This window comes from Panicum hallii, chromosome 2 (assembly GCF_002211085.1).
Source record: "Panicum hallii strain FIL2 chromosome 2, PHallii_v3.1, whole genome shotgun sequence".
Classification (NCBI taxonomy): Eukaryota; Viridiplantae; Streptophyta; class Magnoliopsida; order Poales; family Poaceae; genus Panicum; species Panicum hallii.
Window position 1 is genome coordinate 41,080,979 of NC_038043.1, and position 121,896 is coordinate 41,202,874.

Consider the following 121,896-nt stretch of genomic DNA (forward strand, 5'->3'; position numbering starts at 1 on the left):
TCAGGAATCGTCCGTTTCTCGCGGAGATTGAGACTGCTTAATCCCTTTGCCACATAGAGTAACAAGAGCAACTTTGTGATTATCAAAGATGATGTTTGATTAAATATTCTACCATGTTTGAATAGTTATAGATGCTTACCTAGAATGGTTAATTCACTAGAACCTGAAAGCTAAAAGTTGAAAATAAGGATCTACTCTTTGTTGCTTTTCAGCTGAAAACTCTACCTAAAGCTAAAAGCCTTCATGAGTCTAGTTATGGGCTAAGGTATACCCAATTCCGGGTAAGTCTTGCTGAGTATTAGTATACTCAGCCTTACTTTTGTTGATTTATCTCAGGTAATCTCACTGATGAGCCCGCTTTTATTACACCGTGGCCCTACCCCTTGCCTGATGGTTGGTCCGTGGAGTGGGATCCGTCCCCGGCCAACACCGATTCCGCTGAGTGATATCATGCCAGGGCTAGCATGATATCTGTAATAACGACGTGTACAATGTTTACGCTTTTCAAACTCCGCTGCTTTATCTTAAGACTTAAACCTGTTTTGTAATAATCTCCTCTCAGTGGGAGTTAATGACGCTTTGTATATTTTTTTGTAAAATATTTGCCTGTGGTGTAAAATGTAATGGCATTTATATCTCTGGACTCACCATCGTGTGAGGTACCTTGTTGGATCCTGCGTTCGGTGGTTTATCGGGACGTTACCCGACAGGCCAAAGGATTATACCGTTTGAAGTACGAGGTAACCTCAACAGAGGACTCGCGTACTTGAGCCGGTGTAATTCAGGTTGGTTCTGCCACAGCTGGTATCAGAGCTAACAAGTGTACACTGGAGATATGAAATGCCTTAAAAATACTTTCGGTATGAAATTTGAACAACAAAGTATTTTGCAAAAGGTACGTTGGATTCGTTAAGGTTTATGTATAGTACGTAAAGCCCTAGGGTAATGTTATAAGGGAATTAGAGGTGGCCGTAACATATATATATATATATAACTCTGACTTCCAGCATTACTTTTCTGTTGAAACTTAAATTTGTGCACAACCCAACCTTACTTTCTGTAACGACATCTTCGATCGTGAGGTAAGAAGGTAAGGATCCTCAGCCAACTGAGGGAGCTTGGCCTTCCTGTCGGTGATGCGAACCGAACGCTGTTTCTCAAGCAGTGGCTTACTTGAGATGCTGCCAATGTACCAACTTTGGCTGACTACATTGGGAGTAGATGGTTCGGTGCAGGGTATGGCGATCGCTGTTCATACCCCCGCATTTTGCGGTACCCCCCGTGAATACGTTGTTTCGGCGACGTATGTTAACGTTGTCTGTACGACGGTAATTGTACAGATGCTGTTTCTATAGTGAGCAGTAATGAATGGGGACGCTTTCATGACATGCTGGCATGAAAGGTTCATTGGATATATATATGTATTGTGGTTTTCTGCAGGTACACTAACCACGATTACGCAACTAGGACGGATAGAACTTATCGACTAGTTAATAGAGAGAGACGTATGTATTATGCCACCGAAACTAATCACGTAAGACCAAGATTACTTGGCAGTTATTTTTGGTTGTGAGATCGCGTAGTGCGTGCATGCATAACACACTAATCAACAAAACGAATGCTTAATTTTGATGCTTTCTAAGAAATAAGTAACATATTGGTATTTCCTAGTTTGGTTAAATAACAATCTTTAGCTCTTAAGTATCCATCTGATTTCCAGCCTTTGCTGTTATCAGAATCAACTTTCTTAACCCATTTACCTTGTGAGCTTTCCGCAGGGTAAATATATCTTACCATTTGCAATGTTATCGCAGATGGTTGCTCCTTCCAATGCCTTTTGGGATCAGGAAGGGCACTTCCACACCAACGCTTTACATTGGGAAGGGTTTCCTCGTCTCTTGTGGGAATCCTTAAGTCTGTTTCATTATACAGAGCCTCCTCAATACGATGGTATAGAATATCGTGAAGAAGGAGTTCCTCGATGCCGGGTTAAGATGATAATTCCTCAACACCCTTTCCGCTCCTCATGGCATCCCATAGAAGTGGAGGTGGTGGGATATCGTCTGGTTGATACCCTTGAAACTGCTGCTTTGGAAGCTATCAAACTTTTCTGCAATCAACATCCGATGGAAGTTGCCGCATATCCTATTGGTTTATTTCCTACCATTGACCCTGATAATTCGGAATGGAATTTTCGGACAGAGCATTTTGGTCATATGCTAGGAGATCTGGCTGAAGAAACCGTCCGTATCATTACCAGGTTTATGGATGTGCAACATCATTACCAGATGCTACTGCGTCATGGTGTAAGTCAGTTAACTGGAGTGGCTCAAAGCCACTATCGGAATGCTGACCATCAAGTAACCCAAATAGAAGAATTACAAGCCTTGGTGACTCAAAAGGATGAAATCATTGCAGCAAGGGATGAGACAATCCTCCATCGTGAAGATCAGATCAATGAGAGTGATCATATTATCACTCAGCGCGACACTGTTATTGAGTTCCTACAGGCGCAAATTCATGATCTGATACTTGAAGATGATGATGTCCAGGCTCACATTGAGGAACTGCAGCAGCAACCGATATTTCCCGCTATCCCCATAATGCCTGAAGAAGAAGAAGAAGATCCAGAAGAGATTGAGGGTGTTTCAGATATTGACTCTGAGCATGGGGATCCTGTTCTTAGTCCCTATCACTCTCCCTCTGGCAGTCAGTCATCGATAGGCAATTTCGATGATTTTTAGTTTAGCAAATCGTCAACCATTAGGTGTAACCTATGGGAGTGTAATAACTTAGGTAGTATGTAACTTAGCTAGATCTTATGCCATTTGTTGTAACATAGATGGCCTGCGTAAGGATCTTTTGGACGTGTGATGCGGAGAATAATCAGAACCGTGTTGTAATATAAGTTTCCTATTTTATCATCTTGTTCATTATCCTTATGATTCTGAAATGAGATGATTGAATGGAGTATGTGCTTTGTTTATATCTTCTGAAATTGGGAGTAAGGCTATATGGTTAATGATGGACATCTCCTTTGTTTCAGATGGTTGGATCCACGCGCGGAACACCGAAAGGTTTCCGGGCAGATCAGGCTAGCGGTTCCCAACAACCGCCACCACCCCCTCCCAACCTTGCCGAAGTTATGGCTCGGCAAACTGAGTTGCTTAACTTGCTGGTTCAAGCGCAGCAAAACCAGCAACGTCAACAGTTCCGAGGAGGTCGGGATGATCACAATCCTCCCGTGGCTAGTTATCAGGATTTCATCAGTACACAGCCTCCTTTCTTCAGTAAAGCTGAAGAGCCCTTGGATGCCGATGCTTGGCTCCATATTATTGAATCAAAGTTCGCTCTATTGACAGTACCTTGTGCGGATTCCAGCAAAGCTTCCTTTGCCGCACAGCAACTCCGAGGTGCTGCTCGGATCTGGTGGGATAATTTCTACGCCATGCAACCTGCAGGGCATGTTATTACCTGGGATGAATTTCGGGCAGCCTTTAGAGCACATTATATTCCGAAGGGATTACTAGAGCGAAAGTTGAATGAATTCCTGGCTCTTACTCAAGGCACCAATACAGTCCTACAATACGCACAGAATTTCAATCATCTGTGTCAATATGCAGGGTATCATGCGGATAACTGAAAGCATCTAGGCCCCTAATTCGTGTTTTGGTAATTAATGACAACGGTTTGTGGATTAACAATTCTTTTTGAGAAAATAAGTATAGGTTGATCCACAGATGAATGAGAGTTATTTGCGAACGTGTGGATTTTTGGAGACGATGAGAAAAGTTTGGGCTCAAGGCAAAGGTATAAAATAGGGTCTTTTGAATTTTACCGGTCACAAGGTGCTTAGTGGATGATAAGTGACCGGATTTGTTGGATAGATAGCCGTACTATCTAGAGGGGTCATGTACTCGTGCTTGACAGGTCTCTAGTGCCATTTTGCTCAAAATATCTAAATGCATGCATGAGGGCTAACTACGCTTTGCCGGGTTTTGAAAAAGAACATGTTTGAGTGCTGACTGCTCAAGAGCGGACGGTCCGCCCCTTGGGTGCGGACGGTCCGCTACCGTTCCAGAAAGGCTTAGAGGGTTTATCTGGTGGCTGGCGGACGGTCTGGCTCTCCTGAGCGGACGGTCCGCCACTGTAACTCTTTTTCGTTCCAGAAAGGATGTTCTCTGGTCTGTCTAATTTGTGTGGCCCGCGGACGGTCCGCTTCTGTGGTGCGGACGGTCCGCAGTCACTCTGATAAATTGATCCAGAAACATTGTTGTCTCTGCTTGTTCCTCTTGGTTGAACGGCGGACGGTCCGCCCCTTGGTGGCGGACGGTCCGCAGGCTAATTCCAGTATTGTTCCAGAGACCCTCATGTCTCTGGAGTTGTGGAACACTTAACTGCGGACGGTCCGCTAGTTGGGAGCGGACGGTCCGCCAGGGCTGTAACGGCTAGTTCTGACACGCATTAAATGCTCTGTGACTCTCTGGTTTATAACGGTGGACGGTCCGGTTTTTGAAACCGGACGGTCCGCGATCTCGCAGAAAAGACTGTAACGGCTAGTTTTTGATGGGATGTCTATATATACCCATTGCCCGGCACTTGGGTCACTCTCTTGGCCATTTGGACTGCATTCTTGACCCTCTAGAGCTAAGACATCCCTCTCTCTCACACACTTGCTAAGGATTTGCATTTTTGAGAGTGAGAGTGCTTCCTAGTGCATTGCATCAAGAGGTTGAGCTTTGTGGCACTAGGGAATCTTCAAGCAAGGTTTATTGGCTTGTTACTCTTGGGAGTTGCCGCTCCCTAGACGGCTTGGAGAAGGTGATTTCGTGGAGCTTCTTGAAGGAGATTGTTGAGAAGCCCCGATTTCGGTTGTGAGAGGTTTTGTGCTCACCTCACCGGAGTGGTGAAGAGCAACTCTAGTGAAATCGAGGTGTGGAGTGGTTCCTTGATTATAGCCGGCTCAAGATCAAGAGGTTCTTGATAGAGGAGCGGTTGATTCTTGGAATCCACCTCAACGTGGATTAGGGGTGACCGGCAAGTCATCGACACCACGGGATAAATTTGTGTGTCAAGCTTGGTTATTTCTCTAACTCTCTTTAATTGTTGTTATTTTGAGAAATTTACTTTACTAGAGCTTGAATTGTATTTTGTCACTCTAGGTTGCAAACCTTTCTAGACATAGTAGTAGCACGACATAGGGCTTTCTTTTGTTACTAATTAAATTTCTCTAGTGTTGTTGGTTTTAGTTTTTTAAACCGCCTATTCACCCCCCCTCTAGTCGGTGTTCTTGATCCTACAAGTGGTATCAGAGCTAAGTACTCCATTAATTGCGGATTTAACCATCTTGGAGTAGAACAATGACTAGTGATAATGGAATTCATGTTGGGAAGCCATCGTTCTTTGATGGGAACAATTATGATTATTGGAAGACTAGGATGTCGGCTCATATCAAAGCCATGAGTAGAAAGCTATGGAGAGTGGTAAATGATGGATATATCATTTTGGACTCAAAAAATTTGACACCCCTAGAAGAAGAAAATGAGATACTAAATGATCAAGGGGTCAATGTGCTCTTTAGTGCCCTTGGTGTGACCGAATTTAATAGAGTCAAGAGTCTCACAAATGCACATGACATATGGGAAAAGCTCATGGAAATTCATGAGGGCACATCAAGTGTGAAAGAGGCCAAGTTATATTTGCTTAAGGGAAATTTTAGTGAATTTACCATGAAAAAGGATGAGAGTATAGCCGAGATGTTCAACCGGCTAAATGACATTGTGAATGACCTCGAGAGACTTGGATTTGAGGTACCGGATGCGGATTTCAACCACAAATTTCTTAGATGCCTTCCGGAAAGATATGATACAATTGTGACCTTGCTTGTAAGGTCAAATGTGAAGACCGCAACTCCCACACAAATATTGGGAGAAGTTCTCACTCATGACATGTTCAAGAAATCTCAAGATGAAGCTCATGGGGGAGAAATTGATATGAAAAAGAGAAGTGTGGCATTCAAAGCTCAAGATAGCAGAAAGGAAGAAGAAAGTGAGTGCCAAGATGAAGAATCGGATGAAGAGATGGCTCTCTTTGTGAAGAGATTCAATAGAATGATGAGCAAGAAGAATTTTGGCAAGAAAGGTCAATCATCAAGAAAAAATCCTTTTATGGACAAGACTTGTTTCCAATGCGGTGAAATGGGTCATATTAGTGTCAATTGTCCAAACAAGAAAGATGACAAGAACAAGAAAGACAAGAAAAATGATGAAAAGAAGAAGAAGAAGTTCATCAAGAAGAAGAAGAATGGTCAAGCTTATTTTGTTGAGTGGGATTCCGATGCAAGCTCCGATGATGATGATGATGATGATGATGACAAGCCATTCAAGGGAGTTGCCGGGATCGCCATCAAGGAGGCTCCATCTCTCTTCTCCACACCACATTGTCTTATGGCAAAGGGTGGTGCAAAGGTACAACAAGATGATGAACTTGATGAACTTTCATATGATGATCTTGTTGAAATGCTCAATGATGCTGATGAATTCATGACTAAAGAAAAGGCCAAGTTAAAGGAATTGAGGTTGAAGTTTTCTTCTCTTCAAGATTCCTATGAGGAGCTAAAGACTTCACATGAGAATCTCAAAGAAACTCATGAGAAGCTTGAGGAAGCTCACAATGCCCTACTTAATCATGAAAGAAAAGCAACATTGAGCATTGGTGTGAGTTGTGATTTAATTGATGATAAACCTTGTGGTTCTAGTCCTACTAGCTCTTATTGCACCAAGATTAATGACTCATCTTGCAATGAATCTCTCATTACGGAAAATGATTTGTTAAAAAAGGAGGTTATTTGCTTGACTAATGATTTGAGAAAGTGCTATGATAGTAGAGCCATGTTTAATCATTGTTGGGCAAGTCAAAAGTTCACCTTGAACAAGCAAGGGGTTGGATATATTCCTAAGAAAGGGAAGAAGGCTTTTGTGCAAACCAAAACTACCTTTGTGAAGAGTAGTGGTAAGTCATATTGTGAAAAATGCAAGAAGGTTGGTCATGTTGAGAAGAATTGCACCAACATGAAAGTCATATCCTTTGATTCAAGTTATATTCTTATGAGAAATTCAAATGGCAATGTTAGTGCAAAATTTGTTGGAATACCTATAGATGGTGCTAAAAAGGATGCCATTTGGGTACCAAAAGTCTTGGTTGCTAACGTTGAAGGACCCAAGAAAGTTTGGGTACCTAAAAGAGTTATTTCTTCATTGTAGGTAAACTACAAGTCCGGAGGAAGATATTGGGTACTTGATAGTGGATGCACTCAACACATGACCGGAGATCCGATGATGTTTTCCTCTCTAGATGAAAATGTGGATGGCTATAGTGATATTATCTTTGGTGACAATAGCCGAGGCAAAGTCAAAGGAGTTGGTACAATTTCAATCTCAAGTGATCATTCTCTTTCAAAAATATTGTTGGTTGATTCTCTCAAGTTCAATCTCTTAGCGGTCACTCAACTTTGTGATTTTGGATATAAATGTAGTTTCACTAAAGATGATGTAGTAGTGACTAGCTTGGATGGAAAAAATCACATCTTTACGGGATTTAGATATGAGGATGTATATCTTGTGGATTTTGCTACTAAAGAGGCCAACTTGTCTACATGTTTGTTCACTCAATCATCTTTGGGTTGGTTATGGCATAGAAGACTTGGTCATGTTGGCATGAAACAACTCAATCGTCTCATAAAGCATGATTTAGTAGTTGGCTTGAAGAATGTGAAGTTTGAAAAAGATAAGTTATGTAGTGCATGTCAAGCCGGGAAGCAAGTTGCAAATGCTCATCCAACTAAAAGTGTCATGTCAACCGAGAGACCATTGGAATTATTGCATATTGATTTATTTGGTCCTACTACTTATAGAAGTATTGGTGGAAATTGTTATTGTCTTGTGGTAGTGGATGATTACTCAAGGTATACTTGGGTTTTCTTTCTTCATGACAAAGCCGATACTTATGACATATTCAAAAAATTCTTGACAAGGGCCGAAAATGAATTTGAACTCAAGGTGAAGAGAGTGAGGAGTGACAATGGAAGTGAATTTAAAAACACAAGAGTTGAAGAATGGTGTGATGAGAAAGGAATCAAGCATGAATTTTCAACCAAGTACACTCCGGAACAAAATGGTCTTGTTGAGCGGAAAAATAGAACCTTGATTGACATGGCAAGATCAATGCTTTCCGAGTACAATGTTTCCGATAGTTTTTGGGCCGAAGCAATCAACACGGCTTGTCATGCGTCTAATAGATTGTATTGCCATAGATTCCATAACAAGACCCCATATGAGTTGCTCATTGGAAGGAAACCAAATATTTCATATTTTAGAGTATTTGGTTGCAAATGCTACATTCTCAAGAAGGGAACTCGGTTATCAAAGTTCCAAAGCAAATGTGATGAGGGTTTTCTTCTCGGGTATTCATCTTGTAGCAAAGCTTATCGGGTCTACAACAAAACACATGGTATTGTTGAAGAAGCATATGATGTTGAATTTGATGAAACAAATGGGTCTCATAATGAACAAGAAAATCTTGATGATGTGAGAAGTGATGGTTTAAGAAATGCCATGAAAAATATGTCAATTGGTGACGTTAGACCAAGAGAAGAAGATGAAAGTGATGATGGTCATTCTATCTCTATTAGAGTTAATCCTTCTATGTCTATCTCAAATGATCAAGCACAACAAATAGTTCAAGATTCTAGTAACAATAATTCTCAAGTACAAGATCAAGTTGGTTCATCAAGTGTACCTTCTTCATCAACTCAAGAACCCTTCGCTCTTCAAAGAACTCATCATATTCTTGCAAAGGATCACCCCGTGGATCAAATTATGGGTGATATTAGTAAGGGTGTCCAAACTCGATCTCGCATTGCTTCATTTTGTGAACATTATTCTTTTGTATCTTTTCTTGAACCTAACCGTGTAGATGATGCATTGAGAGATCCGGATTGGGTGAATGCTATGCATGAAGAATTGAATAACTTCACCCGGAATCAAGTTTGGGACCTAGTTGAGAGGCCGAGAAATTATAATGTCATTGGCACTAAATGGGTTTTTAGAAACAAGCAAAATGAAGATGGAGTGATTGTGAGAAACAAAGCAAGATTGGTGGCTCAAGGCTTCACTCAAGTCGAAGGTTTGGATTTTGGTGAAACTTTTGCTCCCGTTGCTAGACTAGAAGCTATTAGAATCTTGTTAGCTTATGCTTGCTCTCACAACATAAAACTTTTTCAAATGGATGTGAAAAGTGCTTTCTTAAATGGCAAAATTAGTGAACTTGTTTTTGTTGAGCAACCTCCTGGTTTTGAAGATCCCAAGAAGCCAAATCATGTATATAAGCTCTCTAAAGCTCTTTATGGTTTGAAGCAAGCTCCACGAGCTTGGTATGAAAGATTGAGAGACTTTCTTATTTCCAAGGGGTTCAAAATTGGTAAGGTTGACACTACCTTGTTCACTAAAACCATTGGTAAGGATTTGTTTGTTTGTCAAATTTATGTTGATGACATTATCTTTGGTTCAACTAACCCAAGTTTTTGTGAAGAATTTGGTGAAATGATGTCTAGGGAATTTGAGATGTCCATGATCGGTGAATTGAGTTTCTTTCTTGGACTTCAAATCAAGCAACTCAAGGAAGGCACCTTTGTGTGTCAATCAAAATATGTGAAAGATATCTTGAAGAAATTTGGTATGGAAGATGCAAAACCAATCAAGACCCCTATGGCCACAAATGGGCATCTCGACCTAGATGAGGGAGGTAATCCGGTTGATCAAAAGCTTTACCGTTCTATGATTGGTAGTTTACTCTATTTGACCGCATCTAGGCCCGACATCATGTTTAGTGTTTGCATGTGTGCACGATTTCAAGCCGCACCTAGAGAATGTCATTTAACCGCCGTCAAAAGGATTTTGAGATACTTGAAATATACTCCTAATATTGGTTTATGGTATCCCAAGGGTGCTCACTTTGATTTGGTTGGATTCTCGGATTCGGACTATGCGGGGTGCAAGGTTGATAGGAAGAGCACTTCCGGTGGTTGTCAATTTCTTGGAAGGTCTCTTGTCTCTTGGTCTTCAAAGAAACAAAATTCCGTGGCTCTTTCAACCGCGGAAGCGGAATATATTTCGGCCGGAAGTTGTTGTGCACAATTGTTATGGATGAAGCAAACTCTTCTTGACTATGGTGTGAATTTTGATGAAATTCTCTTGTTGTGTGATAACGAAAGTGCCGTGAAGATTGCTACTAACCCGGTTCAACATTCAAGAACCAAGCTTATTGATATCCGTCATCATTTTCTTAGAGATCATGTAAACAAGGGTGATATCAAGATTGATGGTATTGGCACGGATGATCAATTAGCCGATATATTTACTAAGCCCTTGGATGAATCTCGGTTTTGCAAGTTAAGAAATGAGTTAAACATCATTGACTTCTCAAATGTGGCTTGAAAGCTAGCACATGTGACATATGGTTCTTCCATGTTTTCCTTGTTTCAATTTTCTGAATTTTTGAGGGATTTTTTGAGCCGTTTATGACTTTTCATGATTTCACTCGATTTATTTTTGAATTCTTGTTATAACTTACTCATATGAGAGTTTGGAAGGTTTTCATGCAAGATTTGAGATTTTTTGATTTTTATATGAGCAATGATCCCATATTGAAGTTAGAACTGTGAAAATTGGTTGTATTCTGAACAGATTGAAATTTGGTTTAGCGGACGGTCCGCGGGTAAGAGGCGGACGGTCCGCGGTTTATAAGGTTTGTTCAACAGAGACACTGCAACTTGTTTGGGCCGCAGAAGTTATGAAGCGGACGGTCCGCTTGTCAGCTGCGGACCGTCCGCAGGTCATGTGAACTGATCACCAGAGGGACTGCAGTGTTATTTTGGGGCGCAATGTTACTAAGCGGACGGTCCGCGTGTAAGATGCGGACGGTCCGCGAGCCATCTGGATTGGTCACCAGACGCTCTGCAGCACTGATGACAGCAGCAAGATTTGGAAGCGGACGGTCCGCCTGGGAACCGCGGATGGTCCGCCACGTGACAGAAAGATGGGTCCGGCCAAGGTTGCCTTATATTGGGCTGTCTCTTTCTCTCCTCTCACCAACCCGAGACATACTCTCCAAAAGCTCTCTCTCTTTCTCTCTCAAGCACGTGGGGAAGACTTCAAGGTCAAGGATTTTTGGCGTGATTCGCGGACAGTCCGAGCACATCCCCGGACTCTTATCAACATTCTTCATCATGTCCTCTCGGTATTTCAATAAATCCCTAACTCTTGTTCTTGGATTTACTCATTGGAAAGAGTTAGGGTTAGTGGCTCCGATCTATTTTTGGGCCATGGATTCTTGCAAATAGTTGGGGCACTTTGTTTCTAGTGATGAGGAGATGGTGTAGTATTAATTTGGTTGGTGGATTTGAATCTAAACTCAAATTGTGGATGGATCAAAGGTTGGGGCGACTGCTGTGTTCATGCGCTGAACAGATGCGTCGCGGATGGTCCGCTGTCAGTAGGCGGACGGTCCGCGTCTGGACTGCTGAGAGCTATGCTAATGCTAGAGCAGTGAATCAGTTCGAAATGCCTTGTGACACCAACATCCTCTTTTTCAGAACCAAGGTACAACAAGATGCTTACTTCGGTCATTTGGTTAAAAAGACTGTGTTCAAACATCAAACTATTGACCTGGGGTATATGAGATCACATCCTGTCATGACTGATCTAGTAGACAGATTTGTGGAGATGGGGTTAGCAAATTTTCTGCAACATAGATGTGATTGGAATGAAACAGTCATACGCCAGTTCTATGCCACCGTAGAAATTGATATGGTAGCTGGCAAGTTTTGGTGGACCACTGGGAAAAGAACATATTTTGCCACATTTGCCCAGTTTGCTGCAGCAAATCAGTTGGACTATGATTTCATCACCAGTGAGCAAAGCATGAATGTAGTCTTGGAAAATCCTCTAGATGAAAATGACTACCCCATGTACTATGAGCCTGCACATCTTGGTATTGCCAGAAGCTTTGGGGGAACTCAGGGTATGAGGCATCATCCTGCAGTGATCAATAAAATTGCAAGAGTCACATTCATGCCTAAGAGTGGCAACAAGGATAAGGTTAGAGGGCTCTATTGGAATGTGATCTCTCATGTCATGAATGGGAATAGAATTGATGTCATTGCCCTCATCATGGATCAGCTTGCAGATTTAAAGCTCAATATGGAGATGAACTTATATTTTGCTCCATACATTATGTCCATCATTAAGGCAACGACCTCTTTCCGAGGCATTTGTGAGTGCAAGCATACTCCTTTCAGGCCCTACAAGAACGATCATGCTTTTCTTATGAGGCCGTTGACTCCTTTCCCTGGAGATGATGAAGCACAGGGGCATGATGGTGATGACGATAGTGACGATGATGCTCACATTGGAGCGGCTGCAGCTCAGCATGGCATGCCACCACCACCCCCTCCCGCACAGCAGCAGTGGGCTCCTCCAGCTGGCTATTTTGATCAGTATTTTACATCCATGCAGGCAGATCTCTCTTCTCAGATTGCCGGGTTGACTAATCAGATGCAGAGTCAGATGGATCTCAACTTCCAGAACATGCAGCAGCAGATGTTCCAGCCCATGATGGCTCAGATGCAGGGTGTTCAGGAGAGTTTACACTCAGATATTGCAGCTCTTCACTCCCGTTTTGAGGATTTGCCTTCTTCTGAGCAGGTTGAGCAACTCGAGCATAGGCAGCAGCATTTAGAGCAGCGCTTTGACACCTTCAGCACAGCCTTCACCGGGTTTTCTGACCACTTCTACTCAGTGTTCCCGGCTCCAGTGCCGCCTCCGGAGTTCTACCCGCACCAGCCGTTCTATCCACCGCCTCCTCCTCCACCGCCGATGGATTGATCCTTTTGGAAATTGATGCCAAAGGGGGAGAAGGAGCTTTGGAGTGCCTTGATCCAGGGGGAGCTCATGGATTTCTCATGGAACTCATTCGCTTTTGCTTCCGCTTGCCACTGATATTTTATTTTGTGTTGAACTTTATTGGATGGACTTATGTTTTATATCTTGCATGGATTTGGCTTGTTATTTGTGATGAACTATGTTGATGTACGCTACTTCTATTTACTTATGTTCATCTTGTGGTTGTGAGGCTATGGTAATCAAGCTAAAATTCATGTCATATATATTGTGTATCTTGTATGCCTCGATTTCCACTTGTAGGGAAAACTCCGTCAAAATTCTCATATATAAATATGTGTGCTCTGGATATTCATTCAAATTTATATGCACACATCAAGGGGGAGTTCTCTCTACTCATTGAACTTGGTGAACTTATTCATACATATTCTGAAATTTTCAAGAAAAATGAGTAAGTTTTTCCAAAGTTCAATTTCAAGTTCTCTTTATGCCTAGCGTATGAAGTTGACTTGAACACTTTTATCACTCCAAAACTTAGTGTTGTCATCAATTACCAAAAAGGGGGAGATTGAAAGCATCTAGGCCCCTAATTCGTGTTTTGGTAATTAATGACAACGGTTTGTGGATTAACAATTCTTTTTGAGAAAATAAGTATAGGTTGATCCACGGATGAATGAGAGTTATTTGCGAACGTGTGGATTTTTGGAGACGATGAGAAAAGTTTGGGCTCAAGGCAAAGGTATAAAATAGGGTCTTTTGAATTTTACCGGTCACAAGGTGCTTAGTGGATGATAAGTGACCGGATTTGTTGGATAGATAGCCGTACTATCTAGAGGGGTCATGTACTCGTGCTTGACAGGTCTCTAGTGCCATTTTGCTCAAAATATCTAAATGCATGCATGAGGGCTAACTACGCTTTGCCGGGTTTTGAAAAAGAACATGTTTGAGTGCTGACTGCTCAAGAGCGGACGGTCCGCCCCTTGGGTGCGGACGGTCCGCTACCGTTCCAGAAAGGCTTAGAGGGTTTATCTGGTGGCTGGCGGACGGTCCATCTCTCCTGAGCGGACGGTCCGCCACTGTAACTCTTTTTCGTTCCAGAAAGGATGTTCTCTGGTCTGTCTAATTTGTGTGGCCCGCGGACGGTCCGCTTCTGTGGTGCGGACGGTCCGCAGTCACTCTGATAAATTGATCCAGAAACATTGTTGTCTCTGCTTGTTCCTCTTGGTTGAACGGCGGACGGTCCGCCCCTTGGTGGCGGACGGTCCGCAGGCTAATTCCAGTATTGTTCCAGAGACCCTCATGTCTCTGGAGTTGTGGAACACTTAACTGCGGACGGTCCGCTAGTTGGGAGCGGACGGTCCGCCAGGGCTGTAACGGCTAGTTCTGACACGCATTAAATGCTCTGTGACTCTCTGGTTTATAACGGCGGATGGTTCGGTTTTTGAAACCGGACGGTCCGCGATCTCGCAGAAAAGACTGTAACGGCTAGTTTTTGATGGGATGTCTATATATACCCATTGCCCGGCACTTGGGTCACTCTCTTGGCCATTTGGACTGCATTCTTGACCCTCTAGAGCTAAGACATCCCTCTCTCTCACACACTTGCTAAGGATTTGCATTTTTGAGAGTGAGAGTGCTTCCTAGTGCATTGCATCAAGAGGTTGAGCTTTGTGGCACTAGGGAATCTTCAAGCAAGGTTTATTGGCTTGTTACTCTTGGGAGTTGCCGCTCCCTAGACGGCTTGGAGAAGGTGATTTCGTGGAGCTTCTTGAAGGAGATTGTTGAGAAGCCCCGATTTCGGTTGTGAGAGGTTTTGTGCTCACCTCACCGGAGTGGTGAAGAGCAACTCTAGTGAAATCGAGGTGAGGAGTGGTTCCTTGATTACAGCCGGCTCAAGATCAAGAGGTTCTTGATAGAGGAGCGGTTGATTCTTGGAATCCACCTCAACGTGGATTAGGGGTGACCGGCAAGTCATCGACACCACGGGATAAATTTGTGTGTCAAGCTTGGTTATTTCTCTAACTCTCTTTAATTGTTGTTATTTTGAGAAATTTATTTTACTAGAGCTTGAATTGTATTTTGTCACCCTAGGTTGCAAACCTTTCTAGACATAGTAGTAGCACGACATAGGGCTTTCTTTTGTTACTAATTAAATTTCTCTAGTGTTGTTGGTTTTAGTTTTTTAAACCGCCTATTCACCCCCCCTCTAGTCGGTGTTCTTGATCCTACAATAACGATGCCAAGAAACAAGATCGTTTCCGTCGAGGCCTTAATACCAAGCTCAAGGAACGCCTGAATCTTGTAAAGGTTAATACTTTCAGCGAGCTGGTTAATATGGCTTTAACTCAAGAAGATTGTATCGTAGCACATCATGCCGAGAAAAAGCGGAAGACTTCTACTGGACCCTCGAGTGCTTAATCACCGAGGTATCGGGTTGTTCCCAATACACCGTTTAGAGCACCGCAGCGGAATGCCCCAACGGGTAGATTGGTTTTCAGGCCGCCCCAACAGCAGGGAAGCTATAGACCTCCCGTTCCTCCGCAACAAGCACAACCATCTGGCCCACGGCCAAATGTTCAACAAGTACCACAGAGAGGCAGCAACTATCACTGTTTCAATTGCGGAAGCGCGGATCATTTCATCCGGGATTGTCCGCGGCCCAAGAAACCTAATCCAGGGCAAAGCTCTACTCAGGGTAACCAGAACAAGGGCAAGAAGCCAGTGATGCAAGTCCGGCAAGGACGGATTAACTTCACCACTCTGGCAGAACTTCCAGATGGGGCTCCCGTCATGTCGGGTACATTTTCTATTCACTACAAACCAGTTGTTATCTTATTTGATTCTGGAGCAACACATAGCTTTATTAGTAACAACTGTGGTACCCGACTAGGACTTGATTCTTGTCCTATCTAGGGGTCATATATGATCTCTACCCCTGGAGGAAATATTACCTCCAACCAAGTGAGTAGATATGTGCCAATTCAGTTAGGTAGTAAAGAAATCAAAACTGATTTGGTTTTACTAAGTTTGGAGGGTATTGATATTATACTTGGGACCGATTGGATGACTAAACATCGAGTCCGACTAGATATTTCTTCCTGAGTTGTTGAAATTGATTCACCATACTATGGGATCACCACCCTTTATCTGCCTTAGCCGAAATGTTTGCATCCTTGCACCTATACCATCACAAATATCCAAGTCAAGGATATTCCTATAGTATGTGAATACCCTGATGTCTTTCCAGACGATTTGCCTGGAATGCCACCAGATAGAGACATCGAGTTTATCATTGAACTTCAACCGGGCACTGCTCCGATTTCAAAGAGGCCGTATCGCATGCCTCCAAATGAATTAGCAGAACTGAAAATCCAGCACGTCGGTGCGTGAGAAAAACCAAATTACGAGTGGTGGGAGGTATGTCCACTTGCCGGGCCGATTGGTTACTAGGCTTACCGCCTTACCATATTTCGCGGTATGTGGATAGTACTTTCAAACGCTTAGCCACCACTACCACACACTGCGGCCTTATCAACTTTTATTAACACAGACGGGGCAATCTTCCAGGTCATGTCAGTGTTCATGACCCCGTCCATGATCCTTATAGTGATTGCAGAAAAGTAAACATTCAACTCCTATATCGCGCGAGTGACAAGAAATCACTCGACTTCTACCGGTCCTATTAGCAGAGCATCTATGCGATAAGGACTCAGGTACAATACATTGATTCCTAGGATACATGCATCTAGGGTTCCATTTCAACTCCTAGACTTAATGCAGGATATAATATATAAGTATAAGATTGCATAATGTAGTAATTTGAAATACTGGGTTATGCACCGGGGCTTGCCTTCTTGAGTGGAGTTGGGGGCAGGAGTGTCAGAGACTTCCGAACTTTGGTTCGGGGCTTCAGTTAGAGTCTCGGCGACGTTTATCGGTCTTCAGAAAACCCTTGGTCTTGTTCCGGAACTAGCTCGTAGTCTCCGTCGTCGAGTGTCGTTGATTCTACATGATATGCAATAATTTAAGTGAGATGGTGCTTGAGTTAAAGATTTTATTTCACGATAAAGTTGCAATTCAACAAATTAGCACACATGAATTCATGAAACAAGGGGTTTAATCTGAAGCTACCATGTACACTTAAGTTATGGTTATAGTACTGGAATTACTAAAAATAGAAACTTAAACATTTGAATTTGAATTCAAATTTCATGTTTAATTTAAATCTTAGGTAAATAGAATTATAAAGTTTTGAAAATTTAATCATGAACTAATTATCAACATATTAGATTAGGGTAAAAAGATCTAAACAAATAAGCCTTAGGAACATGCTTAACTAAATTCAAACTTTTTTAAAGTTGATTTGTACAAGTTCAAAAGAACTTAATGTAACATTCCTGTAATTAGAATCTAGACACTAGGTATTAGTGAGTAGTATGAGTTGTACAGAGAACTAGGGGTGTAATTGTAAATTATAGATTTTATAAGTTCCTATGTGCAATTGTGTGAAAATGCTCTTAAATGTCAAATTCAAATGATTATAGAGAAGAAAAGTACAAATATTAAGTTAAAACCTAAAAGAAATAGACTTTGTATGAAACCAAGGGCTTATGTGTAATTAAACAAATATAAGGGTTACATATGAAATGGTTGGAATATAAAAGTCAAATTCAAATTTACTTAAGGGCTAATGTGTAAAAGTACAAGTAATCATGACAGGTCAGAAAATTTGTAAACATGCCCAAAGTTTGACCAAATTTAGGTGGGCAAAGACAAATTTAACTTAAATTCCATCTTGTTTCAAAAATATAATCCAAATAGCTGTAAACTTTGAGTTTCTGAACCCAAGCCCTAAAGCAATATTGTAGAGTTTGAAAAACTCTACAACTTTTATGTTGAGCACTTTTTCATTTGACCTTTGTAGCAGTGGGAAATTTTAGTTTACAGAGGGGTCCCTGAACTTTTTGGAAATCACGAACAAGTCCTTCTAACTCCTGCCTGCTTCGTCTTCCTCTGGCACCACCGCTTCCCCCTCTGCTCCGCTCTGCCTCCACCGCTGACCGCCGGCACAGGACCCCGAGCTCCACCTCCAGCTGCTACACATGCCCACGCGTCGCCCCTTGCTTCCCCGCCGCTGTTCCCTCCCTTCCTGGCCTCGCGCGCGCGCGCCACGACGACCCCGAGCTTCCTCCGGCCGCCACCTCCTCGTCGCCGTGGAACGCTCACCACAGAGCCTTAACTTCTTCTCTCTCGCGCGCATCAGCTTTCCTGTGATGCCTACGCTCTATTCCTCCAGTTCCAGTGCACAATTCCGAGCGCTCGACCCACATTCCACCGCCGCCGTCTCCTTTTGCTCCAGCCGCGCACGGCATCACCGTGGACAGCAAGCACCAGGCCTCCTCCATCCCAATCCACCCTTGCGCAAGCTTCCCCGTAGCTCACTGGTGCTCCTCGACCACTCGTTGCCATCCAATTGCAACTGGAACTTCGTCTCCGACGAAGCGCCGCCGCCGCCACCTTCGGCCTCACCGTGGGCAGCTCGCTCCGAGCCTTTCCACGCCACCCCGATACCCTAGCCAGCACTACATCACCCCTGTGAAGCTTCCCGACCCATCCATTGACCCTCTAGTCCAGCACATCTCCCTCCCGACGATCGCCGGTATTCACCTCCGCCGCCGCCGCCACTGTCCTCGTCGATTACCTGTGACCCGATGTGTTTTCTTCCAATTGATGGTACCTACACGTTCCCTGTGTCTCACTGAAGCTCGTGCGCAGGTTTGCTGCCGACGTTCACCGCCGGAGCACTGCCGTCGATGGAGACCTCTCCACTGCCGCCTCGGGTCCTCGTCGAGACCTCTCTCTCCGGCCATCCCAGTCCTGGACAAGTAGCGCAACAAGACCACCGTGAGTCCCTGAGCCTTTCCCTGCCGTTGGACCTCGCCGCCGGTGACCACCGTCGCCGGAACACGGCCGCCCCCGCCTTGCTCTGCTCTAGTTCACAGCCAGGGACTTCGGGTTAGAAGAATCAAAAATCCAGGGGGTTATGTGCATAGCCTTAGACCCAGCTGAATAGTACCCGAAGGACCCCCTTGTGTAAATAATGCTGTCAACTTAGAAATTCTGTATCTATTTGAGAAAAAATCATAAAAATGCAAACTAAATCTTGTTGGAATCTTTAAGTAAAACTCGACTACTTTTATTTAGGAAGTTTGAGCAGTAGGTGTATATTTTCTGATGTAGATTAAATATTAGAAAATAAGTGTTTTAATTGTATCTCATGTTGTAGGCATGTGTTATAGCTGAAATTTGAAACTTAGATTTTATGTACTATGAATAGCTCTGTGTAAAAAGTTCGAGTACTTTACTGTTCATTTGCTTAGATTTCAAGTACTTTTTGTTATATGTTGATAAAAGTTACTTAATTTAATTCCAAATATATTCCTTCATGTTTAGGGCTGAAAAATTTATCTTAGGCTTGTTACAACAGGAGTAATCTAAGATAAAAATTTGAGAATCAGAAACCTAATATAACTTGAGTTATAAGTTTCAAGCTTAAATTCAAAGGTAATTCATAAATAATAATTATTATGCATGAAAAATTATGAAACTTTTCTGGAATATTAGTCTTGAGTAATTTATGATGGCCTTAAATTTTGAACCCTAGTTTTAATGTAAAACTCCAGTTATAATTATATCTTGCATTTTCAATTATAATCTTGTTTAATTTTGTCGCTTAGTTCCTTTTAGAGTAAAATTTCAATAAAACCCACTTATGATAATTTTCATAAGTATTAATTATTTTTCTTAATTTAAGATTTAATTAATTAATCCAAAGTTAGCCATAATTAAGTAATAACCTAAGGTTAATTACAGTGTTTAGCTAATAAAATAAATAGAGATTGCTAAGTGTATTTAGTGTTACTTATAATAATCAGATATGCTACCTATTGTAGTTAATCGGATGTTTAGGGTAACCCACCCTGTTGCCTAACGAGACTAGTTAGTTTAGTTAGTACTCGACCACTCTCGCTGACGGGGATTATCAGCTGATTCCGGAACAAGAAGGAGGTTATACCGAAGACCCCGGGAATCTCGTCGCGGATTTCTCTGAAGCCCCGAACCAAGGTTCGGAGGATATTAATTTGACTAACCCCAACCCCACTAGCGAAGGCAAGCCCCGGACATAACCCCTACTTTATTACACTGCAACCTATATTATTTATATATATATTTATGCATTAAGTTCCTAGGAGTTGTTTGAAAATCTTAGTTGCATAATTCCAGAAACCAATGTATTGTACACTAGAACTTGAGTCCGACTAGCTGCTTTGCTTATGGGACCGGTAAAAGTCGAGTGATTTCCTGTCACTCGCGCGATATATAGGAGTTATAATGTTTACATTCCTGTTATCACTATAAGGATGACGGACGGGAGTTTTGTGAGGTATCATGGTTAAGATGATACCCCGTCTGTGTTGTGGAACTTGATAAGGTCGCAGTGTGTGGTAGCGGTGGTTAAGCGATTGAAAGTACTAGCCACATGACGTAAAATATGGTAAACGGTAAGTCTAGTAACCGATCGGCCCGAGGAGTGGACATACCCCCCACCACATGTATTTGCTTCTTTTGGTTACTTTGTTCGACGTGTAGGAATACGTGTTGCTGGGCAACCAGGAGTACGGGTTTTGTAGTCGCGCTACAGACGTACATCCTGCACTTTGGAAGTGTGTATGGTCCTGCAGTCGCTTGTGGTGGCACTGATCCACGAGTCGGAATGAAAGGCAAACGGTTGCTTCGGAATGACCCTTTGGTGTTCCAAGCGTGTGTGTTAGGTTTACCCTTGCAAGGTTTGAAATTCGATTCAGGAATCGTCCGTTTCTCGCTGAGATTGAGACTGCTTAATCCCTTTGCCACATAGAGTAACAAGAGCAACTTTGTGATTATCAAAGATGATGTTTGATTAAAGATTCTACCATGTTTGAATAGTTATAGATGCTTATCTAGAATGGTTAATTCACTAGAACCTGAAAGCTAAAAGTTGAAAATAAGGATCTACTCTTTGTTGCTTTTCAGCTGAAAACTCTACCTAAAGCTAAAAGCCTTCATGAGTCTAGTTATGCGCTAAGGTATACCCAATTCCGGGTAAGTCTTGCTGAGTATTAGTATACTCAGCCTTGCTTTTGTTGATTTATCTCAGGTAATCTCACTGATGAGCCCGCTTTTATTACACCGTGGCCCTACCCCTTGCCTGATGGTTGGTCCGTGGAGTGGGATCCGTCCCCGGCCAACACCGATTCCTCTGAGTGATATCATGCCAGGGCTAGCATGATATCTGTAATAACGACGTGTACAATGTTTACGCTTTTCAAACTCCGCTGCTTTATCTTAAGACTTAAACCTATTTTGTAATAATCTCCTCTCAGTGGGAGTTAATGACGCTTTGTATATTTTTTTGTAAAATATTTGCCTGTGGTGTAAAATGTAATGGCATTTATATCTCTGGACTCACCATCGTGTGAGGTACCTTGTTGGATCCTGCGTTCGGTGGTTTATCGGGACGTTACCCGACAGGCCAAAGGATTATACCGTTTGAAGTACGAGGTAACCCTCAAGAGAGGACTCGCGTACTTGAGCCGGTGTAATTCAGGTTGGTTCTGCCACACTTAAACTATAAAATAGCACTAAGCATGAAATTTTTATCTTGGCTCATACATGACCTAAAGATGCTACATACCAAAGATCATAAGAAGCTAAGCATGCATGCAAGAGTTATGCATAAAATATCCTTTTACATTGAGTTTAAAATATATCAAAATGCATTTAGTTTCATACCAAACTTTATTAACAAAAGTTGTAGATCTTGATTTCTAGTTTCCAACAAAACCGGTTTGATAATTTTTAGAGTTTCCTACATTTTTCTATGAATTTTACAAGTCAGCTGCTTGCACACACAAAATAACAAAAGAGTTCACAGGGAGGCCCTCGGGTTCTTGCACCTAGGCCCTTAGAATAGGAAAACTATTCGCAGATATGCCCTTGACTCCCCCGACGGCGGCCGATGGATCTGCTCCGGCGCGTTCTCGCCGACGGCGAGGTCTCCGGCGAGGATGGACGGGCTCAGCATGACCTACGGGACATATAGGGCTGATTGGGGGGTGATGTGCTCGACAGGAAGGGGTAAACCATGGCCGGCGGTGAGGTGTGGCAGCGGCCGTGACGGCATGCTCGTGGTCCCAGCGAGGGGCCGGCGAACACGGACCACTAGGGCGCGCATGAGCATCACAGAAGTGTGGGGGTGCTTTTCCCGTGCCTAATTTGGTCGAAGATAGGGCGGAGGGTGGTGCTCGACGGTGAGGTGAACTTCGGGCTCTTACCAGTGGTGATGGCGGCCGGTGTTCTACGGGCTGGGGCAACAGAGGGCGGAGAAGGAGGGGCGGAATCGTTTCAGAGAGACGACGTGGTGCTGATGGTGCCCTTGGTCGGGGTGGGGAGGCCCTGTACCGACGGGTCGACGGAAGGCCGAGCGGCGGCAGAGCAGGAGCTCGTCGGCATCGTGGCTCAGCAATTCCAGGGGAAGAAACTGAAATTGGTTGGCTTGGTGAGCTTCGGTGGGTCGTGGGAGTGCTGTTCGTGCTTCGGATTGGAGATGGAGAGCGGCGGTGGGGTCTGCCGACGGTGACCAGGGACGGCGGCGGAGGATTGATGAGGTGGGGTGATCGGAGTAGAGGCCAAGGAGCAAAATGTGTGTGTGCGGATGCAAGAATGAGTGCTTGAGGAGCTGTAGGAGGCGCTCAGGGCCTCAAAGAGGACGTGGTCGCGCGGAAGCAGGAGCTGGCACTCCGGCGGCGCGCGTGGCGGCACGACGAAGCTCGGGTAGTGGTAGGGACAGCGTGGCGTGCGCGGAGGATGGCAGCGGAGAGGATCAAGACAGTGACCGGCCAGAGAGCGACGCGTGGGGTTCGTAGGGAGCAGGAGGTGGTGCTGATCGGCTTGCAACGACGGCGAGCGGCGGTGAGGAGCGGCTCGGGCAGACGGCCGGGCGACGTGGCACGGCGGGGAGAAGACAGCGCGGCTCGGGGAAGGCGGTGGTGCTGGGTGGGGGCGGCACGTGGCTCGGCCCAGAGCAGCGCAGGAGCAGCGGGGGCACAGCACATGGCCGGCAGAGCGGCGGCGGCGTGGCGCAGAGAAGAAACAGAGGAGACGGAGAGAGAGGTAGACGAAGGAGGACTGGAATGCAATTTCTAGAAAGAATAGGGACCTCACTGTAATGTATAAATAACTTTTAAACCAGTGCTCAAATGGAAATGGACCCAAAAGCAAAAGTGTTGGGTTTTTCAAAATCTATAACTTTGTTTTAAGGTTCATATGCAGAAGTGCAACAGATTTTAAAATACTATGAAACTTAGCAAAGTTTCTAAACTTTATATAAAACCTATTTTAAAACTACACTACATTTCTATCCTATGTATAGTTTCACCTATATTTACGATTTAAATGCAAGTTTTGACTTTTGCAAAATAACCCTCATACATTTAAATTCTACCTCCCATGCTTACCAATTTAACACTAAAGGACCTCTATTAATTTATAATTATATAAACAACCCTTTTCCCTTAGCATTTAAATTTTTTAAACACACTTTTACCATATTTTGCACACAACATCATATTAAAAAATTTTAGGGTGTGACCATACTAAGTACCTGAGTGTCACACGTCGTCCGCCTTCCATTTCCCACTACGACCCCCTGGGGAGTTTCCCCGCACCCCACTGATACTCCCAGGCCACTCCTCGTGGCCGGACCCCCACCGGAACCACCTCGCCGCCGCTACCTCCTCGCCGGTGAGTTTCTGTTCCCGTCGAACCCATCCCTCCGCCCCTTCTCCGTCCAATCCAACCACTCCAGTAGTGTCCTCTCCTCCTGCTGCAGCTATTGGACCAGAACTTGGCCGCCTTCCTCGCCGGGAAACCCCTCGTTGACGAGCCCCTCCTCGCCGCCGCCTCGGCCACCGTGGGAACCCCACCTCCGGTCACCCCCTCTACCTCCCAAGCCCACCCCTGGACGCGCCTTGAGCTCCTGATGCTCGTGGGCCAGTCCTTCTCCACCCCCGCCGCCCCCCTCACCGGAATTTGGCAGGCGATGTCCCTGCCCTTCTTCCCCGACGAGCCAAGGGCCTATTTGAAATGATTGGAAAAGTTCCAAGGGCCTTCCTGCAAGATTCTAGAGCCCCCCAATTCAAAGCTGTGAACTTTAAAAATATGTAGTAAATTGTAGAAAATTCATAAAAATGTCAAACCAGTTGGGTTTGAGTCCTTTCTTAAATACTACAACTTTTGTATTATGATCATGAGATGAATATGTGTATTTTATGCTGTGATTAAATTAGTAGATAATGGGTACTTTAATTAGATCTTTTGATCCATAGTAGTGCTGAGGCTCAAATTTGAAACCTGAGATGTATGTGCCATAAGTAGAGTTGTGTAAAATTTGGAAGCTCAGTACAGCCCTCTAGCTATGATGTTTAGATAACTTTGCTTTATGTTGATAAGAGATTCCTGATTTAATTCCAGATGCAACTCTTCATGTTTATAGCTGAAAAATGTATCTTAGCTTTATTTCAGCATGTATAATCCATGATAAAAGTTTGAAAGTCAGAACCCTAGTGTAACTTCAGTAATGATTTTAAGATTAGATTCAAAGAAAATTCATGAACAATAATTCTAGTTCATGAAAAATTATGACAATAAAATAGAATGATGCCTTTGAGTAGTGTAACCTGTTCACGAAATTTCAGAACAAGATCTTGTATATATCTACAGCCATAAATAACTCTTAATCTGTTAGTGCTATTTTTGTTTATTTTTGTGGCATAGTTTCTGTAAAGATAAAATCTTGATAAATTTACAGTGGCTTAGAAATAGCTTTATCTGTAGCTGATAAAAGTTTCAACCAAAGTTCTATAGTAGTTTGTTCTAAAAAATGAAACATGTTCTAGGTGTTAACTGTTTGAAATAATTCTTCTGATTTATTTACTACATAAAATGTTTTGAAAATTTTAGGGTAATTCTGATTCTGTTTGTTATAATTCTGGCAGCATCAGATCCTAATCTTAAGATTAGATGCTTATAGTTTATAAACCATATCTATTCGGTTAAAATGAAACCAGCCCTAGTTATTTTATGAACTTAAACATGTTGTTTAGTGTCGTTAACTAGGTTAGTTTATATTCGATAAATGACTGCCCAGTAGAAGAATGACTGATATGTTTGATGAGTGAACTATATTTTCATTGGATTGCAACTTTTTCGTGAAATAGAATAAAAGTCTATGCATCTTCTAAACTGCATCGTTTACATCACGTGTAGACTCGACGCTTCTCGCAGACGGAGATTATCAGATCCTCCCGGAACCCAAAGTGGAAATATCTGAAGGCCCCGGGAACATCGTCGGAGATTTAACTGAAGCCCCGAACCCAAGTTCGGAAGAATTTATTAACGTCCCTGACCCGAGCCTCTCTAGTGAAGGCAAGCCCCGGTCATAAACCCACTACATTATAATACTGCAATTCATATATATATATATCTACCTATGTCTACTTGTGCATTTAAGTTCATAGGAGTTATAATGAAACCCTAGTTGCACATTGTCAAGTACCTATGTATTGAATAGAACTTGAGTCCGACTAGTGCTATGCTAATAGGACCGGTAGAAGTCGAGTGATTTCCTGTCACTCGCGCGATATAAGAATTGGTTGCTTACAATCCTGCAATCACTATAAGGATGACGGACGGGGTTACGTGCAGTATCATGGAATGGAATGATACCCCGTCTGTATTGATGAATTTGGTTAAGTTCGCAGTGTGTGATAGTGGCGGTTAAGCGTTTGAAAGTACTAGCCACATGCCGTGAAATATGGTAAGCGATAAGCCTAGGTGTTAACTGTTTCAAATAATTCTTCTGATTTATTTACTACATAAAATGTTTTGAAAATTTTAGGGTAATTCTGATTCTGTTTGTTCTGTTATTTATAATTTTTGCAGCATCAGATCCTAAACTTAAGATCAGATGCTTACAGTTTATAAACCATATCTATTCGGTTAAAACGAAACCGGCCCTAGTTATTTTATGAACTTAAACATGTTGTTTAGTGTAGTTAACTAGGTTAGTTTATACTCAATAAATGAGTGCCCAGTAGAAGAATGAATTATATGTTTGATAAGTGAACTATGTTTTCGTTGGATTGAACTTTATCGTGAAATAGAATAAAAGTCTATGCATCTTCTAAACATCATCGTTTACATCACATGTTGACTCGACGCTTCTCGAACATGGAGATTATTAGATCCTCCCGGAACCCGAAGTGGAAATTTCTGAAGACCCCGGGAACATTGTCGGAGATTAACTGAAGCCCCGAACATGAGTTCGGAAGAATTTATTAGCGTCCCTGACCCCAGCCTCTCCAGTGAAGGCAAGCCCCGGTCATAAACCCACTACATTATAACACTACAATTCATATATATCTACCTATGGCTACTTGTGCATTTAAGTTCATAGGAGTTATAATGAAACCCTAGTTGCACATTGTCAGGTACCTATGTATTGAATAGAACTTGAGTCCGACTAGTGCTATGCTAATAGGACCGGTAGAAGTCGAGTGATTTCCTATCACTCGCGTGATATAGGAATTGGTTGCTTACAATCCTGCAATCACTATAAGGATGACGGACGGGGTTACGTGCAGTATCATGGAAAGGAATGATACCCCGTCTGTATTGATGAATTTGGTTAAGGTCGCAGTGTGTGGTACTGGCGGTTAAGCGTTTCAAAATACTAGCCACATGCCGTGAATAAGGTAAGCGGTAAACCTAGTAACCAATCGGTCCGGGAATTGGACTCGTCCCCCACCACTCGACTTTTATTTTATGTTTACACACACCGACGTGTGGGAGTACGTTCTGCAGAGCAGACGGGAATACGATCATACAGTCGCGCTGTAGACGTATGTCCTGCACATTGGATGTGCGTATGTTCCTGCAGTCGCTTATGGTGGCATTGTTCCACGATCCGGAATGAAAGGTAAATGGTTGCTTCAGAACGACCTATCGGTGTTTCAAGCGTGTGAGTTAGGTTTACCTTGCAAGGGTTGAAATTCAATTCAGAATCGTTCGTTTCTCGCGGAGATTGAGACTGCTTAATACTTCTGCCACATAGAGTAACAAGAGCAATCTTATGATGAGTAATACTGAGGTATGCTTTAAAAAGGCTCTACCTTGCTTGAGTAGTTACAGGTGCTTACCTAGAATGGTTAAAGGAACTAGAACCTGAAAGCTAAAATATGAAATTAAGGACCTACTCTTTATTGCTTTTTCAGCTGAGACAAAACCTAAAACCCTATTAAAGCCTTCATGGTCTAGTTATGGCTAAGTATACCTAATTCTGGGTAAGCCTTGCTGAGTATTAGAGTACTCAGCCTTGCAATATGATTTTATTTCAGGTAATGTCCCTGAAGACCCTACCCTTCCCATGCCTTGGCCCTATGCTCTGTCCGATGGTTGGTCCGTGGAATGGGATCCGTCCCCGGCCAACACTGATCATACCGATAGATGTCATGCCAGGGCTTAGCATGATGTCCGTATTGGCGACGTGTATAGTTGTCGTGTTTTACATTCCGCTGCCGTGAACGTGAAACTTTAAACAAGTTTGTAATAATTTCCATCAGTCTGGAACTTATGCTACTTTTGGAAACGCTTGTAATATAAATGCATGTGATGTAAAATATGATGGCGACTATATCTCTAGACTCGCCTTCGTGCGGGGTACCTTGTTTGATCCTGCATTCGGTGGTTTATCGGGACGTTACCCGATAGGCCAAGGAGTTACACCGTTTGAAGTACGTTAGAGCCCTTGAGAGAGGACTTGCGTATTTGAGCCGGTGTAAATCAGGTTGGTTCTACCACAGCTGGTATCAGAGCTAACAAGTGTACAACGGAGATATGATTGACCATAAAAGTGTTTTTAGTATAAAATTGGATCAACAAAGTATTTTACAAAACTATGTTGGTGCCGTTAAGGATTGTTCTTAGTACGTAAAGCCCTAGGCTAATGTTTAATATGGGAATTAGAGATGGCTATAGTATATGCATATAACTCTGACTTCCAGCACTACTTTTCTGTTAAACCTTAAATTTATGCACAATCAACTTTACATTCTGTAACGACACCTTCGATGATGAGGTAAGAAGGTAAGGATCCTCAGCTAACTGGGGAGTTAGCCTTCCCGTCGGTGATGCGAACCGAATGCTGTTTCTCAAGCAGTGGCCTACTTGAGATGCTGCCAATGTACCAACTTCGGTTGACTATATTAGGAGTATAGGGTTAGGCGCAGGGTATGAACAGCAATACCCCCACATTTTGCGGTATCTCGTGAATACGGTGTTTCAAAAACGTATGTTAACATCGTTTGTACGGTGGTAATTGTACAGATGCTGCTTCTATAGTGAACAGTAATGTTTGAGGATGCTTTCATGAGTGCTGGCATGAAAGGTTCATATATATTGTGGTTTTCTGCAGGTACGCTAACCACGGTTAAATAGGCTAAGACGAATAAGAATTTTCGACTAGCTATTATAGGGAGAGACGAACATATTGTGCCACCGTAACTAATCACGTAAGTCCAAACATATTTGGCAGTTATTTTGAGTTGTGAGGACGCGTAGTATGTGCATGCATATTCCTTGATTTGATTGAATGAGTGGCAAGGTTTGTTGTTTTAAGGATGTCTAGAGTGTTGTTAGTCACTAGTACAGCCATGAAATGGTCATACCGACAGCCTTAGGGTTTAATGTTTCGGCCTTTATCGTTTCATCCTCAAGATCTATAACAGCCCTATGAATTTCAGACTTTGCTGTTATCAGAATAGGTTATCCTGTTTATTTTACCTTGTGAGTTTTTAGCCGGATAGCTTTATTCCAGTCATTTCATAAGTCTAACTCACATTTTTCCGCAGTCTTGTCAAGGTGTATGGTTGAAAACTTGTAATCTCACCATTTGAATCCTTCTTTCAGATGGCAGAGCTTTCAAGATTCTTTTGGGATTTCGTAGGACGCGCTCATACCAATGCTTTGCATTGGCAGGGTTTTCTTCATCTTTTTGTGGGAGTCCCTTCAGATGTTTGGCTACACCGAGCCTCCACCTTTTGATGGAATAGAGTATGATGAAGAAGGTGTTCCTCGTTGTAAAGTGAAGATGACTATTCCTCCACATCCTACTTTATCTCTGTGGCAGCCCATTGAAGTTAATGTGGTTGGTCATCGCCTCGCCGATACTTTTGAAGCGGCAGCTATGGAAGCTATCCACGTCTTTTGCGATCAGCATCCTGAGGAAGTTGCAGGACATCCCATCGGCTTATTTCCTGCAATGGATTCTCATGACCCAGAATGGACTTTCAGGGTGACATATTGTGACCACTTACTGGGAAGTCTGGCCGGAGAGACTCTACGCACTGCAGTCAGATTTATGAATGCACAGTACCGCTACCAGACACTTCAGCAGCACGGTATGTATCGACTGGACCCTTGAAATTACAACCTTCGAGGTATCGGTTGATCCAGAACCCAGTTCCCCGAGGTCCGCCCAGAAATATTCCAGCAGGCAGGTGGGTAGCTAGGCCTCTTCAGCAGCCCCGATTCAACAGGCCACCAGTGCCTCAACCTTTGCAGCAGCAATGACCATTCGGTCCAAGGTCGAACCCCCCGCAGGTTAATCAAGGGAATAACATCAATTGATGTTTCAACTGTGGTAGTCCGACGCATTTTGTTAAAGACTGCCCACAACCAAGAAAAACATTCCCCGGATAGGCCTCCAACTCCAACTCCAGGAACTAGGGCAAGAGGCAGGTTATGCAAGTCCATCAAGGAAGAGTGAATTTCACTACTCTATCGGAACTTCCGGAAGGTGCACCAGTGATGACGGGTACATTTACTCTACGCCATCACCTTGCTATTATACTTTTTGATTCTGGTGCAACCCATAGTTTTATCAGTACAAGATTTGGGACCAAAATAGGTTTGGACTTCTACCCCACTAATGGAACTTATATGATAACAACCCCTGAAGGTAGAATTGCATCAAATCAAATTTGTGGAGGTGTACCAATCCAGTTGGGTAGCACTCTAATAAGAACAGCCTTAATTTCATTAAACCTAGAAGGAATGGATATTCTCCTAGGTATGGATTGGATGACCAGACATCGGGTATCTCTAGATATCTTTTCTCGAGTAGTTGAGATAGATTCCCCAGAATATGGACATACCATTTTTCATCTTCCACAGCAGGAATATATCAGCTCTTGTGTGTATGCTATAGAAGGAATCAAGTTAGAGGACATCCCTGTTGTATGTGAGTAACCAGATGTTTTTCCGGATGAATGGCCCGGAATGCCTCCAGATAGAGATGTTGAGTTTGTTATAGAGTTACAACCTAGCACAACCCCCATTTCTAAGAGACCCTATCGTATGCCACCCAATGAGCTGGCAGAGTTGAAACTTCAACTTCAGGAACTCCTTGATAAGAGTTATATTCGTCCAAGTGCTTCACCTTGGGGATGCCTTGCTCTGTTTGTTAAGAAAAAGAATCATAGTCTTAGACTATGTGTTGACTATCGCCCCCTCAATGCGGTTACTATTAAGAATAAGTACCCTTTTCCCCACATTGATATCCTATTTGATCAGTTAGCTGGAGCCAAGATATTCTCCAAAATTGACCTTCGCTCTGTGTATCATCAGATAAAGATTAGGCCAAGTGATATTCCAAAAACAGCTTTCTCCACCAGATATGGACTCTATGAATATCTGGTTATGTCCTTTGGTCTTACCAATGCACCGGCATATTTCATGTATCTCATGAACTCTGTCTTCATGCCGGAACTCGATAAATTCCTCGTGGTTTTTATCGATGATATTCTGATCTATTCTAAAAATCTTGAAGATCATACTAGACATCTTCATGTTGTTCTTCAGCATTTGCGAGATCACCATCTGTATGCCAAATTCTCTAAATGTCAATTCTGGCTTGATACCATCAAATTTTTGGGTCATACCATCTCCAAGGACGGTATATCTGTTGATCCGAGTAAAGTCCAGGAAGTGATGGATTGGACGCCCCATACTTCGGTCCATTAGGTCCGCAGTTTTCTTGGTCTTGCTAGCTACTACTGTCGTTCCATTCCAGATTTCTCCCGGATAGCCAAGCCCATGACAGAGCTGTTGAAGAAAGGAGTTAAATTCTCCTGGAATGAGAAGTGTGAAGAAGCTTTCCACACTTTAAGAGCACATATTACCACTGCTCCAGTTTTGGCTCAGCTAGATACATCCAGACCTTTTGATGTCTATTGTGATGCATTAGGCATCGGACTTGGGTGTGTACTTATGCAGGATAACCGTGTGATTGCATATGCCTTTAGAGCACTTCGGACACATGAGCAAAACTATCCTACTCATGATCTTGAGCTTGCAGCCGTTATACATGCACTTAAACTTTGGAGACACCATCTTATGGGTACCAAGTGCAACATTTACACAGATCATAAGAGTCTAAAATACATCTTTACGCAAGCGGATTTGAATATGAGGCAAAGATGTTGGCTAGAGCTTATAAAGGATTATGATCTTGAAGTACACTACCATCCGGGCAAAGCCAATGTGGTTGCGGATGCACTTAGCCGCAAATCACATTGTCATCGCTTATCAGTAGAAGTTTTCCACAACACTCTCTGCTGGGAAATGAGAAAGCTTAATCAGGAGATCGTTCCTCAAGGCAGTCTGAATCATATAGCAGTTGAATCTATACTCCAGGATAGTATCGTTATGGCACAACTACATGATAAGGGAGTCAAAATTATCAAGCAACAATTAGCCCAAGGAGAAGAAAAGTATAAATGTTTCCAAGAGGATCCTAAGGGAATTCTACGATTTAATGGATGTATGGTTGTACCCAAAAACCCACAGCTTCGCAAGCAGATAATGGATGAAGCACATTTATCTAAGTTTGCTATGCACCCTGGCAGTAGAAGATGTACCAGGATTTGAAACAGAATTTCTGGTGGACTTGTATGAGAAGAGAAATAACAAAGTATGTCTCTGAATGTGATATTTGCTAGAGAGTTAAGGCTAGTCACTTAAGAATTTCTGGTACACTGCAGCCTCTACCTATTCCTTCTTGGAAATGGAAAGATATCAGTATGGATTTTATCGTAGGTTTACCCAACACTTTCCAGAGGCATGATTCTATTTGGGTAATTGTGGATAGATTAACCAAGACCGCTCATTTTCTTCCGGTGCATACCACTTACAATGCTAAGAAGTATGCTGAAATTTATCTAGACCAGATTGTCCGTCTCCATGGGATACCTAAAATGATCATCTCTGATCGTGGAGCACAGTTTGTTGCTCGTTTCTGGGAGCAACTTCAGCAAACTCTTGGAACCAAGTTAATCCGAAGCTCCGCATATCATCCACAGACAGATGGGCAAACAGAAAGGATAAACCAAATCCTAGAAGATATGCTTCGAGCTTGTGTAATCCAGTACGACAAGCATTGGGACAAATGCTTAGCTCTAGCGGAATTCTCCTATAATAATAGTTATTAGTTGAGTCTCAAAATGGCTCCTTTTGAAGCATTATATGGTTGTCAATGCAGAACTCCTTTAAATTGGTCTCAGATTGGTGAACGCGAAATCTTTGGGCCTGATCTTGTTACCGAGGCAGAAGAAAAGGTAAAGATCATTCGAAACAATCTAAAAGCAGCTCAATCAAGACAAAAGAGCTACGCAGACAAAAGGAGGAAACCAATACAGTTTAAAGTAGGTGATTTTGTATACTTGCGAGTATCTCCTACTCGAGGTGTTCAACGATTTGGTATCAAAGGCAAACTCGCTCCTCGCTACGTTGGTCCTTTTGAAATCCTTGAAATTTGTGGACCCGTAGCCTATCGACTTCAACTTCCTCCTCAGCTAGCAGCATTCATAATGTCTTCCATGTATCTCAGCTGAAGAAATGTATCAGTATTCCTACTGAAATCATTGATACACAAACCATCGACATCGAACCTGATCTTTCTTATAAGGTGCATCCAATCAGAATCTTAGATACCAAGGAAAGAAGTACCAGAAGAGCGACAATCAGGATGTTTAAGACCCAGTGGAATCATCATACTTAAGAAGGAGCTACCTGGGAAACCGAAGACTATCTTCAGAAGAATTTCCCAGACTTCCTCAAGATTTCTTAGGTATCTATCATCTCGTTGTATCATTCTTGTAATCTCGGGACGAGATTCCTTTTAGGGGGGAAGGTTGTGACACCCTAGGTGTTAAATATAGCAAGCCAATAGGAAGAATGTTTTGTATGTTTTGAATGGTGTGAAATTTGAGTAAAGTTACGAAAATAAGGGTATTTATGTAATTTTACAAAAGTACAAGTCCTTTTATGCAAATTATTTGAAGTACAAAAGTAACTTCCCAAGTTTACTAGGGGTTAAAGTGTAAGAATGCAAGTCATCATGACTTTACATAAAAACTTGCAATTGTGTCCAAAACTACATAAAACTTACCTTAATAAGGACAAAACTTTAGTAAGTTTGATTTTAGTTCAAAGTTTTAAAATAAAGCTTTGTACTTTGAGTTTTTGAACTTGAAACCTAAAGTAATGTGGTAGGGTTTGAAAAATTCTACAACTTCTATTTTGATCATTTTCTCATTAGGCTTTTGAATCAGCGGGAAATTTCAGTTTACAGTGAGGTTCCTGGACTTCTCTGTTTTTGCAAACCAGTCCCTCGGACCCCCTCCTCTCTTTCTTCTTCCTCTGGCACCCCTGCTCTGCCCCTCTTCTCCTCTGCTACAGCACCGCCGCCCGCCGTTTCCGGCCGCGCCTCGCCACCTCCTGCTGCCCTTCACCTCCACGCGTCGCCCCCAGCTCGAGCGCCGCCCTAGCCTCCTCTCTTCTGGCATCCCCGCGCTTGCCACACCACTTTTCCCTCCTGCCCGAGCTCCCGCCGAGCGCCACCGCCGTGGCAAATGCCGGCACCTCCTCCCTCTCCTCACTCATTCTTAGTTGCCCGTGGGCTTCTTCGGCTCAAGCCCTTCCCATTCCTCTCCTTTTCCTTTGCCGCGCGCACCCCGAGCACCGAACACCACCGCCGCCCCCATCCTCCACTCCGGCGACCCTCTGTTCGCCATGGGCCGCCGCTGTCCGCCTTCCATTGCCCACTACGACCCCCTGGGGAGTTTCTCCTCACCCCACTGATACTCCCAGGCCACTCCTCGTGGCCGGACCCCCACCGGAACCACCTCGCCGCCACTACCTCCTCGCCGGTGAGTTTATGTTCCCATCAAACCCATCCCTCCACCCCTTCTCCGTCCAATCCAACCACCCAGTAGCTTCCTCTCCTCCTGCTACAGCTATTGGACCAGAACTTGAATGCCTTCCTCGTCGGGAAAACCCTCGCTGACGAGCCCCTCCTTGCCGCCGCCTTGGCCGCCGTGGGAACCCCACCTCCGGTCACCCCCTCTACCTCCCAAGCCCACCCCTGGACGCGCCTTGAGCTCCTGATGCTTGTGGGCCAGTCCTTCTCGACCCCCCGCCGCCCCCCTCGCCGGAATTTGGTCGGCGATGTCCCTGCCCTTCTTCCCCGACGAGCCAAGGGCCTATTTGAAATGATTGCAAAAGTTCCAAGGGCCTTCCTGCAAGATTCTAGAGCCCCCCCCCCAATTCAAAGCTGTGAAATTTAAAAATGTGTAGTAAATTGTAGAAAATTTATAAAAATGTCAAACTAGTTGGGTTTGAATCCTTGTCTTAAATACTACAAATTTTGTATTATGATCATGAGATGAATATGTGTATTTTATGCTGTGATTAAATTAGTAGATAATGGGTACTTTAATTAGATCTTTTGATCCATAGTAGTGCTGAGGCTCAAATTTGAAACCTGAGATGTATGTGCCATAAGTAGAGTTGTGTAAAATTTGGAAGCTCAGTACAGCCCTCTAGCTATGATGTTTAGATAACTTTGCTTTATGTTGATAAGAGTTTCTTGATTTAATTCCAGATGCATCTCTTCATGTTTATAGCTGAAAATTGTATCTTAGCTTTATTTCAGCATGTATAATCCAGGATAAAAGTTTGAGAGTCAGAACCCTAGTGTAACTTCAGTAATGAATTTAAGCTTAGATTCAAAGGAAATTCATGAACAATAATTCTAGTTCATGAAAAATTATGAAAATAAAGTAGAACGATGCCTTTGAGTAGTGTAACCCGTTCACGAAATTTCAAAACAAGATCTTGTATATATCTACAGTCATAAATAACTCTTAATCTATTAGTGCTGTTTTTGTTTATTTTTGTGGCATAGTTTCTGTGAAGATAAAATCTTGATAAATTTACAGTGGCTTATACATAGCTTTATCTGTAGCTAAGAAAAGTTTCAACCCCAGTGCTATAGTAGTTTCTTCTATAAAAATGAAACATGTTCTAGGTGTTAACTGTTTCAAATAATTCTTCTGATTTATTTACTACATGAAATGTTTTGAAAATTTTAGGGTAATTCTGATTCTGTTTGTTCTGTTATTTATAATTTTTGCAGCATCAGATCCTAAACTTAAGATCAGATGCTTACAGTTTATAAACCATATCTATTCGGTTAAAATGAAACCGGCCCTAGTTATTTTATGAACTTAAACATGTTGTTTAGTGTAGTTAACTAGGTTAGTTTATACTCGATAAATGAGTGCCCAGTAGAAGAATGAATTATATGTTTGATAAGTGAACTATGTTTTCGTTGGATTGAACTTTATCGTGAAATAGAATAAAAGTCTATGCATCTTCTAAACATCATCGTTTACATCACATGTTGACTCGATGCTTCTCGAACATGGAGATTATTAGATCCTCCCGGAACCCGAAGTGGAAATTTCTGAAGACCCCGGGAACATTGTCGGAGATTAACTGAAGCCCCGAACATGAGTTCGGAAGAATTTATTAGCGTCCCTGACCCCAGCCTCTCCAGTGAAGGCAAGCCCCGGTCATAAACCCACTACATTATAACACTACAATTCATATATATCTACCTATGGCTACTTGTGCATTTAAGTTCATAGGAGTTATAATGAAACCCTAGTTGCACATTGTCAGGTACCTATGTATTGAATAGAACTTGAGTCCGACTAGTGCTATGCTAATAGGACCGGTAGAAGTCGAGTGATTTCCTATCACTCGCGTGATATAGGAATTGGTTGCTTACAATCCTGCAATCACTATAAGGATGACGGACGGGGTTACGTGCAGTATCATGGAAAGGAATGATACCCCGTCTGTATTAATGAATTTGGTTAAGGTCGCAGTGTGTGGTACTGGCGGTTAAGCGTTTCAAAATACTAGCCACATGCCGTGAATATGGTAAGCGGTAAGCCTAGTAACCAATCGGTCCGGGAATTGGACTCGGCCCCCACCACTCGACTTTTATTTTATGTTTACACACACCGACGTGTGGGAGTACGTTCTGCAGAGCAGACGGGAATACGATCATACAGTCGCGCTGTAGACGTATGTCCTGCACATTGGATGTGTGTATGTTCCTGCAGTCGCTTATGGTGGCATTGTTCCACGATCCGGAATGAAAGGTAAATGGTTGCTTCAGAACGACCTATCGGTGTTTCAAGCGTGTGAGTTAGGTTTACCTTGCAAGGGTTGAAATTCAATTCAGAATCGTTCATTTCTCGCGGAGATTGAGACTGCTTAATACTTCTGCCACATAGAGTAACAAGAGCAATCTTATGATGAGTAATACTAAGGTATGCTTTAAAAAGGCTCTACCTTGCTTGAGTAGTTACAGGTGCTTACCTAGAATGGTTAAAGGAACTAGAACCTGAAAGCTAAAATATGAAATTAAGGACCTACTCTTTATTGCTTTTTCAGCTGAGACAAAACCTAAAACCCTATTAAAGCCTTCATGGTCTAGTTATGGCTAAGTATACCCTACTTGGCAGGGATTGGATCCATGCCAACTGCTGCATCCCTTCCACAATGCATCAATGTTTAATTCAGTGGGATGGAGATGAGGTAGAGGTGGTTCATGCAGATGACTCGATCGAGATCTCGCATGCTGCCATGAGCATCTGGGACGCGGAAGACCAAGAGCTGATCTCAGGGATCAGTTTGGAAGGCTGCGACCGCATCGAAGCTACAAAAAAGGGGTGAGGCTGGTCTTATCCACTGGCCTTACAGAGTAGATAAAACACAAAGAGCGAGCTGCTCTGATGCACTCGGCAAGGCCGATTCCCGCGATCGGTCCCAAAAAATAAAATGTAAACCTTTGATGACAAATGTCTTACATGATCATAGCAGTTACAGGGAGGCCTGCTCTAGCAGCCGGCCATACTTTTATTGTAAAATTTCAAAGATTAATGAAGGATATAAAGTTGCCAATCTCAACGATCGGCTGAATTTTTTTTTATTATCTTCTTTGTCCATCTGTAGCGTTGATTTAACAAATGATGGGAAATTAGGATACGGGTTTACATCAGCTGACGAGCTCGAAGAAGTGGATATTGGTCCTGGGGATAAGCCACGACCAACATTTGTCAGCAAAAAGTTACGCCCGTGTTTATGAAAGCTGATGATAGCTTTGCTAAAGGAGTACGCAGATTGCTTCACCTGGGATTATACGGAAATGCCTGGGTTGGACAGAAGTATAGTCAAGCATCGGCTCCCACTCAAGAATCGATTTTGGCCATTTTAGCAGCGAGCACGACAAATGAAGGCTGCAGTCCTGGTGGAGGTCAAGAAGGAAGTGGAAAAAATGCTAGAGGTAGGATTCATCAGGCCTTGCAGGTATGCCGAGTGGATTTCAAGTGTTGTACCTATGCAAAAGAAAGATGGCCGATGGCGAGTCTGTGTGGACTTCAGAGACCTCAACAGGGCTACTCCAAAGGATGAATACTCGATGCCTGTCGCGGAGACATTGATTAACGCGGCTGCTGGTCATAAGATCTTGAGTTTCATGGATGGCAACGCTGGTTATAACCAGATCTTCATGGCTCCGGAGGATGTAAACAAGACCGCATTCAGAGTGCCTTGGGCAGTAGGACTGTTCAAATATGTGGTTATGACTTTCGGGTTGAAGAATGTTGGCGCTACGTATCAGCGTGCCATGAACTACATTTTTCACGACTTGATTGGCAAGCTAGTGGAAATTTATATTGACGATGTTGTGGTGAAGTCTGCGTCGGTTAAAGGGCACTTGGGGGACTTACGGCAAGTTCTGGAATGAACCAGAAGGTTCGGGCTTAGGATGAATCCGAAGAAATGCACTTTCGGTGTATCGGCCGGTCAATTTCTGGGTTTCATGGTTCATGAAAGAGGAATCGAGATCAGCCTAAAAAGTCAAGAAACTGTGCGAACAATGGTGCCATCTACTACGAAGAGGGAGCTCCAGCAGCTCATTGGTAAGATCAATTTTGTCAGAAGGCTTATTTCCAATCTCTCCGGAAGGATTGAGCCTTTTATGGAGTTGGTGAAAATTAAAACCCATGAGGAGTTTCGCTGGGGGGGCACAGCAGGAACGTGCATTTGAAGAGATCAAGGAGTATCTGTCAAAACCACCTGTGCTTGCTCCACCCCAACAAGATAGACCATTCTACGTGTACCTATCAGTAGGTGACACCACCATCGCTTCAGTAGTAATACAAGTGCATGATGACAAAGAAAGGGTTGTGTTCTACCTCAGCAGAAGAATGCTAGATGCGGAGACAAGGTTGTTTGCATGATCGGTGGGCTGGGGGCGATCGGTGGGGTTGGGGTAGGGCAGTTTGGCTCACAGCTATGCACCACGACTGCCACAAAGGCGAGGATGGCCACGAACATAGCAAGCCTGGACGACGCCATTGCTATGATCTAGCTTCAAGTGTCTTTGTGCTGGTAGCTAGCTAGCTTGTGAGTTCTTGCTAGGTGGTCGCGTGCTTTTTGGATGGTTCTCTTGAAGCGGTGTTGGGTGGTATTTATAGCCTGATTGATGAACCAAGCGTGCTTGAAGTTATGGGTTCATGGAGCAGGTATAGCTGAACACTATGTGTCCGAGAGGATATATTTCTTATCACATTACTCTTGCACGATAGAATATTGCGGGTGTAGTAGTTGTTGTGGGCTAATTGGAGAAGGATGAATGATGTCGTTACCAAAGGAGTAAGCTATAGTTGATTTGATTGGTTAGGTATTAGCTTAGTTTTCTCATCTGTTTATTAATATGTCTCATCCCCATTAATAACTCAGCCATGCCTAAGCTACTAGCTAGTTAAACATGCACACATAGCCAATAATAATCCAAGAAGCATGGACAGGTTAAAGTATAAATCAGTAACAGGTGTTTAAGCATGGGCATCAAGTTGTCCATCTAATTGAGCGATTTCACCATCATGTCATATGATTTTTCTTCTAACAACAATGTTATAGAAAATCGAAAAATATGTTCACTATATATAGTCAACTCTATCTATGGCTCGGCTCCTCGGGAGATATGATACTAGGCTCCGTGGTTTGTTTCATGGCACCTGGATCCTTAAAACAAGGCAGATAAGACAAGAAAATTGGGCAACACCACTACATTAATCCAAGCTGGAATCTGACCATGGAGCACACATTAGTAAGTAAGATAGATATTTAAAACGTTCTCCACGACAAACATATATACATGCTGCCACGATCTCTAACTACACCCATAAATAAAAGGTAGATCCAATTTAGATCTAGAAGCTAACTAAATTTTATTACCTCCTATTGCATATCAATCGCGTGCATGGGTCGCTCCAGGATTGCTAGATCCATGCTTGCCGACAGGCAGCATGGTGCTAGCAAGCTATCGGTCTCCATCCGTATGTGTCGTTGAGGCCTGTTACACGTAGCGGATACATAGTAAATCATCTCGACGCACAACCATTGGCCTCTTCAACCTTAGTCATAGCCGACTTGGCTACCTCGCCGATAAGCAGTGAACACGGTTTACCTTCTTCGTTGTCCTCGACAGAGTCATCCTTGCTAGATCATCCACACCACCCCCATCCTATTTTTCCATTCTTGGTGACACTTGCCACGAATCCACCATCACAATTCTAACCATGACCAGATTGTCAAATAAAAAATCATTAGACCGGGAACTGGATAGTTAGATATTGGCCTAATAAGAGTCTGTACAGCTCACATGTTATGTTAATTTTTATCCATTCCGGCCACATGAGTTTTGAGAGGTATAATTTCATTGGCTATTTTGAGCAGCAAATAATAAACTTTTTCACGGTTTCGCCTCATATCATCTAAAAATACTCACATCAACATCGTCTGAACTTTTCTCATAGAAAGATGATAATGCAATTTCAACTATCTTCACAATGCATAGGTAGCAGACCGTCCAATCCACTAAACTCTAAAACCATTGCATGGTTGTCAATCATTCCACAACTGGCTAGCACTTGGAGGCATATATGTGACATTCCTTTGATAGGAATCATACTGTAACATAGATAAATATATTTTCTATTAGCAACATTTAAGATTTATTTCGAATAATTAAAATCTCACATCTCGTTTGCGTGCATAAATTTCTAGCTTCTCGATTTATACCATAAGCAAAGCCTATTCTTACTTCGGTGTCTTTAGTGATAATTTGTATGCGCGGACTACTTCCTGCACATGCTATGTATTCAGCCTGAGCCAAAGAACGAATACAGTCCAAACCCATGTGCAATGTGGCATGTCGATGGTTCATAATGGAACATTTCGGAGAAGAGTCGATCACATGAGAGGTAAGAATGCTTGATGCGCATGTGTGTGCTAAAGCCACATGACTACTCGACTTGAAATCACAACCTGTATAAACTTTTTATTCCACATGTAAGAAAGACACAAACAACTGATGTTTATATGTAAGAGACAACAACTTGCTTTGGATAAGCAATCGCACGGAAATGACAATAGAAAGGGGAAATCAAGTAGAGGGGCGTTATTTCATGCATGCAAGCACTCAACAACGCAATGAAGAGTTTGTAGATGAAGGCCAACATATAGACCCACAGTAGAGGTATACATGATTACTATGATATGTTGGCGAGGCCATGGGTAATTATACATGGACGAGTTGTCCATTTCATCGGCTGGTTAGTTGGAGGGGCAGGTGAAGTCCGCAGGGCAGGTCTTGCCACAGTAGTTGAGGAGGATGCGCACGTCGACATCCGCATTAACGCTGATACCGAGGACATTGGCCTTGATGGCGGTGCAGAGGCAAATAGCGGCGTCAAGGTCCACAAGTCCATCAAGGAGCGGGCAGCACTGGTCATTACCAACCGGAAGGTTAAGCTTCACCAGGTTCAGCACATTGGCGCACACGTTCAGTTGCAACGCGTCAATTGGGCATGAACCACCACCGGATGGTGGTGTTGGCACGATCGGTGGGCTGGGGGCGACCGGTGGGGTTGGGGTAGGGCAGTTTGGCTCACAGCTATGCACCACGACTGCCACAAAGGCGAGGATGGCCACGAACATAGCAAGCCTGGACGACGCCATTGCTATGATCTAGCTTCAAGTGTCTTTGTGCTGGTAGCTAGCTAGCTTGTGAGCTCTTGCTAGGTGGTCGCGTGCTTTTTGGATGGTTCTCTTGAAGCGGTGTTGGGTGGTATTTATAGCCTGATTGATGAACCAAGCGTGCTTGAAGTTATGGGTTCATGGAGCAGGTATAGCTGAACACTATGTGTCCGAGAGGATATATTTCTTATCACATTACTCTTGCACGATAGAATATTGCGGGTGTAGTAGTTGTTGTGGGCTAATTGGAGAAGGATGAATGATGTCGTTACCAAAGGAGTAAGCTATAGTTGATTTGATTGGTTAGGTATTAGCTTAGTTTTCTCATCTGTTTATTAATATGTCTCATCCCCATTAATAACTCAGCCATGCCTAAGCTACTAGCTAGTTAAACATGCACACATAGCCAATAATAATCCAAGAAGCATGGACAGGTTAAAGTATAAATCAGTAACAGGTGTTTAAGCATGGGCATCAAGTTGTCCATCTAATTGAGCGATTTCACCATCATGTCATATGATTTTTCTTCTAACAACAATGTTATAGAAAATCGAAAAATATGTTCACTATATATAGTCAACTCTATCTATGGCTCGGCTCCTCGGGAGATATGATACTAGGCTCCGTGGTTTGTTTCATGGCACCTGGATCCTTAAAACAAGGCAGATAAGACAAGAAAATTGGGCAACACCACTACATTAATCCAAGCTGGAATCTGACCATGGAGCACACATTAGTAAGTAAGATAGATATTTAAAACGTTCTCCACGACAAACATATATACATGCTGCCACGATCTCTAACTACACCCATAAATAAAAGGTAGATCCAATTCAGATCTAGAAGCTAACTAAATTTTATTACCTCCTATTGCATATCAATCGCGTGCATGGGTCGCTCCAGGATTGCTAGATCCATGCTTGCCGACAGGCAGCATGGTGCTAGCAAGCTATCGGTCTCCATCCGTATGTGTCGTTGAGGCCTGTTACACGTAGCGGATACATAGTAAATCATCTCGACGCACAACCATTGGCCTCTTCAACCTTAGTCATAGCCGACTTGGCTACCTCGCCGATAAGCAGTGAACACGGTTTACCTTCTTCGTTGTCCTCGACAGAGTCATCCTTGCTAGATCATCCACACCACCCCCATCCTATTTTTCCATTCTTGGTGACACTTGCCACGAATCCACCATCACAATTCTAACCATGACCAGATTGTCAAATAAAAAATCATTAGACCGGGAACTGGATAGTTAGATATTGGCCTAATAAGAGTCTGTACAGCTCACATGTTATGTTAATTTTTATCCATTCCGGCCACATGAGTTTTGAGAGGTATAATTTCATTGGCTATTTTGAGCAGCAAATAATAAACTTTTTCACGGTTTCGCCTCATATCATCTAAAAATACTCACATCAACATCGTCTGAACTTTTCTCATAGAAAGATGATAATGCAATTTCAACTATCTTCACAATGCATAGGTAGCAGACCGTCCAATCCACTAAACTCTAAAACCATTGCATGGTTGTCAATCATTCCACAACTGGCTAGCACTTGGAGGCATATATGTGACATTCCTTTGATAGGAATCATACTGTAACATAGATAAATATATTTTCTATTAGCAACATTTAAGATTTATTTCGAATAATTAAAATCTCACATCTCGTTTGCGTGCATAAATTTCTAGCTTCTCGATTTATACCATAAGCAAAGCCTATTCTTACTTCGGTGTCTTTAGTGATAATTTGTATGCGCGGACTACTTCCTGCACATGCTATGTATTCAGCCTGAGCCAAAGAACGAATACAGTCCAAACCCATGTGCAATGTGGCATGTCGATGGTTCATAATGGAACATTTCGGAGAAGAGTCGATCACATGAGAGGTAAGAATGCTTGATGCGCATGTGTGTGCTAAAGCCACATGACTACTCGACTTGAAATCACAACCTGTATAAACTTTTTATTCCACATGTAAGAAAGACACAAACAACTGATGTTTATATGTAAGAGACAACAACTTGCTTTGGATAAGCAATCGCACGGAAATGACAATAGAAAGGGGAAATCAAGTAGAGGGGCGTTATTTCATGCATGCAAGCACTCAACAACGCAATGAAGAGTTTGTAGATGAAGGCCAACATATAGACCCACAGTAGAGGTATACATGATTACTATGATATGTTGGCGAGGCCATGGGTAATTATACATGGACGAGTTGTCCATTTCATCGGCTGGTTAGTTGGAGGGGCAGGTGAAGTCCGCAGGGCAGGTCTTGCCACAGTAGTTGAGGAGGATGCGCACGTCGACATCCGCATTAACGCTGATACCGAGGACATTGGCCTTGATGGCGGTGCAGAGGCAAATAGCGGCGTCAAGGTCCACAAGTCCATCAAGGAGCGGGCAGCACTGGTCATTACCAACCGGAAGGTTAAGCTTCACCAGGTTCAGCACATTGGCGCACACGTTCAGTTGCAACGCGTCAATTGGGCATGAACCACCACCGGATGGTGGTGTTGGCACGATCGGTGGGCTGGGGGCGACCGGTGGGGTTGGGGTAGGGCAGTTTGGCTCACAGCTATGCACCACGACTGCCACAAAGGCGAGGATGGCCACGAACATAGCAAGCCTGGACGACGCCATTGCTATGATCTAGCTTCAAGTGTCTTTGTGCTGGTAGCTAGCTAGCTTGTGAGCTCTTGCTAGGTGGTCGCGTGCTTTTTGGATGGTTCTCTTGAAGCGGTGTTGGGTGGTATTTATAGCCTGATTGATGAACCAAGCGTGCTTGAAGTTATGGGTTCATGGAGCAGGTATAGCTGAACACTATGTGTCCGAGAGGATATATTTCTTATCACATTACTCTTGCACGATAGAATATTGCGGGTGTAGTAGTTGTTGTGGGCTAATTGGAGAAGGATGAATGATGTCGTTACCAAAGGAGTAAGCTATAGTTGATTTGATTGGTTAGGTATTAGCTTAGTTTTCTCATCTGTTTATTAATATGTCTCATCCCCATTAATAACTCAGCCATGCCTAAGCTACTAGCTAGTTAAACATGCACACATAGCCAATAATAATCCAAGAAGCATGGACAGGTTAAAGTATAAATCAGTAACAGGTGTTTAAGCATGGGCATCAAGTTGTCCATCTAATTGAGCGATTTCACCATCATGTCATATGATTTTTCTTCTAACAACAATGTTATAGAAAATCGAAAAATATGTTCACTATATATAGTCAACTCTATCTATGGCTCGGCTCCTCGGGAGATATGATACTAGGCTCCGTGGTTTGTTTCATGGCACCTGGATCCTTAAAACAAGGCAGATAAGACAAGAAAATTGGGCAACACCACTACATTAATCCAAGCTGGAATCTGACCATGGAGCACACATTAGTAAGTAAGATAGATATTTAAAACGTTCTCCACGACAAACATATATACATGCTGCCACGATCTCTAACTACACCCATAAATAAAAGGTAGATCCAATTCAGATCTAGAAGCTAACTAAATTTTATTACCTCCTATTGCATATCAATCGCGTGCATGGGTCGCTCCAGGATTGCTAGATCCATGCTTGCCGACAGGCAGCATGGTGCTAGCAAGCTATCGGTCTCCATCCGTATGTGTCGTTGAGGCCTGTTACACGTAGCGGATACATAGTAAATCATCTCGACGCACAACCATTGGCCTCTTCAACCTTAGTCATAGCCGACTTGGCTACCTCGCCGATAAGCAGTGAACACGGTTTACCTTCTTCGTTGTCCTCGACAGAGTCATCCTTGCTAGATCATCCACACCACCCCCATCCTATTTTTCCATTCTTGGTGACACTTGCCACGAATCCACCATCACAATTCTAACCATGACCAGATTGTCAAATAAAAAATCATTAGACCGGGAACTGGATAGTTAGATATTGGCCTAATAAGAGTCTGTACAGCTCACATGTTATGTTAATTTTTATCCATTCCGGCCACATGAGTTTTGAGAGGTATAATTTCATTGGCTATTTTGAGCAGCAAATAATAAACTTTTTCACGGTTTCGCCTCATATCATCTAAAAATACTCACATCAACATCGTCTGAACTTTTCTCATAGAAAGATGATAATGCAATTTCAACTATCTTCACAATGCATAGGTAGCAGACCGTCCAATCCACTAAACTCTAAAACCATTGCATGGTTGTCAATCATTCCACAACTGGCTAGCACTTGGAGGCATATATGTGACATTCCTTTGATAGGAATCATACTGTAACATAGATAAATATATTTTCTATTAGCAACATTTAAGATTTATTTCGAATAATTAAAATCTCACATCTCGTTTGCGTGCATAAATTTCTAGCTTCTCGATTTATACCATAAGCAAAGCCTATTCTTACTTCGGTGTCTTTAGTGATAATTTGTATGCGCGGACTACTTCCTGCACATGCTATGTATTCAGCCTGAGCCAAAGAACGAATACAGTCCAAACCCATGTGCAATGTGGCATGTCGATGGTTCATAATGGAACATTTCGGAGAAGAGTCGATCACATGAGAGGTAAGAATGCTTGATGCGCATGTGTGTGCTAAAGCCACATGACTACTCGACTTGAAATCACAACCTGTATAAACTTTTTATTCCACATGTAAGAAAGACACAAACAACTGATGTTTATATGTAAGAGACAACAACTTGCTTTGGATAAGCAATCGCACGGAAATGACAATAGAAAGGGGAAATCAAGTAGAGGGGCGTTATTTCATGCATGCAAGCACTCAACAACGCAATGAAGAGTTTGTAGATGAAGGCCAACATATAGACCCACAGTAGAGGTATACATGATTACTATGATATGTTGGCGAGGCCATGGGTAATTATACATGGACGAGTTGTCCATTTCATCGGCTGGTTAGTTGGAGGGGCAGGTGAAGTCCGCAGGGCAAGTCTTGCCACAGTAGTTGAGGAGGATGCGCACGTCGACATCCGCATTAACGCTGATACCGAGGACATTGGCCTTGATGGCGGTGCAGAGGCAAATAGCGGCGTCAAGGTCCACAAGTCCATCAAGGAGCGGGCAGCACTGGTCATTACCAACCGGAAGGTTAAGCTTCACCAGGTTCAGCACATTGGCGCACACGTTCAGTTGCAACGCGTCAATTGGGCATGAACCACCACCGGATGGTGGTGTTGGCACGATCGGTGGGCTGGGGGCGACCGGTGGGGTTGGGGTAGGGCAGTTTGGCTCACAGCTATGCACCACGACTGCCACAAAGGCGAGGATGGCCACGAACATAGCAAGCCTGGACGACGCCATTGCTATGATCTAGCTTCAAGTGTCTTTGTGCTGGTAGCTAGCTAGCTTGTGAGCTCTTGCTAGGTGGTCGCGTGCTTTTTGGATGGTTCTCTTGAAGCGGTGTTGGGTGGTATTTATAGCCTGATTGATGAACCAAGCGTGCTTGAAGTTATGGGTTCATGGAGCAGGTATAGCTGAACACTATGTGTCCGAGAGGATATATTTCTTATCACATTACTCTTGCACGATAGAATATTGCGGGTGTAGTAGTTGTTGTGGGCTAATTGGAGAAGGATGAATGATGTCGTTACCAAAGGAGTAAGCTATAGTTGATTTGATTGGTTAGGTATTAGCTTAGTTTTCTCATCTGTTTATTAATATGTCTCATCCCCATTAATAACTCAGCCATGCCTAAGCTACTAGCTAGTTAAACATGCACACATAGCCAATAATAATCCAAGAAGCATGGACAGGTTAAAGTATAAATCAGTAACAGGTGTTTAAGCATGGGCATCAAGTTGTCCATCTAATTGAGCGATTTCACCATCATGTCATATGATTTTTCTTCTAACAATGTTATAGAAAATCGAAAAATATGTTCACTATATATAGTCAACTCTATCTATGGCTCGGCTCCTCGGGAGATATGATACTAGGCTCCGTGGTTTGTTTCATGGCACCTGGATCCTTAAAACAAGGCAGATAAGACAAGAAAATTGGGCAACACCACTACATTAATCCAAGCTGGAATCTGACCATGGAGCACACATTAGTAAGTAAGATAGATATTTAAAACGTTCTCCATGACAAACATATATACATGCTGCCACGATCTCTAACTACACCCATAAATAAAAGGTAGATCCAATTCAGATCTAGAAGCTAACTAAATTTTATTACCTCCTATTGCATATCAATCGCGTGCATGGGTCGCTCCAGGATTGCTAGATCCATGCTTGCCGACAGGCAGCATGGTGCTAGCAAGCTATCGGTCTCCATCCGTATGTGTCGTTGAGGCCTGTTACACGTAGCGGATACATAGTAAATCATCTCGACGCACAACCATTGGCCTCTTCAACCTTAGTCATAGCCGACTTGGCTACCTCGCCGATAAGCAGTGAACACGGTTTACCTTCTTCGTTGTCCTCGACAGAGTCATCCTTGCTAGATCATCCACACCACCCCCATCCTATTTTTCCATTCTTGGTGACACTTGCCACGAATCCACCATCACAATTCTAACCATGACCAGATCGTATATCAAAGAACGCCTCCTTCATAGTCTTCCTTCTCTAGGTTAAGTAGCGAAAGCCCAGACCACCATCTACATGAGTTCGAGCAGCTATGTTCGCACTCTGGCTTTGCAAGCATGACACTAGATGTCCTCAGGTGGAAGTTGTTCCCCTTCTCTCTTAAAGGGAAGGCTAAGCGATGGTACACGTTTTCTGCAAGCATCACAAATGGCAGTTGGGACAAACTTAGAAAGAGATTCTCTATCATTTTCTTTCAGCAGAATGAGAAGGAAACTATAGGCGCAGCTTGGGCTAGATTTTCTCTCTTAGTGAAATCTGACCCTCACTTATTGATACCCAATCCTTTGTTGCTTCACAAGTTTTACAAGAGTCTCGATAAGGAGTCCGCCGATTATCTCGACTTCCTCACTAGAGGGGCATCTCTCCATGAGATTCTAGCTGAAGGTAGTAAAATCTTAGATCGTATATCAAAGAACACCTCCTTCATAGTCGAGCTTAAACCTCTTCGAGAAGAGTGTGAGTCAAGCCATGAGGATCCTCTAGCGGCTGATTCTGATCCTTCACCATCTACATCCTCACATTCAGCCATAGAACCCTCAACCGAACCAAGAACATCGAAGGGAGAAGTAACTCAACCTCTGAAGTTCCCTTCCCAATTCGAGGATGATCTATCTAGAAACCATAAAAACTCCTCGAATCTCTTGGATGCCCAATTAGGGGAGTAATGTTCTTCTGTCCACACTGATCAATCTAGAGATCCCTTGACAGAACCTTCCCTCAGGCCTATGGTACCTCCTTTACCTCATGATCCTCCCAACAAAGCAATTCTCAAGGAGGACATCTGGAGGAATGGCCAGATGGAGTGAGATGCTTTTCCGAAGCAATTTGGATTAGTTCACCATCAACGATCATTCCTTGCTCTATCAGGGAATATCGTGGAAGCCCATCTTAACCCCATCATGGATGTCAATATCATGCCATGGCACTTAGCTTACACTCTTTTGGGCAATGTACCGCTAAAACCATCCGCCAAGCTCCTCACAAGTCATCCGTCTGGACACATCCTTGAATGTCGGGGAGTCGCAAGTGCCATGCCACTCACAATAGACAAAACCAAGGTCAACCTAGACTTCCACGTCTTTGACATCCTTGATTCTGATCTTCTCCTAGGCTACCCACTAGAAAAACTTCTCGATGCATCTCAAGGGAGCCTAGATGAAAAGCCTAGGGAACCCGCTTATGCCACTGCTACCTCTTGTTTAGAAAATCCTATAGCGAAGCCTCTTCCCAAGCAAAAGCCACTCGAGAAGATGGTGCGTGTATCTCTGTTCATATCATCTGGGCCCGTTCTCTTTGAGGTCGCAAAATTTTCCACTCACGAAGAGCACGACTCGGAAGAAATCCTTCACCTTTGTGAAGACGAACGATCCTCACCACCCTCAATTGAGTTTGAGCTTCTTTTTACTGGCCGAGATTACGTTGTTCTCAACCATGATCTCTCATGATGAATCTCTCGAGATGGAGAATCCATGGGCCATGGCATTTTGTGAGGCACCGGCTCTAGAGTCCGAAGGAAAGGAGTCCGTAGATGGGCATGGTAGCTTCATTCTTGCAATACCACAAGAACCATGCTCGTTCAATGCCTCTCCAGAGTTAGGCATGCTTTGTGCCCCGAGCACACACAAGAACTGTAACCACCTTCAGGTCCTCTCTTGCAAAATCTTTAGAAGGTTGGTTGTAGATGCATTTGTTTATCGTAAACAATGCAAGTTTCATGGATGCACTGTGGCACTAATCTTGCAGCTAAAGCTTCAATGACACATCAACAACTGGTGGTGAGAGGGGAATGACATCACTAGTGATAGCTGCAAGTGGTAGTTCCCATGGTCGAGCTTGTGACCATAAACAAAGCACTGCCGGGAGATAGCCCGGATTATCATTTCCATTTTGAATAAAAGCAAGATCGTGTCTTTAGGATAAACTCTCCTTCAGGTATTTTTGGTCGCTAACCATTTTAGGCAGATATTAAAAAGAACGACAGACAGGTGACGCCTAAGAGCATGAGAGCTACACCGACTACAACACCATGGTAACTCTTGGTGAGGGAACGGTTGTGAAGGGAAGCTTGAACTCCACACACTTGAGGTCAGTTGCTTAGCAATGCAAACTCCAAGTGTGGGGGAGGTATGTAAGTATCCCAAGCAAGTTCCCTTTATGCCAAATCTTATCTTGGTTTGGAGATGGTGTTAGTTCTTTAATCTTGCCCCACCAAAAAAAAATTAAGAAAAAAAACCAAAAAATATATTTGAGTTTGAATAAAGGCTCCCTTTTCCTCGAACCAGCAGAGTCCCCCCTTTTTGTTTCCACCTTTTTGTTATGAATACAGCACCAAGTACAAGCACAAGTGTAGGGGAGATATCTGAAGTTCATGATCGACATATGCACTCAAGATCTCCCACAATTGTGTCGCACAACAACGACTACGCCGACATGACAAGGGACAAGGCGAGGGCACCAAAGTGAGTTAGCGGCCCTCGTGGTTTAGACGAATCACCACTGGTCCGCTTCGATCCCTATCTTCTTCAAGAGCGATGGTATGTGCACTCAACCTCTCTTTTCCCTGGTCCATGAGTTTAAATGAATCTCACCTCTGACCATTAAAGAAATTAAACTTAGAATTAAAATGAACCTTGGCTCAAAACATGATCTTAATGGTTGGCATACATGTGCTATATTCCTCGCTTGCACCTGTTTGCTTGTGAACCTATATATTTAGGAAAGCATGCTACCTAGGTTGTTGATGTTTGAGATATGGCATGATAAAATGAACCTTGCTCTATTTGTCCAAAGTACTCGGGAAATTTATCTTGAAAAACAATGACCTAGCTAGCTCCTCAATGATATGCCTCCATCCTACCCAAGCCATAAGTTGACCTTATTGAAAAACCAATACACATGCTGCTTGCTATGATGTTGAGCTTTGCCAAATTTTTGTGACCCTTGCAGAATATTCTTCATACTTCCATGATCAAGATCACGTACACTCCACTTCCACATACTAGACTTCTACACTGAAAGCTAGTAATATCCCATCCATCCATCCACCAAATAAAAATCCACATGTGTTGTGACCTCTCTCTCCAAAAGTATCCTTGCAAAATAGACATGGACTATGCAAAAAAAAGAAGAAAGAAATAAAGCCATGCTCAAAGCATGATGAAAAAAAGAGAGAAGAAAAAAAAGGAAAAAAGATAGCCCATGTCCAAAGGGAAGAGAAAAAGGAGAGAGATGGAATCATACAAAAAGGAGTCAATACACCTTTCCATCATATTTCATCCACACACTTGCACATCTTAATCAGATTGTATGACTTGTATTCTACTTGGATCCGATCTTTGGCTTTGCAACACATGTGATGCAGGTATGCCTCATCTTCATCCCTACCTTGAGCTCCACATAAACCTTATTAGAAGTAGGGTAAAGAAAGGCAAGTTAATGCCTTGGTGAGGATTATACACATTGAGTGATCTGATACAATCATTTGAGGAGCTAGGTAAGCCTTCTGAGAAAAATACATAGCCAAAAACCCAAGTTACTTAGATATAAGGAGCGGAGGGGATTTGGATCAAGGCCGTTCCAGCCATCAACCACCCAAGGTAACATGATAGACACTTCAAAAGTTCACGAGTTCAGGTATGGCTTTGAATATCATACATGTCGATCCTTATCATATGAAGCCATGTTCCACCTTAGTCCTTTCTCCTTCACTCGAGGACGAGAAAAGGCTAAGTGTGGGGGCGTTGTTGACGGCGCTGAAGTACCAAATTTAGGGCGTCAACTCCTGCATAAACACCGGAAAGACAAGCATCAACATTAGTGGTAGAGGTTATTACTAACAAATTCTACAAGTGTTGGTAAATATTTGTATGCAGGTCAATTAGAGGAGAAAACATATCTCAAGAGCAAGGAAACACACCCCCAATCCAAGGCACAAAAGCCCGGCCAATCAGAGACAAGCACACGGATTGAAGGGCCCACTTGACAGCCTAAACCGTGAAGAAAACTTGGCATGCACGCCTACCTACATGTGGGACCCACTTGGCAGCCACCCTACCAAAGGGCGACGGTTTTGGAGGCAGTGCTGGTTCGGCCGAACCAAGGTCGGTGCCACCGACGTTCGTCTTCCACGTGGAGCTTCCTTATTGGCTCCCAATGGTGGTTCCAAGAGCTTGCAGCTGTTTTCTCGGCAGAGCAACCCATGTGACACTCCTATAAATAGTAGAGGAGAGGGTAAGAATGAGGACACACTTCACCATTCCCCTCTTGTGCTTACACTCTTACATTTGAGCTTTAGGCTCCTTAGAGGCTTAGTGCTGCCTAGGTAGTGTTTAGGAAATAGAGAGGGAGTGAGGGGTAGCTGGGTGGAGTGCCGGGGTGTCGGCACTCTCCTCCCAGCCTGTACCTCTATGAATGCTGGCTTCCTTCGGAGTCAAGTAAGTTTGTATTCGTGATTCCTTCTTATAGTGTTATACTTGGTTCTCTTTATATGCATGAGTAGTCCATGACCTTTATAACCCTCTACATTCGGATATAGCGTAGAGTTGTTGGCCGGAGTCACCTGGCAGACTAGGAGTAAGCAGGTGCCCAAAACAAGTATTTTGCCCGAGAGATCAACTTTAACTCAATTATAGTGCTACCTTAGGAATCCTCATTATGTTTTGTCCCCATTAATAACTCAGACATGCCTAAGCTACTAGCTAGTTAAACATGCACATATAGCTAGCATCATAATCCAAGAAGCATGGATAGGTTAGAGTATAAATTAGTAAGTGGTGTTTAAACATGTGCATCATGTTGTCCATCTAATTTTGCGATTTCACCACCATATCATATGATTTTTTTCTAACAATAATGTTATAGAAAATCAAAAAATATGTTCACTAATAGTCAACTCTATCTATGGCTCGGCTCCTCAGGAGATATCATACTATGCTCCTTGGTTTGTTTCATGGCACCTGGATCCTTGAAACAAGGCAGATAAGATAAGAACATTGTGCAACACCACTACATTAATCCAACCTGGAATGTAACCATTGGAGCACACATTAGTAAGATAGATATTTAAAATATTCTCCACGACAAACATATATACCACGATCTCTAACTACGCACATAAATAAAAGGTAGATCCAATTCAGATCTAGAGCTAATTAAATTTTATTACTTCCTATTGCATATCCATCGCATGCATGGGACGCTACATGATTGCTAGTTCCATGCTTGCCGAAAACCAATACGGTGTTAGCAAGCTACCGGTCTCTGTCCGTATGAGTCGTTAAACATGTGAGCTTGAGGCCTGTTACACGTAGCGGATCCATAGTAAATCATTTCGATGCACAACCATAGGCCTCTTCAACCTTAGTCCTAACCGACTCGGCTACCTCACCGATAAGCAGTGAACACGGTTCACCTACTTTGTTGTGCTCAACAGACTCATCCTTGCTAGATTATCCACACCACGCCATCCTATTTCTTCATTTTTGGTGACACTTGCCATGGATCCACCATCACAATTCTAACCATGACCAGCTTGTCAAATAAAAAATCATTAGACCAGGAACTGGATAGTAAGATATTGGCTTAATAAGAGTCTCTATAGCCCACATGTTACGTTAATTTTTATCCATTTCGGCCACATGAGTTTTTAGAGGTATAATTTCATTTGCTATTTTGAGCAGTTTTCACGGTTTCGCCTCATATCATCCAAAAATACTCACATCAACATCGTCTGAACTTTTTCAAGGAAAGATGGTAATGCAATTTCAACTATCTTCACAATGCATAGGCAGCAGACAGTCAAATGCACTAAACTCTAAAACCATCGCAAGGTCATCAATCATGCCACAACTGGCTAGCACCTAGAAGCATATATGTGACATTCCTTCAATAGGAATCATACTATAAGATAGACAAATATATTTTCTAATAGCAACATTTTTTTATTTAGAATAATTAAAATCTCACATCTCGTTTGCGTGCATAAATGGCTAGCTTCTTGATTTATATCATAAGCAAAGCCTATTCTTACTTCCGTGTCTTTAATGATAACTTGTATGCGCGGACTACTTCCTGCCCATGTTATGTATTCAGCTTGAGCCAAAAAGAACGTATACAGTCCAAGCCCATGTGCAATGTGGCATGTCGCTGGTTCATCATGGAATATTTCAAGGAAGAGTCGATCACATGAGAGGTAAGAATGCTTGATGCACATGTGTGTCAAAGCCACAGGACTACTCAACTTGAAATCACGGCATGTATAAACTTTTTATTCCACATGTAAGAAAGACACAAACAACCGATGTTTACATGTAAGAGACAATAACTTGCTTTGGATAAGCAATCGCACGGAAATGACAATCAAAGGGGAAATCAAGTAGAGGGGCATTATTTCATGCATGCAAGCACTCAACAACGCAACGAAGAGTTTGTAGATGAAGGCCAACATATAGACCGACAACAAAGGTATTCAAGATTACTATGATATGTGGTGAGGCCATGGGTAATTGTACATGGATGAGTGATCCATTTCATCGGCTGGTTAGTTGGAGGGGCAGGTGAAGTCTGCGGGGTAGGTCTTGCCACAATAGTTCAGGAGGATGCGCACGTCAACATCCGCATTAGCGTTGATACCAAGGACATTGGCCTTGATGGCGGTGCAGAGGCAAATAGTGGCATCAAGGTCCACAAGTCCATCAAGGAGCGGGCAGCACTGGTTGTTACCAACCGGAAGGTTTAGCTTCACCAGGTTCAGCACGTTGGCGCACACATTCAATTGCAACGCGTCTATTGGGCATGAACCACCACCGGATGGCGGTGTCAGCACGACCGGTGGGCTAGGGGCGACCGGCGGGGTTGGAGTCGGGCAGTTTGGCTTACAGCTATGCACCACGACTACCACGAAGGCGAGGAAGGTCAGGAACACAGCAAGCTTGGACGACGCCATTGCTATGATCTAGCTTCAAGTGTCTTTGTGCTGGTAGCTAGCTAGCTTGTGGGTTCTTGCAAGGTGCTCGCGTGTCTTTAGGATGGTTCTCTTGAAGCGGTGTTGGGTGGTATTTATAGTCTGATTGATGAACCAAGCGTGCTTGAAGTTATGGGTATAGCTAAACACTATTTGTCCGAGAGGATATATTTCTTATCACATTACTTACGTGTATTGATATATGCTTGCATGATAAAATATTGTGGGTGTAATAGTTGTTGTGGGCTAGTTGGACAAGGATGAATGATGTCGTTACCAATGGAGTAAGCTAGAGTTGATTTGATTGGTTAAGTATGTCATCTGTTTATTAATATGTTTCGCGCCATTAATAACTCAGCCATGCCTAAGCTGCTAGCTAGTTAAACATGCACACATAGCCAACGACACAATCCATGAAGTATGGACAGGTTAGAATATAAATTAGTAAGTGGTGTTTAAACATGGGCATCATGTTGTCCATCTAATTGAGCTATTACACCGCCATGTCATATGATGTTTTTTCTAACAACTATGTTATATGAAAATCAAAAAATATGTTATATAGTAAACTCTATCTATGGCTCAGCTCCTTGGGTGATATGATACTACGCTCTGTGGTTTGTTTCATGGCAACTGGGTCCTTGAAATAAGGCAGATAAGACAAGAACAATGTCCAAGCTGGAATCTGACCACGAAGCACACATTAGTAAGTAAGATAGATATTTAAAATATTCTCCATGACAAACACATATACATGCTGCCATGATCTCTAACTATGCACATAAATAAAAGGTAGATCCAATTCAAGTCTAGAAGCTAATTAAATTTTATTACTTCCTATTGCATATCGATCACATCTGTGGGCCGCTACAGGACTACATGCAATGAGGAAGAGAGAATGAGCTTCTTGGTGTGTGTTGGAAAGGAGAGCACACTCTTCTATTTATAGCACTCTAAGTTGGTCTTAAAATTGGTATCTCCACGGGAATAAAGTACAACCGCCATTGGGGAGCTATCAGGAAACGCCACGCATCGGCTGCAGGTGAGGGGCGGTGGGACTGGTTCGTCCGGAACCACCCCCCAGCCCCCCTTCTCCCTGCCAAGAGGTTGGTGAAGTGGGCCTTGAGGACTGTGGTCGGTCCCTCACGCTGAGTTGAGATGGTTTGGCTAGTTTATGGGTTCTTTGATCCATGTGGTGCTTATGCGGCGATTTCTGATTGGTCGGAGCTGTATTTCTTCACCTTCTTAAGAGCGTTTTCTCCTTTTATTTTGCTCTAACACCTGCATGCAAATAAATTCTCAAGGACATGTAGAACTACATTATTCTAATAAAATATGCTAGTTCTTCTTTATTATCTGAGTAGATTGGTGGTCAAATTTTGCACTTAACGACTGGCAACAGGAGGAAGCTCCGGGCGATGGAGGCAGCGAGACGTCTAGCTCAGACGGGTTAGCGTGTGACGGATACAGAGGGTCGTGATCGGGTGGGAGGAGGCAGTCAGTTTGGTCAGTTCATGTCACGAGACAAAAAAGGAAGATGTTGGGCGGATGGAAAAGATAATGAAGAGAGACAAAGGGATATAATGGATAGTATGTAAACGTTTTTTCACGACCGTGCCGGAGCATATATTTTCTTAGGAGGAAGAGAATTACAAATTATTCAGCTATGAGAGAACCCTTGTAAGAGTTACACAGACCACCACCTCTACGCTATTGGTAAACAACCCAGAGCAGCAAGAAAAGAAAAGGACCCCACTCAACCCCGCACCAAACAAGACTAGCATTATAACTGAGCCTGCGAATAGTAATATCAATGCCAAAGATGCCCACGCCAAAGATGTCCATTTAGAACCAGCTCTAGACATGGCCAAGCAACAACCGCCCTATTGGCAAGAACTTGTCAAAGCACACCAAAAGGATGCCGATGACAGTGGTAGCATGGAACGATCTTCTTCATGACGCCTTCAAGAACGACATGACACAAAGCTCCATCGTTGCTTACTAGAAAAGACAAGATTTTCACTGAAGAATATAGGAAAAACGAGTCACCACAAACAATGCCTCCAACGAGGTAAAGGGCACTCGAAGGTGTCACCCCTCTCCATGCTGGACAAAGCTGCCAGACGGGCAACTAGTAGAGGTTGACAAATACATGGAGCTGGAGCTGAGCAGGGTGGAGGTAGAGGGGTGCCAGCACACAGTGACCTCAGACTACGTCAAGGAGCTGACAGGAGGCGACCACACGACCGAAAGAGTGACAACTAACAGCAGTAGCAGCGATCGGCAACAGCAACCAAAGGTGGGGCGGCGTAGTAGCATCTCCACCCTGCAACAGACGATGAAGGACGATGATGGGAGAAACAACAATATTATGACAGCAGCAATGACTACCACAACAGCACTCTGGTGGCGACCCGAGCAACACGACCAGGCATCATAGTAGCAAGCAACATAACAGAGCAGCAGGGGGCTGCTAGGAGTAACACGTATGACTAGTAGTCAAAGTGTCACACAGTCATATTTTTCAAAACCGCATATCCAAATCAAAATCCGACTGCACCACTGTGCTCCTTGCGATGAAATTTGTAAAACAAGATCACACTCGGATGATTTTTCGTGGAACTTTTTTTGAACGCGGAATAATTTTTTTGTTGCTGGAACAATTGTTCCAGTAATATAAAAAAATGTTCCGCCTATGTGTGATGGTTTGAATGCCAGTCACACATGTGACTCCTAATATTTCCGGCAGTAGGTAGCATTACGAAAATGAGCAGACCTCGACGAAGATGTAGCAACCAAGCACATGCAAGCACAGAGATTAATACTCCCCAAGCAGAGGTGATGATAGCCTCCACAACGATGGCGCCCAGTGTCCCTAGCCACGACGGCAGCCACCACAAGTGGTGGCAACAGCCAGGCAATCGTGGGCGACGGCCAAGAAGGCGACCACCTTGGGCCAAGGCCAAGGGTGGCCGGTGGTGATGGCGGGGGACGACCACCCCAAGACCACAAGAAGGGATCCGAACATGGAACGGCTGGACCGGTGTCCCGCGAGCAGATCCAGCCACACAGCCCTCCCAAAGGTCTGCTCAAGATGAGGAGGAGAGTGCATAGCCGCCAGCCCGGCCACCCTGGGCCTGAAAAAGCAAATATCCAGCCCAGGGAGAGTAGATCCGACGACAGGCCGGCAGGTCCGGTGACAGGCGGCTGAACAACAACCTAGATTAGCGTGAAGCAGGAGGGAACAGGGGAAAGGAGGGGAAGAAACGCGTAGGCCGACTTCAGCACCACCATGGGCCGCCATCGGTGGCCACTAGGCTAGGGATGTGGCGGGCTTGGTGGCGGCACAACGTATCACCCTTGTGTCGGCCAAGGAGAGCGACGCGGGGGAGCGAAAGCTGCTTTTCTGAGTATGCAAATCCGACCCGTTGAATTGAGATCTAATGATCAAATATAGTGATTGATGCCCATGCATATTTGCAGTTCGATTGGTAAGAAGATAAACTCTAAAATTAGCCCCCGTCGTAGCCTTATGGCACACTCTAATAAAAAGACCGGGGAAGAAGCGAGCTTGACCGTGTGCAAATGGATCAAAGATCGAAAGTATTTCACATGCTCCCTCTGTCCTAAAATATAAAGCATTTTGCTATATCCTAAGTTAAAATAGTCTAAGTTTCACCAAATTTATAGAGAAAAATATTAACATCTAACACATCAAATAAGTAAATTATGAAAATATACTTCATAATAGATCTAACTATTGTCATTTGATATTCAAAATATATTATTACTCTTTTTTATAAATTTGATCAAACTTAGAACAATTTGACCTAGGAAAAAATAAAATGCCTTACATTTCATGATGAAGAGAGTAGTAAAAAGAAGCAAAATCGTAGATGCAATGAACAATAATAGCACGGGCCATCTAAATGCGCAAGGTGTTTGCGGTCATAATGAACTCACTCTCATGCCGACATAGCACAATTACAGGCACATACGACAAACTTGTTATTTTAACCTATGAAAAACAGAGGTTAAAATTAGAGGAAAAGTCTATATTTCAACCTCCATTTAGCACGTTTGTCCAATTTTTATCCTTAAACTACAAAATCAGACAGCCCACACCCTCAACTATTCAAAACTGGATAAAATACACCCTCAATCTAAATCCTTCCTGGTTTTGGTCCATGCCACCTATCCATGCAGCACTCCTCACTGAGTAAGCAAGATCGACCGACCCCTTTCTCTCTCCATTGAATTCCCCAATCCCCAATTCCTCCAGGACGCGGCGGCCCCTGACCACCTCATGCAAATGGTGAGGACAGAGGGGTAGGGCCACCGCTCGGGGGAGGGGTGTAGTGGGAGGTGCTGGAACCCCACGGCGGCGACGCGGCGCTTGCGGGGAGTCGAGGACGGTGAGGCGGGCGAAGAGCTTAAGGAGGCGGAGACTGGAGCGGAGGCAGCGGTCGAAGGTCACAGCGCTTGGTCATGGCGGGGGATAGGCGATGGCGGAGCACGTGGCGGCGCCACGCCATGGGCGACGGGGGTGGCTTCGGCGGGGTGACATTGCCGGGGCCAGCGGCGGCTTTGTGGGTGTCCTCGACACCATATCACGGCGCTACTGTGGCTTCTACTGCTCCCCATGAGCACCGGAGGTGGAGGAGGAAAGCGGCGGCGCGGGTGTGAGTGCGGGAGAGGAGGCAGCATTCCTGGAGGTGGGGCCGGGATGGAGCAGGAGGTGTCGGAGGCGGTGCTAGGATAGAGTAGGAGGCATCGCCGGCGTGGTGGAGAAGGTGGAGAAGATAAGTTTGACATATGGATCCCACTAGTACCGGATGATTTGTGGAAACCATGTGCCATGTCGGATCAAAACTAGGGTGGTTTGGGTTAGTGGGATATTTCGTCCGGTTTTGACGGTTTATTAATGGTGTAGGATGTCTAGTTTTGCAGTTTAAGGTTGTAAATAGGATGAACGTGATAGTTGGAGGTTGAAATATTAACTTTTTCCTAAAATTAGCCCCCGTGGTGGGCTCATCATGGCGTTGTCCAAGGAGATTAGTAGAAGGAACGAGCACGGCGGCACGCGCAGCGGCGAGGCCTCGAACCGCACCCCCGCGCACGGTACCCGCACGCAGGTTCAGGCTACAAGCGCACAAAAAGAGCCGCGAATCCCAGAAGCAATCACGAAATGGCGACGGTTTCTTCGCACATCGCCAGCACGCGCGCTGCACGATTCCAGCCAGCGGCAGCAGCGTCACATGGCGAGCCCCGCGGCGTGGAGGAGCGCGCATGTGGCCTGGTCCTAGGCCAGCGCCCACAGGACGCCGCGCACATGGCTTGCCACGCGGAGCAGCTCGTCTCCGGCGCCGAGATGGGCGCGCATACGGCCGGGCTGGGACCCCGACTGACGAGGCACCGGGGGCAGCCACTAGCTCATTGAAGGCGCACGCAGCTTTGCTGCTGCTGCCCGTCCCCAACTACCCATCCAGAGTCCAGACCAACGGTGACCGATGCAGCTGCATCGGGCATGTGGGCTTGCCCGTTAGATGCTACTAGTAGTATTATAATTCTATTAATTACCAATGCTAGCGCTTTGCTTTTATTTTTTTTGAAAGAACTAGCGCTTTGCTTTCGCTTTAGCAATTTGCCTAAAAAACTAAGCGTGCTTAACTCGTGAAGGTCAGACACAGCTGGGTTTGATTTTGAGAGGGTCAGGTATCTTGCTTGCACCAGTTCCAGCTAGCTTCTTTTTGTTTGGGGGTTGGTCAAGTACGTCTGCTCGTTGTGGATCTAGATGTGTTTGGTCAACGCCCTTGCAACCCGCGAGAGACGCGAAGAGCTGCATGGTTGTATACGAAGTGATTCTTGAAGAGCTGATCTGTTTGTAATCAATGAAATGGAATGTAATGATGAATGAACAGTGGTTATATATATAGGTGCTCAAGGAGCACCATCGCACCTGTTCGGAAGGGATAGTCCCCTTAGGAAAGGGCCAACTCTGTACCGACACGTCCCGTCATTAGCAACCGCTGATGATAGGATTAACTGACTAAGCCATATGTTAATCACGTGTTTAAACTAATTGATCACACACTAATTATTTCTAACTCTCCCCCTTGATCAATTTGCTTCAAGTATGCTTCATGTAATCCTTGTTCTTTGTTCTTGAGAATATCCAAAATAATAGGAAAAACTCCTCCAAAAATCATGTAGGAAAAATTTGAGGAGAAAACATATTGTCTATTGATATGCCATGAAAATCCATTTAAACCAGATAGGAAAATTAGAAGAAAATGATATAGCATATATATAAATTACTATCTCATTGCTAACATATATGAGATTGTAATATCCTTCTCCTAAAATCCAATGGAAAAAATATGAGAAAAATTAATATATCTTTGATATCTCCTCAAAAAACCCCTATGTGGAAAAATTTGTGTGGAAAAATTAGAGATAGATATATGTCCTTGTGTTGGTATTGTCTCATTAAAAGCTTTTATGAGAAATTGAATTAAAAACTCATATAGGAAAAGAGTACAATATGAGGCTTGATCGGGTCTAATTTAAGAAGATTCCCCCTAAACCTTGTAAATCTCGTAATCATCGCATACCAATTCCTCGTAACAATTTTTTAAAAATTGATATTGGTAAGGACTTTGTAAACAAATCAGCGAGATTATCACAAGATTTAATTTGCAAAATATCAATTTCTCCACTTTGTTTTAATTGATGAGGGTAGAATAAATTTGGTGCAATATGCTTTGTTATATTGCTCTTTATATAACCTATATCCATCCGTGCAACACAAGCGGTACAATCTTCATAGATAATAGTCGGTGATTCCATAGAACCAATACCACATGATTCTTGGATGTGGTTAATCATTCTGCGTAGCCACACGCATTCGTATTCACGTGAAGCTTCATATAAAACTATTATTTCGGAATGATTGGTGGATGTAACCGCTAATTTTTGTTTGGAAAATTTTCAAGATATAGCTGTTCCACCATGCAAAAATACATAGCCTATCTGGGATCTAGCATTATGGGGATCGGATAAATAACCAGCATTAGTGTATCCAATCATATTTGAATCTAAATTTCTTTGAAAGAAAAGTCCAAGATCTTTTGTACCATTGAGATATCGAAAGATATTCTTAACTTCCGTCCAATGACATTTAGTGGGAGTAGCGCTTTGTCTAGCTAGTAAATTCACTGCAAAAGCGATGTCCGGCAGGGTGCTATTTGCAAGATACATTAACGCTCAATTGGCACTAAAATAGGGAACCTCAGGTCCCAATGATTCCTCTCCATCATCCCGTGGTCTAAATTGATCGTTCTTCATATCAAGTGATCGTACCACCATAGGAGTCTTTGATGGATATGATTTGTCCATATTAAATTTCTCCAATATTTTCTGAATATAAGCGGCTTGATGTACAAAAATTTCCATAGGATGATGTTCAAGTTGTAAACCTAAACAAAATTTGGTTTGGCCCAAATCTTTCATCTCAAATTCCATTGTTAGATGATTACGTGCTTCATTTATATCTTGTATGCCAATGATATTAAGATCATCAACATATATAGAAATTATACAAAATCCCATATCGAACTTCTTAATGAACACACATGGTGAATCATCATTGCTAGTGTACCCCTTCTTGAGAAGGAATTCACTAAGCCGATTGTACCACATTCGACTCAATTGCTTTAAGCTATAAATGGACTTCTTCAATTTTACACAATACATGTTGCGATTTGCGTTCAGATTCGGTATGGGAATTCCTTCTAGAACCTTCATATATATGTCAGAATCCAGTGACCCATACAAATATGCTGTCACTTTATCCATCAACTGCATAGATAGATGCTTTATTACTACCAACGAAATTAAATATCGGAATGTGATTCCACTCATAACTGGAGAATAAGTCTCATTAAAATCAATACCGGGCCTTTGCGTGAACCCTTGTGCTACCAATCTCACTTTATATCTCACCACTTCGTTGTTCTCATTCTGCTTTCGGACAAAAACCTATTTGTATCCCGCAGGGAAGATACTTGGAGGTGTAGACATCACAGACGTGAATACTTCACTCTTAGTAAGCGAGGCTATTTCCGATTGAATTGCTTCATCCCATTTTGCCTGGTCCGAGCGTTTTCTACACTCTGCCATGGTCTGTGGATCTGGATCATTGAGAAGATTGTTTCCAATTTGTTCAGAAAAATATGTGTCGACAATAGTAGTCTTTCTATCAAATGTTTCTCCAGAATTAATATAATTTATTGAAATCTATTGTATCCTTGATGATTCCTCGTCATTTCCCTAACGATAGAATCTGGATACTCCGACGTCCTAGCCTCAGTATCTAGGTGCACCTGTGAGCTAGATTGTGGATGTTGTCCATCCACCGGACTTGAACTGTCCAATAAGTGTCCGTCAACCCGAGGTTGACATACATTTACTGTTTCAGAAGACTTGTTCTTCTATTTCCGTGGATGCTTGCAAGAAGTTTTTTCCTGCACTATGGCCATACTCCTCCCCCTCTTTTTCTGTTTTGGAGGTTGAGTGGAAATTTGAGGTATTTCCACTCTTTCTGGTACATTGCGAGCAGGAATATAAAATTTAGTGACACCTTAATCAGTAAATGCATCAGGCAGATTATTTGCAATATGTTGCAAATCTAAAATTTTCTGAACTTGAAATTCAGTTTCTTGAGTACGTGGATCAGAGGCCGGAATGCCTTGCACATTCCAATCGATTTCCTGGCACACATTTTGGTACTTTGTTTCTCCTCCTAGTGCGGGGAAATGGTCCTCATCAAAAATACAATCAGCGTACCGAGCCATGAATAAATCCCCTATCAAGGGCTCAACATATTTTATGATAGATGGAGATTGATATCCCACATAGATCCCTATTTTCCTATGAGGGCCCATAGATGTACACTGCGGTGGTGATATCGGTACGTACGTAGCGCAACCGAACTTACGCAGATGGGAAATGCTTGGTGGATTTCCACGCACTAACTGTAAGGGGGAATTAGTATGATAAGCAGTTGGATGCAATTGAATAAGATCAGCAGCGTGTAAAACTACATGACCCCAACACGTGGTTTGTAACTTGTAATTCATCAACACTGGTCTTGAAATAAGCCTTATCCTCTTTATAAGTGACTCTGCTAAACCATTTTGAGCATGGACATATGAAACTGAGTGCTGAACCTGAATACCTAATGCCATGCAATAATCATTAAAAGCTCTTGAGGTGAATTCAGCAGCTTTGTCCATGCGAATGGATTGAGTCCGATGTTCAGGACAATTTGCTTGTAATTTGATAATTTGAGCAATTATCTTAGCAAATGCATGGTTTCGTGTCGATAAAAGACACACATGGGACCATCGTGTATGCGTCAATGAGAACCATGAAATACCTGAATGGTCCAGATAATGGTTGAATGGGACCACATATATCACCTTGAATGCGTTCAAGAAATTTAAGTGGTTCATTTTTAACTTTAAGATATGATGGTCTTAAAATTAACTTCCCTTTTGCACATGCAGTACACAAAGTCCATGGATTGAGGGAATTTAGCCTTTTGTAAATTATGACCAATTGAATTACTAAAAATTTTTTGCATCATCCCTACACCAGGATGACCAAGCCGATCATGCCATGTTTGAAATGTGTTAACATTTTGGAAAATTACCTTATATGCAACATGCTTTACGGGTTTAATGTATGTATAGTACAATCCACATGGAAAAGAAGGAATTTTTTTCAACAATTTGTTTGCCATATCCAGTGTCCTTAGTAAAAAGAAGATATTCTTCTTTATTCTCTTCGTGTGTTTCAACATGAAACCCATTTTTCCAAATATCTCTATAACTTAGTAGGGTACGAGTTGAATCATTTTGGAAAGTTTCCTCGATTGTAATATGTGTACCCATAGTAAGTGTGATAGTAGCACGACCAACCCCTACTATCATCGCATCGCATCCAGTGATTGTTAAAACATTTCCTTCTCTTTTGGTAAAAGTATGGAAATATTTTGTTTCCCTAAGTATAGTATTCGTGGTGCAACTATCCACTAGGTATATTTCTTCCTCCATTGAATTGACTCCCGTTCAAACTATATATAGAATAAAGAATTTAAATCAGAAATTCATTTAAGATATGTAGAATACATACTTATTTTATTGAATATCAAGTGTGCTTGATACAATTATACATTACTATATTTATTCAATGTAAAAGTATGACAACAACTTTAATTATTACAACATTCCTAAGGACATTAAATATTATTAAGTCTATGGAATCTTGAATTTATTCCATGTCTTCAAACACATCGTTTGAAGTGAACTCTACGATCATGTTCTCCATGTTCTCCTTGAGGTCGCCTAACTCATTATTTGTCTCGTTGTTGCTTGGTTCTTTTGGAACTTGCTTTGAACAACTAGCCTCCTTAGAAAAGTCTGGTTGAAGATTGAAGTGAGCTTCATATCTTGGTTTGACTCTTGCGTACACGACCCACAGACTTGAGATATAGGTCTACTAGATGCTTTGGAGTACGGCAATTCTTTGCTATGTGCTTGTAGCAACCACACTTGTAATAAGTCTTGGATTTGTTGAACTTAGGCTTTGAATTATCATTACCCTAATTGTTAGCATTGTACTTCTTTTTCTTGTGAAACTTGTGTTTCCCTTTGAAGTCCTTACAATGGCACGGAGGGCCATTAAACTTTTTGGTATTCTAAACAATATGATGAACTTCAGGTAGAGGCTTTGCTCTTGTCGGGAGCTAATGATGATTCTTTAAAAGTAGTTCATCATGTTTCTCTGCCTAAGTTAAGATGTGATAGGTCCAGGGACCCGGGGTCCCCAGTGGGCCCACTTCTCGCTGGCACTCTGGCTAGCTAAGAGCAAGCATGGATCAAACGACCGTCCTCCTGGGCCACAACTTTCGCCAAGCCGCCCAGGCCCACGATCTCGACTGATAGGTCGGTTGGGATAAGCATGGCCCATGTCCCTGACCTGGGAGGCGATTGGGGACCAGATCCGTACCATGGCTCTAACTGGGCTCCACCTTACATATGGCTCAGACCCTAGGCACCAGCAGGCCCCTGGGGTAGGTGCGGAGGATAAGGATGAGCTCCAGAGTTAACTTATCGTACACGGCCAACCACTCCCATCACAGGGGGTGCAGTCCCCTCTGTTGCCACAGCAGGGGGCACTATTCCACCTGCCCGTCCTCACGAAGGGACGGGGTGCAACATCATCATGACACAGCGGACACGCCTCCATCACGATGGAGTGACAAGACATGGCACCAGGGACGGGATGTGACTGTCGTACCGTACCTATCAGCATGCGCTCGCCCCCAGACCGATGAAGTACGAGAAAGGACAACCACTCCATGACGCAATATTTGGACGGTGGATGATGGAGGACTCCGACTGACAGAGTTGGCGGACCCGACTGACATAGATGACGACCCCGACCGGCAGGGCTAGGAACTCTCTCTCTCTCTCTCCACCAACCTTTTCCCCAGTAAAGCTGACCCCCCTTGGGCTATAAAAGGGAGGGTCAGCAGCCTAGGCAAAGAAATAGATCGGATCACATAGAACCAATCGGACTGAAAACCATAGACTCTCAAATATCACAACTTCCGCTCGAAAGCTTGTAACTCCCTAACTCTCACGAGCACCTGGGCTCAAGCAATACATCCGACTAACCCCCGACTGGACATAGGCACAATCGTCTGAACCGGTATAAATCTTGAGTCATTGTGTGCTAGGACACATCCGATCACGACGCGCGATACACACTTCGAGTAGGTTTAGCTGCCGGCCATTTTTGGAACTGACAGTTTGGCGCCGTCCATGGGGAGGACATCGTGCGTCCACCATCCCGGCGATCGAATGGCCTCCATCTCCAGCATGTCAAGCCTCATGAGCCTGAGCGATACGATTCGTTTCGGTACGCTGGAGTTTACCACGGACCCGCGCGCTGGGCTGTGGGCACCTCCCATCTTCACGCCCTTCCAGGCCTTCCACTTCGGGAGCCTGGACTTTGTTCCTGATCATCTCGGCAAGCTCCGCCTCCACGAGGAGGCCACTCCTCTGATGTTGCTCGAGGAAGATGCTTCCTTCACCGGCCTGCTGGTTGACCTCGACACTGAGGCGTTGGTGCGGCGTGTTGAGCTCATGCTCGGTGCCAGCCCCTCAGCAAGTGACATGGACTTGCTCTTGTTCTCGCTGCGCAACATTTTTCGCCAACTCTCCGGAGGGACCCCGATGTTCCCACCACGCTCACCGCATGGATGGTTCCCATTTGGCCTCACAAACGCACCGAGCGTGTATGCTAGGGAGCTCTGGGAGATCATGTCACAACCCCCGCTCGCCACCGAGTTCATGGGCATGATGGGATACAGTCCTGCCTCGTTACATGACCTCTTCTCTGACAACGACCTCCTGAGCGAGGGTTCCAACATTGGCAACGTGTTGTCCCCTGGCTGCCCCGTGCTACGGGAATGCACCATGGCGGACATACAAGGGCGACAGCCGGTCTCGGTGGAAACTGAGGACACGCTTACCCCGCCAGACCCGAGCGCGCAGGCGTTGGCTAACGCCCAGGTGCACGGCGAGGACCTCCCGCTAGCGGCGGCAGCACCAGCCGCCGCCTGCGTCGGTGCACCCCCGACGCAACTCCAAGCCAAATGCTTGTAACGCTGTGGGCGGCGTGCAGGTGCACGCCTGTCAAGTCCAGCAGGCCATCATCGCGGATGCCAACGGCCCTCCGCAGTTTGCGCGGGCCGGCCAAAACATCGCCGCCTTGGCGATGCTCCTGTGCAACCTGCCTGAGCCTGCAGACCCTCAACAGCAGGAGCTCCACCGTAACATCCGGACATTGGTAGAGCGTGCCGCCATGCTGCAAATGGAAAGCTCCGTGTCATGCCACCGGCACGCGGCCTCCTACCCAGTTGGGGGGGGTAGGTTCGTAGTAGCGGAACCACTCAGTCCACCAGCAGCAAAGGCATCCACCCTAGGTGGGCCATGATGCCGCGGCTACGCCTCGCCCCAATCCGGCGCCCGCCTCGCAGCACCCACAAGTGCATGGCCGGCTCGGGCCCAACTACGACACACGCAGCATCGTTCACTCACGGCAGCTGGCCCGCCACAACGCCGATGTCGACCAAGCGGCAGTGGACGCGACTGATTCCCACCAACCCGGGGAGTAGTACGAGGAGACCCTAAGGCAAGGAGGCCGACCGTGCGATCGGGACAATGACCGAAACCCCAGCCCGGATGGTCCAATTTCGCGGGCCTTCGGTCATCGCATCCAGAAAGCATCATTTCCTCCGTGCTTCCAACCGCCCACCAACATCACCAAGTACACTGGAGGGATGAACCCCGCTGTATAGCTGGAAGATTTCCAGCTGGCCTGTCAAGCCAGAGAGGCGAACAATGATTATTTCATAATCCGATACCTCCCCATCTATGTCGGGGAATTCATTCGAGTGTGGCTCGAATTCCTGCCACCCAACAGCATCCATAGCTAGCCCGAGCTCAAGCAGGCCTTCGTCGGGAACTTCCAAGGGATGTACGTGTGCCCCAAAAACACCTGGGACCTCAAAAGCTGCAAGTAGGAGCCTGACGAGTCCCTCCAGGACTACATCCGCGGGTTCTCCAAGCAATGCAATTCTCTACCTGATGTCATCGATCCAGACGTCATCAGTGCATTGCTCTTTGGGACCACCTGCAAGTGCCTCATTCACAAGCTCGGCTGGCAGAAGCCGCGCACCACCCGCGAGCTCCTGGACATCACTATGAACTACGCCTCCGGCAAGGAGGCTGTCAGGGTGGTCTTCACCGACGGTCGGACCATGGGCAAGGCCAAGCAGGAGGACTAGGACGAGGGCCCTTCCTCAAGGCAGGAGAAGAGGAAGAAGAAGGACCGACATTACCTCAACCCCAACATAGTCGAAGCGGCCGTCTGAAGGACAGCGACAGCAACATCCTCTCCAACACTTGGAATATCAAATGGATACGTCATTTCTTCCCCTAAATTCAGCCCCTTCGAGTGCTTTCATTCAAAGAGCCAACTCCTACGGCGCCCCGGCCCGAACATTTTTGGCCCGGGTCGCTCGGGGCCCCCACAGGGATGCACCGCCAAGCGCGCCGCTACCCCCCTCTTTCCTTTTGTAAATCGTGCACAAAAAGGCAACTTTTTTCACCCAAGTGAAAAGGTGACCCATTCTCCCCTCGTGACCCAAATGAATTTTTTTTGGGCCACCCGACCTACCGAACCCTCGTCCCAACCTATGGTGAACTAGCACGTGACGCCACTCGGGCCAGCCCCCGGCAACACGCTGCAGCCTACGGTTAACGAGCAGGTTCGAAAAGAAAAGTACAAAGGCAGAAATTACTCCAGGAAACAAAGGGATACGGGCAAGACCAGCTTCCCAAAAACCATAAAGCAAAAACGATTACATGCACGTAGATCGTTCACTCGGGGTACCTTCAGGACCCCCGCATAAAACTGCGCTAGAAATGAAAGCTAACTACGTGACAAATGCTTTTTATTGCGGCATCCCATCTACGTTGGCCGACGACATGGACGGGAGGGCCGCGCTGTAGGGTCAACCGGAGGAGCCCCTTTGCCGAGGGACAGCGTGGTCGGGGTAGCACTCGACTCGACTTCCGTGCCTGGACGCCACCAGCCCCCAAGGCTATCTCCCTCTCCGCGCGTCGAGTTGCCTGCACCCACTCAGCGGTGGTGGCCCCCGCACTCGCCGTCGCGACTGGCAACAAGCTCTATCCAAGATCGTGGAGCTGGACGGTGGCACGAGGGGACCCACCACGACCGTGACATGGACGCAAAAAAATAGGGTGACCCTCCAACTTCCCAGGTAAGCCTCAACACGCCACATCCCTAGTCAATAATCGTATTTAATTACTCGATAAAAGTGTACATACGATAAAAGCATGCCAATGGATCTCGACTCGGGAACCCAACCGACCGAGGTTCGTAGGCCAGTCCATGAAGGACTCGAGGGCGCCTCGCGTCCAATAGAGCCAAGAGAGAAAACGCAGATGAACCCCATCGGCCCTCGCCCGACCTGCTCAGGCAGCGATTCGGGTCATCTCAACCTTCTCATCTGATTCGGACCTCGATCCATGCCCACAGAATCTCCATTGAGGAGAGGCCAACGGGCCACCTGAGTCGGTCGGACGACTCAGGCATCTGCCGAGAGGCGAATCACAGAGTAGTGGAATGCCACCTATGGGCTATGCTGACCCCGTCATGAATGACGGACCCAGATTCCACTCAGACACCTGAAATTTTGCTAGGGCACACCCATTAGGAACTCACCGAGCCCGTCACACTAGCCATCGAGGAAAGTGACGCTGGCTCAACCCCTCTGGTCGTGGAGACCACGGACGGGGTCACCTCCACGCATGTACGCACACGACGCCGCCAACCCGACCGCCCTCCTTTACGGCAAAGCCGTGGTGAGTCAGGGTACCGCGTTCCCACTCAGAAGGTACGACAGAATTCCAGCCCCCGACCAGACTCGCAGTCGAGCGCGGCAGATACAATGCATTCCGGAGTAAACATGCTTTATTATTGGCAAATAAATATTACAAAGTACAAAAACCTGTTACCACCACAAGGGTGGTAATGCTGGAAGCCTTCAGGAGGGTTGCTGCAAGTGTGGGAAGACTGGGAGGTGCTTGCGCCTCACAAGTCTTCAACTTGCACCTCCTCCTTCAAGACGCCCTCGGCAGAGGATGACGGCGAGCAGTCCATCTACCGCTGACTGAACTCCCGCACCACCTCGGACAGCGGCGAGGAGCTCCTACCCATTCCCATCTCCAATCACCCTAGAGGAACAAGCCTTCTCTCAGGGTGGACCGAAGCTGAAGAACGCGGGGACACCGAGATTCCACGTTGAAAGCAGACAGCTGGTGTCGCTGCACCGTCTACATTTCACGGACACACAAGAGCAACCCTGATTGACCCACGATCATCAAGGGTGGCCCATCGTGCACTATGTCTTCCTGCGATTGAGACCACACGATGTAGCCTCTCAATCAAGGCCAAAACACGCAGCGAAAGAAGTGCCTTCACGATTAAACAAATGGCAAAGTCGCTCGGGGGCCTCTGACAGGGTCCAGGGACCCAGGGTCCCCAGCGGGCCCACTTTGCGCTGGCACTCTAGCTAGCCTAAGACCACTCATGGGGTCAAAAGACCATCTTCCCGGGCCGCAATTTTCTCCAGGCCGCCCAGGCCCACAATCCAGACTGACAAGTCGGTCGGGATAAGCATGGCCTATGTCCTCGACCTGGGAGGCGACCGGAGACCAGATCCGTACCATGGCTCCGGCTGAGGACTCTGACCGGGCTACACCTTACGCCTTACACATGGCGACGTCACCGACGAGGAACTAGACCCTACGCACCAGCGGGCTACTGGGCAGGTGCGGAGGATAAGGATGACCTCCGGAGTCAACTTGTCGTATTGGCCCACTCCCGTTACAGGGGGTGCAGTCCCCTCTATTGCCACAGCAGTGGACACTATTCCACCTGCCGGCCCTCGTGAAGGGACGGAGCGCAACGTTATCATGACATGTGGACATGGCTCCATCATGATGGAGTGATAGGGCATGGCACCACGGACAGGGCTTGAGTGTCGTACTATACCTATCAGCACGTGCTCGCTATCGGTATTTTACCGCCACACCTATCGAGGGATACCCCCGAGGTGGTGAGTTTGTATGTAGGGTGTCGCCGAGATCAGAAACTCGAAGGTGCAAGGAACACAAGGTTTAGACAAGTTCGGGCCGCTGAGAGCGTAATACCCTACGTCATGTGTGGTTTGTATTGCCTTTGATGGTGATTGTCCTTGTGGGGTCCCTATCCGCCCTTATATAGTCTGGGGGGACAGGTTACATGGACTCCTAGTTGGGTACAAGCCTAGAATTCCTAACCGAGTACTTCTCGGGTAGCTTCCTACCGTGTCCGACTAGTTTCACTACTGTACAAGTAGTCCTACTGCACTATGAGTAGCTACAACAGATGTAGGGCGTGGGCCATATCCCATCCTGTATCCTAGGAGAAGTATGCCACATGTACAGTCCCGTGTATCCAGGTTTGACAAGCCCCCGAACTCTTCATAGCCGAGTACTGCAGGCATCCGAGTACTTCTAAAGGCGTCTTCAAGTTCTCCTGAATTTCATCTTGAAGGTGTCCTCCGAGTACTTCCTTGGCTGTGTCGAGTCTATGAGGTGCTCATATCCCAAGTAGTTGTCAAGTCTTGAGTCTTGTGTCCCTATCTTCCAGTAGATTTGAAAAATAAGTCGCTGATGACACGTGCCCCGCAGCCCCTGAGCCTTGAATCTAAATCTCCAAGGTTTGGAATAAAGGATCCAAAGAGTCATGGCATGCAATATATGATGGTAAAGATTTGATGGTTAACATGGACAAATCGGTTTAGTAAATTTGAAAACCTCTTTTTTCGGGATGACTTTCCTGAAAAAATTGTTAAACAAATAACATCCCCAACAAACACCCAAAATTACCTCTCAAATCAATCTTTGTGTCCTGAGCCAATGACTAAATAAGACCTCTGGGTAATAACTTGAACAAACCCCTTATTTCGCAATAAAATCCCTGAAATAATGGTTAACAAACATCTACCTAGGATAAATCTTAAAAAGCCTCTTGGATCGGGTATTGTCGAGTAATTTTACAGCATCCAGTGTTGAAACATGAGAGTTGTCCCTTGAGGCACACTGAGTGCCTTGTCCCATGGAGCCCCCGAGCCAAGGGGCGAGATGAGGATCATAGAGTATACATAGCAGTCGGTGGCGTCAGCCCCCGAGCCTACGCATCGAGCAAGTAACCACTGGTGCTTGAACAGTCAATGAAGCCATCTAGTCAGAGTTGGTCCCGACTAGGATTGTAGTCAAGACAAGTAGTCGAAGTAGTCGAACATGTGTAGAACTAGTCATAAACTAGTAAACTTCTTGCCATGGGAGCGAGGCCCCTTCAATAACATAGTATACAAGTCGAAACTAGTAATATGTTATTGGACGTATAGGAACGAGGCCCCTTCAGCAAACTTGCACGTAGTACGAGTCGTAAACCAATAAAACAGTATTGTATTGAAAATATGAGCCCAGGGCCCCTTAAGTAACCAAAGATACTAGTCGGAAACTATTAATTAGTTACTGGAAGTATGGAAGCGAGGCCCCTTCAGCCAACTCGCGTGTAATACCAGTCATAACTAGTAAAACGGAGTTGTACTGAAAGTATCAATCTCCAGGCACCAATAGAATATATCCCCAATTGACCAAGGATGAATACGACGTAGATGCTCAATATTCCAAGAATTTGGTACCTCTTGGCCATCCGGGTACTGTAAGCGATAAGATCCAGGGCATGTAACCTTGTGCATAATGAAAGATCCTTCCCATCGTGAATTAAGCTTGTGTTGCCCGGTATCATCCTAGATTCGTCGAAGAACCATATCTCCAACATTGAAAGAGCGTCGTTGAACGTTCATGTCGTGGTAACGACGAACTCCTTGTAAGTAGCGGGCCGACTGGAATAATACATTGCATCAGATTTCCTCAGCTGAGTCAAGCTCGAGATGTCTTGCAGTGTCAGCCTCGCCTTCTTCAAATGTCTCCAGTCGTGGAGACTTCCACACCACGTCAGCTAGTAATATAGCTTCAAACCCATATACGAGAAAGAAAGGTGACTGTCATATGGCTTTGCTTGGTTGTGTGTGAAGCCCCCAGACTACTAATGGGATCTCATCGATCCACCTGCCACCCTTTTTGCTAGTCTCGTCATAGAGTCTTTTCTTCAATCCATCAAGAATCAAGCCGTTGGCTCGCTCAACCTGGCCATTGGCCTGCGGGTGAACTAGCATTCGCAGAAATCCCAAAACTGATGCGAGTGGAAATTGGATCCTAAATCTGTAATGATAGTGTTGGGGAAGCCAAAACGGTGTAAGATGTCATAGATGAAAGTGACCACTCGATCCGCAGAGAGCCTTGCAATTTGCTTGTACTCAATCCACTTGGTAAACTTGTCGATGGTCACCAACACGTGTGTGAAACCTCCTCGCGCAGTTGTTAAGGGCCCTATCATATCCAAGCCCCAACATGCAAACGGCCATGAAGGTAGTATGGTGATGAGGTTATGAGCCGGGACATAAGTCCGTTTGCCAAAGAATTGGCAGTCAAAACGCCTTGCTGACTAGTGTGCGAGAAGCAGCGTGATTCCCGCACACGCCTTCGTGAATCTCTTGGAGTATCTTTTTGCCCTCCTCCATGCTAGCACACTTTATGAGTATGCCTGATACCGATCCACGCTTGTACAGGTTACCTCCGCCTAGAACATACCCTTTGCTGCGCCTTAGGATGCGAGTAGCTTCAGCGCTTTTTGGGTCGACACCGGGGGGTAGAACATACCCTTTGCTGCGCCTTAGGATGCGAGTAGCTTCAGCGCTTTTTGGGTCGACACCGGGGGATAGTTTGTGCTACTGGATGTAGTCGATGAAGGCCACCCTCCAGTCGACCTCGATCATCAAGACCTCTCGGTCGGGTTCCTTGGGACCCTGAGCGATGGAACTTGAGTCTCGTGCCCTAATGGAAGGGTGATGCAACTCATGAACGAAAACTCCCGGTGGAACATTAGCTTGATCAGAACCCAATTTGGAGAGCACATCCGCACCCACATTGTTATCGCGAATCACATGGTGAATTTTTAACCCCGAGAACTTGTCCTCGAGCTTGCGTATTTTCGTAACGTAGGCATCCATGGTGTCCTTGTTGATGTCCCACTCCTTATTGACTTGTTGAACCACCAGTAAGAAGTCACCGTAGCGGAGTAGTCGCTTGATGCCCAGGGAGACTGCCAGGCGTAGCCCGTGCAATAATGCCTCGTACTCGGCTTCGTCGTTAGAGACTTGAATAGTATTTAAAACACGTACTTGAGCTATTCTCCTCTCGGTCTGATGAAAAGTACTCCCGCACCACCGCCACCGAGCTTAAGTGAGCCTCAAAGTACATGATCCAAGGCTCTGGCTAGTTGGTTGGAGCTTCCACTTGGTTTTCTCACCCCTCCACCATGAAATCGACTAGTGCCTGCGACTTCATGGTTGTCCGTGGCTTGAAGTCGAGTGTGAGGGCTCCCAGCTCCATGGCCCACTTAGAGATGCGCCTGGTAGCTTCCCGATTGTGGAGGATATCCGCCAATGGGAAGTCAAAGACCACCAGGATATTGTATGCATCGAAGTAGTGGCGGAGCTTCCTGGAAGTGATGAGTATACCATAGAGTAGTTTCTGAATTGTCGGGTAATGAATCTTGGATTCAGAGAGGACTTTGCTGATGAAGTAGACTGCTCGCTGCACCCCGAAGGCGTAGCCTTCCTCCTGGCATTCCACCAAAATAGCCGTGCTGACGACATGAGTAGTCGCGGCGATGTAGAGAAGCAGAATCTCACCTGGTTGGGGAGCCATCAGGATGGGAGGTGACTGCAAATGATGCTTGAGATCTTGCAGCGCCTGGTTTGCCTTCTCGGTTCACTGGAACTCATCGTAAAGCTTGAGCAGTTTGAAGAAGGGTAGTCCGCTTTCTCCAAGTCAGGAGATGAATCGATTCAAAGCTGCCATGCAGCCTGTGAGCTTCTGGATGTCCTTGATCATCCTTGGAGCGTCCATGGCTATGATGGCATTCATCTTCTCCGGGTTTGCTTCAATTCTTCGGTGACTAACAATGAACTTGAGTAGTTTCCCTTGTGGCACGCCAAAGACGCACTTCGTCGGGTTAAGCTTCCATCGGAACCATCGCAAGCTGTTGAATGTCTCCTCGAGATCAGTGATGAACTCGTCATGGGATTTGGTCTTGATGACTATGTCATCCACATAAGCTTCAAGGTTGCGGTGTAGCTGGTCCGCAAGGCACAGTTGGATAGCCCGTTGGTAGGTGGCTCCTGCGTTCTTCAACTCAAATGACATCGTAGTGTAAGCGTATGCTCCAAAGGGGTTGATGAACACCGTTTTGATCTGATCTTCCTCCTTGAGAGCTATCTGATGGTAGCCCGAGTAGAAGTCTTGGAAGGAGAGCAAGACGCAGCCAGCCGTAGAGTCGATGACTTGGTCGATGCGTGGGAGCGCGAAGGGGTCCTTCGGGCAATGTTTATTGAGATCAGTATAATCCACACATATCCTCCATTTATTATTATTCTTTTCAAGACTAGTATAGGGTTAGCTAACCACTAAGGGTGGTACACTTCTTTAATAAAGCCAGCCGCGAGTAGTTTTGCTAGCTCTTTCTTGTTGACCTCCCGCTTGTCGGGGCCGAAGCGTCGTAGATGTTGCTTCTTCAGAGTGGCTTTAGGGTCGACTTTTAGGCAGTGCTCAATCAACTCCTTGGGCACGCCTGGCATATCCGCTGGTTTCCATGCGAATATATCCCGGTTGGCCCTAAGGAAGCTGATGAGCGTGCTTTCCTATTTGTCACCTAAGCCGTCCCCGATTAAAGCAGTCTTGGACGGGTCACCGTCTTGCAGCTGGATGGCCTTGGTGCCGACGTCGCTGGGGTTGGGTTTAACCCTCGACTGGCTAGGCCGCTGGATGGAGATCTCTATCTCTGAGTTGGTTAACTTCTGTACGGCCGCGAGTACTTCTGTAGACGGCTCTAGCACGCGTGATGTCATGGTGTACTCGATCGCTTCTTGGTCGCAGTAGTATGATTTCTTCAGGTCGCCACGGAGTGTGAGTACGCTTGTCTTGTCTGACATTTTGAGTAGCAGATAGACATAGTGGGGCACGGCCATGAATTTGGCTAGTGCCAGTCTGCCAAGGATGGCATGATATGACAAGTCAAAATCCGCCACCTCGAACTTGATGTACTCGGTGCGGTAGTTGCCTTTCGTCCCAAAGGTGATTGGCAGGACCACTGACCCGAGTGGTGTAGCCACGTTACCTGGGACAATGCCGTAGAAATGAGTTTTGAGGGTGAGCATCTTGGAGATGTTCAGGCCCATCTTCTTCAGAGTACTCACGAAAAGCAGGTTGAGGCTGCTCCCGCCGTCGATGAGTACTCGGGTTAGCTGTGAGCCCGCCACGACAGGGTCTAGGATGAGCGAGAATTTTCCCAACTCGAAGAAGCGAGTCCATTGACCGTCCTGGGAAAAGGAGATCGGGATCTTGCTGTATCGTAGAGGCCTTGTCGTGGCTGGCTCCACAGAGAGTATTTCGTGCAGGGTTAACTTCCGCGCGCGCTTGGAGGGGAATCCATCGTCTCCGCTGAAGATGACATTGACGACATTCTTCGGATCCTGGAAGTCTTGAGCCCCCGACTTGTCACCTCCCTCGTCATCCTCCTGATCCTTTCACTTTCCTCCCTAAGGGAGGGGTGGTGCATTGAGTGACTTTCAGATGGTGACGCACTCGAAGAGCATGTGTCGCGACTTTGGGTGTATCTGGCACTGTTTGTGCATGACTTGCTCGTATTGTGTTTGGTTGTTCCCCGACTTCTTGCCACGTGCATTGCGCTCAACGGCGGCGACTTCATGGTCTGGCTTGCGCTTTCGAGTATTCCCCGAGTTGTTCGGCTGGCTTTTGATGAAGTGGTTGTTACCATTGCTTTGCTTGTCGTGGTTGCGCTTGGGGAAGCGGTCGTTCTCCTCGTCCTCTTGATCAGCCCACCGAGCCATCATGTCACGCAGCTCTACAGCAGTAGTCAAGCGATTGCGCCCGAAGTCGTGGTAGGTGTACTTCGAGAAGAGACTGTTCTGGAAGCAACGGATGACGTCCTCATCGGTGATGTTGGTGATGGTGGCGCGCATCTCGAAGAAACGCCGGGTGTAGGACCTCAGGGTCTCGTTCATCTTTTGCTTCACCTGGGATAGATCGTGGCGAGTGCCTGCCCTGATCATGAATCCTTGGAAGTTGTTGATGAAGGCCCGCTTGAGGTCCTCCCACGAGTCGATGGAGTTTGGTTTGAGGCTTTCAAGCCATGTGAGGGGTGTTGACTCCAGAGCCACCGGGAAGTAGAGAGCTTTAGTGGAGTTGGATCCCCCTGAAACTTCAATAGCAACGGAGTAGCATCAAATCCACTGGCGTGGGTCCTACTTATTGTCGTACTTGGGGATTCCGACTGGTTTGAAGTCCTTTGGGTAGGACTTGTCGGTGATGCTGGTGGTGAAGGCGGGGAAGCGCTCGCTGTTATCGTTGTCGTGGCACCTGCCAGTGCGGTCCCTTCTCCTTGCTTCAATAACACGTCGCGCGTCGCGGCCTTCATTGATCTTCTGCCTGAGGTCGATCGTGGGGGCATGGTGAAGGCTAGCCTCGAGTGGATCTTGGCCTTGATGCCTTGCGCCACGCTGGTTGCGAGTGGATTGTTGTACTTCTTGCTCATTGTTGCCACATGCGGATGGGTGGCCCTCGATGCGCAGGCGGTTGTCATTCCTCCGGCTCCCAGGGCCTCCTCGAGGGGTGCGACTGACCAGTGCAGTATCAACATGGCGCTCAGACCTCGAGGGTAGATTCCGAGTGGGAGACACTGGATGTTGCCCCTCGAGTTGCACGAGTGGGCGCTGGGTCAAATACTGCAGCCTTTGTATCTGAGGATTGGGTGGGAGTTGTTGAGCTAAGAGTGCTGGTTCTGCAATGGTGCCAATCGGCATACGGTACTCCCTATCCGCGACTGCTGCAAAAGCATTGTTGAGATCCCTTGTTTCGCGGGCGTGATTCTGTGCATTGCGCCTGCGTTGGGCGCGCTTGGCGTTCTTTACTCGCCGGATCATTCGGTGCTCCTCGTCTTCATCCTAGGGAGCATCAGCCGTGGGCTCGTCGCTAAGATGTCCGCGAGTTGCTCGTTGTCGTACTGGGGTCCAGCTCATCGTTCTGCATGTTGCGAAGGGAGGCTATGTAGACTTGACGATCCGGTGAGTGGTTAGCCATAAGACTGTACTTGAGTAGCTCTGTGCTACTTTCTCCTTCTTCCGTGATGGGAGAGAGAGGTCTACCCTCCTAGAAGGGTAGTTCCTGCCTGAAGGCCACAAGTCGGGACTCGTAATCGAGTAGTTCGGAGGGCTCAAAGCCCTTCCAGTACACGAAACAGGCTTGCGGTGTTGATGAAATGGTTAGAACCCTGTGGCTGCCCGAAAATGATTTGGTGTGTAGCCATCGGGTTGCCGGTGGTTTTCAAGGGCGGGGGCCGCCTGATGAGCGGTGGCTCCCTCATCTCCGAGTCCTTCTCGGGACTAGCTTGAAGGTGTAGTACTGCGCGGGGAGAACTCTTCATTGGAGTCCGAGTAGATGGTGAAAACGGAGCCCCCCGACAAGTGGTGGCTCCCACATCCTTGATCTTGAGCAGCAGATCCAAAACCTCCTCCAAATCGGAGAGGGATTTAGATAGTGTGGTCTTTTGAGATCGATTTGAATCTGACCCGACTAGATCTGGTGCGTCACGAGTGGAAGTCGCATCGAAAATGGACATCTTTTCGATATTTTGTGCCAGATCGGGAAGCAACAGATCGTCGAGGTTATCGATGAACTCGTCGAGATCGTTGCTTGGAGTCGATGAAGGGGCCTCCGGCTCCTTGAAATTGGCTAGGTGGCTGTTGAAGCCACCCAAATCGTTGGCGATGCAGATCTAGAAGCTGAAGAAGAAAGTTGTGCTCTCGTCGAGCACAACGCTGGTGAAGTTGAAAGAAGCCATCGAATTCTTCGATGGATGTTCGATGAACACCCCTACCTGGCGCCAGCTGTCGGTGTTTTACCACCATGCCCACCGAGGGATACCCCCGAGACGGTGAGTTTGTAGGTAGGGTGTCGCCGAGATCAGGAACTCGAAGGTGCAAGGAACACAAGGTTTAGATAGGTTTGGGCCGCCGAGAGCGTAATACCCTATGTTCTGTGTAGTTTTTATTACCTTTGATGGTGATTCTCCCCGTGGGGGTCCCTATCTGCGCTTATATAGTCTGGGGGACAGGTTTACATGGAAGTCCTAGTCGGTACAAGCCCAGGAGTACTACCCGAGTACTTCTCGGATTGTTTCCTACCGTGTCCGACTAGTTTCACTACTGTACGAGTAGTCCTACTGCACTACGAGTAGTTACAACAGATGTAGGGCATGGACCATGTTCCATCCCGTATCCTAGGAGAAGTATGCCACGTGTACAGTCTCATGTACCCGGGTCTGACACTCGCCCCCCGACCGATAAAGTACGACGCGCAGGAACGAGACAGGACAGCCACTCCACGACGCAAGATTTGGACGGTGGACGGCGGAGGACTCCGACTGACAGAGTTGGCGGACCCGACTGACACAGCTGACGACCCCGACCAGCGGGGCTAGGAACTCTCTCTCTCTCCAGCAACCTTTTTCTACCCATAGTTCTCCTGTAAAGCTGAACCCCTTGGGCTATAAAAGGGAGGGTCAGCTGCCTAGGCAAAGAAATGGATCGGATCACATAGAACCGACCAGACCAAAAACCATAGACTCTCAAATCTCACAACTTCCGCTCGAAAGCTTATAACTTTCCAACTCTCACGAGCACCTGGGCTCAAGCAATACATCCGACTGACCCCGACTGGACGTAGGGCACGATCGCCTGAACCAGTATAAATCTTGAGTCATTATGTGCTAGGCCACATCCGATCATGACGCGCGATACACACTTCGAGTAGGTTTAGCTGTCGGCCATTCTTGGAACCAACAAGATGTGTATAAGTTTAGTATAATCTTGGAAGTTCATTGCATGGTACTGGTGTTGTATAACCCTATATGTGGAAAGCATAGTAGACAGAGTCTTTTCTATCTTTGCCGCATCATCAGGTTCTTTTTGGCAAAATTTCAACTTACAACAAATTGTATCAACGGCATGTTTATACTCTTCAACAGTTTTAAAATCTTGAATATGTGAATTGTTCCATTCATATCTGGCTTCAGGCTAGACTAGTTGTTTATGCTTCTCATACTGTGCTTCTCATACTGTGCTTTGAGTGCAGTCCACAAAGCTCTGGGACGTTCTTCCATTTAATGCCTTAGCAATAGTAGTACATCAAATCTTACTTTTCTGTGGTATTTGGGTCTCCTACTTCAGATTCATTAAGAACTTGAATTAATCCTCGAGATGAGAGACTGATCTTCATATCCGATGACCATACTGGATAATTGTATCCATCAAGTGTGAATTCTGTTAACTCCTTGGTGATCATTGTATCTACCAGGTATAAACCATAGATTTGATTAATTTACAACAAAGTGCAAATCGAAATCATCATGGTTATGTGTAATAATAATTATAATAAATGCAAAAATATTATAAACAAGTTGATACTTCTATGTTTGCGTGGACCTCATATTTGGAAATTAATTGTGGTTTGGATAGTCACCAAATTAGATGTAGACCTGTTATCATTTTCCATATCTTAATATTGGGTGTGCACGTTGAATATAATCTCTATATACTAGATATAGAGTAGATCTCGTAGTAGCATATATGTCATGCGACCTTGTGTATGGCCAATTTTAAATATGGATTATAGAAATTATATACGCATATTTGTCCAAATAGTGATATTGGGTACGCATGTTGAAGATAATCTCTATGTATTAAACATAGAGTAGATGTTACAACAGCATATATATCACGCTATCTTGTGTACGGCTAATATCAAATTATGGACTTTATCGTATTTATGCTAAGACAATCACGTGCTTAAACTAATTGATCACACACTAATTAGATTCGATGTAAGTTCCAGCTAAGCTGCACCTGGTTCTGATTCTTTTTTAAGCTCAAGTTGCTTGCCGTAGATCTAGATAGACTAGAGGTCTGGTTCAACTCCCCTGGGTTTTGGGAGACAACAAGAAGAAGAAGATGTGCCACTGCCCTGCACATGGGGGCAATTCTTACAACTCGATCATGATCAATCGTGCTCCCGAGTCGTAGCTTTTGATCGTTGACCAGCCTCACATCAACCGCTCAGCCTTCCAAAAGGTGAAGACGATGACGGCTACCTGCCAATGGGTACCAATTTGTTTTCCACCTGGACCATGGAAAAGGGATATGGTGGTAGTTGGCTTACAGCTAATTCCTTCATCAAACACGTATGGCGGATTATCTATACGAGCTAGCACGCTACCACACAGGCGCGCACGCACAGTGTGTGAACCCCATGGAGAATTGGAGAGGGAGCGACTCGCGCGTGACATTGCGAAAGGCGGGCGTGACCGCGGCGAGGCGGTAATGGCGTCACGTAGAGCCACCACAGCGACGGCGTCGCACGGCACACGAGAAGGATGTGCGTGCGGTGAGGACGACGACGGCGGACGATGTGGCCATGCGTGATGCCGGCGTGTGCCAAGCCAACGACTGGACACGCACGCACAATGTATAATGCAAAATCCATGAATTCGTTTCGTTCCTCTCGAGTGTTTTCCCGACACGCATGGCTCATGACTATGTGCCACAGGTTTGCAAGCAAGGAACACCCGTGAACTACTCCCTCCATCCGTGAAAAATTGCAACTCTCGCTTTCGGAGGAGTCAAATATTTTAAATTTAACTAAATTTATACAAAATAATATTTATATTTATATTATAAAATAAATATTATTAGACTAATCATATAATATATTTTCATACTAAATTTATTTACAAATATAAATATCAGTAATTTTTTTATATAAATTCAATTAAATTTAAAATTGTTTGAATTTTCAAGAAGTAAGAGTTGTATTCTTTTGTGGATGGATGGAGAGAGTAATAACTTGCATTGAAAAAACAACTGAACAAAATGGCTACTACGTAATTTCGATGTGAGAAAAGGAACAAATTCACCGTTGACGTTTTGGTGAGAAAGTCAGAAACACTCTCACAACTTGCGAGCAATTCATAATTTCAGATGATCCTCCGGAGATTATAGAAATAGACACGCCCTCACAACTTGCTGCTGAGTTGTTAGAGAGGGAGAGATTGAGAAAAAATCGGTTCTCTAGCATATTCGCGGCGGGTCCACGGCAGCCTGCCGTCTCGCACCAAACACCAGTGCCACCCAACAGATTCCTGACACGTATCCCGTCACCGACACCAAGCGGTCGGGCCGGATCGTACGTGCCAGTGGCACCCTTACGTGGCGCTCCGTTACTGGTCGAGCGGGCTGATCGCAACGGCGCCCCCGTCGCAGCTCCAACGCATTCCATTCCGCGCAGCAGCGCCCCCGTGCAATTATGCCACCGCGTTGAGCCCGCGGGACGTGGGGCCCACGTTCCAGTGACCCGGCCCGGCTCTGCCATCATCATCGCTGACACGCCCCTGAAAAGGGCCTATCGGAGGAGTAAGGGCGAAGTAATCCCTAATCACTGCTCTAAAATTACCTTGCCACGTCGATGACAGTGTGGATCAGCGCGGTAAACAAACGGGGAAATGGCGAGCGAGGCGGCTGGCTATAAATGAGCTCCTTGCACCTCCTTTCCTCCTCCCCGCCCCACCAACACTCCAACCCACACCACCAGCCACACCATCTCCCACTCGTACGCAGCCAAATCCGCCTCCCATCCAGCGCCCGCCCACCACAGTTCCAGTGAGTTCGAGCGAGGTAAGCTTAGATCTGAGCGAGTTCTCGCGCGTCGCAGGTAAAGTTCACTCTCGGCCCTCTTCTTCCCTCTTGTTTTCTTGGTCTGGTTTTCGCCTTCATCGAGCAGACAGCGAGAGACCCGGGGCCTTTTCGATCCTGGGCTTCAGATCTGCTATTTCTTGTTCTGTTTGGGTTTTAGCAGTCTAGGTTGCTAGTTCGGTAGCCAAGAGAGGTTCTTTTTCCACACCTCCCTTGTGCAAGTTCGTGTGCAGATCTACCACCGGAGGCCATCTGTTTTTACTGTGGCTGTTGGGTTCTGCCTGTTTTGTTCTTGGTTTGCTAGAGAGAGAGAAAAAAACAAAAAAAAGAGTTTTTCTTCAGATCTGCTATAGTCTAGATGGCTGCCGTTATAGATCTGTCCGGGGAGGAGCTGATGAGAGCACTCGAGCCTTTTATCCGGGATGCCTCTGCTCCTCACGAATCCAGTCCGCTTCTCCAACACCACCACCCTCTCAGCCCCACTTCGCCGTTCTCTTTCCACCACGCCGCCGCCTACGGTAGGTACCCGTTCGCCGGAACCGAGGGGGCGGGCCAGCTGAGCCCGGCCCAGATGCAGTACATCCAGGCCCGCCTCCACCTGCAGCGCCAGACGCAGTCCTCTGTCCTGGCCCCGCGGGCCCAGCCCATGAAGGTCTCGTCGGCGGCCCCGACCCCGCCGCGGCCGCAGAAGCTGTACCGCGGCGTGCGGCAGCGCCACTGGGGCAAGTGGGTGGCGGAGATCCGCCTCCCGCGCAACCGCACCCGCCTCTGGCTCGGCACCTTCGACACCGCCGAGGAGGCGGCGCTCGCCTACGACCAGGCCGCGTACCGCCTCCGCGGCGACGCGGCGCGCCTCAACTTCCCCGACAACGCCGCCTCCCGCGGCCCGCTCCACGCCTCCGTCGACGCCAAGCTCCAGCAGCTCTGCCAGAGCATCGCCGCATCCAAGAAGGGCGCCAAGAAGTCCGCTCCCGCCGCCGCAGCCGCCACGTCCTCCGCCTCCGCCCCCACCAGCAACTGCTCCTCGCCGTCCTCCGACGACGCGTCCTCGTCCTGCCTCGAGTCCGCCGCCGAGTCCTCGTGCCCCTCCCCGTCGCCGTCCGCCTCCCCCGAGTCGGCGGTGCCGGAGATGCAGCAGCTGGACTTCAGCGAGGCGCCGTGGGACGAGGCCGCCGGCTTCGCCCTCACCAAGTACCCGTCGTACGAGATCGACTGGGACTCCCTCCTCGCCGCCAATTAACCACCTTCTTGGCTCCTTACTACTACTATTATTACTACAGCAGCAGAGGCTTAACGGCCGTCGCGCAGATGGTATTTTTGACATCTCGCGCGGGCACTAGTGGATTATTAGCTCTAAACCCGTTCGTTTTGTGTAGATGTTTCAGGATTCGTTTTTGGTGTTGGTGTCAGTCAGTTGTAGATGTCTGTTAGGTTCTGGTTCCCGGAGGGGAGAACCAGCCGATGGGAGGCCGGCGTTTTTGTGTCCGGCGTCTCCCGGTGGTCGGTCGGTCACTGGTCAGTGGCTCCGGCCGGTCAAGTGTCCATTGTTGTAGCTCTGTTTCTTGGTAGGTGCTGCTGCTGCTCTTGCTGTTCTACGGGTTGTATGAGCAGCAGAGCAAGATGTGATATTGTTATTAGTATGGTGTAAAATCAGCTCGCGGTGTCGAGGACCTGTAATCTGATGAACTATTATTGTTAGTGCTATATATTATCTGTCTGTAAAAATCAGTGTGCTATTTATGCTTCCATGCGAGATGTGTTAATCCACGGTCAAAGATATTTTGCATGAATGATGAACTGAATTGATTGTAATCCTAGGAAGTACTCGCTCCTAAAAGCAACAGCATGATCTGATGAAGGTAAGAAGGCTGCTCATATAATTCGGAGGCCTAATGCACCAATCTTTGTTGATGAACGCAGAAACTCCTCTTTTCCTATCACATCCCATGCTTTTATCACACGCATCATTGGTTGCGTTGCGCATCATGGTGGAACACAGGCTGGTTGAATCATGAACTGGCCATGAGTGAGCCAAAAGTTCCCAGGCTGCCGGTGTCATGAACTAAGCGATGACCGAGCAAGAGCAGTCTCCGTCACACTTGCAGCTGTCTGTCTGCTAATTTAGCAAGCAAACCGTCCGCGAGCCGATTCTCAGTTTCAGTAATCTTTCTGTCACCAGCACAAAATGCTCCTCGCTGTTCATTAGTCGGTTGCATATCATCCATCCAACGTCGATGTGTGCACCCACGCGAGGCGTGTGATCCAATTGAGCTGGACATTACGGGCTGCGCAATTCATGAACTGGCCATCACGACGAAGCAAAAGCAGTCTCCGTCAGACTAGCTTCATCTTTTTTTCAGGAGTACGAAGAATAAGGGTGCGTCGTATCAAACTATTTAGAAGTATTAAATAAAATCTGTTTATAAAATTTTTTCACAGATGACTGCTAATTCGCGAGACAAATTTAATGAGACTAATTAATCCATAATTTGCCACATGATGCTACAGTAATCATCCGCTAATCATGGACTAATATATCTTATTAGATTCGTCTCGCGAATTAGCTCTGGGGTTCTGCAATTAGTTTTGTAATTAGACTTTATTTAATACTTCTAAATGATAAGATTCTTTTTTACGTGACAGGTCTAAACTTTAGATTCTAGTAAACGAACACGGTAGGACGACTCGCTTCATCTACGGGTGATCAGACTGACTGACGGATGGTCCTAGACCATCCAGCAGCGGTATATCCGTATATCCCAGGCCAGGTGCGCTCGCGCAACAAGCCCAGACCACACCTCGCATCACTGCCGTGTTGGGTGCGCGCCCGTCCATGTACTCCATCATGTAGACGCCCCGGCGCTGCACGCTAGCCGACGGCGCGAAGCTTCGCGGATAGTGGTGGCACGATTTTTCCGCCGCGATCCGAGAGCGACAGCGCTCGTGGACCGGTCTCCGGTCAGGTCAGGGGACGTGAGTTTTCATGGCCGTCACTACGAGCGGGGTGATGCCGTACGCGCCCGGAAGTCCCCGAATACTACGAGCGGGATCGACGCATCCTTTCCACGGCGGATGCGCTCCACATGCGGCGGATCTCGCGGCATCCGGTTCCCGATTTTCCAATCGCAAGCGTGGTTTGAAGGCGGGCGGACCGTGGACTGGGTCGCTCCGGCTCTGTGATCGGCGGCGGCGGCCGCTGCGTGATCTTCTTGTAACCGTAGTTGGCCAGTCAAATGATCTGGCCATCTGGGTTAGGTTAGGTTAGGTTAGGTTAACTGCCTCCTCTTTACACCCTGGGGCGTTCAACTTTTGAACCGAGACGGCGGCGGGCGGCGAGGGCGCGGGAGTGATTTCCCGCCACAGAATGTTAAACCCTGGTAGGAGGAGCTGCTACAGCTACGGTGCTAGTACCGCGGAGGTGGAAGCGAGCGTCGGCTCCGCGTGCACGCGATCTCCGGGACGGGGGCGCCGGGGCGCGAACGCCGCAGCGTGCAGCCATCAATGCCGCCTACAAATTGCCGAGGAGGCCACCAAATTAAAGGGGGCGGACGGACGGATAGCGGTGGCCCCTCCTCCGACGTGACGCGAGGGAGACGACGGGGCCCCTCCCTCCTCCCTCACGCCCTGGACCGCCGGTAGGCGTGTGCGATACGACTAGACGGGAGCAGCAGCGCAATCTCTGTGCGTGTGTGTACGCTGGGGGAGGGAGCAGGCGGACGGGTCAAAAGGCAGCAGGGAGAAAGCCGCAGGAACAGAGCACCGCAACGCAGTATCTGGTGCTGGTGCCCCCCGCTTTGCCTCTCGTCTGCTTTCGCGTTTTGCTTTGGCATGTGGTAACTGGCAGTGGCGCGAAAACGGCGAGCGTCCTCGCGCCCCTGGGAGGTCTCGTCCGTCCGTGGCAACTTGGCTGCGCCGGTGACCCCTCGCCCTGCTAGCCTGGTAGCTCAGGGCTGCTGCCTGCGCCTTGTTAATTGCGAAAGGCGGGCACACCAACCCACCGCACAAAGCCCACTGATGCCGCTACTAACATGTGGGTCCTCTCCTACCTAGCGCTGGCCCCACGTACCTGCCCTTTCGAGCACGCGTTTTGCTGCCTCACCGGCTCACTGCGGACATGGGACTATGGGAGTATGGGACATGAGCTGCTGGTGGCTCTTTTCCAATTTAACCCTTTTCACAAACTATTTTTATTAATAGATCCTGGACGAAACTATTTTCATTAATATGAGTAATGATTTTCTAGGAGCTTGTAAGAATTTATTATGCATTTTATAAGATTAACTAGCATTAGCAAATTAGAAACTGCACTGAAAAACAATCATTCCATGCCAAACATTGACCGCAGAAGATTGTTGAAGGCAACCTTGACGTGTCAAACTTGGCTTCATGATAATTTGTTTCTTTGTGAATTAACTATGAATTAAGCAGTGCGTACACACTTAATTATTTCTAGAAGTTTCAACAAATATTTTATGAGTCCATGTAATTTTATCATGTAGAGGATAGCACTACGCATCTAATCGACTTGATCTCACACTAATCAGATATATATATTTATTTTTTCTGTGGATTTTACAAGTTTTTAATGCACAACTACGACCGTTGTTCGTGCACATGCAGCTCGGCGTGCAAGCAGGCAACGCTTTGCTGGCTCAATTCGGCGTTCAAAGCGAGCACACCCAGGTTTGGCCGTGTAGCCACGATATTGCTTATGTGGCGTGTTTGGCGTTAGGTGAAGGAGCGCCGAGTCACGTACCTCGGCGTGGAATCTTTGTACGCCGAGCTTTTGAGTCCATTATTAGAAATAATTTCGTCCGGGATCTTATTTGTAAAAATAGTTTGCGAAAAAGACCAAACTAGAAAAATAAAATCACTGAGCTGATAGAAATAATTTCTCAAGGTCACCGGCGTCGGCGCCATTGCTTCCATAAGATCACGGTGGACGATCTTACGGAAGCAATGGCGGCGACGCCGGGCGACCGTAGCCCACAAACAAGCAAAATAAGCAAAGCAAGCAGCCGAAAAGAGTGAACGAGCCCGGACGGGAAGGCTGTCGCCCAATTACGCCAGTGCAGCACTTGTTTTCCATTTTACTTCGGTGACCATGCAGCGAGCACGAGCGCACCGAGCAGATAACCTGTAAGCTAGCGTTGCGTTGAGACTTGAAAGTGGTCGACCAGGCTCCAATCCGACTTTTAATTTTCCTTATCCGGCAGCATGTATCCCAATCGGCCCTTATGCAGGCCAATCTTATCCACCAAAGCTTGCAACTGCAACACTGGTTTCAGCTTTTCGCAGATGCACGGCTAAATCTCTTCTTCCCTCTCAGCTTAGCCGATCATCAATCAGTTTCTACCCTTTCGAGACGGGCAGAGTTGTTCTTCTTATTTGAGTAAAATGCACTATTGATTCTCGAACTTGACTCGGAGTGCCATCTACTAGGTCCCCAAACTTTTTCAAAATATGCATTCAACTTTCCAAATTTGCTAATTGTATCTTTTGGGTCCAAATCTCCATCATTTCCATCAAACATGTCTGAGTGGCACACAGATTGCATGATGATGTAGACCTGACATGTGGGACCGCATATCAGTCCCTTGCCCCTTCTCTCTTGCCCCTTCTCTCTTCCTTACCTCTTTCTTTGAGGATTGTTGGATTAGAAGAGGAGTTCTAAGTCGGTCGTGTCACCCAAAAAGTTAAAATTAAGGATTTATGGGTTGTTTGCCTGTTGATTAAAAAGCTTTGAACAATCACATGCGGAAACAGTAAACCTATGTAATCCTTGTTAACTTTTGAACTTGAAATGCGTGTTACCCTACGCGAAGTGGGACTTGGTGGGATGTAGCCTAAAACTCGTGCTGAGATCAAGCCCGACAGGCGGTTCCATACGGGGTGCAAATAGAGTTTGGGTAACCGTAGTCCAGGTTCTCAAATTACTAGGATGAACGATTGCCATGTATGGGATAAAAAATTGTAGGTTTTAATTAGAGTCGTTGAAAATGTTTTGATTGAAAGCCATTTAGACGTCCAAACAATGAATAAAAATTCTATACCACAGAGGACAATAGGAATATATAACTCTCAATCGCAAGTGGCAATGATGTATAGCTCATGGATTTGGATATTTCACACGAGAAAGTGTAGTCTCAGGATTGGAGTGGCCTCCAGGCCTAGAATAAAAATCCTGTGTACCGTGTCTCGATTTTACCATTAAGTTTCTGATCTTAGCGACATCCTGCCTACAATTCTTCTATCTTGGAATATCCCTCGGTAAATTTGATGGTAAAACACCGACAGCCACCGACTAATACGGTGACATCATCAACACCCATAGTATCAATTGGTGGGATGCATTGATGCAACAATTTCCTTAGAAATATGACCACACGTTTCTAGCTTTCTTCCAGGCTTCACTAGCCTTCATCTAAGCTACCTGCTGCTAGATTTTCAAAAGTGTGCACTGCACCTATGCTCTAGGTTTTTCTAGATCAAGCTACTACTCTTCAACCTCTTAATATTACGACCAAAGAAAAATAAAGAGCTAAACTACTCCAAGTGTGTCTCAATGCCTAATAACACTTTGAAGTAGCTCACACTTAGTCTTCATGCACATCGTTTGCACCAACACAATGAAAATCTAACAATGAGGGGCCAAGAATATCATAAAAGCTCATCATTATTGCTGCAAAACACACATTACGCTAGTCGTAGTGATCATGTTGTAATTAATCAGCAAACTGAATTAAGGGAGTAGATGCTCTTTCACCGTGTTTGGTACTGGCTAGAGATGGCAATGGGTACCCGATACCCGAAACCAAGCGGGTTTTTACTCTATTAGGGTACGGGTACGGGCTAATATCTATGCCCGTGGATTTCTTAATGGGTGATAATCTGTACCCAGCGGGTACGCGGGCATGGGTATGGGATCGTAGCACCCGAACCCGCAAACCCATGAGTTTTTTTAAACCCGATATAATATAAAGAATGCAGATCATATACTCATTTTATTATGGCCCAATAACTTTGTTTTGGAACTTTGATGTCTAATGTAGTGAACTAGTGGTGCCATGCTAGGAATGGTGGACAGTAACTGGATATTAATCTAGCTGTGAACTTATGATGTCTGATGTGATCAATGGTGTTATGATTTGTGAAATACTCTATCATTCTTATGGTTGATGTTTATCATGTACTATTGCCTCAGTTTTATGTATGTGTCTATTAGCTGATACATCTGAGTGGTTGAGTACTTAACAGATTGTCGGGCACGGGCAGCCTGCGGGTACCCGCCACCCGTGCGGGTACGTGTTTGGGACATAATCTGTACCCGGCAGCGGGTATGGATTTCTTAGCGGGTGTATTTTATCCTGACAGGCACGAGTATGGGCAAGCAATACCCAGCTGGCGCGTGCCCGTTGCCATCTCTAGTACTGGCCTAGATTCGCTTTCGTAGGCAGCGAGGATGAAGGTAGAGGTAAGGTAAAAGAAAGGATATAGTGTTTTTTTAGAAAAGATAAAAGATACGAGGATGAACTAGGTTCGAAGGTAATACAACAACTGTTCCTGGCAACTGCGCCAGAAATGTTTGTTAGTATTTTAACATTCACGAATAAATCCTCAAGCGCACGGATATACCATTACAGCACTGTCATACCTGGGACTATGGGGCTGTGTACATAACGTAGTTTAAACAGGATTAAGAGATAAAGCTTGTTTTATCTCTTATTTATGTTGTTCTTTACTCGTATGAGTAGGAGATAAATAGTCGGTACAGAAGAAAACTACTCGAATTGTATTCGGGTACGTTTTCTTGCCTAGTATTGGACAAGGATTCATGTAACCCTGTCCTCCTGGATATATAGGGGGGGCAGGGACCCATTCAAAACACAACATCTACACCCAAGGCAATACAAACCACTATACAGGACGTAGGGTATTACGCACCATGCGGCCCGAACCTGTCTAAATCTTGTGTTTCTTGCACCTTCGAGTTCCTGATCTCGGCGTCTCCTCACCTAAACTTACCACCTTGGGTATACCTCTCGGTGAGCAGCCGGTAAAACACCGACAAGCACTTCACTCAGAGAGTATTTAGGGTATCGTATTTTCTCAGAAAATAAAGGTGTAACGGTCTTCTAACTAGTTTACCTTGAAAAATAAGAGATAGAATGGCCTGGGGTAGTGTGTTTTATCTAAGGAAAAAGGTCAAGGAAGGTTAAAATCTGCTGCTAGTTGTTTACTTCGGGCACTGGCTCTCCTTGGTCTGCCAAGTGATTCCGACCAACAGCTCTACGCCGAAACCCGAACGTGGGCGAGTACAAGGGATGGACACGACTGTCACCACCTGCCGCCTACCCCTACAACACCGTGGTGCTCAAGGCAAACAAAGGTAATCTAAGGCCTAAACACCACGTTTATGCTGTCGACTACTACTCTAGCGTTGCGCAGGGTTATCCCTTCTTTATTAGGGGCCTCTACTATAGTATCCGCCACGAGAACGGATGATGATCTCGCAAATGAATAACAACAAGATAATAACTTTACCAAGAACTTGACCACTTAGATAAACTCAGGTACTTACTCAAATGATTCATACCTGACAAGATACAAGGAAGAAGAGTGAGGCCAACAAGTCTGGCTCCTCTCTAGCATTCTCCTCACACACTCCCTATCCTAATGCTACAAAGTAGGCATAAGGTGGAGTCCCTCTGCTTCTTCTCCAAAATGTGTTGTGTCTTGTGAGGAGGCTCTTCTCCTCCTTAAATAGTCCTCCAAGGGCGGTTCCCGGGCTAGGTAAACATGGAAACTCTTGTAACCGACGTAGGGATGGCGGTGGGAGTCTTCCCGCCAAAGCTGAGGGTGTCGGGAGGCCGTCCAGGTTCAGCCGACCCTGAGGGTTAGTTGACCCGCTGGTGGGCCCCCAAGCACCGCCTTTGTCTAGTACATTGATAGGTGGGTCCATGTTTTGATCCTTAGTGATTCCCACCAAGATACATCAATTTTGCCCCTTTTATGGGCCGTTGGATCCGTGTGCTTTCTTCTGATTCATCGGAGGTGTGTTTCTTTACTCTTCGAGTGTGTTTTGAGCACACTTTCTTCCATATGAAAGGTGTGGTCTTTTGCAAATAGTGATTCACCAAAGCTTGTGGAAATGGTTAGAGATAAACTCCTACATCTAGTTTGGTGTGTGTTATTTCATGGTTGTCTGCAGGAATTGATGGTCATATATTACATTTAAGGACCGTCAACAGCCGGCACGTTAAGCAGTGGACCCCCAGCCAGCCTCCAAGTCGCAGGCCGAGCAAACCCAGCAAGCCGAGCTAAGACGAGTGTTGACGGTCGTTAAGTTTCAAATTCGACCGTCAACCTCTGCATCGTTCAATACTAAATAACCACCAAACCTAGAAATAGGGACTTAACTCTAACCATTTCCACAAGCTTTGGTGAGTTATGATATGCATGCACCCATGAATAAATACCTAGGAAACACATCGAAGAACATAGAAGAATGCATAGAAAATCACACCCTGCGTTGCACAAGGATAGAACGGCCCACTTGGCAGAACAAACCGATGTAACTTTGTGGCAAACACTAAGAATTGAGCTAAGGGTCCACCTCCCAGTCACACATCTGAAGGCGGTGCCAGAAGGGCCCACCCAGGGGTCGGTCGATCCCAGGGTCGGCCGAACCTGGACTGGGTCCTGGAACCCTCAGATTTGGCGGGAAGGTCTCCAACACCTTTGTCGTGTTGGTTATCAAAGTTTCCTTGTATATCTGAGCCAGAACCGCCCTTGGAGGAGTATATAAGAAGGAGGAGAGCACCCCATTCTACACACCACAAGAGAAAAGAAGAGCTCCGCTCCAAGGTGAAGCCCTACCTCCGTAGTGCTTAGGAAATAGGGAGAGAGTGAGAGGTAGTTCAGGGGAAATGCCGGCCTATCAGCACTCTTCCCTAGCCTTGTATCTCGATGGATGCTTCCTTTCTTAAGTAAGTATTCATGATTTCCTGTGGTGATGAGTCTCTTGGCTAAGTAAGTTTTATTTTTTACTTGCTTGCGGGGTCGTTGTCCGCTCTTGAGCGGTTGTTTCTAGCTTAAGGACTGGAGTCTTAAGGAGTCTAGCTAGGGTAGAAGCAGTAATCGATAGCGTAGATGTGGTGCTAGACTTGAAGTTACCTTTGTTTGCTACCCTTCCCCACGGTTTGTCGGGGTAGGCGGCAAGTGGTGACAAACCTGTCCGTTCCTTGCAGTCCCCACAGTTTGGGTTGAGCGTAGAGCTAATAGCCGGATACGCTTGGCAGATCAGGTATAAGCCGGTGGCTGAAGTAAGCACGTAGAGTTCGAACCTATCTTTACTAGAACTCTTAAGCCATAGGAGTCCTCTCTATTCTCGTCTACTTTACTCTTGTTTGTCCTTAGATGAACCAGTTAGAAGGCTAGTACCTCCGTTCCCTGTGAAAATACAATACACTTCAATACTCATAGGTGAAGTGCTACAACGGTATCTCCGTGCGCTTGCTGATTATTCTGTGAACATTAAGAAATACCAACACTGAGATATTGGGCCGGCTAAGCCGACCCAACTACTTTCAGCCCAGTAACCCGAGCTATCTTTCTTTCTTCTTTTCCTTTAGCCGTCCTGACACGTGCGTCCCATATGTCGGCTAGAGGAAGTGGCTGACCGGTGGGATCTTCTGACCCGTGGACCCGCGTTTGACCATTTGACCATCGACTAGTCAACACTGACATCAACAGGGCCCATGCCCTGGCACTGCCACATGTCGCTAACTGTGTGTTTTTTATTTTCAAAATCCTTTTATCATTTTTAGAAATAGATTTTGGCTTAGAAAATTCATAATAAATTAACCGGGACTCCGAAAATTGTGAAACCAGTTTCATAATTCTTCTAAAATCATTAGTTATTTATTTGGAAGAACCTAGAGCAAGGTCCTCTTCTAAAATAGGATTTTGTGTTATTCGGACCTTCTTTTCTTCTCATTTGGTATTTATTTGCAACTAGGCCCTCGTTAGTTATTGTATTTACATATTAGGATCCACGGAAGATCCGGACGACTTCGATGACCTTGACTTAGAAGCAGAAGGTGAAGAAGAGGACCTTGCTAGCTCTAGGTTCACTCCCATCCTAAATTTGAATACCTATTAGGCCTTGCTTGCTAGTTATTATGCTATCGCTTTACTTTTTGTTATGATGAGATGAACCTGCATGGCCTATTTGTATACCTGAACTCCTTGAAATCCTATCACACTTGAATTACATACGAGACACCTTTGCTATGCTTTGCATGTGTACGTGTGGACGGGTGGATAATACTCCTGGCATGCGCCTTTTGAGGATTTGATGAATAGGGCTTTTAGTGGGGGCGAGTATAACTTAACCCGATTCTCGGATTGGGGTGCTTGGAGTGTGTATTTTGGGCACACTCTACGGAGTACATTTGGTGGATACTTGGTTGAGGAGTTGGTGGTACCCGTAATGGGTGCAGTTGCAGACCATTGCGATGGATACACATTTGGACGATGACGCTCGTTTCGGCAAGTAAGGACTGATGTGTGGTATCAAGCCGGTAGGAGGATAGAGTATCAGTGCAGGGGGAGGAGGTGCTGACCTCATGTCCCCTAAGGTGCAGGACCTTGCGGGGTCTAGATGGGAAGGCTTCACAGTCCTAGGGCAACCTCTTGCGGGAGGATGTGCCCAAGACTCAGGAAAGCCGGATGGTGCCGTAACTACTAGCTAGTTTACGACCGATGTCGTGTCGTTAAGGTGGTCGACGAACTGTCTGACTTCACTTCGAATGGGTCTAGGCGGACAACCCATGCAGGGTGAAAACTATAAGTATAGCTGCGCCCTGGGTCATGGACAACCCTACGTTCTGTTGCTCTTACTAGAGTAGTGTTACTTGACTTTCTACCTCTCTCTAGTGGTTATTTCCTGCCTGGGGTAGCTGAGGTGCGAGGAGCAGGAGTTCTCGCACCGACCTGGTTGGATGGAAGGTGTGTGTAGTCCGGGAACCTAGGATGCCGGGAGGGCCCACGACTTGGAGATGAGGATAAGGGAATTACTTGCTACTGCTGCATAGGAAAACCCTTAGCCTTTCCTAGTTACTTTTACATACTAGTATAATCCACTTCAAAGCTTGCGCATTGCGGATGGTGACGTGGACCTATCCCATTCCTTGGGGGAAGATCATTAGTTGCAAGTCCGAACCTGAAGCTCGAGACTGATCACGAAGATGCTACATCGGAAGGGTTGTGTTACTTCGCTCAAGGATGCCTGTGGTGAAGACCAGAGAAGAAGACTTGATGCCCTAGTTACTGTTTCGCAGGATTTCTACTTGTCATCTAGCCCAAGGGGCTTGTACTATATCGTGATCCAAGTTGTTTCAGATGTAAGTATTCAATATTGTACTCTGATATCATTTCATGGATTTGATATTATGCTGAAATGAGTTCTGTATGTGATAACGGTTGATTCTAGAACTATCACAAAGGTACAGGGAGTCAGATTCTCATTTCTAAAAATCCAGATCTCTTCAGCAACACCAACTAGTACTAAAGGCTATACATTAGTACCAGGTGGTGTTAGGAACCGGTACTAATCTGGGTGTACACATTAGTACCGGGTGACACCAACCAGTACTAATATATAGGTTTTAGTGCCAGTTGGTGTTAAACACCCAGACCCTTTCATCCACCACAAATAACCGGTAGCATTAGTACTGGGTTGGTGCTAGCATTAGTACCGGGTCCTATGCCTACCGGTATATTTGTAGTGGACTGATGGCTTGTTATCTAATAGTGTAATTGGCAACTTTTCACCAACAATGGCATAAAATATAATTGTCCTCTTTGCTCTGCTCACTCTCTCGATACGCATCACTATCATAGTCATTTTTCCACAATACATGTGTGACTGTGAGTGTTAGTGCCACAACCAATACGATCTTCTAAAGGTCATGAGGGCATAAATGTAATTAAAATCTAAGTTTCAGTGGCTCATAGGGAAATTTCTTAAAAAAGGGGAATGCATGTTAATTCACGTTGACTCCTTCAATAGGCAGTTTCCTCAAGCTTTTCCCATAAAATGATCCTTTGTTACAAATGACATGTTTCTCTAGTTTTTCTATGATTTGGCATGTGGGGAATAATTTTTCTTATTTTTGTTGATTTTCCATTATGGACAGCTGAAACCTTGTTTGTTTTATTAATAGCTAAGTGTTGACGGTCCTTAAATGCTAAATCTGATCGTCAATCATACTCATAAATAAAGAAAAACTATGCACCTTACTCACATACTTCTTTTACAATAACCTAGTTCCACATGTATTGGCAAGTATATGATTTTAGGAACACAAGTCCACAACAAGAGAGAAACGAGTACAAAATGCAGGCAAAATGCATAGAAGATCCTATCCTGCGATTACCCAAAGATAAGAGGGCCCACCTAGCAGAGCAAACCGTCTTACCAGGACACGAATCACCGAGGATCATCACCAGGGCCCACTTGCTAGCCAACCAGAGGAAGGCGGTGCCGGGGAGGCACCACCCAGGTTCGGTCGAACTTGGACGCCTTCCCGGCTGCCCAATCTTTGGCGGGAAGATCATCCTAATCTTCTTAAAGGCGGTGGCCCAAGTTTCCATACGCAGGCATGGCGGGAACCGACCTCTCAAGCTATAAAAGGAGGCCTCCCTCCTCATTCTCAACACACACCACATTGAAGCCTCTCTCCCTCTCTACTCTTGTGACTTGTACTCCTTAGGATAGTGGAGCTAGGCTAGTTCTTCTCTTTAGCGAATCCAAGTCGTTCTCGAGGTCGTTGAGCAATCCTCGGCCTTTTCTATGGCTTTGTATTTGACTTGTCAGGGATATATCTATAATTCAGAGTATCTTCATGGTTGTTACGCTATCTCAGTAGTATGTTATGCCATGTTGAGTGCTTCCTTAAGTTATGCAACTCATATGCTTAGACTAGAAATCTATGCTAAAGCAACAGTTTGGTGTGCCCTTTGGGCTTGCTCTAGTTCATTACTTGTCCATCTGCTGGGTGGGAGACCCGAGGGGACTAGAGCAGGTTCTGTATACACGAGCATGGTGCTCAAGTATCACAGGATCCATCGAATATGACCATATCCCACTATGTTGTATGGATAGGCGGCAGGTGGTGACTGCACGGTCCGTCCGCCACGTTTAGGAGTGGTTTGTGTACTCTCCCATATTTGGTTATAGTCTAGGAGTCTAAAATACTATCTTGGCTTGCTGGCAGACCAGTGCTGGTGTAGTCTTCCCATTTGCTGGAGGTTTAAGTCTAGTCCTAATCATGTGCTTTGCTTAACCCTTGCTAACTTGGATAAATTCCTTTAGGACCTTGTTTGTATGCCTATGCTCCCACTAACTTTTGGTCTATTCATTATTCTTTATTCTTGAGATTGACTTGTGTGTGTCACATTACCCTTATTCATATCATTTATTATAACTTACCCTGTATGAAATGCAATCTATAACTTATTCATATTGTCCTGATTATGTACCTACTAAACTCTTTTGCCCATACCATCCTTTGGAAAAATATTAATAATGATACCCGTGTACTCTCCGGGTGAAATGCTACAATAGTATATCCGTGCACTTGAGGATTTATTCTCTAAACGTTGCCGATTTATTCTGTAGACATTAAGACATACCAACACGCATTTCTGGCTCCGTTGCCGGGGAACACAAACCTGGTAGTGATGTTAAGAAGTGTCAATACTAAGACTGTGCCTAATGCTTACTGACCATCTGGTCGATGGTCGGATGTGCTCATCTAAACAAGTCCACCATGATGGCTTCCATGACCAAGAAGCCAAACTCACCATGCTATGCCAGTATGCCATAGCGATGACCTGTTCATGATGCTGGCAAAGACGGTAGACAAGTGGATTATCTTCATGGAGGCCATCAACTGTACCCTTGACGTGAAGGTCAAGCTTCAAAACTGGAGGAGGTTACTGGCGTCCTGCCGAGAGTCCTGGTTATCAAGGTGATGCAATCATAAAATTTAGTTTCAATAACAAGTTCTTATTGGCATGCCATAACGAGCAAATAGTCCCGTTCAAGATCAATCACATCAACAATTAAGCGGGACCTGGTGTTGATCCTTCTAGTAAGAGTAAGGACATGCACATTGAGATCCATTACTTCACCTTTGACATGTTTAAGCTCCAAGCCAACAATTGTCCCAACTTGGACTCCTCTATTTCAATTCCTCTGAAAGCTAAATATTTAAAATTTCTTTTATTGTGTAACTATGTATGTTGTGTACAACTAAATATTTTCACATTTCCACCATTTTCAGTTACATAGACTTTAATCTAGGCTTACAGCTCACTGTTACATCGCATATTTTGAAAAACGCTTTCATTATCATACTCGGTTACACGTTATGAAGCTCTATATAGGATAACCGATTTGACTCTATATAGGATAACCGATTTGAGGAAATAACTGGATGTGAAACTTCATGAGTCGGAACCAGAGAAGGAAGCCTTCCCACAAGGATATATTATTTACATATGTGATATGTTTTATGGCCACACTACATGACTCATAACTCTCATCGTCATCCCAAAAAAATAATTATTTTAATAAAGAAGATGATGCAGGCTGCTAAGAAAGGTGACCATAACATTTTCTGATGCGACATGATAAATCAAATTGGAGAAATATGCTATGTAATGCTTCTGAAGTGAAGAAATTGGGATACATCAAGTGATTCTTCATATCTTCATAATTGTGGATTAACACGGCACAAATTCTGGTTGTGTCCCCAAATCCTTAGTGATAGCTGATAGCATATGTTTCATGACTTTCGAGGCCGATTTGTTCATAGAAAGAAAAATATTACTACATAATTTGTATAGTTGTGACGTTTAGAATCGATGCACAACTTGACTAGCTATGCTATCTGCTACTGAGACAAGTGTAAAGTGTAGGCCATAGAGTTATATTGGGGAGAAAGGGGGGAGGGAGAGAGAAAGAGAGAGAGAGAGTAAAATCCCGTGTTTGGTAATGGCTCAACAGTGCTCATTGAGTCAAAGTTTAAGGGACTAGCAAAGTTACTTGCAAGTTGAGGGAGTGTGGATGAGGCAATAGTGCAATAGACGGTGCCATAGGGGACTAGCGGTGCAATTATCTCCATCCTCCACTAACCATACGTACTGTCATAACTTGAGGTGGAGTACATTCTAAGTTGTGGACAAATTCAGTTTAAAAGGACTAGAGGTCCATGTGAGTATACCATAACATCACAAACTAAATTCCACAAAGCACAAACCCATTTGACGTGGCATGTGTAAAGATAAACACAAACTACCTTATTTTCTCATGTATTAAGAAAGTTCCAACAAAAAGCACTTATGCCAAGACCACCCTCCGTTCCAAAATGTAGGTCGCTTTGGCATTTTTAGATTTGTAGTATTTGCTATGTACCTAAATATAATGTATGTCTAGGTGCATAGTAAAACCTATGAACCTAGAAAGTCAAAACGACCTATATTTGGAAACGGAGGCAGTAGCTAGCATTATCATGCCAACACACATACATAGTACATAGTTCCAAATAAAATGAATCAGCAAAGGTTGTAATCGGATCGATGTCGTATCATCTACGCTTATCCGGATTAGAATATGTCTACGTAATTCCAAAACCTTGCTTGTGCTACTTTCTCCTATGTGTATAAATAGGCCCCAAATGAAATGTTAGTCCATCATTCATATAGCTAAGACCACTCAGCATCTTAGACAGTGAAATCACATTAGCAACAATGGCAGCCAAAACAATTGTCCTCTTTGCTCTCCTTGCTCTCTCAGTGAGCACCACTACCGCAGTTGTTTTTCCACCATACTATTCACCACTGAGTGCCATTGCCGCAATCAATACTCCGTTATACTTCCCACACCCATTCGCAGTGGGATCGGCAAACCCATGGGCACGGTACTACGCACAGCAAGAAGCGCTAACTGCAAGTATCGCAGCCTCATCGGTTGGGATCGTGCAACAACCATGGGCTACCTCACATCAGCACTACCAGGCGCATCAGGCAGTACAGAGCATCATAGCACTGCAGCAGCAACAGCAGCTACTGCGTTATGTGGCGAGCCCTGCCACCTACTTGCAACAACAATTTCTTCCATTTGAATTGAACCAACTAGCTGTGGCCAACCCAGCCACGTACTGGCAACAGCAGCAGGTGCTACGAAACGTATTCAACCAATTTGCCGTGGCAAACCCTGCTGCAGCCTACGCGCAGACACAACAGCTGCTACCAAATGTGTTCCACCAGTTTGCCACGGTTAACCCTGTTGCCTACTTACAACTACAGCAAGTGGTGACAGACGTGTTTAGCCAAGTGGCCCTAGCGAACCCAGCTGCGTACTGGCAACAACCCTTCATTGGTGGTGGAATTTACTAAATGAGTAAATTATGAGCTGTACTCTATAAAGTAATAATAAAGTTTACAGTCGAGTGCATGTGACTCATCAGAAATAAGCAAGGCATTACATAAAGTATTCTCCTTGCATTCTATATTCATAACTATTTTATAATGCTTTGCGTTGTAAAATTAAGAACCTGAGACGCTAGTTGTAACTACAAACTTGAGCCTCGGCGCGTTATCCATGGTGTCCACCAGTAACATCTTGCCGTTTTCGTAAGCCAAATAAACAATTCTTACAGAACAAAAATATTAGGATAGTGGCTTGGACACAATCTAATAAGACCGGTTCAATTTCATTAACAAGTTCTTATTGGCATGCCGTAACGAGCGAATAGTCCATTTCAACATCAATCACATCAACAAAGCGGGACCTGGCGTTGATCCTTCTAGGAAGAGTAAGGACATGCACATTGAGATGCTTTACTTCACCTTTGACATGTTTAGGCTCCTAGCCAACAGTTGCTACAACTTGGACTCCTCTGTTTCAATCTCTCTGCAAGTTAAATATTTAAAATTCCTTTTCTTGTATAGCTATGTATGTTGTGTATAACTGAATATTGTCACCTTTCCACCCTCGTCAGTTACATGTTATGAAGCTCTATATAGGATAACCAATTTTGACGAAATAACGTGCTGTCAAACTTCATGAGGCGTAAATAGATAAGTAAGCCTTCCCACAAGAACATTTACATATGTGACATATTTTATGGCCGCATTATAAGACTCATAACTATCATCATCATCCTAAGAAATAATTATGTTTATAAAGAACATGATGTGGGCTGCAGGGAAAGGTGTCCACAACATTTTCTAATGCGACATGATAAATCGAATTGGAGAAATATTCTATGTAATGCTTCTGAAGTGAAGAAATTGGGATACATCAAGTGACTCTTCATATCTTCATAATTGTGGATTAACGTGGCATAGATTCTGGTTGTGTCCCTAAATCCTTGATGATAGCTCATAGCATATGTTTCAAGACTTTCGAGGCCGATTTATTCATAGAAAGAACAATATTACGACCTAATTTGTATAGTTGTGACGTTGAGAATTGATGCACAACTTGACTGGCTATGCTATCTGCTACTGAAACAAGTGTAGGCCATAGAGTTATATTGGGGAGGGGGGAGCGAGCGAGCGAGAGAGAGAGAGAGAGAGAGAGAGAGAGAGAGAGAGAGAGAGAGAGAGAGAGAGAGAGAGAGAGAGAGAGAGAGAGAGAGAGAGAGAGAGAGAGAGAGAGAGAGAGTAAAATCCCGTGTTTGGTAATGGCTCAGCGTTGCTCATTGAGTCAAAGGTTAAGGGACTAGCAAAGTTACTTGCAAGTTGAGGGAGTGTGGATGAGGCAATAGTGCAATAAACGGTGCCATAGAGGACTAGCGGTGCAATTTTCTTCATCCTCCACTAACCATACGTACTGTCATAACTTGAGGTGGAGTACATTCTAAGTTGTGGACAAATTCAGTTTAAAAGGACTAGAGGTCCATGTGAGTATACCATAACATCACAAACTAAATTCCACAAAGCACAAACCCATTTGACGTGGCATGTGTAAAGATAAACACAAACTACCTTATTTTCTCATGTATTAAGAAAGTTCCAACAAAAAGCACTTATGCCAAGACCACCCTCCGTTCCAAAATGTAGGTCGCTTTGGCATTTTTAGATTTGTAGTATTTGCTATGTACCTAAATATAATGTATGTCTAGGTGCATAGTAAAACCTATGAATCTAGAAAGTCAAAACGACCTATATTTGGAAACGGAGGCAGTAGCTAGCATTATCATGCCAACACACATACATAGTACATAGTTCCAAATAAAATGAATCAGCAAAGGTTGTAATCGGATCGATGTCGTATCATCTACGCTTATCCGGATTAGAATATGTCTACGTAATTCCAAAACCTTGCTTGTGCTACTTTCTCCTATGTGTATAAATAGGCCCCAAATGAAATGTTAGTCCATCATTCATATAGCTAAGACCACTCAGCATCTTAGACAGTGAAATCACATTAGCAACAATGGCAGCCAAAACAATTGTCCTCTTTGCTCTCCTTGCTCTCTCAGTGAGCACCACTACCGCAGTTGTTTTTCCACCATACTATTCACCACTGAGTGCCATTGCCGCAATCAATACTCCGTTATACTTCCCACACCCATTCGCAGTGGGATCGGCAAACCCATGGGCACGGTACTACGCACAGCAAGAAGCGCTAACTGCAAGTATCGCAGCCTCATCGGTTGGGATCGTGCAACAACCATGGGCTACCTCACATCAGCACTACCAGGCGCATCAGGCAGTACAGAGCATCATAGCACTGCAGCAGCAACAGCAGCTACTGCGTTATGTGGCGAGCCCTGCCACCTACTTGCAACAACAATTTCTTCCATTTGAATTGAACCAACTAGCTGTGGCCAACCCAGCCACGTACTGGCAACAGCAGCAGGTGCTACGAAACGTATTCAACCAATTTGCCGTGGCAAACCCTGCTGCAGCCTACGCGCAGACACAACAGCTGCCACCAAATGTGTTCCACCAGTTTGCCACGGTTAACCCTGTTGCCTACTTACAACTACAGCAAGTGGTGCCAGACGTGTTTAGCCAAGTGGCCCTAGCGAACCCAGCTGCGTACTGGCAACAACCCTTCATTGGTGGTGGAATTTACTAAATGAGTAAATTATGAGCTGTACTCTATAAAGTAATAATAAAGTTTACAGTCGAGTGCCTGTGACTCATCAGAAATAAGCAAGGTATTACATAAAGTATTCTCCTTGCATTATATATTCAGAACTATTTTATAATGCTTTGCGTTGTAAAATTAAGAACCTGAGACGCTAGTTGAACTACAAACTTGAGCCTCCGTGCGTTATCCATGGTGTCCACCAGTAACATCGTGCCGTTTTCGTAAGCCAAATAAACAATTCTTACAGAACAAAAATATTAGGATAGTGGCTTGGACACAATCTAATAAGACCAATTCAATTTCATTAACAAGTTCTTATTGGCATGCCGTAACGAGCGAATAGTCCATTTCAACATCAACAAAGCGGGACCTGGCGTTGATCCTTCTAGGAAGAGTAAGGACATGCACATTGAGGTGCTTTACTTCACCTTTGACATGTTTAGGCTCCTAGCCAACAGTTGCTACAACTTGGACTCCTCTTTTTCAATCTCTCTGCAAGTTAAATATTTAAAATTGCTTTTCTTGTATAGCTATGTATGTTGTGTATATCTGAATGTTGTCACCTTTCCACCTTGGTCAGTTACATAGTCTTTAATATAGGCTTACTGCTCACTGTTACATCGCATATTCAGTAAACTCGCTTTCATTATCATACCCGATTACACGTTATGAAGCTTTATATAGGATAACTGATTTGAGGAAATAACTGGCTGTGAAACTTCATGAGGCGTAAATAGATAAGTAAGCCTTCCCATAAGAATATACTATTTACGTATGTGATATATTTTATGGCCACACTACAAGACTAATAATTTCATCATCATCCAAAAAAATAATTATGTTTATAAAGAAGATGATGCGGGCTGCAGGCAAAGCTGTCCACAACATTTTCTGATGCGATAAGATAAATCGAATTGAAGAAATATGCTATGTAATGCTTCCGAAGTGAAGAAATTGGGACACATCAAGTGACTCTTCATGTCTTCATAATTGTGGATTAACGTGGCATAGATTCTGGTTGTGTCCCTAAATCCTTGATGATAGCTGATAGCATATGTTTCATGACTTTCGAGACCGATTTATTCATAGAGAAAACAATATTACGACACAATTTGTATATGCCAGAGGATTTCTCCAGCCGGGTGGCGGAGTGCACCCGCCTAATCCTAGTTTAGGACTAGTTTGGGGGAAGTCTAGGAATGATTGATCTAGAGGCGTATGAACACAGAAAGCACACAAGGGTTTAGAGTGGTTCAGGCCGCCGAAGCGTAAAACTCTACGTCCACCGTGAGATATATTGCTTGTTTTGGTGAGGAACAACTATCCCTCAGTGAGTGTCAACTTCCTTGTGTGAGTGAACTCTTCTGAGAGTCTGTGAAACTAGTGGTGTGTGTGTGTCTAAGCTTGAGAGAGCACCTGAGAGAGCTTGTATTCTAACGTGTGTGCTCTCCCTTTTATAGGCTCAAGGGGAGCGCATACACTGAGCGGGGTCCCGACAGGTGGACCCGGAGATATATTAAATAATGTACACATTGGAGCCTTAAATGCTACAGATTCGGAAATCTTCCTCTTCGGCCCCGCACGTATCCTCCACCAGGGTATGGTCATGTGCCGTCTCGCTTGCACAAGGTCTGCTGCCAGTGACATGCGTAGTGGAGACGTGCTGTCACTGTAGAGTCAGTTCCCGCGGACAGGCGAAGAGGCTATGTTGACCTGCCGTGCTCTAGCCTTTGCGCACTGTACCAGTGCACGCCGTGGCCTTCCTGCAGCAGGTCATAATAACTCTTCGCTCACGCGCACGGCGTTGTGATGTGACTACACGCCCCTCGCCCGCGCACGCGGTGCGGTGATGCAACGCGCCGCCTCGGTAACTGGCGGGCTTACCGTGGTGTCAGCATACCTGCCCAACGTGTCAGTGGGCAGCCCATGCCCTGTCTCGGGCACGCGCACCCCAACCACCCGCATTTAATGCGGTAGTTGGATTGCCTTCTCGTAGAAGGCTGGCTGCCACCGGACACGTGGCGGTGCTGGTTTATCGGCCGCTTCCTCAGGGGCACGCGGCGGCACCGAACCTCCTCCCCGGTGGGAAGGGAGGTCCGGGCCCCCCTGGCTGGCCCAGGCGCTTAGGCCCCCTGGGGGTCCGGCTTCCATACGTAGGGGCCCAAGATCACCCCGCGGTGGTTCGGGCCCGCGGTAGCCGTTTCTAAGCACCTTATCCTCCCGGACACGTGGAGGCGCCGGACCTGCTAGAGCGTGGGGGAAGGTCCGGAGACCGTGCCCCCAGTTGTCAGGCCTAGGCCGTACACCCTGTCGCCCAAAGGTTTAGTGCGAGGTTACGGATAACCTCGCGCCCCTCGGGCTGGACACATAGTAGGAGGTACCCCTGTCTGTATGTACCGACAGTATAGTTGTGATGTTGAGAATTGATGCACAACGTGACTGGCTCTGCTATCTGCTACTAAGACAAGTGTAGGCCATAGAGTTATATTGGGGAGAGGGGGGGAGAGAGAGAGAGAGGAAAATCTCGTGTTTGGTAATAGCTCAGCGCTCATTGAGTTAATGTTTAAGGACTAGCAAAGTTACTTGCAAGTTGAGGGAGTGTGGATGAGGCAATAGTGCAATAGACGGTGCCATAGTGGACTTGCGGTGCAATTATCTCCATCCTCCACTAACCATATGTACTTTCATAACTTGAGGTGGAGTACATTCTAAGACGTGGACAAATTCAGTTTAGAAGGACCAGATGTCCATGTGAGTATACCATAACATCACAAACTCATTTCCACGATGCACAAACCCATTTGACGTGGCATGTGTAAAGATAAACACAAACTACCTTATTTTCTCATGTATTAAGAAAGTTCCAACAAAAAGCACTTATGCCAAGACCACCCTCCGTTCCAAATTGTATGTCGTTTTGGCATTTTTATATTTGTAGTATTTGCTATGCATCTAGATATAATGTATGTCTAGGTGCATAGTAAAATCTATGAACCTAGAAAAATCAAAACGACCTATATTTGAGAACAGAGGGAGTAGCTAGCATTATCATGCCAACACACATACATAGTACGTAGTTCCAAATAAAATGATATTTTTAGATTTGTAGTATTTGCCATGTATCTAGATATAATATATGTCTAGATGCATATAGTAAAACCTATGAACCTAGAAAAATCAAAACGACCTATATTTAGGTGGGAACAGAGGGAGTAGCTAGCATTATCATGCCAACACACATACATAGTACATAGTTCCAAATAAAATGAACCAGCAAATGCTGTAATCGGATCATTGTCGTATCATCTACGCTTATCCGGATTAGAATATGTTTACCAAATGCCAAAACCTTGCTTGTGCTACTTTCTCCTATGTGTATAAATAGGCCCCAAATGAAATGTTAGTCCATCATTCATATAGCTAAGACCAATAAGCATCTTAGACAGTGAAATCACATTTTTTTTTTGTTGTCACTCTTATTTACAGACAGGAAATTTTATTAACCCTTGTCGATGTCATTCTTACAGGGTAGCTATTCATTGGCCGACAGGGTTTTCAAGAAACAAAATTCAAATTAAATCTGAATCGTGCACAAAATGGTCCATTTGTGACACATTGTGCAGCTTATCATACAATTATAGCTGAACTATCAAGACATCAGAGGTCGACCATTACATACAGCCATGGTTTTGATGGCGTTGCCTAGGCGACAAGGCACTCCCCTTGTTTTGGCCTAAGGCATCGCCTTAGCCCGCCTAGGCGGTTGGGCGGTGGTGACTCGCCACGCCTCGCCTTACGGCCGTAAGAACCATGCATACAGCATATACATAGATTATGTCCAAATGTTTCGCATGAACCCAACTGTCACGTGCCATCCCAAATGTATCTCCTACCAACCTACTAAGTGTATGCGAAGGCACAACACTTCAAAAGATGAAATTACCTACTGCTATTCTGTTTTCAAAAGCAACTGGCACCGCCACGTAGATGAATGGTTTCCACTGCTGATTGCTGCCTTACTGGTCCACTATCGAGAGCATAGCTGCAGCGGCCATCTACTGCAACGCCGTCGCTTACTCACTTGTTGATTCCAAGACAACATGCTGAGATTATCCAGTCGCCTGCATGCGGTTACAACAAAATGATTTTAGATGCCTAGAGTACTAGCTAATATGAAAAAGTGCAGGAGCAAGTGCACTATAGATATGACTAAAAGCAACAGTTGAACTATGAGCCCCAAAGGCCATGAACCTCCAACTGAAACCATTAGCAATTCTGGTTGTTGTACTTAAGCTTCAGCACTACAGACTGCATTGTAACTCCATTGTTACATGAATATTGTTTAGTTCTTAGCATTAGTATAATAGCAGAATACAAACTGCATTACTATAAAATTGCTCTAGAATACAGGCAGCTGACAGTGAAGTACCAAATCGTAAGTCAACTTATTCTTTACCCGATGATATGGTTCATGTTAGTCCTGATGTCCAGAGCAAAGGTAGCAATCCTTTCCAAGTCAGGTAACATTCAGATATAATGATAAGTCACATTGCAACAAAGACGGCCAGAAGCATTGCACTGGCCACCACAAATTAACTAGAACCACAAGCTAACAATGCATTACAAAGGACACGAAGTTTTTTAGGGTAACTGGAAGTGTCAGATTGCTTTTGGAATCTAGGGAACAATTAGCTACCCTGTGTTACAATGACTTTATTATCTAGCAAAAACTGGATCAACCTACCTTGTGCTAGAACACTGACGTTACCAATCCTACCAAAATATCCTACTGAAACAGTTAAATAAGAAATGAATCAGTTAAATAAGAAAATGGACTTCTTCAGGAACAAAAGGGAAGATTTCGATTCTAGATCTGATAGGTTCAGTTAGGTATTTGAACGAATCTGACATGCAAATTGTTGAAACAAAGATGCAGTCACGGTGGGCACTAATTTATGACCTATAAGATCCATTCTTATATGGACCGAAGAGCAGGTAAAGAAATAAACTCACACAGATCTGTAGAACTAGGTCTCTGGCCATTCAGTGCGTGTGCCTGCTACCTCCAGTCCAACCCCTCACCACTCATGCCGGGTCCAGAGATGAGGAGGCAAGCAACGGCGCCACAAAAGCCTAGAGAACCACAACAAGATTGGATAGATCGGCCAACGGAGCTGCAGCATGACTGAAAAGATTTAAGAGGGAGGGAAGCAACCGAAATTCCAAGCCGTACCGGGAAGGGGCCGAGGCAGCCATGGAGCTCAACCTCTAACAGGGAGGTGCGACGCGGCAGCTGAGCTCGTCCTCCGCCGTCGCGCCCGTAGACGGTGCTCGCCTAGGCCGCCGTCGTGCCGCTAACCGCGCTGTCCATGCCCCACCGCTGCTCCCCATGGGCCGGAGCTCGAGGAGCTCGTCGGAGACGCCGCCCCCTCCGGATCTGAAAGGGAATGGTGGAGGAGGACAGCTCCTTGCCAGAGAGGAAGGGGATGGAATAGAGAAAGGGAAAGGGAGTAAAGAACGCCGCCAGGCACGGGAGTGCGGCCGCCCCCGGGAGCTCTATCGTGGCTCCTCGGTGGTGTGGGAGATGCGGCGGCGGAGTAGGGAGGGCTTGGAGGGTTGGAGCGCCGCCGCCGCCGTTGATCAAAATTGGGCCTGGCAATTTCATGGTTTGGACTGAGTTGGGTTGTCGTGGCCCGGTACTGTTTAGTATTTCTTTTTCATTTTCAACTAATCCGGTTTGGGATAGGTTCAAAGAAAAAATGGTGATTAGGAGGTGTATAGATAACTCTTGCTAATAAGTTAAGTTTTCAACTTCTCTTAAAGTCACGAGTCCTTTAAATATTATATTGCAAATCACCGTGTCCTTGTCGAAACTTGAGCCTTTGAGAAATTGATCTGTTCTGTGCAGTGCAGCTAATCGCAGCTTATATGCCGTCATTTAGTTTAGATACTTCTATGTTGATCACGTGCAAGCGCGAACCAGAAGAAAAAGGATTGGGTACGGTGAAAGAAGAAAAGGAACGAGATGAATTGAAGCCGAGACAGGTGGTGCGTGCGCCTCTGTGGCTCCACAAGTGAGGCTGGGTGTCACCAGCACTAGAGCAAGAGCAGGGCGAGCGGGACCGTGCGTGAGGCGTCTGTACATGCGGTGCTCAAGCATGTAGGCTTAATTAGCATGGCAATCGTGGGGAGAAGTATCGGACTGGGCTGTTCTGCATGCCTTGTGATTCACATACCATTGCTGAGGTCTAATCTCCCTTTGCCTCTTCATATCTCACTTTCTTTTGCAATTGTGTCGAAGATTAAGGGTCTAAGCACTCCTAACTTGCAACATGAGGACGATGAGTGAGGCAATAGTGCAATAATCTAGTGGACTATAGCAGCGCCATTCTCTCCAAGCTCAACTGACCATATGTAGTCCAGGCCCATGAAGGGGAAAATAAGCCAATACAGTAAAGTTTCATGACTTGTGCAGGTGGAATACATTCTAAGTTGAGGACAAATTCAGTCTCAAAGCATTAGATCATAGCATTACAAACTAGTTCCACAAAGCACAAACCCAATTGATGTGGCATGTGTAAAGATAAGCACATCCAACCTGACTTGGGGTGTGTTCGTTTCCGGGTACCTAAAGTTTAGAGCGGTCACATCAAAGAGAATCTTGTCATTTAGAAGTATTAAATAAAATCTAATTACAAAATTAATTGCAGAACCCTAGTGCTAATTCGCGAGACGAATCTAATGAGGTATATTAGTCCATGATTAGCGAATAATTACTGTAGCATTACTGTGGCAAATTATGGATTAATTAGGCTTATTAAATTTGTCTCGCGAATTAGCACACAGTTGTGCAAAAAATTTTATAAACAGATTTTATTTAATACTTCTAAATAGCAAGATTCTCTTTGATGTGATGGGTCTAAAGTTTAGAGGGTGGGAAACAAACAGGCCCTTGCTCGTCCGTCAAGAAATTACAACAAAAAGGCACTTTTGCCAAGTAGCTAGCATTATCTTGCCAACACATATCACAAAGTTTCAACGAAATGAATCAGCAAATTAAAACCTTTAATCGAATTGACGCCATACCATCTATGCTTATCTAGATGACAAATTGTTTACCAAATGCCAAAACCTTGCTTATGCGACATGATGATATCCTGGGTGTATAAATAGGTCCCAACTCGAATGTTATTCCATCACTCATATAGCTTAGTCCAACTAGCAATCAATAGACAGTAAAATCACATTATTAGCAGACTCTCAAGAATTTGGTAGCCAAGATAATTACTGTATCTTCTTTGCTGTCCTTTCTCTCTCGGTGAGCACCGCTACTGCAGTCAATTTTCCACTAAATGTTTCACCAATGAATGCTGTTGCTGCCGCCAATGCTCCATTATACTTCCTACCCGCACCCATTCGCAATGGCAGCCCCAAACCCTGCACCACGATGGACCGGATTTCGACGAACCATTGCAGAAAGTTCCAAGCGCCCTTCACCCTGCACGTTCGCCGTATGGCATTTCCGATCCATGTGGTTATAAGATCTATGACCTACTTTCACCCACCATACAAGTTGTTCTACCTACTGTCTATTTTACTCTATCGATGACATGTTCGTATCGAACAAATTAGCATTCTGTTACATGATTGTGCGGCCAGGATATGGTTCTGGCTTTTATGGTGAGCTATAGTACTAACGATGCAGTAAAAGGTATATAGGCGCTATCATTTGCACCTATCTAACATTCTTTAATTTGTCTCATAGAGCGCGGAGTATATGGTATGCATGGTGTTATTTTATGAAGGTCACTATCTAGCTAGTGGTTGTTGGTACCCTTTTTGTTATTCCCACTTGCTAGTTGCTACTGCTCAATCATACATTGGACGAAGTACAAGTTGCACTGCTCCTTTCCTGTTTCTTTCGTTAAAGCCAGAAATCCTGAAGATCCTTTGCCAGGCCACGAAAAGTTTAGAAGTCTAGCTAGGAAGCATAGTGGCGCTAATCATATAAGATTAGATTTGGTTAGGATTAAGGTTCTGCGCTGCGTCTAAAAGTGTTTTAAGGTTGATTAATTGATGCTCTTTTTTTAGTGGATTAATGCTCCCTTTGAAATAGCCTTTGCTCGCAGGAGACAAAAAGGTGATAGGCGTGTGCAAATAGGATGTTCCCTGATCACTCAGCACTGGTAAGCAGTTACATGTATATATTTGATATGTAGTCTTGAGACGATTTAGCAGACAACGACTCAGCGAATCTGTTGTCTTCTTACTCGCCTCGAAGTAATAACACAATCCTTTAACAGGTATATAGAAACGGAAATTTATGAGTCGCATAGCAATAACGACATGACGAATACTGATCAGGTTTCAGGTCTGCATGTATCAATAGCCACACAAAAAGATGATCAAAAGAGGGGGATGGCCTCTGTTTCTGTAGGATACATTCACGCATTTTTCTTTTCTTGTCACGTCGAGACGGAATTGATCACTGGTACTGTACGCTCTGCTTTGGACCCTTTCATGCCGGCCGACCACCCGACACCGGGCGGCGGTGGCGCCGAACGGTGAACGCCAGGATCTGAACGGCAAGGGGCTGCATTCGCCCGTGCCGGCCGCCGGCCAGCTCCATTTACGATCGGCGACATAAAACCCCGTGATCGAACGATCGATCGTGCTTCCATGTGAGCAGGGGGGCGCCGGCCGGGCAAGCCCAACGTACGGTCTATAGCTAGTTAGCTACAGCTACGCCATATAGTCCACTTGGCGGCGGAATCTGCCTCTTTGAATTGGTGAAGCACAGCTAGCTCTACCAAATCTAAGCGATCGAGCTTTATACCACCACAAATCTGCCTTAGCAACTTGCATGACTGGTGAGCTCCTTTCCGCCCACAGGCACCCGTTTCTAGTACGAGATTAATTCAATCTACAACGATCAGAGCCTTCGCCTGGCCGGTTGGCGGTTGCCCTATGGGGGAAAAGGGTCAAGCGAATCAGTACCAGGATTCTTATTCCTTCAATTTGTTCTAGCTATGATTGGCACCCAACCCACGAAAAGGAACCTGGAGTGCATATGTACGGTGATAGACTGATAGATCCTACTGGCACAGATTCTGCTAGTGCGTAAAAATATCTTTTCAGAAAGTCATGCTGAAATATGCCGTTTATTGTGAGCTGTTGGAAAGTCATGCCGTTTGGCAGCAAATTGACTGAAATGTGTCTAAGGGTTCTTTTCTTTTCAGAAAGTAATTTGTTATAAATCAAACTACCTTAAGTTGGACCAAGGTTGTCATACAACAAAGTATCAATATATGTGATACCATGATCCTTAGAAATGGTTATAGCACTTGGATGATACCTCAAAGATTTTTCCTGGGGTAAAAAAAGCTCAAAGAAGGTTGATCACTTAGATCCATCTCCTATGCGGTTCTCGCTGGTTGAGCTGAAGCGCGGGCAGGGACGCAGTGCACTGGCCGCATCGACGCTTCGAGATGGCAGCTGAGGCGAGCCCTTTTCTTTTTGTGTCGTCCTAACTACGTTGGCACCTTCCTCTATAGTCTATAGATGCGGATGCCGATGGGCAATGGGTATTGTCGCAGCCGATCTAGAAAAGGTAACCGAATGCATCCTATATATGCGTCAGGATCAAGTTCCGTACATATAGTAGACGTCACAAGTGTATACCCGAAACAATGCATTAACAAAATAGAGTATATCAGTACTTTTTTATTATATGACCGACAGTCTTAATCTTAAACGAATAAATAAATGTTAATAACTCGCAACGGACTTCGACTTTACGGACAGATGACTGGAAGACATACGTCTAGTACTCTTCGAAATCTTCAGGGAACTCAGGATAATTATCTTGTTCTGAGCAGCATTGTTTTTAATAAAGCAAGTGTGAGTACACTTATGGTTGGTGCTCAGCAAGTGGAGTAAATTATATGACATGCAGGGCTATAATCAAGAAAAAGCTGATATGATTTGACTGCGATAAGCATTTTTAGTTGATCAAATTTTATTAAGCAAGTATTAACTAAGTGTAAGTATATATCAACCCTTAAATAAATAAGAGATAAGATAACATCAACATAAATAAATAGATAAAGAACATCGATTTAGATCATCTTTAGGTTTAATTATCATGTGAGTGTCCAAGCCGCTCTTAACCATGAGCACGACTGATATATCAGTTTTCACTCTGCAGAGGTTTACACTTTACCCATAATTCGTGTTTCCCTTGATGCCCGGGTTTGCAAGGCCCTTAAACACTTCCGAGGTGAGTGGCAGGGATTCACTACGACGCCTTTATAAAGATTCCCTAACTTATAACAATCCGCTAAGGTTTCAAGTCAAAGCGATCATAACTCTCCCTAATGAGGCAGACGCCTTACTCAGGACCATATCACACCCTCAAGAGAACCGAGCTATACCTCGACGATGCAACCCCTCTTGCCCTTTAGGTAAGATCATCATAAGCTAAAGTTTCTAATTAATTAGCCAAGATCAGAGCCATGTAGTATTGTGGTTGCACTGTTTTCCTAGGTGGTTCTCCATATTCCAATTAATACAATGATCTTAATCATCATCAATAAAGTATTCCATAACATGTGTAAACCAGTGTAACATGATTTCTAGGTTATCAAACTAAAATCTAAGTAAAAACAACTAGCATAGCTACAACATAAATATAATAACCCAGATTTAATCAAGAAAGTTCAAAGAAACTATGCACATCCTTAATTTGGGATCCATCATATTCTAGACACATGCATGCATATAAAGTAAATATGTGTATTTATAAAATTATTGGGGCTGGAGTATGATCAAGAACCACTTGCCTTCATCAACAAACTACCGCTGCTCGGGAACTTCTTCAAAGCTCAGCTCTTGCGGACCCTTGAACTGCGTACCGTCTATCGTAACACACAAGTGCATACAAGCAAAAAAATACAATAAATAAGAAACAGTACACCAATCAATATAAATATAGCAAAATATTGTAATAAAACTACTGCATATGTTGTAAGGATCGCGTGAGAGCAAGAATCGATGAAAACAGAGTTAAAACGGAGAAATTAGGGCTAAAACATGATTCTAGGGGCTTATTTGTAGAAGGTTTGAAACTAAAAGGGCTCTGACAGAAGAAACCGAGGGCTAGATCATAATTAAACCTTAGACCTAGGGATTAGATTGTAAAATAGAAGGATCTAGTACTGTGAGTTCTATTTTTCAATAAGTTAGGGGCCTAAACAGAAGAAAAAGGATCTATTCGTGAATACTTTTGAACTACCGTGGACTGCGGGTTGATTTCTACAAAACTCAGGGCTTGAGCGCAAATTGATCTTAGGTTGACTGGTATCGGACTCTATTGACTCGGGTTAGATCTAATCTAACCCGTTATCTAACCCGTTGGATCTAGATCTGACAGCTGGAACGCGAGGGTGGCGTGGGGCAGCGGCACTAAGCGCCGACGGCGGGTCAGTGCGGCGGCGAGCGGCGGTGAGCAGCGGCGCATCACCGGGGAAAACGCGTAAACGTGCTCCCAGCCTCGTTTCGAGTGCGGTTTGCACTGAGAGATAGAGAACGTCACAGGTAATCGATCTGGGGGCTTTAGGGCTGTGGGATCGACCGAGCGGCGGCGCGGCGGTGAGCGGTGGCTCGGGAACTCCAGCGAACAATAGCGAGCGCGGGAAAGCAAGGGGGAGGGGGAGAAGCAGCGGGCGAGTATCCTCACCCCAATGCGAAGCTCTTGGAGCGCTTGTTCGTCGGCGGGAAGCGGCGGAACGGCGGCGCGGCGAGCTCCCGAAGCTTGGCAATGGCGGCAGTGGAGGGGCTCGGGATGCTAGCGTTTTCATGGGCGGAGGCGGCGGCGGCGGCTTGGGGACGAGGAGCTAGGGCACGGGGGCTTAAATAGGGGCGGCCAGGTGCCTGGGCGTGCGGGCCCGAGGCCCCGCGCGGCGGAGGTCCACCGTGTGCTGGCCGGACTCGAGTTCGAGTCCGAGCCCGGCTCGGAGGGGGGAAGACGACCCCGACAGATGGGGTCCACCCATCAGCGAGGGAAGGGGGAAGAGAAAGAAGGTGGGCCGCGCGAAGGGAATTTGGCCGGGGAGCTGCTGGCTGGGCGCGCGCGAGAGGAGAAAGGAGGAAAAGAAAAGGGGGCCGGCTGGGCCGTGCGGTGGAGAAAGGAAAGGCCGGCTCGGGCTAGGCCGTAAGGGAAAATGGGAGAGGAAAACGAAAACGAGAAGTGGGCCGGGCCCAACTAGAAAATAAGAGAGAAAAAGAAATGCACTCAAATGCATTTGAATTTGAATTTGAAATTTAAATTTAAGTGAAAGACAAACAATAAAACAATGCAATGGGGCATGAAATACACAAAAACTACAGTTATTTGGTTCCTTATATTTTTTTTATAGTTTATTAAATTGCGATTAATTCACAGTAAATGCTCTAAGAATCAAAATGGGGAAATAAAATTTTATGGATTCCAAGAGAGTTCTAGTAAAATTTATTTAAGTTTCTAATTTTAAAATTAGAATGTTATAATATAGGACACGCTATCGACGACAGGCCGCCACCAACGGTCCTCCGGCTTGTGTCGACATGTTCCCAGCGCGGCAGCGCGTGGGGCACTTGGCAGCCAAAATATAGGTGCCCCGGCAGCCGGTTTCGCCGCCGTCCCGGCGCACGGTTTCGCTGGCGCCCCCAGCCGCGCGCGCCCCTGTTTCGGTGGCGCCCCTCGGCAACGGCGGAAAACGACGGGAACATGTGCCCCCTGCTGGTAAATAATTTGGCCGCGCCCCGGGGCAGCACCTATTCGCACCGCACCGGCGGCTTCGACGTGGAAAGGGGCTCCCGGGGCTGGACCGGCCAACTACGAGCGAGATGCATGCACCACCGCGCCGCGCGGGTTCCTGCTGAATACGGTTCGCTCGCACCTAACCTGACCATGGTACCGACCTACGACTACGAGATGTGAAATCCTCCTCCTGCTGGCTACAGTGAACTATACTAGTACCAAGAGTGTGTTCGTTTCCTACCCTCTAAATTTTAGACCCATCACATCAAAGAAAATCTTGTCATTTAAAAGTATTAAATAAAATCTAATTACAAAACTTTTTGCACAAATAGGTGCTAATTCGCGAGACAAATTTAATGAGCCTAATTAATCCATAATTTGCCACAGTGATGCTACAGCAATCATCCGCTAATCATGATCTAATATAGCCCATTAGATTCGTGTCGCGAATTAGCCCTGGGGTTCTGCAATTAGTTTTGTAATTAGACTTTATTTAATACTTCTAAATGACAAGATTCTCTTTGATGTGACGGATCTAAACTCTAGACCCTAAGAAACGAACACACCCTAAGTTGCATATATGCCGGCCAAAATAACCATCAACTAAAGGCAGGTGGACCATGCTCAATCGAATAGAAAATATCAAATCAGAAAGGAAACGGTTGGACCATGATTGAATGGAATACCTAAGATCATTGAGAGTTACGTGCTCGGATGAATTTCAGGCCCCGTTTAGATGCATTGCAAATGTTATAATTTTTACACTCTCTCTCCATCATATCAATTTTGGGACACATGCATGGAGCAGTAAATGTATGTAAAAAAAATAACTAATTGCACAGTTTAATTGTACATCACGAGACGAATCTTTTAAGCCTAGTTAGACCATGATTAGATAAAATTTGTCAAATACAAACGAAAACGCTACAGTAGCAAAAAGTTCCAAATGTTATACAAACTTGCGATCTAAACGAGGCCTCAGTGCCAGTTCGGATACTGCCCTCCACTCAAGTTGACTTGACGTTTCAGATTGCAAAACCAGCTTTGTTTTTCTTGCTGGAGGTAGTACGATTGTACTGAATTTCATCCAACGCATCTTCTTTAAAAAGAGTATTTTTGCTTCATTCTTCCATGCCTGCCTTATTTACATGCATCCAATCAGTGACATAAGCTTCTCCCCACGTACTTTAATTTTCACATTAGAAATGTTGTGCAAACGCTAGATACTCACGCAAAAGGATACCACCCCACGTGACCAGACACACATATACTTATTACTGGATACTACAACTGCAGCTGCAACATCAAGATTAACTAAGTTGCTACAAGCACCTCGCTATTATCGAGCATGTAGCCTACCACTAAAATAATAATCCGGTTAATCCATCCTTACTCTAGGTATGACATGTATGTAATGCATATTGTGTACAACCATGGTTTTAGTTTTGCATAAACCACTCAAAACTGTGTGTGGCCCTATACTTAGTGGTTATGCATTACGAACTCCTATGCCTTAGCAATTTAGCATGTGAGGTTTACATGGTTTGACAAAAAATCAATTTTCGCCCTTACGTAATACTATGGTCATTACATTCCTTAGAATAAAGTGCACTGACTTCTCTAAACCTGTTAGGAGCATCAATTAGGTCCACTAGGTCCCCGAAGGAATAGTTTTCATATGGATTTCTAAAATTGATAATTAGTTTATTCGAGATCCAAATATCTCCTATCAGTGTTCGCCTACCTATGTAGCATCCGTTTCAACGAGAGATCTTTCAACTCATTAATGTCACTCTGGGACTACACGTGGGAATAAAAAAAATATATATTTAGTGGAATCCACGTATCGTCCCGGTCCTTAAACCCAAACATACACAAGTGTATGCTAATTATGTCGCTCAGACATCATTAAGTTGTGTAATTAACAAATTTAGTAACTTTTGAAATGAGCATAATTCAGCTGGTAAGTTCAAGTTCTCGGCTCAGCACGGGTGCTCATATTTTTCTATATTTATTTAAAAATATAACCGGCGCTATTATTTCAATGATAGACGACGTACCCGTCGACAGCGAGACGCATGTGGCTTGAGCATCTCTCGGCTTAGTATCTCGGAGATATTTATTGGGGTAGGGTTGCGTGCGTATTTTTATATAAGGATGAGTGTACGTATATGTATATACGAGTGTTTGCGTCTTAGTTGTGTTTCAAAAAATTTACAAGCTCAATAACTCATATATGCAAAATGACACCATTGTATCATAATTTTATGCCTATGTCAAAATCCAGTAGTATTTGGTATCCAAAGGGAGTAATGAGTAGTACGTAAAATTTTCACGGTGCTCCCTTCAAATGTAACCCATCATGGCATCATCCTATCTTGCTTATGTTAAGGTTAAGAGACTTCTATTAAGATTGAAACCCCGAGCAGAAAACCTCTCGTGTTTCGCAGAATCAATAACGCACGAGTTTCAGCCCACCACCGGGACAAAACGAGCTAGGCTGTAAAGCTGGAACTACACAGTAACAAACAGCTAGCGTTACTGCTACGAGTGAAGAAGAAGAGCTTTGTTGTGGAAGTTAACGCCAAGGTGTCACGCGCAGGAGGCCCACACGTACACGCCGCGGCGGGCCCGGCACGTGCACGCGCGGGCCACCTGGCACCGAGCTGGGCCGCGCGACGGCGGACGCGTCCAAGGCGCGCCGGCGGGGCCCGGGCGCCCGCCCGCAGTGGCCCACGCCGGATCCGCGTCACCCGCGTCGCCTCCCTCCGCGCCCGCCGCTGCTATAAATAGCCGCCTCCCGCCTCCCGCCTCCTCACCGCCCACACCAATCATCGCCCTTGATTCTCTCCGGTCACTGCCTGGTCAGGGTTCCTGTTCCATCTGCAGATCGATAACTGCACGATCAGGACGTGAGTTCCGAGCGATGGCGAAGCCGAGCGTGGGAGTCTCGGAGGTGGGCGTCTCGGCGGCGCCGGCGCAGGCGGCGTGCCCCTGCCCGGGGACGCTGTTCCCGTACCCGCCGCCGCGCGGCGCCGGGATCGCCGCATCCGTGCGGCGCAAGTGCCTGCAGGTGGAGCTCGGCGCCGGGGCGGCGGGGCTGCTGGGCGGCGCGTGGGGCGTCGAGTCCATGCGCGCGTCGTCGCCGACGCACGCCAAGGCCGCGGCGGCCCTCGCCGCCGGCGTAGACGACGAGCGCGCCGCGTGGATGGTGCGGCACCCGTCGGCGCTGGGCAAGTTCGAGCAGATCGTGGCAGCGTCCGAGGGCAAGCGCATCGTGATGTTCCTGGACTACGACGGCACCCTGTCGCCCATCGTGGACGACCCCGACGCCGCCTTCATGAGCGAGACGGTGAGCTCGCCGTCAGCGCTGCGTGCCCGGCGCCACCGCATGTCTTCTTCCCTGCAAACAGTTACTGACACGTATGCGTTGATTCTTTATTGTGAACAAGCAGATGCGGATGGCCGTGCGCAGCGTCGCCAAGCACTTCCCGACGGCGATCGTCAGCGGCCGGTGCCTCGACAAGGTACGCACGCCAAAGCCATCGGCATCCCCCATTGCTGCCAGCATCACTCACCATCGCCGACGGCAACTAATAAACCGACCTTAATTTTTTTTCGACCCGACGCAACGAGCAGGTGTTCGAGTTCGTAAAGCTGGCGGAGCTGTACTACGCGGGGAGCCACGGCATGGACATCAAGGGCCCGGCCAAGGCCTCTTCCCGGCACGCAAAGGCCAAGGTAACCACTCGCTCCGCCACCCTCTCGCTGCCTCATCAGGCGGTTCACAAGACTAAAACCGCTTTTTTTTTTTTGCCCCCTCCCATGATTATTCCCGTGCATGCCTCAGCAGGCGAAGGGAGGAGTCCTGTTCCAGCCGGCGAGCGAATTCCTGCCGATGATCGAGGAGGTGCACGAGCGCCTGGTCGAGACGACTCGCAGCATCCCGGGGGCCAAGGTCGAGAATAACAAGTTCTGCGTGTCCGTCCACTTCAGATGCGTCGACGAAAAGGTTGGTTCTTCCGTTGCCCGCAATTGGCCGTTGCTTTCCTCATCCCGTCCTCACCTTTTCGTTCCGATCGAGCCCCCACTCCACTCACTGGCATTATCTCCGGCGAATGGCAACTCCAAATCAATCCACGCTAAATATAAAGCTTTTCCACCTGCGCACGTCGTCGATCGATCGCTAGTGGCGGACGCAACTACTAATCAGCCTGCTGATGTACATGTGCAGATGTGGGGCGAGCTGTCGGAGGCGGTGAAGGGCGTGCTGCGGGGGTACCCGAAGCTGCGGCTGACGCAGGGGCGGATGGTGCTGGAGGTGCGGCCCACCATCAAGTGGGACAAGGGCAAGGCCCTCGAGTTCCTGCTCGAGTCGCTCGGCTTCGCCGACTGCACCAACGTCCTGCCCGTCTACATCGGCGACGACCGCACCGACGAGGACGCCTTCAAGGTCCTGCGGCGGCGGGGGCAGGGCGTCGGCATCCTCGTGTCCAAGCACCCCAAGGAGACGAGCGCCTCCTACTCGCTCCAGGAGCCCGCCGAGGTCATGGAGTTCCTGCTCCGCCTCGTGGAGTGGAAGCGACTCTCCAGGGCGAGGCTCAGGCTCAGGCTGCAATGACGGTTCTTCTTGTACCTGGACAATGCGGCGCCGGATGCAAATTAAAGGAGCTGATTGAGAGATGCAGTGGATCTAGAACTGTTTGGTGTACCATCTCGTAGAGTGCGAGAGCTCTGTTTTCCTCTCCCTTCTTCTTTTTCCCGAGGGCCCGAACGGGTGTATGACAAGCATGTACATTATGTAGTTAATTGATGATGCTATATATACAAGAGGAAAAGAATCGAGTAACCAAGAACAAATTTATACCTGTCTCTCGTTCCAATTCCTTGATCAGTTTCTCTGAATGCCAATGTGGCCTATGATGCGTGCATGCTTAAGTTATTAAACTTGCATGTTCTGAATCTAGTACAAAGTTAATATAATAAGATCACAAATCGTTCTTACAATCGATCCTAAGTTTTTCTAATAAGAACCATAGATCGATCAGAACTGGCTCGGTTATCTTAGATGTTAAATCATTCCACGGAATCGCCCGATAGGATTGAGAGATTCTAA

The 121,896-nt window shown here is 45.3% G+C and overlaps 8 protein-coding genes and 1 long non-coding RNA gene across 12 annotated transcripts; 4 read left to right on the forward strand and 5 right to left on the reverse strand.

The window, feature by feature from the left end:
- Positions 1-41,150: 41,150 nt before the first annotated feature.
- Positions 41,151-41,555, reverse strand: LOC112881053 (cortical cell-delineating protein-like). The gene has a single exon (XM_025945761.1). It carries the CDS (start codon positions 41,553-41,555, stop codon positions 41,151-41,153), a length of 405 nt encoding a protein of 134 aa, XP_025801546.1.
- Positions 41,556-43,817: 2,262 nt separating this feature from the next.
- Positions 43,818-44,222, reverse strand: LOC112881054 (cortical cell-delineating protein-like). The gene has a single exon (XM_025945762.1). The coding sequence runs from the start codon at positions 44,220-44,222 to the stop codon at positions 43,818-43,820; it is 405 nt and encodes a 134-aa protein (XP_025801547.1).
- Positions 44,223-46,484: 2,262 nt separating this feature from the next.
- LOC112881055 (cortical cell-delineating protein-like) lies at positions 46,485-46,889 on the reverse strand. Its single transcript, XM_025945763.1, has one exon. The coding sequence runs from the start codon at positions 46,887-46,889 to the stop codon at positions 46,485-46,487; it is 405 nt and encodes a 134-aa protein (XP_025801548.1).
- A 7,830-nt stretch (positions 46,890-54,719) lies between these two features.
- On the reverse strand, positions 54,720-55,124 carry LOC112881056 (cortical cell-delineating protein-like). The gene has a single exon (XM_025945764.1). The coding sequence runs from the start codon at positions 55,122-55,124 to the stop codon at positions 54,720-54,722; it is 405 nt and encodes a 134-aa protein (XP_025801549.1).
- A 28,531-nt stretch (positions 55,125-83,655) lies between these two features.
- LOC112881432 (ethylene-responsive transcription factor ERF060-like) lies at positions 83,656-85,527 on the forward strand. Its single transcript, XM_025946112.1, has one exon. The coding sequence runs from the start codon at positions 84,161-84,163 to the stop codon at positions 85,040-85,042; it is 882 nt and encodes a 293-aa protein (XP_025801897.1). The 5' UTR covers positions 83,656-84,160; the 3' UTR covers positions 85,043-85,527.
- Positions 85,528-92,628: 7,101 nt separating this feature from the next.
- LOC112881057 (zein-alpha B49-like) lies at positions 92,629-101,324 on the forward strand. The gene is made up of 2 exons (XM_025945765.1): positions 92,629-92,698; positions 100,769-101,324. The coding sequence occupies exons 1-2, from the start codon at positions 92,629-92,631 to the stop codon at positions 101,269-101,271; spliced, it is 573 nt and encodes a 190-aa protein (XP_025801550.1). The 3' UTR covers positions 101,272-101,324.
- A 2,155-nt stretch (positions 101,325-103,479) lies between these two features.
- On the forward strand, positions 103,480-103,966 carry LOC112881058 (zein-alpha PMS1-like). The gene is made up of 2 exons (XM_025945767.1): positions 103,480-103,488; positions 103,577-103,966. Exons 1-2 carry the CDS (start codon positions 103,480-103,482, stop codon positions 103,964-103,966), a joined length of 399 nt encoding a protein of 132 aa, XP_025801552.1.
- A 3,567-nt stretch (positions 103,967-107,533) lies between these two features.
- On the reverse strand, positions 107,534-109,674 carry LOC112879515. Its single transcript, XR_003226091.1, has 3 exons — positions 109,215-109,674; positions 108,995-109,114; positions 107,534-108,102 (listed from the first exon to the last, which is right to left on the reverse strand). It is a non-coding gene; the product is annotated as an uncharacterized LOC112879515 (long non-coding RNA).
- Positions 109,675-119,604: 9,930 nt separating this feature from the next.
- LOC112882595 (probable trehalose-phosphate phosphatase 7) lies at positions 119,605-121,648 on the forward strand. 4 transcript variants are annotated; one of them, XM_025947682.1, is made up of 5 exons: positions 119,707-120,132; positions 120,236-120,307; positions 120,420-120,521; positions 120,631-120,792; positions 121,015-121,648. In XM_025947682.1, exons 1-5 carry the CDS (start codon positions 119,707-119,709, stop codon positions 121,399-121,401), a joined length of 1,149 nt encoding a protein of 382 aa, XP_025803467.1. In that variant the 3' UTR covers positions 121,402-121,648. The 4 variants fall into 4 exon arrangements, with proteins under 4 accessions (XP_025803464.1, XP_025803467.1, XP_025803468.1 ...); XM_025947683.1 differs by having other exon boundaries at positions 120,634-120,792; XM_025947679.1 differs by having other exon boundaries at positions 119,605-120,132; positions 120,631-121,648.
- Positions 121,649-121,896: the final 248 nt, after the last annotated feature.

Excerpts from the sequence above, each read along its gene's own strand:
- LOC112881432 (XM_025946112.1), top strand. The coding sequence starts at position 84,161 with ATGGCTGCCGTTATAGATCTGTCCGGGGAGGAGCTGATGAGAGCACTC.
- LOC112882595 (XM_025947679.1), top strand. The coding sequence starts at position 119,707 with ATGGCGAAGCCGAGCGTGGGAGTCTCGGAGGTGGGCGTCTCGGCGGCG. Across the intron at positions 120,308-120,419 it reads GCGGCCGGTGCCTCGACAAG|GTGTTCGAGTTCGTAAAGCT; the intron begins GTACGCACGCCA and ends CGCAACGAGCAG. Across the intron at positions 120,522-120,630 it reads CCCGGCACGCAAAGGCCAAG|CAGGCGAAGGGAGGAGTCCT; the intron begins GTAACCACTCGC and ends TGCATGCCTCAG.
- LOC112881055 (XM_025945763.1), bottom strand. The coding sequence starts at position 46,889 with ATGGCGTCGTCCAGGCTTGCTATGTTCGTGGCCATCCTCGCCTTTGTG.
- LOC112881053 (XM_025945761.1), bottom strand. The coding sequence starts at position 41,555 with ATGGCGTCGTCCAGGCTTGCTATGTTCGTGGCCATCCTCGCCTTTGTG.
- LOC112881054 (XM_025945762.1), bottom strand. The coding sequence starts at position 44,222 with ATGGCGTCGTCCAGGCTTGCTATGTTCGTGGCCATCCTCGCCTTTGTG.
- LOC112881057 (XM_025945765.1), top strand. The coding sequence starts at position 92,629 with ATGGCGGTGGGAGTCTTCCCGCCAAAGCTGAGGGTGTCGGGAGGCCGT. Across the intron at positions 92,699-100,768 it reads AGGTTCAGCCGACCCTGAGG|TGGGATCGGCAAACCCATGG; the intron begins GTTAGTTGACCC and ends ACCCATTCGCAG.
- LOC112881056 (XM_025945764.1), bottom strand. The coding sequence starts at position 55,124 with ATGGCGTCGTCCAAGCTTGCTGTGTTCCTGACCTTCCTCGCCTTCGTG.